The sequence below is a fragment of the Panicum virgatum genome, chromosome 9N (genome assembly GCF_016808335.1).
Source record: "Panicum virgatum strain AP13 chromosome 9N, P.virgatum_v5, whole genome shotgun sequence".
In the NCBI taxonomy this organism is placed as follows: domain Eukaryota; kingdom Viridiplantae; phylum Streptophyta; class Magnoliopsida; order Poales; family Poaceae; genus Panicum; species Panicum virgatum.
This window is the reverse complement of record NC_053153.1, coordinates 72,735,179-72,875,340: the sequence shown is the minus strand read 5'-3', so window position 1 is coordinate 72,875,340 and position 140,162 is coordinate 72,735,179. Positions and strand designations below refer to the sequence as shown.

Here is a 140,162-nt window from a genome sequence, read left to right as displayed (position 1 = left end):
GTCTAACACGGGATCACATAGTTTGCATTTTTTTTTTAGTTGTACATCATCTAGTGCATAGACTTCTCCAGATATGTTACATTTATTAATAATTTTTATAATTTTGTTGTTGAAGTTAATAGTTTTTAAAATTTTATGTGCAGGCCAAAAAATATTAATATAAATTCACATATATTTTTGGAACATCATCAACGCAATGATCCATTTTTTACCTCTAGCAAAAATCATCTACTCTTTCCAGGACACTTGTTCTCAAGCCTCAGCATTAATCCTCGTGCTAGAAAAAAAAACTACTACAAATTTACACGACAGACCAAAACATCTGACCGTGGATTTTATATTTTTAATCATCATTAACAACAATAGGTGATCACACGTATGCCATTATAAAAAGAATCCAAAACAAAAATTTCATGTAAATTATCCTTCTCTACAGTGATGAAAATTAATCCAAAAATAAACTCTTTATTTATATAATATATATGCATCTAAATACATAACGAACATAACAATCAGGGCAAGGGCATGAGCACGAGTTGATAGACTACTTTTAACTAGCTTTCCTGCCCATCCAAATCCGTGCCATACCAACCATGCACCGCCCTCAAATTGTTTCCCTCCCACATTCTAGCTGCAGCAGCATGCTCGCTCCGGCAGCCTTACTCAATTCTCAACCACCATAGTACCAGCAGTTAGACGTAGCAGCACGGCCATCTTATTACTGCAGTAGGAGCCGCCGTACGTATACCTGACAAAGTATGGTGGCATACAGCCATAAGCCCATAATACACTTTCTTTTTAAGCCATACATCTAGCTGCCTTGCTTACACGTTTGCGAGAGATTATTGCACCACGTACGATCAGATGAAAGGCGCACCACCAAATCGACCGATCACCCGATCCTGACGGTTCTTTTTCACATGATTATTGGAGGACAACGGTGATTGCAGACCGGGGGGCCAGCATCCTTCAGCACCACACATGAGATGCCGGCCTTTTTATAGTTCGATCTCCTTCATGCATGCGCAGGGGCGATCGGGATCGATGTCGTTGCCGGCGGCGGCGTTACTTGCAGCGTGCGGTGGCGTGCCCTCTGGCATGCACAGGGATCCCGTACGCAGACAGTCAGCCAGCAGCTAGCGCTGGCCCTCCCCATTGCCTGGCCTCGGCATCCTTGGACGCCAATGCAAGATGCGCAGCGCGTGGATGGCGAGGGCAGGGGTAAAAAAGAGAATTTTTTTATGCGTGGTAGTTGGTATAGAGTAGAGATATAGAGTATGATAGCTATAGGAAACTGAATATAGATGAGAAAATCTCGATAATCAGACAAGAATATTTTTTTAGAGCATTGATTTAGAGTATGACAAGTGCGGATAGCCTAAAAGCGAATAACTCATGATAATACAATGGGATGGGAGAAACATAACACATGCGTGTGGATACTACATGCAGCACCTGCATATGGCAGCAAAAGTACAGTAGTAGTGGCACCAACTGGAAGGATGGCGAAGCTCGGAAGCACCGTGCCGCCAATTAGAATCTTGCTGCCTCTTTCATTTCATCGGTCCTCACTGTTCTCCCGCTGCCCGCCACCAAAGCCCTACGTGCTGCCTCGTCTCCTTGCTTTGCTAGAGTGTGTCTCCAACACTGTTATCTCAGCTAGTTATATAGAACAAAAAAGATCCACCTCATTATTACAAATGTGGAGCAAAAAGATATATAGAAGAACGACAAAATTATAGCTAGCAATTATATATCCAACTATTGATGGTTCCACTTCAACGTGTTCGTTTCATGATTGGCCAAATAACATTGTCATGACTCTTTGCCAAACTTTTGCTAAAGTGTGGCTAACAATATGTTCAAATAATTGATCTATGACGGGTGGACAAAAACTGTGGCCTGCCACAGTTGTGGCTAACCAAACGGTACCCCAAATATTTGGCAATGAATTGAACCAAACACATCAATAATTAATGCACCTCCATTATCATGACCGTGCTATCATCAACTCATCATAAAGCTTTATTTACCTACATGTCTTTAAAACTATGACTCCCTGACACCGAAGACCCCAGCCGAGCACTACTAGAAAACAACCCATGAGAACCGGTCGAAAACGCCCATAGGTACCGGTTTTGCAACCGGTACCCGCCAACCGAGACCATTGGCCTCGGTCTAAGACACCGGGTTTTTCACCCGGTGCCTTAAGCATCCATTGGTACCGGTTGGAAAGACCAACCGGTACCACCAACAGCTACCTCTCCCGTTGAATCTCTCCCGTTCCTGTATCCTCTCCGGTTCTAATCTCTCCGATCTTCTTCTGTTCTAGCTAGTGCCAACAATCATTCGAAGAATCAACCACAAAATATTAAATCAATTGATACAAATTCTATAAATCTCACAAATCATTCAAAGAATCAATTACAAAATTAATACACTCAATACAATCCCACATAGTACCAAATCAGCATACTAGTAGTAGAGAAATGATACAAATTGTCGCCGATTACGGGGGCAAGGCACATATACATCTCAATCCAAGCTCTGAAGAATTTCAATTTTCAAGTCATGCATACCAGTCGTAGCATGCATGCAGTTCATAGCAGTACTGAAAATCCAAATGATCCATATGCATGTACCGAGGATGATGGGCATCTCCTTGTGCGGCTTGGTGTAAGAGTAGGCGGAGCCGCGCTTGGGGGTGGACGACGATGGCGCCGTGCACGGTGGCGCGGTCGAAGTCGCTGTGCGCGTGCCACCAGACCGTGCCCTCCTCCTCGAAGAACCCGGGTGGTGACTCAGGTAGCTCATACATGATGGGGAGGACCACTCCAGGAACAACAAAAAGACAACCATCACAAGAAATGATATCAAGCAATGACTCAGGATTTTTTTTTGAAAGGCACGGAACGAGGATTTCCTTCTCTACTTGTTGGATCGCAAACATAAGATCCAGTACCCCCCCCCACGAATCAAGAGACGCTCAACAACACCACCGAAGGGGAGGGCGGCGGAGAGGGAAGGGGAAACTTACCCCGATGTTGTTCATCTCCCAGAGCTTGTGGACTCCGTAATCCACCGCCTGCAACCAAACCAGACAAGTCAAATCAATCGTCTACAGACAACGAGAGAGAACAGAAGAGGAAGCACGTGGTTGAGGGGAGGGGGGCCGATCTGGGAGATGTGGATCGGGGAGGGCATCAGGGGGGAGGGCCGATCTGCGAGGCGTGGATCGGGGAGGGTGGGGGAGGGCGTACCCTCTCGCCCGCAAAGGCGCCGGCGACGACGAAGGTGACGTAGACGGTGTTGCGGCGCATCACCATGCGGTAGAGCACGTCGAAGAGGCCCATCGCGGCGGCGGCGGTGGCGGCGTGCGGGAGAGGAAGAGGAGGATCCAAGCAATAGGCAGAGGAATGGGATGGGGCGGCGCTTGACGTGCCCCGGTGCGTAGCAGGCTGAGCGAGCGTTGGCGAGCCCGGGCGGCGCGGCTCCCGCGTGCCTGCGCCCCACGGCCGCTCCCACGGCCGGCTCCCGCCGGTTGCCTGCCGCGGCGGCCGGTTGTCCGTGCTCCTACGCAGTGGTGGTGGTGGCGGCAGCGCAGCGGCCCGCGCGCCCCATGGGCCGGCTCTCTAGAGGATAAGGTAGCGAGAGAGATGAGAGGTAGAGGATAGGAGGAGTCGGCAGCAGCGACTTAAAAATATCTGGAGCAGAGATCGGCCATCGGTACCGGTTGATAGTTTTCACCGGTGCCAAAAATCAATATCCCTAGCGAGAGATCGGCCATTGGTACCGGTTGATAGTTTTCACCGGTGCCAAAAATCAGCATGCAGATTGGTCCTGGGCTGTGAAACGACCCGGTGCCAATCTTGATCATTGGTACCAGACTGTGCCATCACCCGGTACCAAAGGTTCTCCCTAGCCATCTTGATCCATTGGTCCGAGCTAAAAGTACTAGTGGTCGTTGCAACCGGTACTGATGCATGTATTAGTACCGGGTGATATGGCAACTGGTACTTTTGTGCTGGACCGAAGGCCCGTTTTCTAGTAGTGGAGAGCTCCTTTTTAGTAGGGTAGTGCATTTGCATGAACATGCGATGATTAGCCATACAAAAGATGACTTACCAATTAATTAAAGTACTCACTTGGCTAAGAAAGATTGTTGTTTTTAGCTTTGTCCTAATTAAGTCAAATCTTACCAACATCATAAGATATATATTTTGGATTTACCACGAGGAATACTTTCATAGCAAATAATTTGCATGTTGTATAATTTATGTAGAAGTTTAGGAATTGATGGTCAAAGGCACACGGTTTGACTTCTTTTTTCGCGGTAAAGCATGTGTCCACGTTAATGAGTATAAATCTCTTATCTTGTTTTTTTTTCAAGTGTCCAATCTTGTTAGAGTTAGACATGTGCTTTTATATGCTTTGGTGCCTTTCTCCATCCGACTAGGGTAAAAAAAGTTTTATTGGACAAGTACCAAATCATCATGTACGACTTTGATTTTTCTTGTGGAATTAGTTGCAGTACCATTTTGTAAATTTCTTACTTTTCACCTTTTTAGATTCCTTGTGACGGTTAAAAGAGATTTTATCAAATCTTCTAGAGATTCGTCATTGTCCTTATTGAAGTAGGCTTGCAACAATGACAACTACTCCGTCAGTCCCCAAAAGAATACAACTCTCACTTCTCGAGGTCAACAGTTTTAAATCTAACCAAATTTATATAAAGAATTAATAACACTAATATCTCCAAATAGATTTATTATAAAGGTATATTACATAATTAATCTAATGATAATTATTTGTAATATAGATGTTAAAATTATTTTATATAAATTGGCCAGTTAAATTTAAAATTGTTTGACTCCTCGAAAAACGAGAATTGCATTCTTTTGGGGTGGAGGGGTACAACCGAAGAGCTCTGACAAATGCCCTCTCGTCATGTATTCATAATAGGCACTAGCATATAGACATAAAAAATTATTTTAATTCATAAAAGTGAGAGGGATACGCTTTCCCGAATACAGTACCAAATTTATAAAGGTAATGTTTCTTTAAAAACACAATATAACGTAAATGTTCACATATACTATGCACATTAACTCTATGAACACATACATGGACATCCTTCCTCTTTGAGCACCTTCGATAGGTTAGGACCACAAATCTTGAAATTGATAAAATTACCAGTCACCTTCAAGGGATTGGGACCGCAAATCTTGAAACTAATAAAATTACCATAGGAGTCTCACTGTCCACGAACAATTGCTAACATTGGTAAGAATAGTGTCGACCATTTCTGAAATAAATACAGAAAAATAAAATCACCTGTGCTCCAAACCGGACATGCATGCAGGGGAAATCTAATTGATGAAGCTACGTTCAGTTTGCAGGCATATGCTTGTTGGTAACCTAAGTAAAATAGAAGTCTAATAAGAAAATAACAATGGAAATATATATTAAAAGATATCAAAGTATACATATGTATATGATGTCTCATATAAATACGCCGTATCAATGTCCCTATCAGAACATGCACCTGAATGATTGGTCGATGTTGAATTGTATACCAAGTCTCACGGACCCATCCTCAGATTTTTGACGTGCTAGCGATTAACATACGAAAAGTCCAATCCGTACTTCAAGAAGGTGATGAGCACTAAATATGAGCTCATGTACACAAATAAAGAAGTGGTTCCATCCGTGATTACCCCTTAATTAACTACTCGCCTCTCCTCACTATCTTTTCTCCAATCAATCATCACGGGCGGGGTTCGTCTAAACCCCGTGGAGATATGCATTGACTTGTGAGGCCACCCCAGACAAAAGCAAAATCTAATGACATGATTAGCGAGCAACGAAACGACCAACCAACTGTCGGTGGGGAAAAAAGCGGTTAAAAAGCACGCGCCTCATGTAGGCCGGAGGCATGTGCGTGCGGCGCCCGTGTGGCGGCCAATGATTGGCTCCACGTCAGCGTCGCCAATCACCGGCAGTCCCAGGTCAGCCCCGTACACACGGGGACACAACACTTGTAGCCTCTGAACGTGTAGCCGGCCTAAATTGGGGTCTCGCTAATTTACGGTTGACCGTAGGGAGGGGCTCCCTACGGTCGATCTCCCGACCATTTTTTTTCTTTTTTAGTATTTTTTTGTTATTTTCCGATTTTGGAATTTTTTTTGTAAGAGAAATTTTGGAGAGAGAAAAATTTTTGACGAGAAAAAATTAGACACAAAAATTTGAGAAATTTTGTAAAGAAAAATTTTGGAGCAGCAGCAAATTTTTCAAAAAAGAAAATTGAAGAGCAGAAAAAATTTTCAAGAAACAAAATTGGAGAGCAGAAAAAAAAATTAGGGGAGAGAGGAACCTTTAAGAAAAAAAATTGATGAGAAACATATGAAACAGAAAAGTTTGAGAAATAATTAGAAAAATTTTCAAGAAAAAGTTTTCCGTCCAAATCTAAAACAAAAAAAGTTTGGGAAAAAAATTTGTAAAAAAATGTTGCATCCAAAAATCAAAAAAAAGAAAAGATAAAAAATAAAAGATAAAAAATGCCCCCGGGCTGCCGTCGGAGGCGAGCGCCTGGGGGAGCACCTTGCCGGCGAGCGCCCTCCACCGTCATGCCGGGCTCCACGAACTCCACCGCGCGGTGCGCCGCCACGCGCTTCAAGTCCTCCTGCGTCAGCTTCACGGGCGGTGGCGAGGCGGCGGCGGCGTCGCCCATGTGCGCCGCCACACGCTTCAAGTCCTCCTGCGCCAGCTTCATGGACGGCGGCGGCACTGCCCATGGCGACGGCGGCGGATGTAGGAGGGTTTTCGGTGGCGTGGGGGGTTGGATTGGGAACGGGAGGCGGCTGCGCGGCGGAGAATTGTTGGTAGCTTTGCTTTTACTGCTAGATCCAGACAAGGAAAAATGAAGAGAGAGGAAGGGGAAAGGGAATGGGAGAGTTGCTGCCGCGGTAGAAGATAAACATGTGAGCGTTGGGCCCACCACGTGGATGGGTCAGTCGACCGTGAGATGCCCCACTTCCGGTCAACCGTAGATCAGTATTCCGCCTAAATTGTTTTGTTTTATCTGGTGGGAAATCCAGGCATAAAGTGGGCTGGGAATGACCACTTTTTTTCATTTTTCGAAGTATATAACTGGGTCCTACAAAACTGAGAAAATTACAGGGATTCTTCACAACTAGATATGATAAGAGTTTTCTTAGGTCTAAGCAAGTTGCACACTTGCACTTAAGTGGAAACTTCAGAGAAACGATCATGAAAAAACAGAGCGCTTTCGTTAAGTCTTGAGGCACCGATGAGTGATGACCAATATAATAAAAAGCCACTAAGTTAGAGCATATGTTCGACTGTGTTTGAATTGTATTTTATACAAAAAAACTATGTATTTATTGACTAATTCATGGAAGCTATGAAGAAATTCAATGAAAGAAAAGAAAAACACAGGCGAAGAAAACACAAACTCCAGGATGAAGCAACGTTGGCAGGTGATCAGATAGGGTGGCGCCCACAAATGATTTGATATCCTGAAGTGGGGCTCATCGATTCTTTTTGAGGGATAGATGATAATGATAACCTCATGCAAATGCATATCTGGATCGTTTGCAGCTCTCGAATTTAAGGCCAACTTTTTATTCCTTACAGGCGAACTTTATAAGTTACCCAACATATATATAGAGTATGTTTGGATGGGCTAAAGTTGAGTGCTAAATTTAGCACCTATTAGCACTTAAATTTTTTGCTAAAACTTTTGTATCTTGACTAAAGTTTAGTCTATCCCTATTTGCACTCCCATTTTGATAGGCTAGTGCCAAACTTTAGCACTTTGGAGCATTAGCACTCGGATCCAAACACCCTCATAACACTCATCCATCCTCGAATTAATTAGCTTGTCCTAATTAAATGTCATAATTTCATGACGAAGGTAGTAGCACAAGCTTAATGTAAAAACCTATTACCGTACATATATATGCCTCCAGTACCACTTTACAAGCATCCAGTATATACATAGCTAGCTACAAATTAAGCTATCTAGAAAACAACAATATCAGAAAGGTAAGTGTTGCGCTGATTTAGATCAGCTGCCAGCAATCATGGGATTTTTGTTATTAGAAGAAACCCATTGGTCAGAAACATGTGGAGCACCGAGAAGAACACAAAAACAAGCCCATCTGGATTAGATATTATAGCACGCATGGCCTAGCAGTGTGTCTGCGTGACTCAAAACTACCGCCCCACATCTTGCTGCCTCATCTCGGTTGCTGCTCCAGCGATTTAAGGAGAACCTCAGCCAACCATGCTGTCTGCAAAAAGCTTCCTCTTTGTGCTCTCCAAATCACCAGCTCTACGTGACACCACATAGTCCCTATCCAAAATTCCAAGCAGGAGAGACACACCTCACTAGCTAGCCTCTTCCTATCCTTTATGTGGTGAGATCACATTATATGGTTGCCAGGTAATAGTAGATACTAGCCCCTTCTAGTTGATCATCAACACAGTTTCGGTTGTGTTTTGCTGCATGTGGGGGTGTTAATTGGTGACCCTTAGGTAACCCTTCCAACCCTTTTTAGTTCCAAATTTTGTACTCTTTCTCCAAAATGAGATCTCATTTTGAAAAGTAGTACAAAATTTTAAACTAAAAAGGGTTTGAGGAGCACCTAAAGGTCATTAATTAACACCCCTAGCTGCATGTGTACTATATATATATATATATATATATATATATATATATAGTGCCTTTTTCTGGTTTGTTTAGTTTAGATGAGTTTGGATAATGGTGCGTTTTTTTTTCAAAGAGAGGTTATTAAGATGTTGGATGTGCGTCATGATGCACCGAGAATGATAATTTTATTGTACAATAAAGTGCTTCTAATTTCCTTTTCAAAAAGTGGTTCTAATTAGTATGAATCACTTTGTTATGTGCTACTTAAATCCATGCCCCAGGTAATAGCTAGCTTCCCCTCCAATTGCCAATGGACAGTGTTTCCTGAGTATCACTTTTTTTTTGCAAGACTTCCTTGAGTATCTATTATCTTATTATTTGGCCAACAAACGGAGCCTTCACGTTCGCTCTCAAGGCTTAGAAATTCCCACATTAGTCAGAGAAAAATAGAAAAATAAAAAGTACCCACTATTGTCATTATAATAAAATTAGCCTAAAATACCCTATACTTAATTAAAAATTACCCACCAATATCATTATGACAAATTAAAGGTAAAATACCATTTAACTATGTTCAGTTACAAACATATCCTATTAATGAAAACTAAAGCTAACAACCATCAATCAAAATAAAACGAAAATAAGAATAATTTTATGCATAATATTATTAAAGCTCAACAAATAATATTGTTATTATAGGTAGATCATATTTGAATTGTTTTAACCAACAATAAGACATAATTTACGATAATAAACATGGTGATATATAAAAAAGTATATTTTTTAAGTAAGGATATAACGACATGTAAATTTTTGAATTTTCAATACTAGCCGTGCAAATGCGCAGGCTATACGCCTAGTTCGGTCGGTATTAATTCCCCATCTTTTCCAAAGCAGATGCGGAAACAGACCCATGAAAAATTCACTGTTTATCAGAAAATCTGATGAATATGCATGTATTTTGCACTAGTTCGTCCTACAATATTTCCACTCATTTGCAAGTTTATGTAATCTTCACTGCACAATGTTTTACTTTATGCATGTCGATGTCAAAACGTGTGAACGTCGCATCTCATATTAGCTTAGTGGGGGAATTCCAGTGTTGGGACGTGCACTTCGGCATTTCGAGTGCAAAGTATAAATGCTTTTTCACAGTCAGCAATGAAAATTAGACCTTAGAAAAAGCTGAGCGGTGCCTAACTAGGCTTACATGTGCTTTCAGATTAGAAAACACAACCCCCTCCCAACCAAAAGAATGAGAAGGAAAGAAGACGAAGATGATCAAAGTCCTGAGCTAAAAATGCACATGCTGCTGTGGTGTTCAGTGACCACTAGCCACTAGCATCCATTTATACTACTACCGAATACATCACCACAAATGCCCCATCACCGCCGGTTTGTTTCGAACCGGCGGTGATAATCTATCACCGTCGGTTCCAAATGGACCCGGCGGTGATGCTAGCATCACCGCCGGGTCGTATTACGAACCGGCGGTGATATGTTAGCATCACCGCCGGGTTGTAAGATGACCCGGCGGTGATGTGTTCTCCACCTATTTTAATTTTTCTCTTCCTCTCTTTCACTCATCTCCCTTCTCCTCCCCTCTCCCACAGCGCACGCCGCCCCTCTCCCTTCATTCCTTCTCCTCCCTCTCATTCCCCATCTCCTCCCCTCTCCCCTCCTCTCCCTTCTCTCCCCAGTGGCGGGGAGATCCATGCGCGGCCAGCCGGCCGCCGCGGGAGCTCGACCGCGGGCCGGCGTGGGAGCTCGGTGCGGGACATCCACGCACGGGAGCTCGACCACGGCCATCGCGGGAGCTCGACTGCGGTCGGCGCGGGAGCTCGACTGCGGTCGGCGCAGGAGCTCGGCGCGTCCGCGACCGCGGCGGCCGGCGCACGGGCCGTTCCCCGCCAACCCTTCCCCTTCCCTCTCTTCTCCTTTCCCCTGCTAGCTCCAACGCTGGCTCCCCTTCGTCCCTTCCCGCTGCTTTCCCTAGCTCTCTTACCCTACAGATCCGCAGCGGCGGCGGGAACGGCAAGCTCGCGGCGAGCGTGGCGGCGTCGGGAGCGGCGAGCGCAGCGGCGGCGGGAGCGGCGAGATCCGGCGCGGTGCCGTGCGAATCGACCTCTGTGAGGTGCGGTGCCCCTCCCCTCCCCTCCTCACGACTGCCCCTAACCTCGCCTCCCCTCTCTTCCCCTGCAGGTAGGGACTAGCCGCGGCCGCCCTGGCCTTGCCCTTCTCTGCCGTTGCCGGCAGCAGCAGCGCAGGAAGTGGCGAGAGCGCAGCGGCGGCGGCAGCGGCGAGCTCGCAGCGAGGGCGGCGGCGGCGGGAGCAGCAAGCGCGGTGCTGCGATGGCGGCAGCAGCAGCATGGCGAGCAGCGAGCGGCAGCGACGCGGCGGGGTGAGCGGCAGTAGTAGCAGCAACAGCGCAGCCTATTTTTTTTGTTTCCAAACGGGGCAACACCGCCGGGTCTCAAACCGGCGGCGATGGTTCGGACTATCACCGTTGGGTCTGAAACCGGCGGTGATGGCCCCGTCCATCACCAACGAGTTAAATCCAACGCCCCCCAAAACCGGCGGTGATAGCTATTTTGAACCGGCAGTGATGGGGGGCGCTGGAGTAGTGTTATCTGGAAAATACTAGTTGACCTTCATACATTCTCACTAATCTTCCACTACTCGCCTAATTTTTTGTTCTCTTTAGTTTTTTCCTTGCCAAGGATTTTGTACTGTAGCTTCATCTTTTGTATTTGGAGTTTTGGACCACTCACACTATAGTGAATAGCTTAGTGTCACCACATCAGAATCATAGGTACATACCTATTATATCAGTTTCTTCTATAATTAAAGTGATTTTATTCAAGTCATTTCCAGTAATGAGTGGAAATCGACTAATAGCATTTGCATGCTTTGCTTTGAGTCTCATCAGTCATCACTTACCTCACACTAGTTGACATTCGTTGGTGAGGAAAGAACATGGAATTGCTTCCGACTTACTTCATGAGATTTCCATTGATTTCAGTAAAAAGTTCTATACTTTTCTCTCTCCTTTTCTTACACTCATAAAAAAGGGAAATGATAAAGATGCACTCAATTACTTTGGTGAATTTTATCCTATCATGCAGTATCATTAGGTGAGCCCATGATAGTGATCACTAAGAATTTCTTTAGCTTCACCATGAGCATGCCCATCCACTTATCAATAACCATGTGTCAAGAGTAGAAATGCAAATATGATAACAAATATGACAAAAATAAGATATTGTTCATCTTTGTGTATCACAGTATTCAGTATGTCGTGTGTTCAATTCAATGAAAAACATACTAGATAACAAGGCACCACTAACAATTTTCTGTAGGTAAGATCGAACACAAATACAAGGAGTCCACACCATGATGAGCACACGTCATCTTTGTGTGTTTGTAACATTCCTATTGGGTCAACATCCAATCATGACCACCTTGTGATGGTTATCAACGTGTTCACAAATGTTTGGCTCTAGTTTTCTGCATTTTTTCCCATCTCACTTTGGCTCGAACTATTAGCTGAGGCGCGGCATTTGTTGATGGCATTTATCATTTTGGTTTTTGTTTCTCTAAATTCTTGAGTGTTCGTGCATGTTTGTGTACGTTTGCATCTGTACTGTGTTTCTTAAAAAAAGTTCTTTTATATTAAAAAATATGGAATGATGAATTTGGTACTACTTCCATATTTTTTGTGATTTAAAATGAATTACTTACAAATTTTTTAGTTCAAATTTTAATTTTTTTGAAATTTTACAAAATAAAAAGAAAAAACAACTTTGAAACCACCCTAAGAGCCAAATTAACTGCCTAGTTTCAATAGTTGGATGGCCTCAATTATTCTGTTTTGCAGATTGAAAATTGGAATTTTGTGATAGTTCGAAAGTGTAAATTGGATTTTTCTCTTATCTCTAACGTCACCAAATAATTCTTGGCTTCTTGCCGTGTGCTATACAAGGCGCCATCGCACCCTGCATGTTCTCTGCAGCCAACCTCTTCTGTCCATCCCGTTGTGCGTGCCATGATGCTTCGATCTTCTGTACGTGATCATCATGCTTATGGTCCAATCCAAAGTCATTCATCAACATGCATGGACGCAGCGGAACCAAACCATAGGGTATGGGTGGGCAAAATACCCGAAACCCAAAGACCGAACCCGAAAAACTCGAGCCCGATCTAACCCGAAATACAAACTAAAGCTAACAACCATCAATCAAAACCAACCATTGCACCATCTAATGATGGAACCATTGCCCTGTCCAAGGATTCATGTGCCCCACTGAAAATTTTACCAGATAGGCAATCAGGATGTGGACCCATCTTAATTAAATAATGTAGTGGCAAATAGTGAATTAGGGGCTAAACTTATGACATGGGACAGCTCCCTTGCTAAGCTCGACAAGTAAGCAATAATCTAATTCAACAATGTAATTTATCTCTCAAAACCCAAGTTGACGGTCAATTAATGGCCCAATTTCGTATTGTATTGTTAGTCCCATAATTGTGATGCTCGTTCATCTGTCATCAGTTCAATGGTTAGCCCACGATTATTCTTCAAAGAAATGCAGATTAGCTAAGCTGGCAATAAAAAAGATTGTGACATTTGTACATACATGGACTGGATCAAATTCAGAGAATTTGTTTACAGAACAAAGAATATAGGATCCAAATTGTAGCCATGTTGGCCACCGATCGATCCATCGAGTAGAATCAAGTGCCTCATAAACCGCGCATGCAGCGTGCAGTGTCTTCTTCAGAGATGACAGATGTTGGTGCGATGCAATGCAACGATTTTTTTTTTTGAAACGTGCAATGCAACGGTTAAGGCTATATATCCAGTGTTTGTGGACTTGTGGGGGATCTTGGACTAGTAGCTCAAATTATTGAAGGTGCGGGAATGAACCATGACCTCACCATTATATTCTCTTCTAGATCAAGTAGAAATGGAATACTTTTTGGGTGTGTCTTCCATGATTCTTTCACCATTCGCACGCCAATAATGCTAGACTGCTAGTTGAGTATGAGGTCTTTGCATTTTTCTATGTGCACGAGTATCGATTGTACTAGCTGCATATGCTGTCGAATGCAGTATTGTTCTTTCTGTTTGTCCACTCTCGTGATTGGACCAGGGTGATCTAGCTCCTCAACTAATCCGACACTTGTTAATTCAGTTCATGATTGTTATGGACAACCTAATGATGTATCCAACCATTAGACCTGTATATCTTGCTTGCATATATATTATGCAGCCCAACTTGCCCCATTCCTTGATTTAGCAGGCTGATCTAGGGCCCTAACTAATCCTTTTTGTCCGTACGTGTCGCCTAATAAGCATACGATGAGTTAGTTTTTTTATCGAATACGCAGGGGAGCTGTACATCTTTGTATTAAGAAGAATAATAGAGTTTTTCAAACAACGCGAGCTGACTCGCCACACAACTATTACTCACATAAGCACTTATATTACATGCTTGAAACAACAAAAAGGGAACAAACGCTCAGGCGTATTTTACGCAACAAACAAACAACCTAGCTTACGCGCACCAGCGTCGATCCAGCATAAGCTTTCTTGTCTGATCATATCGATGATTTTGTCTTCATCTGTGTTTTTCTACAAGCTTCTGATCGATCATGGAACTGAACCACACGATTCTCATAGTGGTTCTTATCTAGTTCAATCCTAGCCGCAAGTTGTTGCCGACTATTCGGTTTCCCACTAAACAAAGCACTAGAGCTAATGATATTATCTGCAGCGAAAGAAATGTGCCGTTGACACTTGGCACAAAGGTGAATTGTATCTGCTGCTGCTGCTGCTGCTGTCATTGTGGAAATCTACTACTCATATGTGTGGGAACCAAATCGCCACATTCTTCCCAACTCAAGAAGAATTCCATGCGATAAGAGGAATCAGGATTGATTGTCCATGTGCTGAAAGTGTCTAGATTAGTCGAAGTGCTGCCGAAAACGCAGCCGAGGGCCCTGGGGAATCCTATGCCGATGAATAATTTTCAGACAGCATGATGAGCACAAAGAAATAAGTCTGATTTCTGGTGTATCAGAGAGGGGGGAAAAGAAGATAACGAAACAATTTAGTATCTCGATCTCTGCCCTACAAAATTTCCTCTGAGAGAAAAGCCTGAAGACACGGCTGCGGCCTATACCCGCCTAGGCAAAAGGCGACGTATTCGATCAGTTCATCTTGCAACTAGCACTTTCTGGCTTGTTTTTCTGAATTTTTGTTCCGGCTTAAACATGTCCACGAGGTGTGAATAAACGTAGCAGTTTGTTTTATTGTTCACAGATTCTTGGTGTCTTGCGGGAAGTAAACAGGCAAATGATTGATAATAGCTACCTGAGATCACGTCGAGATCTTTTGTTTGCTTTCTGTCCGGTTGAACTGGCCTATTCGAGAGGCTGGGATAAACCACTCCCCCATCAGTCCAATAACAAAATGAGCAGGCCAATCATTTGGTCATGCAAAGTGCTGATAACATATAATTGTGCCATATGGGCTTCAGAAAGGAGCTATGGATAACCCTCTGCTGTTTGTTTGGGCTTAGTTTGTTAGGTCAGAACCAATGGCCAGTAAAGAAATCGTCACAAAGCAGCGATGACGCATAAGCCGGGAGCAAGATCTCCTAGTTTATTGAGGCATTATCATCCGGTGCATCCACAAGTCAAATGGGATGTGCATCGCAATGAGCAGGCCCTAGCTAGTTGCCCTTTTAGAAAGGCTACGCGTTTGACTAGTTATGATGAGGTGGACATCATTAGGGCGTAGGGACAAACTTCTGGTTCGTTCACTGATTGGGATGGCGTAATGTGTGAATAGAGAATCGAAAGGATGTTGGATAAAATAAGCAATCTAGATTGGGAGCAGGGACACCAGATAATTTTCTCTGAACATTCATTCATTGGTATGGTGTTTCAAAGAGTTTTTGACTGGGTAATAAAGTTAGCAGGAAAGAGTTTGGTTTCTGAAGAACTGACATACGTGCTTATGCAACACGAAGCCAAGGACGACAAAGATATGGCGGCGGCCAAGAGCTCCATCCAGATCAGGTCACGGTTTCACCTGCTTCCACACCGGCAGCGCGCGGGGGGACTCTGAATGCCTGGCCGTCTGAACGTTCCAAGTCCACTGAACGTAACTGGAATAGCAGGTTGGCATGTTGCCTTCTGCGCGTCCACCGAAGCTGAGCCCTCGTTTAGATGTATAAAGTTTTTACCGTAAAACACTGTAGCACTTTCGTTTGTATTTGGTAATCATTATCCCGTCATGGACTAATTATGCTTAAAAGATTCGTCTCGCAAATTATAGATAAATTGTGTAATTAGTTATTTTATTTAGCTACATTTAATACTTCATGCATGTGTTTAAAGATAAGATGTGATGGAAAATCTTGTAAAGTTAATTTTGAAGGCATCTAAACAAGAGGTAAGCTAGAATTCCATGGCATTCCTGTCAGCGCTAAAAATATCTGTACCTACAAGGACAGATAGAGAGAGCATGGACGACCAAAATACCCTGGAACGATAATGATTACGGGACGGGATTAGTCAAGATCCACTAATATAATCATCCATGCCAAAAAAAACAAATCACTTTATTTCGCTCTTGCGTCGCGTGACCCGACCAGGGTTTTTTTTTCGGCGAAATAATTTCACCGAAATTTCCAAAATTTCGTCCTTTTCGGTGGGTTCTGAAAAAAATTCATACTGATAAAAAATTTCAGTCAAATTTAGACCTCCCACCAAATTTAGGCGCCACAAGGCCCAAAATCACATTTCCGCCGGATTTTTTCCCCCAAAATCCAAAATCGGCGGCCGCCCAAGCCTCTTCTCCCGCTCCCGGCGACAGGGACAGCGCGCGCCGCCGCCGTCGCGCCCGCGGCCCGCGCCCTCACGCCGTCCCACCGCGCGGGCCGCCGCTCACGCCGTCCGCCCGTCCTACCGCGAGTCCGCGACGGCGCGCGCTCAATCCGCCGCCGCCGCGTCACGCCGCCACCGCACCGAGCACGGGGGCCGCGACAGCCAGGCCAAGGCGCGCAGGCCGGAAGCGCCCCTCCTCCTCGTCCCAGCACTCGCAGCAGCAGCAGGCCGCCGCGACTCCCCCGCCCCAGGCTGCGGCTCCCGCCTCCTCGCCGGCTCTGTCGGACGCGACGCCCGAGCCCGCGGCCAGCGCCCTCAAGGCGGCGCGGCACGGCCACTACGCGCCGGCCGCCGCTCCCGGCCTCAAGCACTGCGCGGCGAGCCGAAGGGGTTGGCCTCGGGGCAGGCAGCTCGGCGACCAGGCAGCTCGGCGCCTCGGCCTGCGCCCCTCCCCTGCTCCCCCTGCTTTCCGCCAGTGCAGCACGACGCGGCCTCCCCGCCGGCTTGACACGGCAGTCGGCACGCCCCCGCGCCGGCGAGTACCGCCTCCTTCACGCCCCCGCGCTACCGAAGCTTCGATTGAATCGATTCCCAAAATCCCAAGGTCAGTTATGGCTTCCATTAGTTCTTGTTCTTGTTTGCTTCATCGTCGCTTCCAAATTGAAAACAAGAAAAGCATGCAGTTGTCGGCTTCGGCTCGGTGCACTGCCATGGTTGGCCAAGGAAGCATGGATGCTGAGAGAGAGCGTGAGACTTCCAGCCAGGGGAAGGGGAAGATATTTGTCGATGGCGGTGAAATAGATCGTGATGCTGGATCCGGTGACATTGTCATTAGTAAAGAAGGTGAGCTTGCCCATGATCTTGCAATGCTGGATGCTGCTGCACTGCAATATTGTATTGTATTTGTTTGTGGTTTTGTTTATCAAGCAAAGGATTTGAATTTGAGCCTTGTCATTCTAGTTAACAGGGAATCGGGTGTTAGCAATAGAAATATTCCTCTTTACTGAATGCATTAGAATAATACCACACAGGTTGATTACTCCAGCTTGATTTAGTAAAATCATGTACTTCCTGCTGGTGTGTGGTTAGTGCTGCTAGTGGCTCTTTTGGTCCCTGCTCTGTTGTGTTAGATAAAAATGCATTGTGTAGTTGCAATAGATAACTCACCTGTTCATGGTCATTATTTACATCATGCATCTAAAAAGATAATGCATTTGAAGTCGTAGTTGCAATAGATAACTCACCTGGATCTTGTTTAATTCATATTTTAGTATCAAGTTAAACCATTTTCTTTCTTTTTAACTGTAGGAAAACAGGTGTGTCTACGAGGACCGATTACAACGCCTTGGAGTCATGGAGAAAAGTGGAAAAACAATGGTTTCAAGTGTGGTTATTGTTTGCTTGCTAGAGATAGTGGAGGTGCAACCAGATTGAGAAATCATCTAGCTGGAGTGGCGGGGATGTGGTGTCATGCAATAAGGTGCCAAGGTTTGTGAGGGAAATCATGTTGGCAGAGCAAGTGAAAGGAAAATTGAATAAGATGGACATTAAAGAACACCGCCTCTTTGTGCAAAAGGCGGTCATGGAACAAACATATGGAGAAGCAAGAAAGGCCAACATTCCTACTGATGAAGAAGGGCAGCATAGATGGGCATTAAGAGAATCATTGAGGGATATAGGAGGGTCAGCTGTTAGCTATTCACCATCTTGTGGGGCAAGCGGCAGCAATAGTAACACATCACCTGCCACTAGAGTAAGTTGCTCAGGTACTCAGACAACAATTGGTAGATACTACTCGAGTCCTAGTAGTGCACAAGTTCCATTTGATTTAGACTTGGCACGTAGTAAGGCTCCATCGCAGCCTAGGGTGGACATTATGCTGCAGGGAGATGCCAAAGTGAGACTTGGAAAAGCTTGGTCAAAGTGGTTCCATGCCAATGATATTCCTGGAAGGAAAGCTGACTGTCCTTATTTTGTATCAGCCATTAAATTGACCCAACAGCTTGGAGAAGGAGTGAATGTTCCATCAGTAAGAGAGCTAGATGGTCCTTTGCTAGACAGGAACTATGAGGATTTGCTAGCTCAAATGAATGAGAACAAGGGAAATTGGGCTCGATATGGGGTCACAATAATGTCTGATTCATGGACAGGACCATACAAGATGTGCATAATTAATTTCATGATATTTTGCAATGGTCGAATGTTCTTCCATAGTTCTGTGGATGCAACTGGTCAATCTCATAATGCTGAGTACCTCTATAAGCATATTGATCCCGTGGTTCAAGAGGTCGGGGAAAAGAACGTTATTCAGATTGTGACAGACAATGGTTCCAACTACAAGGCAGCGTGCAAACAACTTGTAGCTGAATATCCACATATCACTTGGCAGCCATGTGCTGCACATACCATCAACTTGATGTTGAAAGAAATAGCAAGCTTTAACGAGGTTGCTGAAGTAGTTCATAGTGCGCAGCGAATGTGTAAATTCTTCTACAATCATAATAGGTAACTCTCCTATCTTTCACTTGTGCAGCAGGCTGCTGCATATGCATTTTTTTTTTCATGGACAAGTGCAGCAGGCTGCTGCATATGCATTTTTTTTCATGGACAAGTGCAGCTCATCTCCTAATTTTTGTAGGCTGCATGCTATGATGCGAGAGAAGATAGGGGGAGAATTGATTCGATGGAACGCCACCAGATTTGGCACGGTTTTCTTGTTCTTGCAGAGTTTTTGGGACAGAAAAGACAAATTTCAAGCCTGGATGGTGTCCGATGAATGGAACAAAAGTGATTGGAAAGATGAACTAGACCGTGATTTCACGTATGATTGCTTGACAAGTAGGAAGTGGTGGGAGAATGTAGAGTTGGTGTTGAAAGCTGTTACACCACTATATTATGTGCTTCGCTTTGCTGATCAGCAGAAGAACGGGACAATATCTGGATTCATTCCAAGGATGGTAGATGCTCATAAAGAAATATTTGCTAAATTAAAGCATGATAAACTTGTGCCAAAGGATCATCTACATAGAATCAATGAAGTAATAACTAGGAGAACTCGATATCTTTTCAATGGAACTCTCATGCCTGCAGGTACGAAATCAAACTCTGTCACTGAGAATTGTTCAATTCATGCCTTGTTTCATGTCTTTTTTTTGATGCACTTGCTGATAGAAGCCCATAGTACTTGCTACCTAAGTCCATAGCAATTATCATTCATTTATTCTGTTGTTCATATCAATATTGGCAACCATGAGCCTATAAACTGCTGCTGCATTGATGCATTTCTTTGCTGCTGTAATTGTAACTAATGTTACTGTAATTATCCCTATTCCTAGCTGCTGGACTGGATCCTCAAAGATTATATAAATCAAACTATGCACAAGAACCAGCTATTGTCCTAGCTGTAAGTTTAGCACTCAAAAAAATAGCAGGGTCACCAGAGGAGGCATCAATTGCAATTGATGAATACACGAACATATTTAGCCAAAAGAGATTGTTATTCGGTTCGTTGGAGGCTCGGAGCTCTGCACTTCGTGCTAATACCACTCCAGGTATCATACTTCTTGTCCTATTTAGTTTGTATTTTTTATATAATTTTTTTTTCTAAATTTCTTCCATTTATTGAAGCTGATTGGTGGTGGTCATATGGAGGTCAGTGCAAAACATTACAAAAGCTAGCTGTGCGCATTGTTGCACAATGTAATTCATCAAGTGGCTGTGAGCGAAACTGGAGCACTTTTGCTTTGGTTCATACTAAATTGAGAAATAAGTTAGGATATGACAAGCTAAAGAAGTTGGTCTATGTTCATTACAATCTGAAGTTGCAATTGCAACAACTTGATGATACTTTTCAAAGGCTTCGACAAAAAGGAGACAGATCCATGTAGCTTGATGATGGATGTTGCTTTATTTGATGAAGGCAACCCCATCATGGAGTGGCTATCCAACTCTAGATCTGAGTCTACACCAATTCTTGATGAATATGATGATGAGGATGATGATTGGACCACACATGGAGGCTTTCTAATCGATGAGCTACAGATGAATGCATCGGATGTGGCTAAATTCAAGAGGAAGCTTCGTTTCAGTCAAAAGGGCGGTAAGAAGAAATGGAGGGGCTATGAAATTGTTGATGAATATGCAAATCTATTTGAAGATGACGGTGATTCAGATTCTTCACATGGTAGCCCTGTTTATGCTGAGTCAAATGACAGTAGCTCTGCTAGCTCTGATAATGAAGGTGAAAATCTGCATTTGTGATTTCTTATTTACTGTGAACAATAAGTAATTTTGTTGAAAATCTATTTTGCTTCCTAGATATTGATGGCGATGTGGAGGGAGGCAAAGATGATGGTGGTACGGCCCCTGTAACCAAAGGAGATGGTCAGTTTCAGTTTGCTTTAATTGCTTTGGTTATTTCCAACATTCAAGTTCTTTTATAAAAATTATGATTTTGTAGGTGAATGTGCTAGTGGTAGTAAAATTCATGATAGTGCAAATGTGAGGATTGGAAAACCGGTTCATATTCGTCCGAGGTCAACTAGAAAGAAGAAACCAACTATAAAGTGTGTCAAAGACCTCTAAAAGGTTAGATGAAGAATTTTCCACTAACTTGGGTATGCATTTAGCTTTGAACTTGGCTCCTGTAGCAACTTTGCTTAACAGACCTTACATGTGAAGTTGTTAAATTACATTCTTGCAGCATATGGATGCTTTAATGGTGAATGGTGATGCAAATTGAAGCCCCAATGGATAAGATATGGACCTGCAATGTGGTGCAAGTTCCATAATTTGGCATATTTTGGGAAGTTTTTAAACATGTAATATTGGGCACTTCATTACTTTGTAATACCATGGACATGTAATATTGGGACTTTCCAAGTCTCCTTTGATTTGGGACTGTTAAAACTACTATTTGGGATTGTTGCTGTTGAGACTTAATTTAGGACTTGCTGTTGAGACTTAATTTGAGAGTGTGGTGCTATGGATATACCATTTGTGTATTATAATATGTGATATGCTATTTTTTTATATTCAAATGTGATGTGGAAGGATTAGGGATAGGTTTTGTTGAAATTCTAGCAATTTTTTTTAAAAAAATTGAATTTGTTTGAATTTTGTCCGAAATTCCTGAAATATCGCATTTATCGGCAGGTGCCGAAATGTTTTTTTTTTTACCAGTAGAAAAAACCCTGGACCCGACTCATCGTCCCTGACCGAAGGCCACAGTCCTCTGACTAGCTCTTCCAGTCGTCGTCTCGCCGTCATCCCTGATGAAAACTTGCCGTGCACAAACAGTTTGCCATTGCAGCTGCGGCGTAAGTACCAATCAAAACGAAACCCATCGTTCGCTGCGTGCGGCGGCTGATGACCAGCAGCCCCCCGGACCGGGCCAGCAGCCTCCTCGCCTAGGCTTTAAGCACAAGCCATGCATATGCTTGCCACACGAGAGTGGCAGGCCATGACCCAGCCGCGAGAGCGTGGTCAGCGAACCTGCGGAACACACCGCCGGCACATCCGCCCCGTTTCGCTAGCGTCTACCGATTTCTTTGGTGTTGGGAGAAAGTCCTATTTGCGTCTCTGGATCGTGGATCGAGTTTACGTTTCTACTTCGGAGTTCGGACTAATTTTTTTATTATACATTGAAATATATATACTTTTCTATAATTAATTTGTATTTACATTCTAAGTAGTACCATAACATTTTTATAGTGGTCTAATCATTACATAATTGATCTATAATAAAAATTTAATGCTCGATGGATCATGTATGCTTGAGTTATAAATTCAAAAATTTAATTTCAAGTTATAGCAAACTCTTCAGTTGCTCAAACATACATGATCCAATAAACATAAACTTTTTATTAGAGATCAAAAATATAATTATTGACCCACCATTAAATTTCATCATAATTGGACTACAAAAATTATAGATATAAATTAATTACAGAAAAATATATATAAATATTAAAAGAATAATTTTTACTAAATTATATCATATCATATGCTCACTGCATAGATATATTTTTGTAGAGTTCGAGAAAATTGAATTTTCAATTTTATAATTTTTATAATTTAATATAATTTTTCAAAGATTCATAAAAAATAAGCATAAAAGAAAATGTAAAAAACCACTAAGAGAAACCTGCCAAGGTCATATGCCCGGTATCGCAAGTCCGAGAAGCCAAAATTCTAAATTCGACCTATAATTTAGGAAGATAAATAATATTTTTTCCGTTGATATCGACACGGGCACAAGTGCGTGCGCCTCACAAATCACCCAAGGTTGGGCCTGGGCGGATTCGGGAAGCAGGCTGCCTGCCCTCAACCCAGCGCGCACCCGCACATCGCAGGCACGAAAGATTATCTACCCATGCTAATAGCAGTTGAGAATGGTTTTGTTCCCAACAGCTAATTGTAGGTCAATCCTGACCTCGAACACCCTCTGCTCAACTAACCTCCGAACCCCAAGTCCCCAATCACCACCACGCAGCAGTGTTCAGAAAGAAGGGAAGATCGAGACCAAACAATTGGGTGAAGCTTGGCCCAAAAAAACCGGTCGCCAAATTATGGTGAAAGGAGGCCACCACGAAGAAAGGCACGCATTCAGTAAACAACATTTTACCACATGGGCGCAGGCCATCCAAACATTTCCTTGGTCATTTCCTACTCAGAATCCACCATGTGCCACCACTTTTGAAGAAACAAACTGCGACTTCCTCGAGCCTCCGGCTTATGCTTGTCTCCGGAATATGTACATCGGTGGGGGAGCACAGCTGCCACCGTTATATGCCATTTTGTCAGTGACGCCTCTTCGCTCGCAAGCTTCCTTGCGCTTCAGGTCCCGCTTAAGTACCTTTTGTACTTGCTTTGCGCAAGACTCAGTAAGAAGTCGGTGAACATGTGCTCATATCCTGGCATTTTCCCAAAACCTGCGCAGTTAAATAAGTCAACAACATACCATCAGGAGATGCTATTCTAAGGAAATTACAATGTCCTAGTATCCGATACAATGCTCTTCTAATGTATCTTCTAAGACGATGAAACACCATGTGTCATAGCCGCGCGGCAGGATGGTTCTAAGTGCAAACTGTATCCACAATATTTTTCAGTAATGGGATAAGGAAGCTTCTCTGGAAATGGCAAGGATTCCTATCTCCATACAATATAATACAAGTGGCCAAAATCACGCACTTTACAATTTGGAGAAGTTAATTCCCAACACAAAAGTACTTATGTTATAAGGTCCCTTATAGCCAATGACAACTGTGTCTGGAGATGAACTAAACGTAATTAGCTAGGCTACCTTTGCCCCGGCACAATCAAGATTTGATTAATATCCTATTGGAATAGTTCTGCGTGGACAAAGATAGAGATAACACTACAAATGAAGAGGACAAATCCGAGGTATGAATGACAGGGATAACAAAGTAAGTAACCACACCTGGGAAGTAGTTGATGTCAATTATGTAGTACCGATCTTTGTTTCCAAGTTCTCTAATCATATCAACATTGAACAATCTCAACCCCTGCAAGTTTTTTGCCACGTCTGGTGAGGAACCAAATGAAACAGATGTTTGCATTGCAAAACAAGAACTACTCATACCAGCCGGCTGCGAAGCTCCCTCCCCAGTTTCTCCAGAAGTGGCCTTGGAGGAAGCTCTATCATGTATGAGAAAGCTCATTTAGTGCACTTCAAAATATGTAACAAACAAATCACATTATTATTCATCTATTTTTTAATTGACCAAATTTGCCCTGAACTTTAGAATCGTGACTTTAAGGAGATATTGACCCTTCAATTTATTTGCATTGACAACTCTAATGACAAATAGCATTTTGAATTGAGGGATCACTGATATTATATTAATGAAAAAGGTAAATAGGTAATAGTGACACTGCACAAGTCTCACCTGCAATAAGAGGGTCAAGGTCTGCATCATCCGCACTAGCTGCGGCACATGAAACTCTTGGCAATCGATAGATGCCAACGTTGTTTAGCAAGTCATATGTGTTGACATCAGGAAGGGAGAACCTGCGGACAACTTGTACTGTTTCACCAATGATATAGACCTTAAAGAGGATACCGCCTGTAGAGGCAATGAATCAGATCCCACATTTCTACTGTTTCAGGGTAAAGTGTCAGGATACTAAAAAAACTTAAAATATAGATGGAACCAGAAAAATCAGAATCTACCATGGTTTATGAATTCCTGTAGAACCAGAGGTGGATGAAGCATTGACAAGGAGGCCTCATCATATGCAAGATATAGTTCGTGACCTTTTGATGTTCCATCAACAACCAATGGCTTGGCAACTGCAAGAGGATAAGTACTTTCAGTGAAGCAATTTCCATCTACTAGCTCTGAACATAGCCAATTATCTATGGAAATAGCTTAAAAGCAAAGCTCCAACAGCAGAATAATTGAAATCTACAGCTGAAAAATAGGCACCAAATATTCACTAACTAGAACAAATGTGATTACTGCGAATGGTAATGGGTGTTATTCTGACATCATGGAACCAAAGAGCATGCAAAGGAAGAATGGAAGGGCAGATGGAAGTGAAATTCAGTTGTCAATCACTATTCCAGAGAATGACCCAACAAACTAGCCAACTCGTCAATAACCACAGATAGTCAATTTGCTTTGAGGAACTTCTATGGTATACTGCTTCTAATTGCACTTGGGTTGGGTTAAAATGTCCAAAACCAAAGTTCCAAATTTCAAAAATGGTTTCAAAGGCCCAAGAACACTGAAGTCCCAGGCAATTTAGAGATGAAACCAAACATGAGCATTGAACCACAACAGAAGAACAAAAAAAACATATAAAATATAAAGAACCTAGATGATAATAATAATATTACGAGATGATCTAAAGCATTGTAAATGGCTCAGACATGTGGATTACTGAAAAAATGGCTGCAAAGCCAGAATTAGAAAAAATGACTTGTTTTTTTTAATTTTTGTGACAAACAGTAATCAATCCATTCTGATATTTCTGGCTTTATGGGATTCTGCCCCATGCAGCAAATCTATACAAAAAAAAGGTGCATTTCAAGAGGACTGCAAAATCAAGCAAAGAAGTTCAGAAGCTAGTTAAGCCAGAGCATAAACAACAACAATGGAGCTTGGTGGGAATTGGGAAATAATCTTGCAGCCTAGATATGGTACCCTGCTCAATGAAAAGGAGAGAACCGATATACTAACATAAGGAAACAAAAAATATAGAATAAAATACTCAGATCAATCAAACATAAAGAAGCAAGTCCCAGAAGATAAACCAAATTGAGTGGACCTGATTATTTCAAATGAATCGCTCGCAGACCACAGCAAATTCCAATATTCTTTATCCAAATAATTGATACAAGATGGAATCAATTACCCAAGGGAAAAGTTAGTCCAGCCATTGCTACAGCTGTTGGTATAGAGGATGGATCTTTCGTAATGACCAGTTGCCGTGGGGTACAAACTTCTCCTGCAACATACAATCATATGTTTAGTGCAAACATAGTATGTCCTCAGCAAATAAAATTTAAGGTGCACTTTGAGCAATCTTCCTCTTATTAATAGCAATATATTACATTGTTACAGCCAAAAATGAATTTTTTTTCTGCCAATTCAAACAAGAATTGTCCTTGAAATCACCCAACAGTAAACATAAAGGAATTGAACCGAGACCTTCCAGTTTTCAATAGCCAGGAGTTAATGCAGTAGCATCATAATTCATAATTTCGAAGATAGAACTAAAATCACAACCTTAAATAGATAATTTGGTTCACAGTGAATGGAATTAGACCTTACTGGCTAATTGGGAAAATTTAAATGGCAAACATTTATGTGCCATCATTATGGGCAAAGTCCCTTCCTTCCTAGGGCAGCAGTTGCACAATAATTTGGATCGAACAAGATATGTGATTGTGTTAATATCCTAATGATGAAGTGGAAGGTAACTTTACATGTTGTAAACATTAAAACCTAAATGAACAGCATCATTCCTTCTAAACCTGTGTGATATTACCATAGAAATTCGATAGGTTCAAATCAGCTACTTCCTCAAGCATTGATTGTCGATTGTTCAGATGCTCGATAGCATTTGGAGGGTCGAGGACAGTAACTTCTGGATGTTCTTCAAGGTAGTCCTGCAAGAAAATGGAAGAAATTAAGTTAGCAAAGCAAAGCCATGCAAAGCGGTAATATCAACTTCAAAGCCAAGAAGAAAGTATCACAATTATGATAAGTTGCAATTGACTGATTAAGTATACTATTTGTCATCATTGCAAAACCGAATACTGGAAGTAGCTTTCCCCAGGATATGACAATGGACCGCTTTATGCAAAAAATAGGGCAAAACACATTCAGATCTATATGGCATGATCTTACCTCCAGAACCTGCTGCCATTCCTTGCTAGTAATCTGCAGAAGGAAGAAAGAACAATTTGTGAATGATGAATAACAACATAAGCTGCACAAAATATTGTTCACAAGAATGAATGAATCTTCCGCAGAACATGAGATGATCTAGGTCCTATGCAGCTGCATTCTTTTTTATTACAGTTTAAGATATGTGATTGTGACTGACCTTGTGCAAAATAACATCAAAAGGTCCTTGTTCTGAGAGGGGAAGAGACTCATCAATAGAAACAAAACTGATTCCGTTCCTCCTGACAACATACATGATGAAGAAACTCATCAAGCAGCAAAAAGGAAAAAAAATAAAAGTCTGGCAAGTGCCACGGCATTCAATACATGCAGAGCTAGTGATGGCAGTATCCATAATTCCACATATGACTATCAAAGTACACAAAATATCATAGAAATATTCATATAGCATGCCATGAACTTAAAGCTAGCAACATGCTTGAGCAATGGCATAATACTCAAATCAGAAACTTAAATGCTATGTTACAAGGGTGTATCTCCAGGGGCAAAGAAAGGAGTCTACATAAGTGAAGTACATGGTATCAGAATATTTATTGTTTGAGTTGCGAAGGCCTACACAGGGAGAAACTCAATCAATTTTCAGGGCATGAAAATTGTCAAGGAAACCCGCTCAATTTTTGTGAAAAATATTCTCCTTGTCAAAATTGTTTTATTTTGCTTTTCCCACAACCTTGCTTATGTCCATAGCCTATGAAGCATTTAAATATAAACCGCATCATATCAGAATGCAGGAATTTACAGTCTCGAGAAATCAGAAACACAAACAATCACAAAATAGATAAATAGTTCAAACAGAAACCACTTCATTGTGCATAAAAATATTCTAGCTCTTAATTTTGTTGTTGTTTACTAGTAGTCCACATGTGTTCCTTATGTTTGTCACAAATGAAGCAACAAGAAAACAATTTAATCAGCTTGGTTCTTAATCCAGAGAACTAACAAGAAACTGTTTTTTTAGGGAAACACGGCCCCTGCTGAACTAACAAGAAACTGTTGTTTGTCGGTGGCCCATGTTGCCATCAGATCTAGCGACCGAGTAAGTAGAGTACATTTGAACACAGCAGAGACACTCCCATCAATAAATTGTCATTTTCCATGTGATGTGCTTATCCACAGGAATATTCCAAACTAGAATCCCAGATACCAATCAACAAGGAATTGGACGCTTAGGCCCATTCCACCAACTTGAAAACGATACTATAAAGCTATTGACTATTGAGACCCCCTCATGCGGTGGAACAGTCAACATGGGATGCACATATCGGGCATATCTACAGATGCCATTGAATTCCATAAAAACACTTGCCAGCTGCCACTGGTACTAGTAAATCATTAATCCAGCACGCTTCACTCAGAAGCCACTCTCACTAGCCGCTCCCGCCAACTTTGCGCTCCAGTGGAGGTCTGATTCGATCACTACTTGACTAGTGCATCAAGGAATAGAATAGCATTCCCCTCACCCCATACCGTGGAAATTATAATGCTTTCAAGACCAGAATACTTCCCTTGGTATCACATTAGCCTGTTCATGAATTCTTCTGGCCGGCAAGCACTACGCAGAACAGCATTTAATCAAGACAACAAAAGAAAATTTGCTTATCGAGCCATGTTTCATTGTTTCCTCCTTATCCCTCAAATTATTCACCATTTTCCTCCAAAAGCAACATCTTCCAAACTCTTTAGGCTGTTTTAATTAAAAGGACAAACGAAACAATCGCTGAATTCCTTACCACGCGGACAACAAATACTAACGAGAAATTTCTCATTCCCCTCAAAATCCATCACCACTCCGCATCCCGTGGCAATCTCAAATCGCCAACACATTCCCTCTCCCTTGGCGGTGATCCAGGTTTTTACCTCGCCAGCATGAGCAGCTTGGGCTGGAGGAAGCTCTTCACCTTCTTCTTCGTGAGGGCGTAGCCCACCACTAGCCTGGGCGCCGTGGCAGCCGCCACCGCCGCGCCGACGAGCGGCGGCGACAGAACCGTCGAGGCCATCGCAGCTCCCTCCTCCTCCTGCCCCTCCATCTCGGCCAGCACCTCCGCGTGAAGGCGCATCCCCGCAGGCCCTGCACGTTATATCCCTTCGCAAATGGACAAGGAACGGAAAGGTAATCGGAAGCTTCAAGGTTAAGCCTGCAGGCACGGTGGGTTCCAGCTGGGGGGGTGTGATGCTTTGCGCGGAAGAGGTAACTGAAGCGTGGGGGGAAGCAAGGGGGGAGGGAAAGGGGGGCAGTGGCAGCAAGGATTTCGGGGGCGAAATTTGGCCTCCACGGAGCTCTGAATAATGGCGATTGGGCGAGACGGAGTGGAAGAGGGAGGAGGAGGAAGAGAGTGGGCGGGTATTTGTAGACGACGAAGGTGGACGGGTGATTCTCTGCGCCTACAATTCACCTGCCGCACGCATAAGGCCGCCGTATGGTCATCTACTACAACCGGATTACTACTTTCAACTTGCAACACCTACAAGTACACCTGCAGTTCTTTTTTTACTCGCAAGAAATAACTATTTTACGAGTGTTATATGAAAAATCAGTGGAAGATCATTCTCTCAAACGCCAATGCATCTTTATTACCTATCTCTTAACGCTCTTATCCACATTTTTGTATGGATGCCGCCAGCAAAGGCGAGTGGATAATGCCAAATCAAGGCATGTCAAGATTAAGATGATAGCTAGGATAGCAGCTTTCTTCGGCTCCATTGTATACAATTCCTGTGGCGCCAACAAGATCTTGATCAATTAGTTCTTGATTCACGACTGAGAGGTTAGCACGATTAGTCACACGATAAATACGAAACCAAGTGGTTGCACCCCACCACCCAACTCAACATAGAGGAGCGACACAATTGTGCCATTGTGGGGTGTACTCACTCAACACAAAAGACACTGGATATCAAAGAGATAGTTGCACCCTAAAATGTTATGCCAATACCTATAAAAAGTTTGTAATAATGGTTGGTAGTTAAGCATGCACTACATTTACAAATAAAGTGTTCAGATCAATTATCTTCCGAATCACCTAATTAATTTCAAAGCCCCTCTTTGCTAATGCCTAATCTTGTTCATCACATTTCACTCATCTCTACTACTTCTGATTCTTTGGCAACAAAATATGCACACAAACACTGTAACACTTCCAAGATACAAAAGGTACAATATTTTTTTATAGTATGCATAAGAACATAATATAAAACTACGTTTAAACCTCATATATAGGCTCTAGTGGTTTGGCATGAGCATGGAATGATCATGTACTCGTACTTCGCAAAAAAAAAAGGATCATGTACTCGTATGCCACGTCGACAAAGGGTGACAATGGAAATTGTGAGCACCTGCAACTAGTTTTAACGGAACAGCTTTGACAAATCTTATCGCTGAGCAAAATTCTTCCCACAACCACACACATTACGTTCCTAGATTGAAATTCAGATCGACCAAAACTACCCTACCACTCGAAAGAGCACATCAAATCAAATTGAAGAAACAAGAAAGAACTTCCACACTATCGAACCGAAAGTCCGACTCTGCTACTTGTACAGTAGTACTTGTACTGCACTAGTACTGGTAGCCGGCCGGCCAGCCCGTAGTCCGTAGCCATTACACGTCTCACTTCACTGTTTCTTTTTCGTTGTAAAAACTGATGGCAGGCGTAGGTCTATGGTCTCAAAGATTCCTTGTCCCATTTCCCTCGTGCCTCAACCGTCCAAAGACTCCAAAGATCCGCGTGGTGCGTTTACGCGGCCACGAGGCGGGACACGTGTGGCGGTGGAAGCGCGCACGCTTTCGAGCTTGTACCGCGTGCACCCTCTCTGTCAGGTGGCCCCAGCTGTTCGGTCCCGCTGTCTCACCTCGGCATCTTGTTTGCTCCTCGCGATGGACAAGCTGGACAACACACTCACGCAGGGCATGGACCGATTACGTGTGTGGCTAGCGTGCCCGGGCAAGAGCATCTCCAACAGATTAGTTAAAAATTTTAGGTAAATAATTAGCTAAAAAAACTAGCTAACGAGATAAAAAGCTAGCCAAAGGGTGGCAAATCCAACAACCTCTCCATCCATCCTCTCCTCCACTTCAAAAAAAACTCTGCTAAGTGGACCCCACACGTCAGCCAGGAAAGCTTCTTCGCCAACACCGCCGCCGGCCGCGTCCTCCCCCTCGTCACCGGCCGCGTCCTCCCCCTCGCCGCCGGCCGCGTCCTTCCCCCGCGCCGCCGCCGGCTGCGTCCTCCCCCTCGCCGCCGGCCGCGTCCTCCCTCTCGACGGCGGCAGTTGTCAAAACAGAGGAGGGTCGTCGGTGACGGGCCAGTACGGGCGATGGCAGGCTGAGGTGGAGGCTTGGGGAGGTCGGCAAGGTTGTGGTGGCGCTCGGGGGCGAAGGAATCGACCGTAGGTACTTCGCGGGGCGGCTCCAATGGTGGTGTTGGCGGCTCTGGTCGACGGTGAATGGCGGATCGACGTAGGTAGTCGAGTAGGTGAGCGAGGTCACGAGGGTGCTCGGGCCGTGAGGAATCGGCCTGCGGGGCTCCGACGTGGGCGAATCGACCGGTGAAGCGGGAGCTTCGTGCAACGTCGATGGCAGGCGGCGGTGCTAAAAGGGCGGGCGCGACGGCGCACATGGCAGGGAGCCGTGGGCATGGTGGGAAGCGGCTGGGGTGCGAGCTCGGACCGGCGGCGGTCATGGCGCGGCACGGCCAGCCTCCTTGGTCAGCGTGCGCCGGTGTGGGGCCAAGCAGTGGCGGAGTGCGGCCAGGCGGAGCTGCACGTCGCTGAGGCAGCGAGGCGAGGCGAGGCAGCCGGTTGCGGCGCGGTGGTGGGACGGCCGGGCGGAGGAGCAGGGGCCAGGGGGAGCCGCACGCCGGCAGGGGAGCAGGGGGAGGGGCCGGTGGAGGAAGGTGGGAGCGTGGGACCCGCGAGAGGAGGGGATGGCGAGGGCGACCGACTCGTAAAAAAAACGAGCGGAGGCTCGGGCATTGCGAGCGAGATAACGAGAGTGACACAGAGAGTCTGTTGGATTCCATTTTCACTCTACTTTTGCTACTTTTACCTAGGGCGTGTTTGGTAAAACGTCTAATCAACTTTACACAAAAAGACAAACTTCTGCATGGAGTACTAAATATAGTCTATTTGTAAAATCTTTTTAAGAATGAGTGTAACTTTTCGAGATGAATCTAATGACGGTAATTAATTGATGATTTGCTACAGCGATGCTACAGTAACCATCCTCTAATCACGCGGTCAAATGCCTCATTAGATTCGTCTCGCGATTTACACGGGAGTTGTGGAGGTGGTTTTGTAATTAGACTTCGTTTACTACTCTAAATTTTTGGTCAAAGGCGTAAAAAGTTTTTGCGAAATTTTTTTCCACCTCAACCAAACACGGCCCTATTCAACTCCTTTTATAGAGTCTGTTGGAGTTGCTCTAAAAGCAAGCTGATAGATGATCATTGGCACCGGCACCTCCCAGCTTCACGACTTGATGTAGTTATCAGAGTTCTCCGAACAAAGGTCACTCTCAAAGGCAAAATTCATGTTGATCTGGTGCTATTTGGCCGGCCCACGATTCAATGGTTTCATGCATAAATCTTTTCTGTCTGTACAGATTACATGTAGCACAACACTAGTAAAAGAAGAATTGAAACATCTCAGAAACCGGAAGCTGCATCTATCCTTTTGTGTTGGTTAATGGAAGAATGACATTGCTGCGAACCCCAACCTACGCTCTTGACCAACGAAAACTAAAGCGACAGAGAACAAAAGTAAACCCATCTACATGGTACACACAGGACACAGCTAGCACGTACAGCATCACTCGCTGGAGTTAGAGCCACCGCGTCCACCACCACCAGGGCAAGGCAAAATCAGGAGGGAGAGAAACCATGCGCCGCCGCACTAGCAACTTAGCATCGTCGGAGCTTCGTGGCCACGGTGGTCAGGACCTTGTCGCCGATGTAACCGCGAAGGAACCGGATGAACTGGTCTTTCTTAATCTGCCCCATCTGCAGAAAAGGAAGATTAATTGCGTCATTATATTGAAAGTTTCAGGGCTGCTGCTGCCGTGCTGTTGCTCACATGACAAGTGCGATCTTAAATCCAAGCAATGTATTTTGAGAATTATAAAGTTGTTCGCAGTTGCTCAGAGAGTAGCAAATTCTGCATATTTCCCGGATGACAGCTTATATACTACGTAGTCACAAAACAGCTAGACTAGTTGTCACAAAATCGCCCACGTATGATTTTGTCAATAAAAAATGCTTGCAAGGGAAGTAAGAGCTAGAGTGCAAAGCATAAGATTCGTTAGTCAAACACTACATTTCTCTCTAACCTGCACGCTGATGGACGATCTAATCTAAACAAGCTGTGTGAAAGTTACTAGACAATGATCACCGATTTACCTTGAAGTTGCTGTAGTACTCCTGCAAAATATCGCACTTGTCTGGCACCAGCTGCTTGATCTCTGCAAGAAGCGTCGGGAACATGTCGCGACCCGGTGAAGGCTTCTTCAGCTTCGAGGTCGCTTCCGATGATCCTGATGAAACCGGAAGTTCATCGAGTCATGACGTGCATCGCATCCCCAAACATGTGTGTGCAAACGGTTCGGACAGGACGCTAACCTTGTATCGGGTGCAGCTTGGGGCACTTGAAGCTCACCACGTACTCGGGGAGGACCCTCGTGTTCATGTCCTTGCTCCAGACAACGTACCACTGCGGATTCTCCAGTTTGTCGACGGCGCTGTCGTAGGCACCGCTGCTGGGGCGGGACTGCGAGGACCCGGCCTGGACAACCTCCGGCCGGCCCATCAGCACGCGGCACAGAACGATGTGTGCCTCGCCGCTCCCGTCTGCCTTGGCCAGCATCGCACTGATCAAACACAAATTCAAAAGGATCGTTAGCTTACATGATGAGCTGTGTAATTAACAGGGCGACATATTTCACAACTGTAGTTGTAGCTAATGCCCCCATGCTTCTGGCCAGATGAACAATATATACTTAGTCTAAATCAGAGAACAAATCATCAATCCCTGGTGAAGTGCTGCTCCCAACTGGTGGCAGCTGTTTTCCCCGATTTTCTCGCATATACTACACAGCTCTACTTCCATATTTGTTCATTTGATTATTTCCATGTACAAATGATCATGTTGGCAACTTAATTCATTTCAATAGAAAACGACAACTGATCAGTAGTATCTTCGTGATTAAGCAATCAGCAGGCTAAGAAATGCAAGGCCTCAGTAATTCATTGCCTAAAGAAAGGGCAAAAGAACAAGTAATCTGTTCGGGCTAACATGGCTAAAGGATCAAGACTTCGCTCAAGTGGATATTATAAGCGAAACTACAAGAACCAGATCAGCAATTCCATGATTTATTTACTAATCAGAAAGGATAGACAGAACAGGGATCATGGCCAAAATTGAGCAAAAAAATCCCGATGTGACTTTTTCTCCCCAAAATAAGATTTGATGAATTATGCTAGAACTATACGTCTGGAATCGATCAAAACCGAGAATTCAAGATTTACCAGAATCACAGAATGGAGACACCAAAGCCAGGGATGTCGGAACTCACCTCGTGTAGGGGCACTGGGGCGGCGAGAGGTGGAGGCCATCGCCGTGCTTGCGACCGCCGAGCCGCGGCGCGTTGGTCCTCGAGAAACCGCGTTCCACCACGGCGGCCACGTCCTCCGCTGAAGCTCCGTACCACGCGAACTTGGGGGTGCCGGCGGCGAGGAGCTGCCCCTGCTGCTGGAACGCCCTGGCCCTCGCGCCCTGGCCGACCTTGCGGACCGCGGTGATCGCCGCGCCGCGGGACGCCATCCCGTAGCTGAGGAACAGCTTGCTGACGACCTGGTAGTACTTGTCGCTGTCCTCCAGCCTCGGCGCCGCGCTCTTCCCCCACGCCCCGCTCGCCTTCATCCTCTTGGCGGCGTCCTCCGCCCCGCGGCTCTCCCCGGAGCGCTCGTCCACGCCCGAGGAGGACTCGGCCTCGGCCTCCCCCGGCGCGTCGTCCCTCCTCCGCTTCCTGCTGCCGCAGTCCGGCGCCGGGAAGAAGCAGGCCCCGCGGTCGTCGATCCACGCCAGCGCGGTCTCCTCGCCGGTGGCGGCGTCGATCCTCACCATGCGGAGGAAGTCGAACAGGTACGCCCTGCCCCCGCACGCGACCTCCGCCATCGCCCTCCTGTCCTGGAACGCCCGCCGCAGCTGCCCGACGGCCTCGCCGGTGACGTCCGCCCACCCGCCGTCCTCGAAGCAGAGGAACCTCGCCGGCGCGGCGCTCCGCCGGAACTCCCGCCACCCCCGCAGCAGCGCCGACGGCCCGACGGCATCGCCGCCTCCAGCAAGGGGAACCGCGGGCCGCATGACCGCCGCCTTCACGTCGCCGGAGGAGAAGTCCATCGTGCCCGCCGCCGAGCCCGACCGATCTGTTGTTAGGAAAGGCTCTGCTCCGTGGCTGCCGATATGTCAGGTCTCTGGGGACTCTGGTCAGGCGGCCCGCCGGAGGGGGGGCGCGGGAATTATATAGGTTGAAAGATTTGTGGGCGGGAGGAGCGTGGCGGCGGCGGCGGGCGGGTCGGACTCGGGAGGGGCACGTCGAGACGACGTCGGTTACGGAAGCGGGGTGAGGAGGCGCGTGGTGTGCCGATGCACGTTTTTATTTCGATCCTGCTCCCGGCCAGGCGGCGCGTTTTTAATCGTTTAGGAAATGTCGGTTTTGCCCCTGGGTGCCTTGGGGGAGGTGACTTGGTGGAGAAGTCTAAAAATGTCCAGTTTGCCTCGCAACCGTTTTGTATCCGCTTTTTTTTCTTCAGCTAACAAGTGCTTACTTGAATCGGAAGGTATACTGTAGAGAAGTCGTCAGATTTTTGGGTACTTAGGGTATGTTTAGAGCAGCTGTAGCATGGTCTCTATTTGAATGACTAAACTCACATTTTAGTCATTTTGCTCAAATTTTCGTATCCAGCAGAGCCCCTACTTGGGTGACTAAAATAAGAGGGTGACTAAATTTCCTTTCTCATCCCCTCAATTTGATCACCCTCTACTTATGCTACAAAAAGTAGGGTCCGCCATTTTTTTCGTTTTAGTATATTTAGAAGTCTATTTAGTCGGTGCTGCTGGAGTAGAGACTACATTTTGAGTGACTAAATTTGAAAAGTGGGTGATTAAAATCAGTTGCTCCACTGAAGTCGCTCTTAGATCCTAAATTGTTACACCTAAAAACATCACATCAAATGTTTGGACACATGCATGGAGTACTAAATAAAGTCTATTTACAAAACTTTTTGAACGGATGGGTTGTAAATCGCGATATGAATCTAATGATCCTACTTAATTCATGTTTTGCAACAGTGATGCTACACTAATTAAAATTAATCATGAATTAATTAGGCTCATTAGATTCATCTCACGATTTACAATCCATCCGTGCAAAAAAAAATTATAAATAAACTTCATTTAGTACTCTAAATTACCAAGATTCTTTTCCAAAAAATTTTGAGCCGGAGACCTAAACACGGCCTCAATCGGCAAAACTTCAAAAGCCACTAGTACTCAAATTTGGCGCTGCCAGATTCGCCCTTGCTTCACCTACCTACTCTCTGTATCTCACAGTTTCAGATGTTTTCTTGCCTGGCACTGGCAGGGTTTTTTTGGGTCCACGCACGAGACGGCGCGCTCCTTTCACTCCGGGCTCCCGTTCCCGCCGATGGTTTTCCCCATCATCATTTTCCTTGGCGCGTAAGGTTCTCTTTTCTCGTCCGTCCGCCCCACCCCGTGCGGCGGCGAGCCGGCGACGACTTCCTACTACTTGAGACGCAAGCATAAAAGCCCGGCGCGAACACAACCACACGAAGCTCCCGTGGTGAGGGGGCCGGCCGCGCAGCGTCCTCTGGCCTGCTCAGCCCGCGCTGACCTTGCGTCCCGGCGTTGACCGTCTCGCTGCGAGCGGAGCAGTACGTATTCACGTGGCCGTACTGGTACTGTCGTATTTTAATTCGGAAACGATCGAGATGGCCGACTTCGAATTGACGAGGCCGTTCATACTTTAATCCTCCGTGTCGGTCAAGTAATTAGATCAGAAGGGCTGGTATACCGTGCGTGCTTCATGATTGTCGCGGCACATGCTAGCGATGGTTTCGACGAAGCTGGTTTACTTTCCCTTTTCTTCTTCCTGTCCGCTGTCCCCGCTCCCTCTGCAAGGCTGCAACCGAGACTTGATCTTGAATTTCTTTTTCGTTTGGGAAAAAGTCTATTTTGTCTCCTCCAACTTTCATGAAAGTCTGATTTTCCTCCTCCAACTATAAAACCGAACATATGGCCTCCCCCAACTTATCGAAACCGGACAACTTTCCTCCCTAAGTGGTTTGAGACTGAGGAGATAGTGGTTTTGACAAAAAAAAAATTCATATGTGCAATTTTAGAAGTAACAAAGTATCACCTAGAGAGCTCTCAAAATTATAATAGTTCACAAAACGCTAAAACAGATCAAGGATAACAGTACAACAAGATGTGCAAGATTATGTTGAATAAAATTTAAATTGTTAAAATTTTAAAAGGAGGCATAATCAAACTTTTCCTAATTTTTACGGTACCTAAATGATTGGTATCTTTGTTTGGCACATGCTATACCACATCAACAAGATTTAAAAGGATGCACAAATATAATGTTATCAAATTTTTAGTAATTATTTGGGTACCTAAAAAATTAGAAAAATTGTGATTCTATGTCCATTTGAAATTCAACAATTTAAATTTCATTGAGCAAAATCTTGCACATCTTATTATAATGTTATCCATGCTCTATGGTTTAGCGTTTTGTGAAATATCATAATTTTTTATACTTTGTTACTTCTAAATTTGCACATATGAAAAATAAAAAAAATCAAAACCATTTCACCTCAGCCTCAAAACCAGTCAGGGAGGAAAGTTGACCGGTTTTGAAGAATTGGAGGAGGTCATACGGCCGGTTTTGTAGTTGGAGGAGGAAAATTAAACTTTCGTGAAAATTAGAGGGGGCAAAGTAGACTTTTTCCTTTCGTTTGAAGAAAACAGCAGAAGCACTGATATATCACTTAAGAGGAAAACTGAAGCAAGTAAGCTCATACAAAATTTGATTACATGGATAAACTAGGAAACCCAAAAAACTCAACATTGAGCTTGAGTTCTGGATAAGGCAAGGCCGTGTCCAGTTCTGGAACCGTCTCACCTGGTCCTCCACGCACGTCTCTTTCTTTCGTGTCCCACCGACTTGCACCTGCGCCGGGTGTTCATCGATCCTTGCACGCATCATCTGGCCTGCCCGCTAGGAATGTCACGGCCCACGGGCGGACTGGGCCGCGCGGGTTACTGTATCGCATGTCTACTGTAGCACCGCGGCATAATTTTTTTAGTCCCAAACTGGAAACGGTGAGAGAGCCCTCGTATGGGTAATCTGGTTCGACGGGGACGTCGAATCCTAACGGAGGAGATTATCACGGCCCACGCACCGATGAGGCCACGCATGTTACTGTAGCGCACGGCTACTGTAGCCCGCGACACAGCCTTCTTAGTCCCAAACTGAAAACGGTGAGGGAGCCGAATCGGCTTAAACAGCCGGTTCCTGGGAAGCTAGTAACTCTGGTTCGAACATTTTGCGCGAAGCGAGGACGAAAGCGCAAGAGAGTTATTTAGCAGGTGTGATTTACTCAACGTGTAGAGTAGATCTTAGCCGTTATCCCGGGCCGGGTCGTTACATGGGTATCAGAGCCAAACTCTCGCGGTTTTCACGCCACATACGGGCAGAAGTACGAGTACATGAGTACGTGCGCGTGTAGGGACACAGATGCCACCGGCATGTGGACGGACACACATGGGCTGCTGGCAGTGAACCCACGGACGTGGCACATGGGATCGTTAGTACTAAACGTATGGGACGTGGCCAAGAGAAGAGATCATGCTCCTTTTGTCTCGTATGGGTAAGCTGATTCGACGGGGACGTTGAATCCTAACGAGGGAGATTGTCACGGCCCACGAGCCGACTGGGTCGCGTGGGTTACTGTAGCGCCGCGGCACAGCTTTCTTAGTCCCAAACTGAAAACGGGGAAGGATCCGAACCAGCTTAAATAGTTGATCCCTGAAAAGTTAGTAACTCCCGCGGCTCAGCTTTTGTAGTCCCAAACTGGAAACAGTGAAGGAGCCGAACCAGCTTAAATAGCTAGTCTCTGAAAAGCTAGTAACTCCAGTTCGAACTTTTTACGCGAAGCGAAAACGAAAGCACAATAAAATTATTTAGCAGGTATAATTTACTCAATGTGTAAAATAGATCTTATACCGAGTCGTTACCCGGAATGTCAGGAACCAGCCCGGCCGGCGTCGTGGCTTCGTCATTGCGGGCGCCTTGGCTGCCTGCTCCGACCTGTGGAGGCCCGCAGCGTTGAGGCAGTCCTGTTTACACACGGCATAGCCACTGCAGAAACTAGAAAAGTGTATGGTTGTTGACAACTGTGTAATCCAATTTTTTTTTTAACTTTCCTCGCGCCCTAGACCTAGCTAGTAGCTTTAGCTTAGCGTCCGAACTCGATCGGTTAATTGCGTAGGAAAATATCAGAAGTAACTAGTGAGTAATCTTACAAAGAAAGCTGGGTGTTACGCAACATCCCGCTGAAGCAAACCCATCGAGCTTCTGATTACGCCTGCCTGACCAGCCGGAAACGACACCGGGAACGTGGCGAGTTTAGCGTGCTACGTGGCGGTGGTACACCGCAAGAAGGATTTTGGCACCGATGCACACCAGAGGGTGCGCTCTGACGTAACATTATATTTGGGGATGAACGTGAGAGCATGTTTGGTAAATATCTTGATTTTTTTCATCAAGAAATCTTACATATATGACGTATTAAACCAAATCTATTTACAAAATTTTTCACAAATAGGTGCAAATTTGCGAGCCGAATCTAATGAACCTAATTTAATCATGACTAGATACAATAATGATATAGTAACCATACTCTAATCATCCTCTAATCATACGGTCAAAGGTCTCATCAGATACAACAACTGCTACAGTACCATAGTTGCGGATGTGATTTTGTATTCAATTTTTATTTAATATCTCTAATTAGTGATCAAAGCTGCAAAAAGTTTCACAACTTTTTTTTTTGCGCCCAAACCAAACCTGGCTACAAGGATTGAAATGAACGGGAAAAAAACCTACTCCGTACTCCGTATATTAGCATAGCCGAATTCGGAGAGAGAATGTCCTTTTCTGGCCACTGCAAGCAGATATTTCTCGGCTATCCAGATCCTGCTATAGCCCGTCCGGTCCGATCCACCGAGACGTTTTTTTGTACCAGGCGCAGCTGACTCGAGCCCTCGTGACGCAAGCCAAAAGTCCCATCCCTGCCACGTCCCGGTCAATCCATTTTTTTCTTAAAATATACAAAAACTGGCAATCACGGTCGGAATCAGGGCATAGCTAGCACGCCGTCGAGTTTTCTACGCCGCCGGAAACGAAATGAAACCCCAGGTCGGCCGTCGGCCTATAGCCAGCGGCGGCTCCTCCCTTGCCCTTGGTAAAACGTACACGTACACCCGAGCGGACCGAGCGATCGGATGGCTGCTGCTACTACCAGTTCAGCATCTGCTTGCGCGATTATTAGATTATTATCACAGTAATTAACAATTAACAAGAGTCCAGCACGGCCGCTGCCGACGCCGACGCCGACCCCAGCCTGACGTCCGGCCGGTCCATGCACGCCCGCCGCCCGCGCCGGCCTGGACTGGCTGCCTGACCCGTGCGAGCGCAGGCCGACGTGGCAGAAACTTAGGGCCTAAGCGAACCCGGCCCGGCCGCGCCAAAATGGGTTGTCACTACTAGAAAAATATCTAAAGGTACCGGGTAAAATAACCGGTATCTAAACCTCCAAAATTCACGCAAAATATTTTCTTTGGTTGGGATAAATATTCTCTTTGGTTGGGATTCGAACTAGTGACCTCTAGCCTAGTGCGTTGCTCCTTTACCATCTCAGCTACACAGTGTTCTGATTGAGAAGGAGATATATTCCTTTTAAAGTAATCCATGGATGAGCCTAAGATACCGATTGGTGTTACCACCCGGTACTAATATAAAAATTACCATCCGGTACCTATGGAGAGCCTTAGGTACCGATTGATAATACCAACCGGTGCCTAAGACCCATTCAAAGATTCCATCCACTAAGTATCAAATTTCTAGTCTTGATAATAGTGCGATGACTTTTCACTAAGATTGAACTTAATCGCACAGGTAGGTTCACCTAGGCAGGCCCTCGGCCAGTCGGCCCACTGGATTTGTTTTCTAGTAGTGTGTGCGTGCCTGGATTTGTTTAGTGAGCGGCTCACTGGATTCCATGCACCAACTCGAGCTCTGATTTGGTTGGGATCAGGTTCGGTTTGGGTTTTTTTTTTTCGCGCCCGCCCGGGGACTTTGCTTTGGCGCAAAGGAAAGAACAACGGCCGACCTGCACTGATGCACTGCAAGGGGGGACAAAAGAAAACCAGGTGGCAAGTTGTGCTGGATCCGCCCTCCTCTTCCCGAGATTTTGCACAGAGGCCCTTGCTGGTAACCATCTCAGCTCTTACATCTGATCTGAGACTGTCCACAATATTTCGGGGGTGCCCGGTATCCGAGCCTGGATATTTCGGGGGCCCCCGGTCGCCCTCCACATTTCCAGGATCCTCCATCGTCTTTTTCCCGTCTCTCGTGTATTTCTCCATCTCTTTCCCAGTTATTTTATAGTTTTGAGTGGAAGAGATAGTTGGAGTTAGTTGGAGAGGGAAATATAAAATATTGTATGGTGGGGTATAGGGGGTATGGTATGGAGTGTATTGTTGAAGAGAATTTTAATATGGAGTGCGGAATCTATTTAGAGGGAGGAAAATATTTTTTTTAGAGGGTGGGTTTTGGAGCAGACGGCTGGAGACAGTCTGAGGATGCTACCCAGTAAGGCAAAGGTCCACCAACTTGGATCGCCAGGGGGGAGCCGGGGAGGGCCGGGAAAGGAAGAAAAGGCGATCATTTGATGACATTTGCAAATTTCTGACATAAGCATGTTGTATATTAGGCGGCATTTCCACAAAAGGAAAACCTTAATCCCCAAGTTAAGCTCCCAAGGTCCAAGGAAGCCTTCACATGCACTACTTGACTACTGCGTTGGATAAGGATACACTATAGTTTCTTCTTCCAGCAGGTAAGAGTGTAAGACAAGAGACAGCTAGCTATACACTTATGAGCACCTAAAAATTAAGAGGTTTTTCTATTTCCATAGCAGATGGGCCTCCTAGACAAAATACACAGGACACTGAGGTGCTTTGTGCAAAGAGATTAAAAGGCGGGTTGGGAGGAGCAGGATTAAAGACGACCGAGAAATCCTGCCCGTCTTTTGGGTTCTTATGTGATGGAAGGGGTGTTGGCATGGTCAGAATTCCACATAGTTCACCCTTTTGACGCAACTCCTTCCGGCTCTTTTCGATCATCATCATCATCAGACTCCGCTGCGTCACTAAGCAAATTAAGATTTACGCATGCATGTGCATGGGAGTCGCTAAGCAAAAGAGCACTCCTCCTCCTCCTCCTCCTCTTCTTCTTCTTCTTCTTCTTCTTCTTCTTCTTCTTCTTTCTTTTTTGAAACTAAAGAACACTCCTCTTCACTACGAGACTTGACTGCCAAAGCCTAACGTCCTAGCTGTTCTTTCCATTTGTCCGCGTAGAGGGCACCGAAAGATTATGCTAGCTAGCCCAACTGATTTGGCACCAAACAATTTCTTTCAAGCAAGGCTCATAAGAGGAAAATATTGCGGAAATTAATTCAAGATAGTAAAATTTTGCGGCAGGAAAAAATAGCAATCGGTATCTTCTTTTTCTTTTCCCCTGTCACATGTATCTCTTTTTTCCTTCTCCGCAGAAAGCGCACAAGGAATATGAATATGCATGCAGAGGTGATACGTATTCTGGCAAAATTTGATGCCTACCTATCCTATTCGAAAAATAGGAAACCGATGCCGAGATTGTTTATGCGTTAAGGAAAGCATTTTGGCCCAGCACATTATATATTGTAAAATAAAAAGACTTGCTGCTCTATCTTCAGGAAAGTTTCTCAAAAGCATGAGCTTATGTAGCAGAAGGATCCTATCCTATTCCCCTTTCCACTTGGGGATTAAGCAGTGGTCGACCATCACTCATGATTTGGAGCATGTGAGAAGTTTTTTAAGGGAATGATTTGCTACTTCATATATCTATCTCTGTTGAACTCACTTGGGCCATCCATTTGTTTTCTTTCTCTATCTAGGTTCTAGAAAGTTGGACGGAAGAAAAACAAATGTAGAATCTTTATCTTCATGAAGCATTAGCTCCAAAGGAAGGAATCAAGGAACCATCGAATAAGGACCTGCAAAAGTATAAAGGGTGGAACAATGTAGCTGTGAAAATTCTCAAATGTACCACTTGGGGGCAACTTTATTTGTAGATTCATTATTCTTGAGTATATCCCTTTCTTTGCTATACTTATGGCGCAAAATAAAATAAATTGAAAAATGGACATTCTTAAGAAGTAAACTACTCCCATCGTTCTAGAATATTACTTTCTTTTAGGTTTGTCTAAAGTCAAGCATTTTTATCTTTGATAAAATATCTTTAAAAATAATTTATATTAAATAGGAAAAATTACATGTTATGGTTGTTGGTTAATTTCACGATGAAACTACATCATTTTTAAGTTACTATTCTTTATGGTCTTTTTTTACTACTTATAGTTAAAGTTAAGAAGACAAATCTAAAAATAGCTAGATTTTAGAATAGAGGGAATACGACAGTTCCCTGCATTTCGTGCTGTATCAATAATTTGGCCACAACAGCTCCTCTCATTTCTGTTCAAAATATTGACTAGATGAGTTCCAACCATGGAGTATGAGCATTGGTTAATGCCCTAGTTTGATCTCAACTCAAAATGAAAACAAGGCAACATTGGAGTACGACAACTGATTGACTGAAGCAAAAAAAAAACCCTACTACAACCGTACCGTACGAGTATGGATACCTCGTGACGATAGGACGCCTACGTAACATTTACTTTATGACCAACCTGTCATATATAATAATGGTTTCATATCCTAATTCTTAAATTCTTCGGTTCCTATCCTGCTAGTGAAGCTGCTAGAACCATTTCCCATGGTCCAGCCGAGCTCTTCCTGAGCTGCGAGTATATCTACAGCAAATTCCACAGCCTGGACGAGGCCGAGCGTGTGAAAAGAAACTGCACGTGTCATGCTATAGTGATCACGATAGCACCCAGATTCTCAAAATTTAAACCACCAACATTTACATTATTTCTTTGATTTGAAATCACATGGACGACAAATATTTTCATGCGCTATTTTCTCAACCGGCCATGTGGTGAGATCATTGACGACGCTCATGCGTATTCACATTCATACTGCTCTCTCTGAATCGGAAGTCACAAACTCGCAGCTCCCAGGCCAGCACTCTGCACTCTCAGCATGCCGAGCAGGCGACAGGAGCCGTGCCTGCACCAGCATGCTATAAGGCAGGATCAGATAGGTGTTTCTTGGAATTTCACCATTATTTCAGTGATTTCCAACCGTCAAGCAAAAAAGAGAGATGCTCTATAATGAAATAAGTTGGCTTTCTCTGTAAATGCTATGTACCTGCCTTTTATGCTGTTGCTAGTTTTTATGGATGTTGAGGACCTTTTAAGCATACAGCTTCAGTGGAAATCTGTACTGACAGCCGTGCTTCATGTCGTGCTTCATGTCAGTGGAAGAGCGCCTCTGCGCGCGGCAGGTTGCGGTGCTGGAGGTGGACGGCATCCCGGTTCGGCGTTTCTTCAAACACGGCGCGAGTGCGCGCGGGGAGGTGGACGGCATCCCGGTTCGGCGTTTCTTCAAACACGGCGCGAGTGCGCGCGGCGCCGCGCTGCTGCTCGGGTGCGGCGGGGGTTTCGCTGGTCGAACAGATGCCGTCGTGGGCGGGTTGCCGCGGCGGGGCATGGACAATTGGGCATTCGCTACGGTTCCATGGAGGCGGAGGAGCAGGCATTGGAAGGGCAGCTCGAACAGGGCGCGGCCAACGGTGGTGCCGCGCCGCCGCGCGAGGGCGAGCAGGTCGTCGCTGCTAGAACGGATGTCTCCATCGGCGCGTCGTCATGGAGGCGGATATGAGTTGGCGAAGGTGCTGCGGCGGCGCACAGGCGAGCAATGGGAGAGGAGAGGGAGGACACGCCGGCGCCGGCAGCCGCGGCGAAGCTTTGGGAGAACGCCGACGCGCATGGTGTTGGGGGAACTTTGCAACCGGATCTTTGGGCCCCGTTTGGTTGTAAAATTTTTGAAAATACATCTTTCTACATTTGAAGTATTAAATATAGACTAATCATAAAAATAATTACAGAACTCGTCTGTAAATCGCGAGACGAATCTAATGAGCCTAATTAATCTGTCATTAGAGGTTATTTACTGTAGTATTACTGTAGCAATTTAGCATCTAATTACAGCCTAATTAGATTCATTAGATTCGTCTCGCCATTTACAGACAGCAGTCGCAATGCGTTTTTTATTTCGTCTAGATTTAAATCTCCATACAAGTGCCGGAAAAAAATTTGGAATTTGAAATTTTGCATCCAAACACGGCGCAGTTAATGGTAAACATAGCCGGCTCAGAGCCTCAGAACGAGTCGAGCGGGCGAGGTCAATATGCGAAAAGGTCCATACTTTTATAGTTTTAGTTCAAATACACCTCCGCCTCGGCGTACTCCGCGCCGGCGGCCTCGCGACGCCCATCGGCCCCCAACTTCTGAAGAAGACTGAGGTCGTTCCAGTTCCAGCACCTGAAATCAAGACAGTGACAGGCTCAGACCAATCGTCCGTGGCCTAGTTTAGCCCTAGGGTTATGCAGTAAATTTTATAATTAAACTTCATTTAATAATTATAAATACTAAATTCTTTTTTGACATCATATGATCTAAAATTTAGCCTCTGAAACTAAACAACCCCTTAGTGAACTTGGAGTTCCGCACTTGCGCCCGCTCACTTCATCATGACGGCAACAGCGTGTTCATCGCCTCGCAGGACGGCAACGGCGCAGTGTCCGTCCTGATGATCTACCCTAGAGAGTGCTGCGCCCACCCTCTCCGACTACACACTGAAGCTCGCCATGCCAGCCGGGCAGGCCGGCGAGTACACCATCTAGGCGAGACTGAAAGTACAGGTAGAATCATGGGTTTTCAAATGAAACATCTTCTATAGTTCTATATCTCAGTAATTTTGTTGATCAATACCAGATCATCAGTCCATTTGTGCCAATGAGCTGTTTTTCCGTCGATATCTAGACTCACAAAGTATAAAAACATTAGATGAAAGTGCACAACATGCTTTCGTAGCTCAGTTGGTTAGAGCACCCGTTTAGTAAGCGGGAGGTCTTGAGTTCGACTCTCAACGAAAGCATCAGCTTTTTTAAATTTATTATTTTTTGGCCTGCACTGCACTCCTGCTGTCTGCATTTCTTCTACCAGTGCAAGCAACCAGTGGCGCCCTTTGATTTGAATTCCTGAGCCATATTGTTCATAAGGTACAATAAGTTTAATCAAACATCATACATCCACATAATAAGAGTTGAAATACTCCTCTACGCTCGCAACAAGCAGTTGAAAGCTAAAGTCTCCCAAAAATGCTACTTATTGCCCAGAATACATAGAGGCATTGCTTTGCTTCGCATTCGACTCAGTCTGAAGTCTGAAACTGTCCAACTGGGAGGGGTTGTCCTTGTGGCATGCGAAGGACGACGAGGCGAGGCAATCCTGCTGCTGTGCTGGCAGGCATGCAGCGCGGGCTGGCTTGATGAGCTCCATCGGCCACTGGCTGGTTACGTTCTTGCGGAACAGCGGAAGGGAGCAGTCCGTTTACTGTCCTCAGGAGGCGCCGGCGGTGATTTTTTTTTTCTAGAACACACATGAGAGCTGCGGATCATTGAATTAAGAAGATGATGAAAAATGAATTATAGATCCAGAATTACAACGGCTTGTTCAAGCCGTGGCAGATGCCACCTCAACCTCTACATCAGCGAAACGACCCGTGGAGCTGCCTCCTTAAGCAAAGAAACTAACTCGGCCACGAGCGGCGGCAGCGGTTAGTGGTAATGGACCATGGCCCTAATACTCTCTTCACAATTCTAATTGGCCTTTAATATTTTTAATTTAAAATTGAATAAGATTTAGACCCAATCCTTTAGAGCCCGACCCTTAGATTATCTAGGTCAAAAGTCAAGGCCCTTTACCACCGTGTCGATTCCACAAGACGACTGCCCAGGAGACCACGACGGCGAGGACTAAGTTATCAGCACATGTCTGCACCTGACTATATTTGCATACCAGCTTCCAAATGAATGAAGCACCAACGGAACAGGGATTTTCAGAATGCATGGAAGGTATGAGTTATACTACTTCACAATCCAAGTTTCTGTAGTTCGAAGTCCCACAAACATTAGGCATAAGCTACATGTTGATCCACCTGGGGGTAGTCTGATAGCATAGCAACAATTGATCCACCTAGTACCAATTGATTATGATGGACTGACCAATTGACATCCTGATGTTTGGGGAGAAAAATACCCAAGGGGTTTTCTCTACACGCGGGGGAAAATAAATTGCGGGCGTGCCAGTGTATATAGAAAATACACAATAAACAAAGATACGGGAACACAAGCTTTATTCATATTTTATAAAATACAAATACAGATTCCCGTGTACAAGTGTGCGCTCCATAGCCTGCCATTGGGCAGATCTGACTTGAGCGATAGTGGTCTTCTGGCTCCCGGGGCCTCGAAAAGCTCCCGGTTAATTACCTCCGCAAGACTAGCTTGCCGGAGTACCTCCGATTAAGCTGCCGTGGTCGTCGTCTTCGGTCTTCGCTTCACGTTCTCCATGCATGATGATGGTGGTGGTGTAGATGTGGGCGTCGGCGTCATCCATGGCCTCGTCGGTGTCCATGAGCCGGTGTAGCGCAGCTGGAGCATCAGCAGCGCTCGCCCGTGTCGTTCGGCCTCGTCGGTCTCGAATAGTGGAGTAGTTGTAGTAGTTGCAGATTACCGATGTGTGGAGAAGACTTGAAGCTGGACCGAGTCGATGTCGTGGCGGCTTGATTGTCGAGACGTGCGGCCTCTGATTAGCTTGACGGAGTGATGGCAAAGCATCTGCAGCTTGCTCTGAGGCGCACGTACAGGTGCATGCGGTAGCTTATTAGCTTCTCGTACATGCATGTGCACTTATTAGCTTCTCGTACATGTGCACTTGTGAGTGCGACAACGTGTACAAGATCTTGCATGCGAGCGAACGTCTAGGCGCCGAGGTGCAGATCCATCCGGCTGCTCCATGCGGTTTCTTGGGTCATCGGCGTGATGGCGTCCTGCGGCGGCTCTTCATCACGGCGTCGCTTCTCATCCTGGCATCTTTGCGGCGACAGCATCATCGGGTCGATGCCGGCTTGAACGGGCGACGTCAGTTATGCCGCCGGCCTCAGCGTCTTCATGGCAGCGTAGTGGTCGGGTCGATGCCGGGCGCCGGGCTTGAACGTGAAGCGCCAGTCGTGCCGCCGTCGCACCTCGGTGTCTTCGTGGCGGCGTAGTTGTCGGTCGATGCCGGGCTTGAACATGAAGCGCCGGTCATGCCGCAGTCACGCCTCAGCGTCCCCACAATGGCGCAGTTGTCGTCAGTCGATGCCAGGCTTGAAGGTGAAGTGCCAGCCTCGCCATGCCGCGCCTCGGCGTCCTCACAGCAGCCCTGTCATCGTCATCATCGGCCGCTTGTAGAAGGCCATGTTGGTGTTGTCGTTCTGTGGCTCCTTGTAGGGGTGGGCATTTAAAACCCGAAAAAACCAAACCGAACCGAACCGAACCGAATAGACCGAAATGTCGGTCTATTCGGGTTCTCGGGTTCGGGTTCGGTCCACACTTATGGTTTAATTCGGGGTACGGGTTAGGGTTCGGTTCCTAGCCTCCAAAACCCGAATAGACCGAATAACCCGAAATTCATTCAAACTCTTGGTATGCCATGATATCTTATGTGATTTTTGAACTTATTAGCTAATAGTTGTTATCTCATCTTAATATTTGTATGTCTATTTCATTATGCTATTTTTTCATAGTTACTTATCGCTATTACTCGTACTTCTATTTAACTATTCATTGCATATATTTTGATGGAAGATGAGGGTGTGTTTATTATTCGGTTAATTCGGTGGACCGAATAGACCGAACCGAAATATTCGGTCTATTCGGGTTCGGTTCCTAATTTTGTCTTTAAAATTTCGGTTCTCATTTTTTGAAACCCGAAATTCACAAAACCCGAATAGACCGAACCGAAATACCCGAATGGACCGAATGCCCACCCCTAGCTCCTCGTGGGTGAGGATAACATCTGCTTCAGCGCCGCGCAACGTTCCGGCCGCCGCTCTTCCAACCCGGCTCCGTGAGCGGACATCCAGGTATCCATGCCTGCAGCCAGATGGACGTGAGGATGATGGGCACGAGGGGTGTCGTCGCTCCACTGGCAGCCGAGCCGAGATGGTAGTCGACGACGAGGGGTGCCGCTGCTCTGCCGGCGGCCGAGCCGAGGTGGTCGTCAACGCTGAGGGGTGTCGCTGGTCTGCCGGCAGCCGAGCTGAGATGGTCGTCGACGACGAGGGGTGCCGCCGCTCTGCTGGCGGCCGAGCCGAGGTGGTCGTCAATGCTGAGGGGTGCCGCTGCTCTGCCGGCGGCCGAGACGAGGTGAGGTCGTCGACGATGCATGGCGGCGAGTTGGACGGAGTCGATGAAACGTCATGGCCGCATATCGTGGGCGAAGTGGAGGATCTGTGGAGGCAAGACGTCAACACACATATTCACTTTGCTTCTCTGGTGGGCACACCTACGTGCATGCTCCTGTACATGAATGCTCTTATACGTGTGTCTCTGCCGTCGTTGTGCTGGTCTGCCTTCGTTGTGTTAGCATCTTGCGACAGCCCTTCGTCATGGAGTCGTCCCCGTCTTGTCCCGGCATCTTCGCGACAGTCGGCGCAGCGGCGGTGTCATCGTCCTCGTTGACGCCGGCCGCTTGGCGTGCAGCGCCGGCCTCATCACATCGTGCCTCAATGTTAGCGTCGGTGCGGCGCCGGACTTCGGTAGCTTCGCGGCGCCGTCGTCGTCGGCGACTCCGTAGTCGGACCTCGACGCACAGCGTGGGTCTTGCCGCCGGCTGCCTCAGTGTCTTCGCGGCGCCGTCGTCGTCGGCCGGCAGCCGGGCTCGATGGTGCGGCGGGATGTTGTCGCGGCGCCGTCGTTGTCGGCCGGCAGCCAGGCTCGATGGTCCGGCGGGGTGTCGTCGTAGCCGATGCCTCCATCCACCATCAACGTGCTGGTGCACCCCCGAAGACGAACAAGGGCGCCATGGCTTGGTCCTCCAGTTCCTCGGTTTCCACTCGACGCCGGCATGGTGCGGCCGATGAGAAGACGAAGATGGCGGCGAGGTCGTCGCCGGCGTGGTGCCGACGATGAGAAGACGAAGAGGGCGGCGTGGTCGTCGCCGGCGTGGTGCAGACTGGGCGGCTCGCTTGACGACGATGTAGGCGAAACTGTCGCCGGCGTGTTGCAGAGTCGTCAACGATGAGCAGGTCGATGGGGTCCTAATGGCTGGACTCCCGCTCCTCCTTCGCGAAAATAACCTCGTTTCGGGCACCGGTGGCAGCTTGACGACGATGGTTGCGGAGAGGATGAGCACACCTCTCGTGGCTTCCTCTCTCCTCCGCTCGTCAAGGCAAGCAAGATGTCGGCATCTCCGATAGATGGAGATCGCCTGGGGCCGGGGCGCACCTTCCCTCTGGCTCCTTCGCCTGGCTGCGCTCCCCCTGGAGAGGAAGAAGACCCTTGTACGTGAAGACCTCGTGGCCTTATATAGGCGAGGACTAGGGTAAGCGACGGGAGTCCACGATCTACGGAAGAGCCGCCATTCTGTTGAACTGAACGGTACGAGCTTCACGGGAGGATAATCTTGTTCTGTTGGAGAGTGCGTCGGCAACGAGCTGAGTAGATAAATATGAACGTGTTGATCACCTGGCCGCACGTGCGCTCTCTAAGCCGTGGGGCTAATCATGCGCCGGCCCACCTCTTTGTTGACACGTACACAAGATAAGAAAGCTAGCAACAGATGGACCAGCATCTTCCATGTTTAACTCCAATGTCTGGAATTTGACCATGTGCGCAGGACGCCATACACAATGTATGGCTGTCTGGTGGGCCAAAACAACCCATCCCCCGTTCGTACACTAGGAAACGTACTGCATCTTGATTTTGTACACGTACAGGACGCCACACACAAGCATGCATGCGCTCCTGTGCAATTAGCTTGTCATGCCATGCGTGTGTGTATGTGAAGCCCATGAGATTGCTAGCTTCTTCTCTTTTCCTTGCTTCTTTTCTCTTGTTGATTAAGAGATGTAACATAAATGATCCAGATCAATCTCCGCAGCTTATTTGATCATATTTAAAAGATTTGTATCAAAATATTGTATAAAATCTCATCAAACACCTGAAACAAGCTTTAAAGCATCTAATTAAAACATAGGGAAGTATATCACAGTAAACTCTGTTGTTTTATTCGACAGGGAGTCTTGAGCTGCATCATTTTTTTTTGAAAATTTACTCCGTTATATATTAAAGTGACAATTGTAGGGTTTATGATTTATTGAAGCATATCTTATTTTTGTAGCACCGAATATGATGATATTGAGATTATGATTCACCAGTTGTTACATGATCTAAATGACTATTTTGGCTAACCAAGTATCATGAGGTTTAACCACTAATTGAATATTACTATTTAATTTGTAAGAAAAGATTTATTAGCTGCATATTAGCTGGTTCCATTTGGGTTTATCATAGTCATAGCTAACCGACCCGTAATATATCACGACGGTTTTGGCTACCCGAATAGAATCGCCTGTCCAAAACCGATTTTTTAACTCGAAGGAGTCCTGTCGTCATCTCATCGAAGGTCGGTTCAATCGGAGAAAATTGGAGATTTGCCCTCTTCAAGAGTGGGCTTCGCCCATTTACCCTTATATAAAATAGCTTGGCCCATTTGCCCTGCTCAACTGTGATGGCTTCGCGTCATTTGGCATTCGAATGATTTAGACCCAAATTCAACTAGAATTTGAACTAAATATCTCAGGATTTCTCATTTTCCCCCTGCCCCTCAAACCTTAACCATCCCTCCTCTACCTCTCTCGTTGGTCTCTCTCTCGTTCGTGTCCCCGAGATCTCGCTCGCGGCGGCGGCGGCCGGCCCCTAGCACAGCCGTAGCGCCGCCCCCCAGCCACGCCCTGCCCGCCGGCGCAGCACGCCCATGACGTGCCGCAAGCCCCTGTTCCCGGCCGGCGCAGGCGCGCCGCCCCCCCTCCCGGCCGGCGCGCCGCACGAGGAGGCAGGCAGCGAGCCCCGGCGAGTTTGGGCGGCGGCGGGGAGGCCCGAGGGTCTCGACGGCGAGGCAATCGCGGTGGCCGCACCTCGTGCCCACCCCCAGCAACCAAATTTGGGGGCCATGGTGGCTGGCGACCATGGCGGCGCCATGGTGGAGCTCGGGGGCAGGGGAGGAAGACGGGCCCCTTCGGGCGGCGCCGCGGCGGCGGTGGGAGGGGACCCGTCGGGCGGCGGCTGTGGGAGGGGCCACAGTGGGCAGAGGCGGCGGGAGGGGCCACGGCGAGTGGCAGCGGGAATCGGCAGGCGGCGAGCCCTAGCAGCGCCTCGAGGACGGCGGGGGGCAGCACAACCTGAGGACGGCTCGACCCGAGGGCGACCGTGGGGGCGCAGCACGAGGTCGGCCGCTGCGGCGCGGCCCAAGGGCTGCCGCTGCGGCGCGGCCCGACTGGGGGAGCCGCGGGGCCATGGGCGGCGGCATGGTCTCGACGGGAGAAGCAGACCCGACGGGAGAGAAGGGATGGATAAGGTTTGAGGGGCAGGGGCGAAATGGGAAGTCCTGAATGTTTAGTTCAAAATTCAGCTGAATTTGGGTCAAATCGTTCGAAGGACAAATGGGCGAAGCCACCACGGTTGAGGAGGGCAAATGGACGAAGCTATTTTATATAAGGGCAAATGGGCGAGCCTACTCATTAAATGGACAAATCTCTAATTTTCTCATTCAATTGTGTAGTATACAATCCCCGCGCCCCTCCCCACCTTGTAAAAAGTTACGGAAGCAAAAGCGATCGGGAAACCCTGTAATCCCCAAATCCAGCGCCTGATCGAGGTCGCCGACGCCATGTTCTCGATGTCGTTGGCCGACGAGAGACCGTTCGTCCTCCCTACCAGCGCCCAAATCTACCTCCTCCCTGTGGCGTCCCGGATCTCCCGCTCGAGTCTTCCTCGACTGGGTAGCCTACATCACCGATCGCAAGAACGGGACGTACGCTGCGACAACCACGCGCACGGGCCAGGCCGTGGGTGCGCACTTCCCGGGCATGAAGGTAACCGACCTTCTGGACGAGCCTATCGTTATCGGCGCGGGGAAGGATATTGCCGTCATCCGCATCACCTACACCTTAGGGGCCAGACCCATTGAGGGCATGGCAGATCTGGGGTCGCCGACTTGGATTACTTAGTCTGCAGAGCCCACGCCGAGAAGCCGTCTCTCCAGCTGCTCCCAAACCCAAAGCCGCTTTTCTTCAAATCCAGAGACATCGGTTTCTTGCCATCTGTCTATGTGGTGGAGACTTCATGATGGCTGTTGTTCGTCCTCGGAGGGTCTACACACCTTCTCGTCCAAGACAAATTTGTGGACACCTAGACTGGTGCTGTTGGAGCCACCGGCCCCTAGGTTCGAGCATGAGTTTCTGGCCCATAAAACTGACTTTGTGATCACCATGGAAGGAGGCACACTGGCCTGGGTCGATCTCTGGTGCGGTGTTATGCCGTGCAACGTGCTTGACAACGACCCTGTTCTGCATTACATCCCATTTCCCAAGCCTATGGCTGGCAACATGAAGTACCTGCGAACTCCTGCTCGGGCATTTCGGGATGTCATCTGCAGTGATGGCTTCATCAGGTTAATTGAGATAGAAGAAACGGGAATAGTGGATGCTGCAAGATCATCAAATGGCTCCCGGAATAGAACTATGGGCAACCGCCGCACCACAAAATCCTACAAACCAGGCGGTTGGATTGCTGTTACATGGAAAACAGCCTATGTTAGCAAAGGGTCAATCTGGCCTGTGCTGATGCACAACCACCCCGAAAGTTCAGAATCAGAAAACCTTGTGGTGGCTGGTCCTGTCTGGAGTATGCATGAGGAAGATATTTTTTATCTGATGGTCAAAACAGATTTGAAGGACAAAAACGCATGGGCACTCACGATTAATGTGAGAAAGAGCACATTGGAGGATATGGCCTCATTTTCTGAAGAAAGACATTCCTTTCTCAAACTAGGATTCCATCCCTTTGCCCTATCCAAGTGCCTGAACATGACTCTGGATAATAGCAAAGGTATTCTGCTCTTCTTATGCTAGCATGTATTCATGTGTTTATGGCTATTTGGGTATTATGGCATTTATAAATAAAAACTCTGCAGCTTCCATTCTTGAGATACTACTGTTTTTTAATACCATAGCCTTTTGCAGTAATAAGAAAAACCAGTGTGTGCTTGGATGTCTTAGTAAGGTGAATTCTTTCTTCTTCTATGGCAGGATAACAGGAAGTGCTAATTTAGTACCAAATTTGAATCAACCTTCTGAAAATTGATGGAAAAATTCTGCTCATACTTTTGTGCTTATTAGCATAGCAGTTCATTAACATATGGTAGCTGTCACAGCTTATTCTTGTGCATTATGCTGACAGTAGCGGTCAAGGTCAACCAGTATAAGCCATTTAGCTTCCTTTTATCTTTGCAATTTGGGTATATGTCGGTGTTTTACCGTCGGATCTACCTATGGATACCCTCAGGTAGAATATGATCGTGGGGGTCGCCGTGATCAGGAACACGATGGTACGAGCAACAGATTAGACAGCTGTGACAGAACCGCCAGGTTAAACTGCTTAATTAAGCGTAACCGCCATCATTTGAACGCATCAGGCGCATTAGCTTAATTAAGTGTAACCTGACAGTCTGATTCCAACACACAGGCCGATCGAAACACACCATTAGTCTCGCACGACGGCGAGCGCTGACGGTACCAGCATGATACAATCTTACAAAAATAGTAAATAATATTATGGTATTTACAAAAATGACTTTTCAAACTAAAGTTCACATAATAAAAGATAGCAGCGGAAGAGAGTCTAATCTGTGGAAAAATTTTCATTAGAAACCAAATGAAATAAAAAAAATGAAATACAACGATAACTACAAAGACGTGAGGACGTCACATCGAGCCCACCGATGTGAATCTGGGTAAGCTCCTATACCTGAAATAGGGTAAACAACAAACCCTGAGTATACTAATACTCAGCAAGACTTACCCGACTATTGGGTATACTTAGCCCACATATCTAGACATGGAAAGATTTCTGACTGGTAGTTTATTTTGCAGAAAAGCGTCTAAAAGTGGATCCTTATTTTCAATATGTTAGCTCCAGATTCTATATAGATTAACCATGATCTAATATTTGCTTAAACCAACTAGAGCAAACATGGTCGAATGTTAATCACAATTTAAAGTAGATATCAATATATATAATATAATCTATGTTCCATATCATATTATTACGATGTGACGCAGTTGATCAAGGTGCTCATATCCGAGAGCGACTGACGGCGAATCGATCCGATTTAACCTTTTAAGGTGGACCTAACCAACATGGCACGCAAAAACCCCGTCGGACCCCACGCACCGACCTTTTCCCTCCACGCCTCGAACTATAGGAACCAGCCCAACGACATATGGTCAGCCGAGCTCAATGTGAGACCACCAAAAATAAACATATGCATCCCCATTTCTCCGCGACTACTCGACTACCCCAGGAGTTGGGTGCGAGTTCCTGTACTTTCGAAGCAAAGCAGTACTCGGCTTACCGGTTTCGACTACCTCCTACTCCCGGCATGCGGTTAGTACAATTCAAACATGATCAGTAGGGCCAACAACGGTACGGTCCTTAACCGACACATACGGGACTAAGACATCTAGGAACCTTGTCCTGCTGCCATACCTATATATCATCATCACTTCCCGTCCGGTCTCAAGCTTCCATTTATATCAAATTCAATAACTCGGAACTGGATTATAAAATATTATATGTCTCGCGAGTAATCGAAAATTACTCGACTTCTAAACATCCTATTTCTCGCGAGTGACCAGAGATCACTCGTCTTCTACCGGGAACCAATAAGCATAGCACTTCTATCGTCCTATACATACTAGTATAACTCAAGGGAACCTAGGGATCATGCAACTAGGGTTCCAAACAATTCCTAAACCTAATGCACAAGTAATAGAGACATATATAGGTGTCATAATTTAAAATAATAGGATGTGCACCGGGGCTTACCTGAGGGTAACACTAAGTCAGTGCTAATATTATTTCCGGCCTTGGGCCCTTCCGACCTTGGGCCGGGTCTTTGATTGCTTCAGCGGGTACTTCCATCTTCTGGCGATATCCGTCGAACACCGTCTTGTGGGTCGTCTCCAACACCGCGTGCTCCACGTCCACACGTGTACACCTAGCGTACCTAAATGAGGTGCAATAATACATATGCATAAATATATATGAAATGCCAATTAATGCACATGCATATGACACAAATTAGTGCAGCTAAAATTCTCTACTTACAAAAGAACCATACTCAAAATGAACTAGCTGGCGGACTGTCCGCTATGCGGCAGCGGACTGTCCGCAGCTCAACCTTGCCAACCTACTAGAACTACCAACGGCTCTGGATAAACTTACAACTATACCGCGGACCGTCCACGATCTGGTAGCGGACTGTCCGCAGTACACCTTTGTAAACTCACCATAACCAACAACGTCTCTGGACGAAATTCAAGTCCTACGGCGGACTGTCCGCTCGCTATTAGCGGACCGTCCGCAGTTCACTCTGCCAATCCACCAGAGACCACGACGTCTCTGGACAAGTTTTTAATCTTACCGGTGGACCGTCCGGCCCTCCTTGGCGGACCGTCAGTGGTTCATTTACGCAAGACCACCAGAAATACAACGCCTCTGGACAAACTCTAACCTAACTTGTTTACTGTCCGGCCCCCCTGAGCGGACCATCCGCGGTTCGCCTTCTTAAGATCGCACGACAGGCGGCAGCAAGCGCGGCGGCGGCGGTTCACCGGCGCCGGCGGCGCACAACGGAAGGGGAAAAAGGCCGGGGAGCACAAGTAACTATAACGACCCGGCACGGGAGAACGGCTAAGATCTACTCTACACGTTGAGTAAACCACACCTGCTAATTAATTCTCTTGCACTTTCATCCTCACTTCGCACAAAAAGATCGATCCGGAATTAACTAGCTTCCCAGGGCTCGGTATTTAAACTGGTCTGGCTCTCAATCAACTTCCGGCATGGGACAATTCCCGCGGATGAACAGTGTCCGTGATGCTACAGTACCCGAAAACCGGTGCTACAGTAACTCACATATTTGGCCCGGCCCATCTGGCCCATGGGCTGTTACAGTAACTCACCACGAATCCATTCTTGCGGTCGGTTCGGGCGGAGGATGACCGGAGAAGCGGATCGACGGTGGAGCAAAGCTTCAAGCGGGCTCCAATGGTGACCGGCGGTGGCAGGGGCGATTCCGGCCGGGAGAAAGGTGGGCTAGGGGTTGGGGAAGGTGGAGGAGGTGCTGGGGAAGATGCTCACGCAAGGAATCGAGATATGGTGGCCGGAGGAAGGAGATCGAAGGGAGGGGGCGACGGTGGAGCGAGCGGACGAGCTCCGCACGTCTCTGATCGATGGGATGAGGAGGAGGGAGGATATGACAACCGGGGCCCACAACCAGATAAATATCTGGGTGTTACCTGGGCGGACCGTCCGCCGCTCCAGAGCGGACCGTCCGAAGTTTTCTGGGTGTTACAATCCTACCCCCTTAAAGAAATCTCGTCCCGAGATTTAAGCGGCGAAAGAAATGGCGAGGTTCAGATTGCTAAAAGGTTCCATAGATAGATTTTTAAGAGATTGATATTCGTAGTTAAGACATTTATTCGAATTTTTAAATACCTTTTCTGAACTTTGCGATATTAAGGACCTAGTTCCAGAGGGTGCTAGTTTCTAGATTAATCAACGTAGCTGGTTTTAATGGTATAAACATTGCCAACCGATTTACTAATTCCTTGCTCGACATGGTTCTGCAAGACATAAATTTTATAGTAACTAGATTATCATTACCTAACTAGAGATTAGCCATGCCATTGAGTGAAAGGGCTGGATAATGTAGGTAGACACAATCACCATCAAAGTCGGCTAAAAAGGGCCGGTTGACTATTCTAGTGCTAGCACATAGTAGAATTTTGCAGAGAAAAGAGGTTCTAAGCTTCTCAACGAATATATATCAAGGAGGTCTTTGGGAAGAATTAAATTCTCAATTTGGTAGTGAACCTAGATAGAGAGGACACCAAGGTGAGTGTTTGCTCAAGGACATTCTTGCTCAATATTATTCATTAATTAAATTGCATGATGCAAGATGCATATGTCGCTATGCAGGTTAGTGGCTATAATCCTCCGAAACTCAAATATAAAACAACCCACTAGCAGGGTTACTCTCCGAGAGCCTACCCCCTTAAAGAATAAAAGCATAGGAAAAATAGTTCCAAATATTGCACAAAAGAAGTGTCGATGTAGTTTCACCCACACGCACTTAAGCACCAGCGCGTACCCAGCAGCACAATCGTGTGGCGAAGGCACACACGAGGCCCTAGGTTCCGTCGCGACACTATAGGTTATGGGACACATCTCCACCATATATAAGAACCAATAATAGAAATCCGAATAACACGATTGAATACAAAAAAGATTAGAGGGGCAAAAGCAGCCAAAAAATATAGTCAAAGGCATGAATCTATATGGTCAGTTAAACTACCACCAAAGTTTCCCTAACCTTGCATGGCCCAAGAATGCAATGCGATGTAATGCAATAATGTGGTTCCCCTACAACAAACTTGCACGCTTATTCATGCAAGATAACTATAATGCCTATGATTATATTTCTCAATTTATTTATATTTATTTGAGCAAGAATGCAAGCGGATCAATTTTTGGCATAGGAATTAAGATGATTAGAAATCAATGATGATTAAAAATAGATGAATACCAACGATGGAAGGAATAACAGAATACTTTTAGTCCTCAAGGATGACAGGAATGAGTTATCTTCGAGTATTTGAACGAATGGCCTTGGGACGAGGATATACGATCTCTAATTAACCCTGACCAATAGTAGAAAGCATCGATGTTTGGACAAAATAGAGTCGACAGATAGGACAAGGTTAGCTAACTATGGTGGGGAAAGGTATCTCAAGAGAAACGACCAACAGTTTTATTTAAGAATAAAATCCTTATTTCGACTCTTAAGACAACAAAATTTAATAATTCGTACATTCTAAATCATGAACACAAAATCTCTCAAATTTAGGGCATATATCTGAACGGCCTCAAACTTTGGTATTCATAGTTCAGTCAAATTCAAGATTTGTTTTACCTAAGTGATGTCTATTCTGAAATTTCAAACTGCTTGATGGTACTATGTGAGACACCGGCCAAGTTATACAACACAAATAATCATGAAATTTTACTAGTAATTAGACGGAGACGTTTCAAAAATTTCTGATGCATGCCGAGAATTAAATTTGCTTTTATTAGGATAACTATCATCAAAACAGGAATTTACATAAACTGAAACACTATAAATAGTAACGATTTTAATTCTTTCCCCTAAACCATAAACTAACATGGGACAAAATTTATATAGAAACGATATTGTAACAGACAAATTGTAGGTAACTTATTGAGTACCTTCTCTGTCTAATCTTTTGATGCGGCGGTATCCAAAACTCATAGCTAACTATTCATTTACCCAAAATCCTTGAATTTTTAACAGAAGTTTGATAGCCCCCATACCCACATCTTATGCTCAAATATTTAAATAGATTCCAACTTAAACATGTTAATCAATATTCATATATATATATATATATATATATATATATATATATATATATATATATATATATATATATATATATATATACTGCTTTGCAATCTTAACTGTTAGGAAACTAGGTTCAAAAATATGATTCTTAACTCAAAATTTAACCCTCGAAGAATTCTGAAATTAACTAACACACCTGACTATAAATTGCTAAAATTTTCTCATTACTGAGTTTTTGAGGGAAAATGATTTTCGGTAGGAATATTTAGGCTACAAGCTACTAGCATAAAATTTAGAAACTTGGGAGATGTGCTCATATGTGAAGAAAATTTATACCAGAATACTAACAAACACTCAAAACAATATATATGAGATGATGGATGCATGACCTATACGTCCTCACAAAAGTGATTTTTTTTGCCAATCTAACCATAACAATATACGAAGACCATTCGGTGGCACAATACGTACTCTTCCTATATATTAGCCGTCTACTACTATTTCTTTCTTACGTAAGCGGGGTTAGTGTACCTGTAGAAAATTCACGATATATATACACACAACCTATGAATGGCTAAAAGTTAGTTGATATTATATACATAGCCACCTGAAATAACCTATACTATATAGGGCTTACGAACTAATCTCTCCTAATCCCTTAAGCGCAAAGGAACGTATTTTTCTGAAACTCATTTTTAGTTTTTTTTGAAAACTCGAAAACTAAACCTGCTGGTACCCCCCTGGTGTATTTCAGCTCTGATACCAGCTGTGACAGAACCGCCAGGTTAAACTGCTTAATTAAGCGTAACCGCCATTATTTGAATGCATCAGACACATTAGCTTAATTAAGTGTAACCTGACAGCCTGATTCCAACCCACAGGCCGATCGAAACACACCAGTAGTCTCGCACGATGGCGAGCGCAGACGGTACCAGTATGATACAATCTTACAAAAATAGTAAATAATACTATGGTATTTACAAAAATGACTTTTCAAACTAAAGTTCACATAATAAAAGATAGCAGCGGAAGAGAGTCTAACCTATGGAAAATTTTTCATTAGACACCAAATGAAATAAAAAAATGAAATACAACGATAACTACGAAAATGTGAGGACATCACATCGAGCCCACCGATGTGAATCAGTGTTAGCTCCTATACCTGAAATAGGGTAAACAACAAACTCTGAGTATACTAATACTCAGCAAGACTTACCCGACTATTAGGTATACTTAGCCCACATATCTAGACATGGAAAGCTTTCTGGCTGGTAGTTTATTTTGCAGAAAAGCGTCTAAAAGTGGATCCTTATTTTCAATATGTTAGCTCCAGGTTCTATACAGATTAACCATGATCTAATATTTGCTTAAACCAACTAGAGCAAACATGGTAGAATGTTAATCACAATTTAAAGTAGACATCAATATATATAATATAATCCATGTTCCATATCATATTACTATGATGTGACACAGTTGATTAAGGTGCTCATATCCGAGAGCAACTGACGGCGAATCGATCCGATTTAACCTTGCAAGGTGAACCTAACCAACACGGCACGCAAAAGTTCCGTCGGACCCCATGCACCGACCTTTCCCCTCCCCGCCTCGAACTACAGGAACCAGCCCAACGACATATGGTCAGCCGAGCTCAACGTGAGACCACAAAAAGTAAACATATGCATCCCCATTTCTCCGCGACTACTCGACTACCCCAGGAGTTGGGTGCGGGTTCATGTACTTTCGAAGCAAAGCAGTACTCGGCTTACCGGTTTCGACTACCTCCTACTCCCGGCATGCGGTTTGTACAATTCAAATATGATCAGCAGGGCCAACAACGGTACGGTCCTTAACCGACACAGACGGGACTAAGACACCCAGGAACCCTGTCCTGCTGCCATACCTATATATCATCATCACTTCTCGTCCGGTCTCAAGCTTCCATTTATATCAAATTCAACAACTCGGAACTGGATTATAAAATATTATATGTCTCGCGAGTAATCGGAAATTACTCGACTTCTAAACATCCTATTTCTCGCGAGTGACCAGAGATCACTCATCTTCTACTGGGAACCAATAAGCATAGCACTTCTATCATCCTATACATACTAGTATAACTCAAGGGAACATTGGGATCATGCAACTAGGGTTCCAAACAATTCCTAAACCTAATGCACAAGTAATAGAGACATATATAGGTGTCATAATTTAAAATAATAGGATGTGCACCGGGGCTTGCCTGAGGGTAACACTAAGTCAGTGCTAATATTATTTCCGGCCTTGGGCCCTTCCGACCTTGGGCCGGGTCTTTGATTGCTTCAGCGGGTACTTCCATCTTTTGGCGATATCCGTCGAACACCGTCTTGTGGGTCGTCTCCAACACCGCGTGCTTCACATCCACACGTGTACATCTAGCATACCTAAATGAGGTGCAATAATACATATGCATGAATATATATGAAATGCGAATTAATGCACATGCATATGACACAAATTAGTGCAGCTAAAATTCCCTACTTACAAAAGAACCATACTCAAAATGAACTAGCCGGCGGACTGTCCGCTATGCGGCAGCGGACTGTCCGCAGCTCAACCTTGCCGACCTACCAGAACTACCAACAGCTCTGGATAAACTTACAACTATACCGCGGACTGTCCACGATCCGGTAACGGACTGTCGGCAGTACACCTTTGTAAACTCACCAGAACTAACAACATCTCTGGATGAAATTTAAGCCCTACGGCGGACCACCAGAGACAACGACGTCTCTGCACAAATTTCTATTCTTACCGGCGGACCGTCCGACCCTCCTTGGCGGACCGTCCGCGGTTCATTTACTCAAGATCACCAGAAATACAACGCCTCTGGACAAACTCTAACCTAACTTGCGGACTGTCCGGCCCCCCTGAGCGGACCATCCGCGGCAGTTCGCCGGCGCCGGCGGCACACAACGGAAGGGGAAAAAGGCCGGGGAGCACAAGTAACTCACCACGAATCCATTCTTGCGGTCGGTTCGGGCGGAGGATGACCGGAGAAGCGGATTGACGGTGGAGCAAAGCTTCAAGCGGGCTCCAATGGTGACCGGCGGTGGCGGGGGCGATTCCGATCGCGAGAAGTTGGGCTGGTGGTTAAGGAAGGTGGAGGAGGTGCTGGGGAAGATGCTCGCGCAAGGAATCGAGGTATGGTGGCCGGAGGAAGGAGATCGAAGGGAGGGGGCGACGGTGGAGCGAGCGGACGAGTTCCGCTCGTCTCTGATCGATGGGATGAGGAGGAGGGAGGATATGACAACCAGGGCCCACAACCAGATAAATATCTGGGTGTTACAACAGGTTTGGGCCGCAGATGTTGCGTAATACACTACATCCTGTGTGGTTTGTATTGCTTGGAACGCGTAGAGAGGAAGTCTCCATGCGTTGAAAGTCTTAGCTAGTGCCTAGATCTCCTGACGAATGAGAGGGGGTCCCTGCCCGCCTTTAGGGAGCAGGGTTACACGGAAGCCCTAGGTCTTTGGGGACCTACGAGTCTATCCAAACACTACTCGGGTGGTTCTCTTGCACCACGACTAGTTCTAAAGCTACCACGTCTAGTTACAAGTCGTAAGAATATAAGTCGTGATACATCTTATACATGGTCCTGATCTGTGCCACAATAGGTACCCTGTGGCCTCGGGTTTGACAAGCCCCCGAGCTCTTCATGGCTGAGTGGTCGCAGGTCCCCGAGTTCTTATTCGTCCTCCAAATTCTGCGTCGAGGCCGTAGGGTGCTTTTGCCCGAGTGGTCTGGAAACTTTTAAAGGTCTCGAACATGAGTATGGGGTGCGACAAGTAGTCGCACTCCATATGGAGTAGCCCCCGAGTCTTAGGTTGAATCGGAGCATCAGGCCAAGGGTCAATTTTGAGTTCCTGAGATCAGCCATTTCTACTCTTCAGAATTATTTTTGAAAAATAAATCCCTGATGACACGTACCTAGCAGCCCCGAGCCTTGAGTCTGAATTCCCCAATTTGGAGAAAAGGATCCAAGTATATCGTGACATGCCTGGTTTTGTGTTAAATTTTTAAAATGCCTCTTTTTTCGGAGCGAATCACCGAAAAATGACCGATTGACTAATCCACCCTTAATGGAGTGGCGAAATTAGCACTGCTAGTGGCTAATGTTGTGATTACACAGAATTTAACCTTTCTGCCACTTGGTGGACTATTTAGCCTAACCGGTAGGCTAGGGTTTCTTTCACTCGTCCTTTCACTTCCGCCGCCGCCATTCCCAGATCTGCACCCTTAGGCTTTCTCCAACGGTTCTCCCCATCCAACTCCCCCTATACGTACTATTTAATATATTTTACTATCCCCCCTAAAAAATCCCCCTATAAATCCTCCTCTTCAACCATTCCCCTTACCTATTCCCTCTATACCAACTACCATCCATTTTAAAATCATATTCACTTCACAATCCAACAGAACATATTTCGACCATACGCGAGCCGTATTCGTACGATGAACAGTGCAAATGTTCATCTGTGGACGTTTGTAGGGTTCGGACAAACTAAAAAAATTAGAAAAAATTAGAAAGTCATTATACCCATATAAATTATATTTTGCAACTCGGTTTTAGGTACATAAACCGTTTCTAACGATGAGGAATACTCATATATTTTGTTTTTTCATACAAAAGTTGCGAGATGGCTAGGATCAGATTGTTCTCCTCAGTTTTCCTCTCTTTCCTGCCACGGAGTTGGTCCTTCTTCCCGCGCGCGCCAACGGCCACCAACTCCGCTCCAGCGGGTGGGGGGAGCCCGTACGCCCCCCACCCATGGGGGGAGGAGCGAGCTCCCCGCTCGTGGGGGGAGCGATTGGGGGGCGCCATTGGAGGGGAGAGGGGGTGCACTGTGCACTGAATGTAGGGGGAGGGGGACGTTTACGGGGTAGCGTTGGAGACAGCTTTAGCTTCTCTGCTCTTGCCCGCCCCTTTCTCTTGGGCCCCCGAGTCCAAGATCTCGTAACCGAGTAGAAGACGGCCGGCAAGAAGGGAGCTAGCAAGGGTAAAGCTGAAGGGACTGCATCCTCAGACTCGGAATGGAGGAAAAGTAAGTGCTCCGAGTCCTCCCTCCTCCAGCTCGTGGACGAGGGTTTACTTCAAGCTCGCGAAGTAGTTCAGTGGAGGGAATCTGGCTCTCATGCGTTTCCCTACAAGAATGTCGATGAGCTTGTCTTGTTTCAGCAGTTCATCGAGCGCGGTCTCGCCCTCCCTGTGTCTGAATTCTTCCGCGATTTGCTTTTGTTTTATGGGATCTAGATCCATCATCTGGTTCCTAATTTGATTTTGCATCTTTCCATTTTTGTGCATCTTTATGAGGCCTTACTTGGCGTTCCGCCTCACTTCAATCTCTTTGCTCATCTCTTCCATCTCAAACCGCAGCCCACCATTGCCAACCCTAGTCGCATTGGTGGCTGTGGATTCCAGCTCGTTCAGGGTAGGGGTTCAGAGTATATAGAATATGATACCCCAAGTAGTTTGTCCGTGTGGAAGAATTGCTGGTTCTATACCGGAAACCACGCACCTTCCCTTCCTGCTTGGACTCATGAGGCACCCGTGCCTGAAGGCCGTTAGAAGTACAAGGTTCCTGAAGGGGACACGGTCCAAGTTTGGGGCCTTCTTCAGAAGATTCAGGACTTGAGAAAAGCTGGCATTACAGGCGCCATTGTTATGTTATCTTGGCTATGGGGGCGCACTCAGCCTCTGCAGCTACGTACACATCTTGGTTATGAGTACATCGGGGTTGGTGATCCTTCGCGTATCACCTCAGAGGAATTGGATGATGAGTTGGCCTCGAGGATGCTCAGGCTCGCATTTCTCGGGGTCTCGGTGTTGCCCAGTGGCGGAGTTGGGATTCAAATTGAGAAGGGGTTCATTTTCCTTTCTTCTTTCTCCCTCCTTCCTTTTTTTTCTTCCTCCTCCTCCTTTCTTCTTCCTCTTCTTCACTCATGTTTGAAAAATGTTGGAAGGCTTGGGGAGGACTCCATGGGTTCCATTGGAGTAGGGGGGCTGGAGCACCCCAGCACCCCTGGCTCCGCCACTGGTGTTGCCTCTTATCCCTGAGTTGTTCAGTGCCGAGAGGCCTCCAACTGAGTTTTCAGCTTGAACCCGAGTACTTTTGCACTCGATTTTTGTCTTTTTCTTTTCTAATTTTAGTTTCATTGTGTGTAGGAACACCTTGCTTCTTTTCAGAGTCGTCCCCCTCGTGCTGACCAGTCCCGTGCGTATTTCTTGGATACGACTGGTTTTTCTAATAGATAGGTTCTCACACTCTATGGTCTTTGGCAGGTGAGGTGGAGAAGAGGCCAGCCAAGGAGACTGAGACCGGTTCTGGTGGGCAACCGCCATCTCCCAAGAGGAGGAGTTCCAGTCGGCTGGGCGTCGTTGGTGGTGACAAGAGACAGTCGAGTAAATAAGCTCTCTTTCGGATTGCATCCTTAGGTCCGTCGGTTCTGCATCTTCTGAGTTTCTGTTTTGTGCTCTTAACTTCGGTGGTGGGGGTGCCGCTGCTAAAGCTGTCACAGCCCCCGCCACTCTTTTGAAGCCTGTCGCGACCGTGAAGCGATCGCCAATGTAAGGCAGTGTTCCAATGTAAGGCAGTGTTTAGATGTTTTGCAAAAAAAATTTGCGATGGAATTTTGCTAATTTAAAATACTAAATGAAGTCTATTTACAGAACTTTTTGCACAGATGTGTTGTAAATCGCGAGACGAATCTAATGATGCTAATTATTTCATGACTAATCAATAATTAGCGGATGGTTACTGTAGCATCACTGTTGCAAATCATGGATTAAGTAGGCTCATTAGATTCGTCTCCCGATTTATAGCTCATCTATGCAAAAAGTTTTGTAAATAGACTTCATTTAATACTCCATGTATGTGTCGAAACATTTAATGTGATGTTTTTTTTTGTGTTTACGGGGTTTATGAGGTGGGAACTAAACAGAGTCTAAGTTTTTATGTTGGCCTTCTAGTGGATGATTTCTGCCAATGGCTCTGAACCTTTTCTTCTGCAGGCCTGCCACTTCGGCGAATGTGACGATTGCTGCTTCCGGCGCAGGTCAAGGCACGACTACTGCCTCGGGGATGTTGATCCCCAGTGCCATTCCTCGACTCAGACCAGCCTGATCAAAGGGGTGCTTCGTCGGGTGACGTTCACCCGACCCGGCTCAGGGGCCGTTGGTGTCGGATGATGACTTCGACAGGATGAAGAAGCTCTTCCACCGCGTCTATTCATTCACTCTTGTGAGTTGATTTTCCTCTTTCCTTTGTTTGTCTTGTTCTTGTCTTTGCTGGACCTTTCAATTTCTTGTGTCAGGGCCTTGTCCAAGCGTCAAATAAGAAGCACTCGGCGCTTCAGTCTTTCAAGGCTGTATCCGCTGAGGAATATGATAGAGTAGTCCTGGAGTTGAAGGAGACGCAGGGTCATCACCAGGATGACTTGAAAAAGATTCAAGAACGACACCTTGCGGAGCTGCAATCACTCCGGGACACCAAGAGCAAGCTTCTGAAGGAGCAGCAAGATATGTTCTTGTTTTTCCACGGCTTCTTCTTGTCAAAAGCTTGCCCTTATTGTGAAGCAGTTGTATGATTTTAGCTCGGTCTCGACACAGAGCTCAAGCTGTTGCTTGAAGCCAAGGAAAATTACCTTCTTGACCTGGAACTTGACGTGTATCAATACAGAGACGCCACCGAGGTACTCGAGAAGAAACTGAAGGCTGCTGATCTTCAGATGGTTGAGTCCATGAAGAAGATTCAGGAGTTATCAGCTAAAGTCGAGGGCCTCGAGAAAATCAGTGATACGGCTGCGGGTCTCATTGACTTGGTGGACCCCGTTGGCGAGGATGTGGTGGAGAAGCCATCTTTTTTGCAACGTCTGCAGGAGGCTCCCCAAAAGTTCTTGTCATATGTGTCGGAGACCACAAAGTCGTACGTCTCGACTGCATTGGGATGGCTGAGTCCTGGTATGGTGACGTTGACTTGTAGCTGCTCGCCGGCGGAATGGCAGCTGATTGCCCCGATGAGCGTTTCGAGGAATACTTGAAGGAAGCATAGCCAATTGCCGAGAAGATTGTAGATGATATTGAACAGCAAGAGTAGTTTTTGTATTGTGTTGGGTACCTTGTACTTTGAACTATCATGAAGCTTTTGTACTTTGTCCCCAAAGTTTGCTGGTTTACTTCTCTTTTTTCTTGAGAGCTTGTCCAATACGCGTACTCGTTGGTCTTGCATAGAGTAGTTGTTTCTTGCATCGAGTCGGTTGCGAGGCGCGTCATGTACTTTGCTCGTGACAGGTACTGAGGGCCTAGAATGAATATGGACAACTCATTGGGCGTAGGGCTGCCCGGGTGCTTGGTTCATGACAAGCACTCGGAGCCTTGCCAAATGAGGAGTTTAGTAACTCACTAGAAATGCTCGCAGCGTTGCCGCGTATGGCCAGTGTGCGAGCTGCTTCTAGTGTAGATGGGCCCCTGATTTTCCATCAGCTATGGTGAGTTGAGGTAGCTACGGGTCGGATGGGTACTCCAGCTTCTTATCCGTTGATTTTGAGATCTCTTGTATGTGTTACTAATTTTTTTCGTGAGCTTTGACATTATAAATGATGTGAACACAACATATTGCTTACAACCTTGATGTTACATAAACTAATATAGTACGCCTTAGCATTGATGCAAACTTTAGTTTGCGTATATAGAGTAATACTTATTGTATGCAGGTAGCTGTATAATTTTTTTTAGGCAACATATCGCTTCGTTGTTTTCACGAAGGTGTCATGGTCTGTTTTTGCATTTGGTATATATTTGGACTTCCTATTGTGATGACGCTATTATTTAAGTAGTATTTTATTTTGGATATGGAAATGGAACTATCTTTTTTTGTTTCATTTAGTGTGGTGGAAGAAGGGCTATAACAATCAAGAAATGAGTGCAAAAGAAATTGATTAGTTTGCTTGAGGTAGCTTAAGAAAATTAGAAACGAGAGGACTATTTGAGCTATTTAGTACCTTCAAACATCAGTGTTGACTCTCTATCCTTGCACCGCATGGAAGCTACAAGCACGCATAATTTAGATCAGTAAGCAAGTATGTAGAACCACATTTCTCTAGTGTTGTAGGAACATAAGTCACACATATAAATAAGTGCATAGCAAAGATTAATGAGTAAAGATAGGCAATCCTGGACAGTGAACTTCGTGGGTAGCGCATAGATTAGAGCATTGGCATGAATCTGATCGAACCTATCTATCCAGGTGCTATTCCACTACATCCCCATGCAATTCTCCTTCCATTCTATCTGAAACATAGGGGAACCGAAACAATTTTAGGACCAGACTACTTAAAGTCATTCTGTAGAGCTAAGGTAAAACACACAGCTTAAGGACAATTTGATTCACAAGTTTATTCTAAATATAGTACATTATAGTAAAATTTTTTAATCCTTATCCTTAGGAAAAGAAATAGTGAGACCAAAGCTGAACTGAACAAGCCTGAACCATACAGACCTGTTCGAACCTGAAAAAGGTCATACCCAAACAACATTTGCAATATTAAATTGAATTAAGTTCCTTCTTGCTGGATAAGTTGGATAGCTAAAATGAAGCAAAGAATGATTCAACCTAATTATCATGGAAAAATCCGGATTTCAATAAACTAAGCTATTGGAACTATGATACACAGAATAGGATGGTTCTGCACAAATGCACTAAATCATCCAAGAACTAATTCGATGCAAAATCAGCATCATAAGAATATGCATTTTTTAAACCTGGAGACAATATGAGATCTTGCTGAAGCAACTGGAGAATCTTTACCTACAGGTGGAGTGTGGAGCAACTGAACATCCAAATTGAAGGTGTGGTCCAACCAAATAGCAATAGTGAGGAGCTTGCTATACTGAAATATTCCAGCAAGGCAGTCTAACTCTTCAATGTATTTTCCACATCATATCAATCTATATATTAACATCATAGTTAAACAGACTAATATATTATTTCAACACCTTGTTGACCCTATCAATTTTATTGTTGACCGATCAATTTTATCACTATACATAAACTGCATATGCAGCAACAGCACAAACAGGCATCAACAATTTCCTCCTTTTAAGCTCGCTGCAGTTAATCTACGTGATCCAGAAGAGTGCAAAATATGTATCTAAATTTTCAAGGAAAGGGATTAAACATCATGGGACATCTAACGCGCCAAATAAATCAGTTTGGCATATACAAAGGTCAGAGATTCAAATGCAAAATCGATGAGCAGTCTACATCCACAATGAGGAATTTTTCAGATATATAACTTCTTCAGGGAGAGAACGAATCCAATCAAAACGAAATCCCCTTTCTGCCGCAAGGAGAGAGGCAGGGAGGCAGAGGCATTTTAGATCAATAACTCCTCTGCAGCTGTGCTACGTTTCGCTTCCTCCAGCGTGGCCGCCGGCGAGCCGGCCAGGCTACGCGGGGCCGGGCAGCGCGGCGCGGCGCCCAGGGGAGCGGCTAACGGCCGCGGGGCCAGGCCATGGGCGTCCGGCCGCGGGGCCAGGCCGTGGCAGCCGCCACCGGCCCAAGATCACGGACCAGGCCACGCCAGGCGAAGGCGCGCCGCTGAGGGATGCTCGACGGCTCGGCCGACTGCGACCGGCAGCTCGACAGGGCAGGTCCTCTTTCGTTCTCCTCCTCTCGGTCCGGCAGGCAGCTCGGCGCGGAGCGGCGTGGCAGCCCAGCGTCGCGCGGTGGTCCGGCGGGAGGCACGGCGGCTCGGCGCAACTGCCCGGTGGTAGGGATGCAAGCGGGGCGGTTTGCGGCTGCCCGCACAGCACCGCGAGTGATTTGCGGGCTTCACGGCAGCCCGCGTTGCACCCGCGTGTCGCTGCGCGCTGCGCGAGCAGCCTGCTGGTTGCCTGCCCCCAGCCACAGTTGTCAGCACTTATATTTGTCCATGTACCACTTTTTTTTTTCCAAGTTCACATGTTGATTTACGTACTTTTGTTTTCCGATTTCATGGGGCATTCGTGTAAATTTTACCGACGCCCACAACATGCTCCAATTTGACAGAAAAATAAAGACTCACCAGCAACTGATTGCCAGTTGTGCAATATTATTGATGTAATGATGTCATAAACCTTCGTACATACAGCATGGGTTAGAATTTAGAAACACAACAGATCATATGGGCACGGTTATATTAGCATTGCTCAAGACATCAGCAGCTCCCAGCAGCATCACCTTATCAAATTGCCATCAAGGAAGTCCCTGGATGTGCTGTGCACAGCAACCACCAGGCCATGACCAACGCATCTTGCTGCTTATTCCAACTCACGTAAGATCCTTCCCAGCAAGTATATACAAGAAAATGCTGGTCAAGGAAAGAATGCTTGACTTTTTATCAGGTGACGAGCTACAGCGCGCGGGAACACCATTGTTCAGTCCTCTCTTTTTCCCTGACAAAGCAAATACTAATGTGCCCCCAAATAAAACATGCCCCAATAAAGAGATGATAAGGTTCTTGAACTGTCCTTTGTGACATGGATCACCTTGCTGCAATCCCAAAAAGAAAAAGTCAATCAGATGGTAGCTCTGTAATCTCTAAAGCGTTTAAGGGGTACTCAGTAAGAAATTTATTGATAACATTGGCTATGACAAAATAAGAAATCTGGTACAAAGAAGTTTGTAATGCCATACAAAATAAGAAGTAATTATTAATGAAAGGGAAATGCAAGAAACTGGGATTCGTCAACATCGATTGTCCATTCTGAAATAGCACACAAGCATATAAGGAAGAACACTTCAAGCAGGGTCCTAAAGTTTCACTGTCAGAATTCCGGCGAGTCTGCGACCGCCGGAGCCGGGAACACAGCAGTGAGCAGCAGACAACGAGAGAGAGAGAGAGAGAGAGAGAGAGAGAGAGAGAGAGAGAGAGAGAGAGAGAGAGAGAGATAATTTTTGGTCCTGCAACCGGCAGTTCTTCTGATCTTTGATTGATGGGTTTAAAAGACATGGACCCAGTATAGGTAAACTGCACATATAGATTCGCACTATGATTGCTCTTTTACCATTACCGATTCTTGCTAACCTGTGTACCGTGGCTCTCTGAATCATCTAATTGGGTCAATGTAAGGATCGAATCATTCACAACATAGTAATCAGATCCGTCTTTTTTATGACATCTCTTTGCACTAACATACATTAGAACATCAACTGTTGAGAGCTGACCTGTTCTTCTTGGAGAGGACATTGTTTGCAGCAGCCGCTCATGTTTGTGTTGCTGGCGCCCTCCTACCAGTTCCAGTTGCCAGCATGATAACCTTCCCGAGATTCTTCTCCCCTACATCCCAAATACCAATAAATTTAGTAGAAGAAACAAGGTGACCTGTTCTTGTGGTTGGGGTTGGAAGACTCGATGGCGACAAGAGGGGGGATCGGATAAGGAACCTGCGGATCCGTTGGTGACGAGGGGGGATGGGACAAGGAACCTGTGGATCTGCTGGCGACGAGAATGGTGGATCGGCCAGCGACTAGCGGCAGTGGCGCGTATGGCGACTGCGGCGGCGCTGAAGTGGATGGCGGCGGCGGCGGTGCATGCGAGAGGTCAAGTGGAGGGGGAACCACGTACTGTGCGGCTGAGCCTCCTCACCCTTTTGCGGGCTTCGCACCGCCGTTGGGCCCCGCTGGCAGGCCGCGTAGCGCCGCTTCACGCATGCAGGCTGAATTGCGGTAATGTGCGGATTTGCGGCGCGGGTCTATCCAGCGGGTTTGCGGTAAAACCCGCCCCGCTTGCATCTCTACCGGTGGACAGCTCGACGCGGCGACGTGTCGTCCTCCCCCGTTGTCCTCCTCCGCTTCGGCTCGCGCCGGTCGAGGTGGTTCGAGAATGCTGTTCGAGGTGCGCGGAGGAGATGAGGGTGCGACGGAGGGAGTGGGGCACAAGGCGGAGCATCATGCGTGGCATGCCGGGATAGCCGGCGGGGGTAGAGAAGAGGCAGCGGGCGGAGGCGATCGAAGGGGACGAGCGGGTTCGTGAGGATTCGCGAGCGCTCGGGTTCGCAGCTTAACGGGCATCAGACCCGTGCCGATCTGATCCAACAGTTGATATCTCTAGCTGGTTGGATCCGACGGTTAATGGGTTAACGGGCGACATGGCCCTACCCACCGCCCGTGGAATGGTCCAGCTTTCGTATTATAGAGATTGAGCGTAGGACTGCTCAGGTGCTTGATTCATGAAAAGCACTCAGAGCCTTGCCTAAGTGGGAGTTTGATAACCCATTGGACGTAGGACTGCCCGTGTGCTTGGTTCATGATAAGTACTCGGAGCCTTGCCAAAGAGTGAAGTTTGATAACTCATTGGATGTAAGACTGCCTGGGTGCTTGATTCATGACAAGCACTTGGAGCCTTGACAAAAGGGAGTTTGATAACCCATTGGACGTAGGACTGCCCGTGTGCTTGGTTCATGACAAGCACTCGGAGCCTTGCCAAAAAACGGAGTTTGATAACTCATTGGACATAGGACTGCCCGTGTGCTTAGTTCATGACAAGCACTCGGAGCCTTGCCAGAAAATGGAGTTTGGTAACTCATTGGACGTAAGACTGCCCGTGTGCTTCGTTCATGACAAGCGCTCGGAACCTTGCCAAAGAGGGAGTTTGATAACCCATTGGACGTAGGACTAGTGTGCTTGGTTCATGACAAGCACTCGGAGCCTTGCTAAAAAATGGAGTTTGATAACCCATTGGACGTAGGACTGCCTGTGTGCTTGGTTCATGACAAGCACTCAGAGCCTTGCCAAAAAACGGAGTTTGATAACTCATTGGGTGTAGGACTGCCCGGGTGCTTCGTTCATGGCAAGCACTCGGAGCCCTGCCAAAGAGGGAGTTTGATAACCCATTGGACGTAGGACTGCCCGTGTGCTTGGTTCATGACAAGCACTCGGAGCCTTGCCAAAAAAACGGAGTTTGATAACCCATTGGACGTAGGACTGCCCAGGTGCTTGGTTCATGACAAGCACTCGGAGCCTTGCCAAAGAGGGAGGGATCTTGAATGCTTACAAAAAATTTCAGGAGGACTGGACTTTATTATCTTCTATCGTGTATCAGTACAATCTGGTGTAGATAACACTGCTACGGGTAGAATCGACGCAGGTGCTCTATGTTCCAGGAATTTGAAACCTCGGTTCCATCCGGGTGTTGGAGATGATAAGATCCTGGTTTTGTTACCCTTGAGATGATGAATGGTTCTTCCTATCTTGAGTTAAGCTTGTGGAGTCCGTCTTCATTCTGTATCCGTCGTAGAACCGTGTCACCGATACTAAAAGATCCTTGCTGCACATTACGGTCATGATAACACCGTACTACCTACAAGTACCTTGACGATTGCACCAGAGCGTTGCATCTCTCTTCTTCTACCGAGTCCAGTTCCGGTTTTCTTGTATTTTCTGCCTCTCCTTCGTACATCTCGACTCTTGAAGAGTGCCACATGATATCCGCTGGTAAGATTGCTTCTGAGCCGTAGACCAGGAAGAATGGGGTCTAACCCGTTGACTTACATGGTTGGGTTTGGAGTCCCCATACAACGTGGGGTAGCTCGGAAATCCATTTCCCTCCTTTTTAGCTGTTGGATTCGTAGAGTCTTTTCTTCAGGCCGTCTGGGATCATCCCGTTTGTTGCTCGACTTGGCCATTGGCTCTTGGATGAGCCACTGAAACATACTTGACGTTGATCCTGCTTTGCTCACAGAAGTCCCAGAAAACCTCCGAAGTGAAGTTCGACCCCACCTCGGTGGTGATGGTGTTGGGGAAGCCGAATCGGTATAGTATGTCATAGATAAAATCTACGACTCTGTCGGCGCTCTGCGTCGTTACCGGCTTGTACTCGATCCACTTTGTGAATTTGTCAATGGCGACCAGCACGTAGGTGAATCCTCTCGGAGCCTTTGTTTGGGGGCCGATCATGTCTAGCCCTCAGCATGCGAATGGCAAAGATGGTGGGATGGTGATTAGGTTATGTGCTAGTACCTTGGCCTGTTTACCGAAGAACTGGCATTTTTTGTACTGTTTTATGAGGATTTTTGCATCCATTAGGGCTGTAGGCCAATAGAAGCCGGCTCTGAATGCTTTGTCGACTAGCGTTCTTGACGCTGTGTGGTTCCCGCATACTCCCGAGTGGATTTCGTCGAGTATGCCCTTTCCCTTTTCTCATGGGATGCACTTCATGAGTACGCCGGAATGGGAACCTCTTTTGTAGAGTTTGTCTCCTACTAGGACGTAACCTTTGCTTCTTCTGGCAATTGTTATTGCCTTATTATTGTCTGTGGGTAGCTTTTCATCGGTGATCCAGTTGATGATTTTGTTCCTCCAGTCTGTGTCTACCATCATGACCTCTCGGCTTTCATCCGCTTGGTGATGGTCGAGGGTGACAGGGTCTGGTTTCTTGATTGACTGATGGTGCAGTTCTTGGACAAAGACGCCATGTGGCACTTGGGATCGTGTTGAACCAAGTTTAGGTAAGATGTCAGCGCCAACATTGTTGTCACGTACGATGTGTTGGATTTCCAATTTGCGTACCGCAGCGACGTAGTCGTCCATTCTTTCATTGTTGGTGTCCCAATCTTTGTTGACTTGTTGAACGACTAATTTTGAGTCCCCAAAGACGAGTAGTCTTTTGATTCCAAGAGAGATTGCCAGACGTAGCCCATGCAGCAAGGCTTCGTATTCAGCTTCATTGTTGGAGACTTCAAACATAATTTGGAGGTCATAGATGAGTTGTTTCCCCGATGGGGAGATGAAGAGGACGCCTGTTCATCCTCCATAAATTTTTAATGAGCCATCGAAGTACACTGTCCAGTGTTTTGCTTTGTTTGAGGGGGCAGGGATTTGGTTTTCCCTCCACTCAGCCATGAAGTCGACTAGTGCCTGCGACTTGATGGCGGTTCTTGGCTTGAAGTCGAGGCGGAGGGCTCTGAGTTTCGTGGCCCATTTGGCAATTCTTCCAGTAGCTTCCGGGTTGTGGAGTATATCCGCCAGAGGGTACTCGGTGATCACTGTTACTTGGTATGCCTAGAAATAGTGGCATAATTTTCAAGAGGTCATAAGGATAGCTTATAGCAATTTCTGAATTGCTAGGTACCTGACCTTTGAGTTGGAGAGTACTTCGCTGACGTAGTAGACCGGCCTCTGCACAGGATATGCATGGCTTTCCTGAGGGCGCTCGACGACGATTGTCGTGCTAACCACGTGGGTTGTGGCGGCGATGTAAAGTAGCAGGTTCTCTCCTTCTGTCGGGGCTGTGAGAATTAGTGGAGCTTGCAAGTGCTGCTTGAGGTCTTCAAGGGTGGCGTCGGCTTCTTCTGTCCACTTAAATTTCTCTTGCCCTTTGAGGAGTTTGAAAAAGGGGAGACCACGATCTCCCAGCCTTGAGATGAATCTGTTCAGTGCTGATATCTCTAAAACACTAGTCCGATTGGGGAAGGGTGGCTCTCTCTTTTAAGGTGGCTTCCTCCTCCCAAGCTAAGCAAGGTGAGATTATTCAAAGGCTCACACGGTCGCCACCCGACTACAAAAGGCCCACTTGGCTCCTTTTTGTTGCGTCTTTGCCAGCGGGTAATAGTGGAGGATATCATCATCAACTATACCATACTTGCAAGCCTTATTTGCACAGCATAGGACCCCCCCCCCCCATTTGATGTTTGTTTTCTGTATACTCGACTCAGGTTGTGCAGACATCTTCATAAACATTTGAAGCATTGCTTGGAGGCGGACAAAAAGGTGTTTGATACGGAGTTCTCAACGGTTCCAATCCTCCGCAATTTGGGATCACTAGTTAGTCAAAATTCATTGTTGGCTGAAATTTATTGGTATCCCAAGGAAATGGAGAGCAAAAGAAATAATATTCAGTTTGTAAGATCAAATGAATCACTGCTCAATGATTTTTGTTCATACGATGTGGATGATATCATCACCTTGATAAGTCATTTTGAGTCACACGCAGAGGACCACTTTAAGGTAATACCTCTCTTCTTCGTCCCTTACTGTTTCTCGCTGTTTCACCGCTTTTTTGGTATGCATTGATCTGTATTTATTGGACATTCTAAGGTTGGTTGTGACCTCACCCACAATCAGCTAAGCTGAACACAAGGAAAAGTGAAATTGACCGCTAACTCTGACAGCTACTTACTGGAATTCATGATTTGAGTGACATCACCTCTCTACTTACTGCTAACTCTGACAGCTACTTACCGGAATTCGTGACGTGCTGGTTATGTTAATTAATCTCTATTTTTTCATATCTATTTCATCAACTTTTTCAGGCTTTAGGAATCAACACAGATAATATTGAGGAAATTGAGCATATGATTGATGAAATTTTTGGCTTTTTACATCCCGCACTCATCCGAGGATTGCCTAACATAGTTTCCTCAGTTTCGAAGTAAGTTTGATATAATTCATAAAGTTCTTATATATATCAACATATTTTGATAGATCACAACTTATACACTATGTATTTAGAAACTAGGAGACTAACACTTACAAAACATTTACTTTATTACGACACAATAGTATTACACAAAAGTACACAACACATCATCTCTTTGTGGCTTTACTAGCACTCACTCTTCTCATCTACCATGCTCTTAGATAGATGGCATGACAAGGAGGTGGTCCTCTATTTATAGGTTCAGGAGGATCATAGGATGGTGACATGTGTCTCCCCTTCTAGAGAATTTCTAAATATTATTTTTAATTTATTTATTACTAATTCTAGAGTACTCCATAAAAATATCTTCTTATTGTCTTGTGGAGAATACTTGCCTTGCATTCTTCCAACATTTAACATGCTGTGGTGATGAGGAATCGAGGATGGGATTTGCATGTTGGAAAAGAGGAAGACGTTGTGATGGAACTTGCAAGATCTGCAGAGTTCAATGATAATGTCCTTACGATTTCAACAGGGAATGCGAAAGTGAAAGCACAGGCGCAATGGATGATGCCTGCCACAAATGGAATTGGATCAGACGCCTGGTGTCAAGGTCGTGAGTAGAAAACATCTTGTGCGCCTCTGTTCATGATTAATGATTGATTGGCGGATGAGAAGCAGATGTGCACCCATAACTAAAAAACTGAATGAAAATGATTTTAAAAAACAAGTGAATGTTGTTTACATTCTTTACAGAATGGAACTCGAAATAGAAGGAACAGTGCTATTCATCATCACTGCATAAAAGGTACAGTACAACCTTGCCCCATTTTATCCATGAACCATGGTTCAGCACAGTGCCAGACCCAAAAATCTTTCTGAACCAGTAGAATGTAAACTCAATGGCAACACGTTGATGCTGGCTGCATCCAATACTGCATATGTCTAACAATTTGAAAGATTGTCAATGCAACTGAATGCGTTCTTCAAACTCAACTGAGTATCAGTCCAGATTCAACCAAACTTCTGAAAGACAGATAGATGTTCTGAATAACCTCCACTTAGTCATGCCTTAGACAATGTAGGTCTACAGCTTATCTTCTTTGCCTATTTCTTGGATCAGAAGTTAACTGATAGGAAGCAGACATGAAGTCCTCAAGTGTGGAATGTGTCGGCATACACTAGAACCTTCGATTCAAGGAAGCAACCCAAGATTCTCAACTCAGATATAAATAAAACCTAATCAAAACTTTAGAAAGGGAGCAATAATGAGCTAAATACACCAGCGGCCCTCGAACTTATCCTGAGGTATCACTTAGGTCCACGAACTCGCAAAATCGAAATCTGGCACACTGAACTTGTTAAGTTGTGCCACTTAGGTCCATAACCCTTCAAGGGGCATGAATATATGCAAAAACCCTTAAATTTTATCGTCTTCTGTATCTGCGTCCTCCTCATCTCTTTCACCTCTCTCTCTTACCGCCGGCATCGGGAGGAGGAGCGCGCGAGGGCTCTGGGCGCTGCCGCTCATTGCGCTGGCGGCGGCAGCGCCCGAGGTGCCACACATGTCGCCATGCTCGCGCTCTTGGTCAGTGTCCTCGGCTGGGGGCTGTGCGGGGCCGCCGCGGCGCACGACATCACGTCCTGGGCCATCGCCGTCGCGCAGCCAATCTACGTCACGCGCTACTGCAGGTGCCCCGGGGGCTCTGGGCCTTCGCCAAGCTCTCTCTCGCGTCCGCCATCATGCTCTGCCTCAGCCGGCTCCTCCTCTCACGGCGGTCTCGACACCCTGGCTCGCTGCTCCCTCCACTCGGTCTCGAGACGGCGGCACGGCGGAGCAGGGGGCGCCACGCACCATCCATCCAGATGCCATCGCCGCCGCGCACCGCACGGCCCAGCCGCGGAGCCCCATCGCCCGCCATGCTCTGCTCTGGAACCAAGCCGCCCCCGCAGACAAATCTGCCGCAGGCACGGCTTGCTACGCCGATTCCTCACGCGTGAGGCCTTGTCGAGACCGCGCCAAGCTTCCTCGGCCGTCGCCCAGGCTGTCCCGCGCTGGAGTCACCTCCCTGCTGCCCGACAGCGTCGCCGCCCATGAAACAGAGGAGCTGGCCGCCGGGCAAATCCACCACCACCACCGCGACTCCGGTCGATTCCTCTGGCATCGGGCTCCACTGCGACCTCGCCAAGCCACCCACCAGTCGTCCCGGCTCGTCAACCCTGGAGCAGCTCGCCGCCAGAGCTGCCGCGGGCACCACCACCGGCGCACGGGGCCAGGCCGCTACGGCGGGCCCCTGGACGCGGCCACCCTCCACGCGGCGGCCTGGTCCCCTGCGCGGCGTGAGCGGGTGTGGGCTGCCGCGGCGGCTCCCATCTCCAGAAGACGGCAGCACCAAGGCTAGATCTGGGCGGCCGTTGGCTAGGCGGCGGCGGCAATGCGGGGCCGCACGGTGGCCTTGACACAGAGGATCTGCTCCACAGCACTCATCTCCGACCTCCTCGACTCAGCCCTACCGGCCCGCGGTCGTGCCTCGGCGCCGCGCGCAGCTCCGCCGGCCTTGTTGCGCTGCGCCAGCTGCGGTCCGGCCCCGCTACCGCCCGCAGCTCCATCGGCCGCGGTGCACCCCGCCGCGCGAGCATCCCCGCAAGCCACGGCCGCTCGCAGGTCCACCCAGCCACGGCCATCCAGCACCGCCGCCGTACGCAGCTCCGCCAGCCGCGGCGCAAGCGGCTGGGCCGCCCGAATCCGAGCTTCCAAGTCGATGGGCTGCAGAACCTCACTCAGCTCGATGTCTTCAACGCGGCGGGGTTCGCTCTCCAGGGGGCGGTGGCGTCCGCGAGCTCCAGTGGAAGGCGAGGAGGCAGGGGGCGGCAGCGGCTCCACGCTTTGCGGAGGAAGCAGGGGAGGCATGGGGGGAGAGAGAGAGAATGGGAGGGAGGGTGTGAAGGTAGAAGATAGCACTTTTGGAGGGCATTTTTGCAAATATTCATGCTACATGGCGCCATCTGAAGGGGTATGGATCTAAGTGGCACAACTTAACAAGTTCAGGGTGCCAGATTTCAATTTTGCGAGTTCGTGGGCCTAAGTGACACCTCAGGACAAGTTCGAGGGACACTGGTGTATTTAACTCAGCAATAATTATAGGAAACAATTTTTCCCCACTTAGACAAACTCCAAGTAGCAAACATGGATGGAAAGAAATAATTTAGGAATATCAACTGTCGGTGTCCTGACCCGGCAATCCGGACCCAACCAGTGATGATGCTGCATATTCCTCGTCCCAGATGTTGATGCAAGAGGTAATACAGTAACGCACGGGTTTATCCTGGTTCCGGCCATGGGGCCGTACGTCCAGCAAAGGGGTGTGCGAGAGCATTGTACTATCTTGCACCGGGGGTGCTTGTAGTGGGGGGTACAAGCGAGGAGAGAGAGGGAGGGAAGCTCCCAAGTCTCTGCTAGAGGAGGAGTTGATTGAGGCGAGTGCCAATATCGGGGTTCAGAGGAGCGTGTGTGCTCTGCTAGTAGTGCGAAGAGTTGAGTCCTGCCGAATGGGCCGACCCCCCTAAAGGAACGCCCGCCTCCTCCTTTTATAAACACAAGGAGGGACGGTGTACATGCATAGGGGGTCATGAAAGTCGTCGTCTTTTCCCCGAATCGCGGGGGTGCAATGGTCGAGCAATGTGGGAAGTACATTGTGGGGTATGGCGCCGGGCGTGGCTGTCATCCTGGGCATCGTCCTTGGTCTTGCGGAGATCACGCCGGCGTCCTAGCGGCTCCAGCGGGCGGCGTGGCGGCGTTCCGAGGGTCCCGCAGGCCAGGGTCTTGTCCTGGTCAAGGCCGGAGTCGCTTCCGAGAGTCGTGCCCATGCCGTTCGGGGGTTCCGCGGAAGGGAAAGTACGAAGGAGGTACGGGGAGTTGGCAGCATAGTAGCTGGAGCAGTGCCAAGCACGTCTTGCACTGCGTCGCAGGTTCCCACAGTGCCGCCACAGCGCCGGGGAGCAGTGACCGGAGTTGGCGGACGGGACTCCGGTCACTACCACTGTGGGGAGTGGCGGCCTGACGTCGTCTGACCCGGGCGCTGTGGAGGAGTGGTTGTCATTTAATGCCTTCGTACGGCGGGCGGGTGAGCGGAAGGGCCGTTTGTCCTTTCTACCGAGGGGTGGCCTTGCCCAGCAGCAGAAGAGCACGCCTCAACCACTCGCACTTAATACGGGTGGGTGAGGGAGCTTCCAACGGAAGGCTTGTGCCCGTGCCTGTGTCTGCGTGACACGTGGCGGTTCCGGACCCCTTCCGAGCAGCTAGCTGAGCCGAGAGCTCACGGGGGTCCGGATGGCCACGTGGAGGTCCCGGACCCATCTGCGGGGGGTCCGGGTGTCAAGTGGAGGTCCCGGACCCATCTGCGGGGGCCCGGGTCCGTGGCCATAGGTGCTGAGCATTTCCACCTCTGGGACTCGTGGTGACACCGGACCCGTCCCAGAGCGGGAAGCGGGTCAGGGACCGTTGGTCCGGTGAGATGGAGTCGGACCCCAGGGGTCCTGCTGCTCAGCTCCTTAGGGCGTAGACGATCCGCTTTCTCGAGGGCAGGCTCGCTACCCTCGAGCGAGGCAGAGGCGCAGGGCGCGGTCGAGGGCTTCGACGGGGAGCCCTCGAGCGAGGCGGAGATCATCCTGCGGGGTTGAGGGGGTGCGGACGGGCCGCATTGAGTATGTGGGCCGCGTGTTGGGCTTCTTTGAGTCATTTTCTTTCTTCCAGCTTGGAGGGAAGCTGTAGGGCTTCGTGGGCCCGGTTGCCCAGCATGTGTTTGCGTTTTTAGGGTGATTTTAGTCCCCTAATTTGGGTGCCCCTAATCATGGTACCCGACATCAACCAACTTGAACAACAGGAGAACCGTAACATCATATTCGCATTTTGGCAAACATATGGCAGCAAAGCAAAGGGAATGTTGTAAAATTTCTACTTCCAAAGCGTTACAATTGTCCAAAAAACTTCAAAATAAGATAAAGTGCCATATCATTGTTTAGCTCTGAGGTCACTCCGCAACAAACCTAAACAAGTAGCAAACCAACCAGAATAGTCGACGATGCCTCCACAAAAAAAAGGCATAACATGAACCATGCTAAACTCCAACCCGGACAGTATCCGGTACCACATTGCACCAATAGTTCTACTACATAGAGAGATAAGCAATAAGACAAGATATCAGATCGCACCAAATTTGAGAACAGATTAAAAAAAAACAAACCACATTATCCTCTTAAAGCCGCAGGATACAGAAAGTCACTATCGAATGGTCCAAATTGCAGTTCTGGAACACTTAATTCAAGCAGGGTATGCAGAATAACCACTGCAGGAATTCACCAAGTTAACCATTTTCATTAATCAAGGTTTCCGTGCAAAGTGGGGATTACAAAATTGGTAAGAAACTTGGCAATCAACGAGGGCCTATCCTGAAACAAGGTTTATAATCTAACCACATTTGACCATACAAGAACTCACCAAATTAGCATCCAACCTCCCACCTTTCTCTCCCATCGTCAAATTACAATAGAACATAAAAAAAGCAAAAAGAAGAAGCTTACAAGAATCACCCAAAACACGGCGAGCGGGGCCGAGAACGGCCATAGATCCGTACAATACGCCTCCTCCTCCTCCTCGTCCGACCGTATGTATATCCCCTCCCCTCCTCTCGTCGTTAGTAGTAGAGAAGAATGCCTGGCTCCACCTTGTGTGCCGTTGGCGGTGGCGGTGGCGCCCTCCTGCGCCTTTCATTGGCCGGGACGCCCTTGGGAGCACGCAATAGGGAGGGCCTGGGCGGGACGCCCTTGTGAACATGGTGATAGGAGGGCGCGGGAGAGGGACTGTTCGGTCCCTCGAGGGGGCGGCCGCCATGGGAGGCGGCGAGGAGGGAAACAAGGTGGAGACGCGCTACTTTATGCGACGCGTCGAGAGTGAGTGGGTTCTGCGACGCAGATGAGGGCCCATTTGTTTCCGTTGCGCTAAAAAAAAAGAATATTGTGTGCATGAAATATTAAATGAAATTTATTTGTAAAATATTTTCACAGATAGGTATAACTTTGCTAAAAAAGAATATTATGTGCATGGAGTACTAAATGAAGTTTATTTGTAAAATCTTTTCACAGATGAGTGTAACTTTGCGCGACGAATCTAATGATGATAATTAATTGATGATTTGCTACAGTAATGCTACAGTAACCAACTTCTAATCATGTGGTCAAAGACCTCATTAGATTCGTCTCGCGAAGTAGCGTAGGAGTTGTGAAGTTAGTTTTGTAAACTGTTTTTATTTAGTACTCTAAATCATTAGTCAAAATTTGTACAACCTGTGCTACTGCCCAAACTAAATAGGGCCGAGGTTTATGCATCGCATTTGCGATAAAAATAATTGATTCATCCCCTGACTGCATTTTCTCAAGGGCCACGGAAGGTTAGCTGGCCCAATAATGCATGGTCCATCTGGGGACTTGCGAATCGTCAGCCCGGCCGAGCGGGCAACGACCTGAAAATTGAGTTACTTATTTGCCACGTCCGAGAAAACTCAAGGAGGCAACGACAACCTTTTTCAGTACAATCCACTTGCAACTTTTTTTGCATCCAATTAATACTCCCAGTAGTTTCTATACTTATCATGTCATATATATACTATTCATAAAACCTACATCTCAAATGGATAGTTTCTTCAAAATAAATTGCTATCCTATCATATCACTTCTCTCTTTTCTCCTTCCAATACTTCCTTCTTTTGTCTTCGTTTTCGCGTAGATATGGTTTCTAACATGAGTCATGGTTTCTTTATATTTTTCCTTATCTTCTCATTAATTCTCCTGCCAACTCAGCTTTTTGTTTACATAGCAATATATTTAATGCTATGAAAACCAGCTGACTTTGAGAATTGGAACTACCTAACACAGATTCGTAGTCATCAAGATTAATCCATTAATTGGCACATTCATGGTCAGCATTATGAGATCAACTCACGAACAAATGAGCTTTTCTTTGTTGAGAGAGGAGAGGGTATATTATATATCACTGAAGATAACAAAAATACATTTTGTTATCTAAACTCATCCCTATTGTGCCTATTTCAGTATGAGCTTATTCATTACACAGCCTGCTAGTTAGCATATTTCTAGCACAGCTTCTCTTGTGATTCAGATTTTTATCTTTCGCACTCATAACATGCTATTTAATTTTAGCAAATGCTTTCCCAGACGATTTCTCTTGTAATTCGATTTGTGTAGAACAATTTATAGGTTGGACCTATTCGCTTAGACTAGTCCACTAGTTAGCACAACTGATACATACTGGTACAGTAGGTTGTGTTCAATTGGTGAACAAAATGGTATTTAAAGTTAACAATTAAGTAAATACATTAATAAATTATTTTGCACAAGAAAAAATAAGTTCACATATATGTACAAAATAAACTACTATCCCAATTAAATAAATCAAATTATATAGACAAGTATTGATGAGTCCACATCATAGACAAATTATACTAACGCAAATAAATTGTTCTTATATCCAAACATTCTATATGTAGATAGCGAACAAATTATTCTACAATGAGAAACATCACCAACAGTTCACAATGCGAACAAATTAGTATAACAGGTAACAAAAATATTCTTCAATTTGAACAAATACTTTTCAATTTTTCATAAAGTGAACAAACCATCAGTCTACATCACGATCAAATTAGTCCATAGAGAAACAAATTATCCTATCAGATGCACATAATATGTCCACTTAGCGAGCAAGTTATTTTATTAGTTGAACAAATAAATTTACATAGCCAAGTAATCAGTCCACGATGCAACCAAATTACTATATACCAAGCAAATATTATTATTCAATCTGACAATATATTCCAAATGGCAACTTAATCATTGTACTGTAGAAAAATTGATGCATTTGTCGATGGAGCAAACAGATATACCATGGAAAATCTTATTTTTTAAATAAAATGTTAAAATATAATTAATTTTTACTATTGGAGATAATACAATATAAGTAGGAGCAATAAAATTTTTATTTTGAGAGTAATCTAAAAAATATTTGAAGACATAGGTATACATCGAACCAATCAATTATGAATACATAAACTATAAGAAATATACTCGTGCATTGCTATAGATAGTTCATCCTCTAGATAAGTCATGCATGTCTGCGTCCTTCTCCTTCTCCTATTGCTGAGCCTCAATATGGACCGCTTGCTATTTATAACATGAAGATAAGATGACCTCTATTTCGTCTCATAGGATATATATATACATATATATATACATATATATATATATACATATATATATATGCATATATATATATATACATATATATATATACACACACACACCAGCGCGAGCTCCATCCTCTTCCAATTCTGCACTCGGTGAGAGTTATAATGAAACAAAGTCAATGATGGATAACAGAAACGATTCTCTTAAGAAATAGGTAGATATCGTGAATTTATATGCATCCAATTATAAAAAAATAAATAGAACAACACAAATTATAGAATAGTAAAAACATCTGCATGAGAAGAAAAAAAAATAAATAAGAGAGAAGAGAAGGAAACAAGTAGGAAAGGAGATAACAAGATAGATTAGAAAAAGAAAAAGAAATAAAGTGATTGTATGTAGGAAAAAGATGGAAGAGGATGGAACAAGTAACGGAGGGGAGAAAAGGTATGAGAAACGGAAGAAAATGAAAGGGGGGAAACAGAAGCAGAAGAAAATCGGGCTCCGTCGTGACCGTATGTAGAAAATCTATAGGTGTTGGTGCGTGAGATAAAAATTGCACCAACAGGCCATGTTAAGTAGAAAACAAATCCGAAAACTTATATTGGGCTAAATTCTAAATAGCAACCCACGTAAGATTTCTTCAGATGATAAATGTGAATTTGTAGCCTGAGCGGCATACAATTTGCACTGTGACACTGTGCGTATGCCTAAGGTGTAGGTGAGGATAGATGAGGAAGCGTGAACCAAGACTTTAGACTTGGTCTATGGACTAAGACCAGCATTGATTGTTGTTGGTCCAATGAGATTTTGTAGAAAAAACAGCTTTTCTAAAGGAACTTCAATTCAAGTTTGAAGCATCGTATCACTACTAGAAAAGTGCCCATAGGCACCGGTTGGTGAAGGGCTAAGGTACCGGTTTTTGAACCGGTACCCGGAAACCGAGACCAATAGTCACGGTCATGAACACCGGGTAAAAGAACCGGTGCCTATGGCTAGTATTTTTTGGCAAAAGTGGTTGGGCAGGATTCGAACACAGAATCTCTTGTCTCGCGTGTATCTTTCTTACCATCTCGCCTACACATCACTTTTGATGAGGAGATAGATATTTTCCTTTTGAAGTAACTCATGGATGAGCCTTAGGTACCGGTTGGTGTTACCAACCGGTACCTAAGGCTCATCCATAGGCACCGGTTGGTGGTAAACCCGGTACTAATGTAAAAGTTACACCCGGTACCTATGGAGAGCCTTGGGTACCGATTGGTGTTACCAACCGGTACATAAGGCTCATCCATAGGTCCCATCCACCCCAAAAGTACCGGTACCAAGATGAACCGGTACCAATACTAGCATTGGTACCGGTTCATCTTCATTTTGGTACTTTTGGGGTGGATTTTTGGCGTGTTTTCTACTAGTGTATGGACCGGAGTTTAACTTCACAAAATCCCATCGTTCCCATACGTCTCTCACAAGCAAAGCTGGTAAGTGCTGGTAGCTCTCTCCTTTGTTGTTGACTGCTCTGATTGTATTAGCTTCTGTGCTAAAAGAAAGGATCCTGAATTCAAAAGAGGCTTTAAGCTCATACAATGAGCTTCTTAAACTTGCTCGAGTTTTCATTCAGGTTCCGTAATGCACATAATAATACTTAAATTTGTGCCACGATCTCATCCCGATCTTCAAACTTGTCTTGAGTTCTCATCCCAGTCCTCATACACTCAAAATGCATATAATTGTCTATAAATTTGTCTCACGCTCTTATCCCAGTCCTTAAACTTATCCCACTCTCATCCAGGTCCATACGCTTCTAAATGCATTATTTATTTAGAGAAAACTTTTGCGAATTGTTTAAAATTTGTTTGGATTTCAAATCAAGTTCAATTCCAACTCAAAGTGGGTCCAAAATTTATGGATAAATTATCATGAATTGAATGTGAACTATCAAAATCTTTAAATAACCTAGATTTGAATTATTTTTTTATGATTTTTCAAGATTTCTTATGGCAAATGACAAATGATTTTAATATTATTTTAATCTCTAATATAAATTAGCACTTGAACAAATATATTAAAATAAAAACTCTAGAAATCATCAAAATACTATATCCAAGATGATTGGCTCATGATTTGTTTTTATCAATTTTAAGTCAGATTAGATCTTGGTATGAAATTCTAGAAGTTTGAAATAATTTTTAAAAGACTTGTTCTAAATATTTTGGAAATATACTTGTTTGAGAGTGGGATAAGTTTACAGATCATTATGTGCATTGTGACTCTATGAGGATCGGGGTGAGAACTCGGGACAAGTTTGAGGAGTGGGATGAGAGCGTGGGCAAGTTTAAGGACCTTCGGTGAAATTTACTCTTAAATAATTTGACTTGGTTCTGTAATAACCGCAATATTTGATATGGTTCCTATCTGAAAATATTGAAAAACCATCCAATTTTACACCCTAAATTGATTCAATGACCATTTTATCCTACATGACACCACATTAGCCATAGACTGGTCAATACTCCAGGGATACATTATATGTATTAAATAATTTTTTAGGAATTGTTCAAACATTTTTAAAAAAATTACACCAAAATTTTTGAAAATAAATATACAATGTCCACGGGGTGGCATTTTTACACCTAAGTTTTTTGAAAAGAAATATACACATATTTATTTATTTTCTTTTTCTAAAAAGTAGTATGGAAAATTTTTGAATAACTTTGAAGTTTTTTCAAAAACCTCTTTCAATAACTTTTGTGGGAAAAATTATTTGCACAATTATTTCAAGATCAATCCAGTTGTCCCTCTTTAACTATCGTTGCAATCCGATTTACCACCCTGCAACTAAAGTGACGCCAAGTAGAATGGGTCTACATTGCGCCATGTCGACTGTCCAGGGTGAAAAAATAATGGTTTCAATAATTCAGGGGGACCAATGTCTAGTATTTTAGTTCAGAGGAGAAACCTTCAACTCCGATGATCGTAGAGAAAGGTGAAAGGGAACTTTTTTCCTTTAGCTTTAACATAACACATGGAATTCACAACGCGGGCAGGATTCTCTCTCATCATCCCTTTGACATCTCATTTTCTTTACAAAAAAAATGCTAGAAAAGACTTTTGCTAGGATTATCGGAACTCGAGTAAACATACATCTACTGCAACAACACTAACAACCCATGTCTCTCAAAGAAAAAGAAAAAGAAAAAACACATACACAATCAGTTCCCAGCTTGAGCTCACGCTCAAGCCAAGCTTGATTGGAGCTCGAGCCGAGCTCACACATTGAGCCTCGAAGTAATTTTTGGATCATGCCCCTTCCCTATTAAATGAATGTAAATTATGACTAGCAGAAACTTCTCGAGAGCATGTAGCAGTACACAAAAACTTTTCAAGAGAAGCCAATAACAACCGCTATAGTTTTCGAGCGTCGTTCACTAAAGTTTTCTATTTTCCCCTCACAAAGCGTAGACAAAAGATGGTGGAGAAAGATCATTGTGTTGCTTGCATAGGATGTACGGTTTGGTCACCTGGTAGAGGCCCCAGCTAAAGGCCAAGATTTGAGGCAGGCTAGATCACGCTACGCGCCGAGGAGGCAAGCCCGTATTTTGTCCGATTGCTCTGTGCTGTGGTCCTATCTCTACTCATGCATTTGCTGGGGTAGTTCCATTATTCCAAGATGTTGGATGCTTGTGCTAACGTGAGAGTTTTTTTTTTCCTCCCATTCTCAACCTTTTGCTCCCAGCACAACAATGTCTTGAAGTCCTTGTCTTTCGAAAAAAATGTCTTGAAGTCCTTATACGAGAGAACGGGCGTTGACAAGCAATGCAACATGCACAAGTTCCATTTTAAAGTCTACACGTACACGAATTACTTCCTACAGTGCACACAGTTAGTCGAGTTTGTTCCAGACTTCCAGCAGAGACAGCACGATTCGCCCGTTTCTGTCTGGTGGCCCCGGCTCTGGATGGAATCTTGTCCTGCCACTACACGTACGGGGCTACCTGCATTCTGCATGCCTTCAAGTTTATTTCTACCAACCCCTTGTTTAGGTCTCTTCAAAATTCCAGAACTTTATAAGAATTTCAATCACATTAAATCTTTGAACACATACAAAAGATATTAAATGTAGTTAAATAAAATAACTAATTACACAGTTTGTCTATAATTTTCAAGACGAATTTTTTAAATCTAGTTAACCCATAGTGGAACAATAATTACCAAATACAAACAAAAATACTACAATGCTTTACATCCAAAATTTTATGCATCTAAACAAGGGCCAAGGCTAGTAAAGAAAAAATATTACTACCATACTGCATCCTACAGGGCTTGTCCGGACCTTGTTCAGGACTTCAGGTACCCAACACACGGCATTAAAGTTTTTGAGGAGTATCTGACAGTAGCATTTTGTACAGATGTGCTGGAAATTTAAGGCCACGTACCATTGTTTACAAGCCATCATCTTTCCTACTACTCGATAGCTACGGTCCCTAATGGCCTTATGCAAATATTGCCGTTTTCCAAAATTTCAGATTCAACCATAGATTTTTAAAATTTTACATACGCAGTACTACCATTAAAAATTCTCTCATACCTCCTCTTTTCAAAAATATATGACATTACAGTTTTTTTACTTTGACCAGGTCAATAGAAAAGATACTACTAATGCCTATAGAAGTAAATAATGCACAATCAAGATATATCCATGTTGGATTAATGAAACTAATTGAGTGTTGTGCATGTAGGTGTATTTTAATTTTCTATACACTTAGTCAAACTAGATACATGTTACAATCGGTCTACTTAAAATTATATGTTTTCCAGATAAATTAAAGAGTATCATAGTGTTATGTAGGTCATCGTATGGTGTCTTAGTAAATTCATATTTACACGAAATATGTATGGCGTGTAGTGTAGGAGTAAACAGTTGCACCAGGCCATCCACCATCATGCAATTTTTTTTTTGGGTAAGGTAACCTGCATCAGGCATTCAGGCATCGTGTTGGCAGATATTGAATGAACTGATTGCATGTTAGCCCGGCCGGGAGGCGGGCGGGACGAGCGGGACCAGACTCGATTCATGGCTCGCCCGACCCAACTCAAAACTCATCACTTCGCTTCGTCGCTGATGCCGATCCCCCGATGACATGAGAGTACGTCACGTACTCTCTGCCATCGGCGGTCAGCTCCCAGCTCGCCCCCCCACCCATGGCGCGACAGCACGTACTCCGCCGCCCCCTGCCGCGGCTTGATGGCCAATTTAATGGACAGAGGGCCGGCGAGCCAACCGGTGGTTACCCGGACTCCGAAAACTCAGGCCGGCCTTAATCGTCGCTGCTGTCACCGCGCCCCCGGCCGGCGGCCTGACCCGAGCTCAGGCGCCCGACGAGGCGACGACGCGACGGAGAGCATTGAAGCGGTCCCGCCGCCGCGCGCGCGCAGTGGTCACCCCCGCTCACCCGGCCGGCGACGGCGAGCGAGCGAGCCGGCCGGCACCACCAGACGCGGCGCCGCGGCGGTACCCCGTACCCGCGCCCCGTCCGCGCCATACAGGCCCAGGCGTCGCCGGCGGGCACGTACGGCGCGCGACCCCGAGCCGATTGAATTCGCGGCAGAGGGAGGGGGCAGGGCTTGGAGAAACGTGCGAGCGTGCATGCATGCACGCGCTCTCGCGTCGTCTCGCCGTCAGCTGCATTGGGCCCGGCAGGGGAGCAGCAGAGCAGGCGACAGGCAGCCGGCCGGCCTCGGGCAGAGCAGCGCGGCCTCGATGGACGGACGCCGCAACAGGCCAGGACAGCCGTGGCCAGACCGCCGGACGACGAGGCCGGCCCGCGGCGCGCCCTACCCACCCACCCCACGGCGGCTGTAGCGGCAGTAAAAAGGGCGCGGTGTACGGGAGGGGCAGGCACCGGCTGCCGGGCTGTCGACCGCAGGCGGCGATGTGACCGGTCGATGCCATGATTACGCACGTAGCGCCTAGAGTTTTGTCCCGTGCGCGCACCGGCGCGGCCCGCGGCTGGGCCTTCACGTACTACAGGCGACGCGCCCGCGGTGGCGCTGGGCCACGCTGGCTCGGCCTGGATTCATGAGGGCATGTACAACGATCGTCGGTTTGCCGTTTGCCGTCTGCGTGCTGTACATTTTATAAAAAAACACCCCAGTGCAGTGAGGCGACGACGCCTTCGTCGCCTCGCGAGACGACGATGCGGGCTCGTTGCCCAACGCGAGGAGACGACGGCGCTGCCCCGTTGTGCGCCGCATTGCGGCTCATCGACGGCAGCCACGGATCGAGTGCGGGTTACCACAGTTTTGGCGCGAGTGGAGGCCGTTGCCGCAACCCCGTGCTTGGCCATCGCATCGCCAGCCGAGCTCGTCGCCTGCCTCGCTTCGCCGGCCGCGGCGCCGCCCGCGCTCCCTAGCTGCCGCGCCGCCGCGCCTTGCCCTCCGCCTCGCCGAGCCAATGGTGGTTCTATTGGCCGGGATCTTCAATCCCTAGCCATGGAGGACGCAACTCAGGGGGAAGGTGGTGGAGAAGGGAGGTGGGAAGGTGATGGAGGTATGGATGGAGGTGATTTGGTTTTGGTGGAGGTTTCGGGCGCGGATTTGGCCGACAGTGGTGGGAAGGTCGACTGGTCAATCACTTGTATCAGGAAGAAGAAAGAATGATTGAGAGAGAGAGAGAGAGAGAGAGAGAGAGCGCTGGCCGATTTGGGATTTGGTTCGATGGGGAACGAAGGAGCGTTTGGCTGCATTGGACTTCATGGTGCGGTGGAGGAGAGCTGCGGCAGAACGGCGTCACGGGCACCGATCACCAGAATGACGGAGAAGAAGAGATAAGGAGCAATTTGATATTTTGCTATTTCTGTTCTTCCCTATTTTTATTTGTTCTTATTATTTTTCATTTTTTTACGTTTAATATACTTGCATATGCTAATTCTAGCTGATACTTCACCTGGCATGATTCATTTTCTATCAAATAGCAATAAAATAGTATACAAAATGGTATTCATTATTGATCTTGGCAAATAGCATATAAATATATTATCCATGTAATTTATTTCTCTTCACAAATTATTGTTTCATGTATGCCACACAGACAGACCATTGTACAAATTGTCTGATTTGTCGTCTGTGTGTAGTACTCTAGACATACATAGACGGCAGTCGTCTAACCATTGTACATGCCCTCAGTGGTGGCTCTGCCTAGGAATGTGCTCGGGCAGTGGCGCGGCATCTGACAAGGCGCGCGTCAAAACATGCTTAGCATAGCACCTCATGTGCAGTGCAACCGTGGACCCAAGACGGATTCGTCTGTCAACAGTGTCTACCGCCGCATCAAAACGCTGGCGATGCATGCTTACCCTTTTGCTTCAAGGAGCATGCGCAAGCAGTGCGGGTCGGCTAACTGACATGCCATCACCTAGCAGTCATAGTAAAGAGATGTCATGGTCGGCATCACGAAAAATGACACCCTAGGAAGCTGACATGTCATCACATATTCAGAAACGATCTAGAGGTACACTTCAATCATGTTTGTTCTTCGTGCCATAGGCATCAGAGTTCAGACCGAAGAGAACCAGTTGTTAAGCATGGATGCTACCATATGTAAACAGGGCACTGTTTTTACAAATCTTAATTATGAAAGGACAATAATAAGTTAATATGGAAAAACATTTTGCCACACGTGCAGCTATCAAATAAAGAGACAGAGGATCAAGAGCCTGGAGAAAAATTCAGAGCGCACAATCATGTTTTTTTACACGAAAGAGCGCACAATCATAGCAAGTAAGCATTTTCACCTCTCTCAATACGTAAAGTACACATTCAGAAATATTTGAAACAAAATGTAAATATGACATCAGAGATATTCAGAAGGTACGTATGCTTCTTGGAAAAAACGTGGAGGCAGGAACCCTGCAGACAGCACGCCCCTGCAGCAGGATCCTACCCCAGCCATTGCTCCTTCTCGAGCATTGTCTCCAAATCGGACAGCTGCGCACAATAACATTCACGACATCCAAATCGCACCAAGAATTGGATAGAACTTTTTATAAGAAACATTTAGGGCACTGTTTAGTTGCCTTCAAAATTCTAAACCTTTACAAGATTCTCCATCACATGAAATGTTTCAACACATGTATGAAGTATTAAATGCAGCTAAACAAAATAACTAATTACACAATTTGTCTATAATTTGCGAGACAAATCTTTTGAGCCTAATTAACCAATAACGGGATAATAATTACCAAATACAAACGAAAGTGCTACAATACTTTACACCCAAAAGTTTACGCATCTAAATAGAGCCTAGGTCTTGTTTAGTTGCGTAAACTTTAGGGTGTAAAGTAATGTAACACTTTCGTTTGTATTTGGTAATTATTATCCGATCATGAGTTAAATAGGCTCAAAAGATTCGTCTCGCAAATTACAGACAAACTATATAATTAGTTATTTTGTTTAGCTACATTTAATACTTCATGCATGCGTCCAAAGATTTGATATGATGGGAAATCTTGTAAAATTTTGGTCGTGTTTGGTTAGGGGTGCAAAAGTTTTCATAAAAAATTTTCGCCTCTTTGACCACTAATTAGAGGTATTAGATGAAGTCTAATTATAAAATAATCTCCACTACTGTAGCATCACTGTAGCCAATCACGGTGAAACTTGGCTCATTAGATTCGTCTCGAAAAGTTACACTCATCCATGAAAAGGTTTCGCAAATAAACTTCATTTATTACTTCATGCGTGCATTGTTTTTTTGTGTAAAATTTTACCAAACACGTTCAAACCTAGGATTCAGCGGCCACACGAGGAGAGGGGGCGGTGCGCCGACGGCAGTCAGGGAAGACAAGCACGCCGGCGACCGGCCAAGGCCGGGCAAGGACGACGGCGGGCGAAGGCCTGCGCAGCTCGGGTAAGGAAGAGGAGCAATAGATATTCTGTGAGAGGAAACGGGAGAGAACTGGTGTGGATTTTCAACAAGTTCGCTCGTGTTTGGGGTTTTGAATCGTGGATTCGCGGACCCGTAACACAGCGTGCTAGCACCTAGCAGGGAGAGAAAAATGGCATATTGACAGCACAAATCTCGAAGCACGATCTCGCGGACCAAAATTCGACAGATCGTTTCAGAAAAAATCTGATGACAGATAATTAGCATAACTCAAAAGGAAACTGCAAGAAAATGCCATACCCTCCCATCATCAAATTAGTACAACAGAACATAAAAACCGAAAAGAAGCAGCTTACACAGATCACCCAAAACACGGCGAGCTGCGCCGAGAACGGCCGTAGATCCGTACAATACGCCGCCACCTCCTCCTCTTCCTCCGACCGTATGTAGTAGAGAAGAATGCCTGGCTCCACCCTGTCATTAGTAGTAGAGAAGAATGCCTGGCTCCACCCTGTCTGCCGTTGGCGCCCTCCAGCACCTTACATTGGCCGGGACGCCCTCGGGGAGCGCGTGATAGGTGGGCGCCGGCGGGACGCCCTTGCGAAGATGGAGATATGAGGGCGCGGGGGCGGGTCCCTCGAGCTCGAGGGGGCGGCCGCCATGGGAGCGGCGAGGAGAGAAGCGGGGAGGAGAGGACTGACGAGCTGCTTTATGCGAGCGAGGCGCTGAGAGCGTTGCCGCGCCCGGCCTGTGTCCGATTCGCCAGGAGCAGAGGGAGAGGGACCATCCATCGGATTGATGAGTCATGAGTGCTGCCTGCCTGCCTGGGAATGTGTTCGGGCAGTGGCGCAGGCCGTGCAGAGCCCCGGCGTGCCAGTAGCGCGGCATCTCTTCTGTTGACTCGGAGACGTGGCGCGCGTCAAAAAAAACATGCTTTTGCATAGCACCTCATCTGCAACCTTGGACCCAAACAGATTTGTCTGCAAACAGTGTCTAGCGCATGGCGATGTGCCGATGTATGCTTATTACCCTTTGCTTGAGGGAGCATGCACAAGCAGTGCGCGCGGGTTGCTGCATTGGCGGCTAACTGGATGAATTGGAGGTCGTCCCTAGCTTCATGTCCACATTGATGAATAAGAGGCATGTCTGTGTTTAAGTTTGCAGGGAACAAGTCATTGCTTAGAGTATAATGTGATTTTCCCCCTTTTAGGATTTAGTATTGATGATGGACTTCATAACGATACACTAGTGGAGATGTACGTACCATAAGCACGTATTTAATTTTTCTTCCATCAAGAAACTATGTCATTTATTTTTCTTCAAAAAAATAATACACATCTTTCTTTTTTCTATAAATAATGTCAATTATTATCCTTCCAAAACAAATAATGACGTTAATTATGTGTGAATGCATGATGTCATTTATTTTTCTTCCAAAAATAATATCTTTCTTTTCCTTTCATAAAACAATGATGTCAATTATTATCCTTCCAATTAAAATACTGACGCGAATTGTGGGTCATTCCATAAAATAATGATGTCAATTATTATTCTTCCAGAATAAATAATGATGCAAATTATGGGTGAATGCATGTGGAAAGAAAAGTAATATGTGTGCCAAAGAAAAGTAATATGCGGATACAAGAGATGGGTAGATGAATGCTTGGTGTAAAAAGAATTAGGATTTTGATGGAAATATTTTCCTTCTATCAATTTCATGTGTCTACACCCACTTTTGTCAAACCTTTGACCTGACAATTGGGACCTACGTAAGGGGTACGATAGGTCTAATCTTGATGAGAAATGGTTTCAATTATTTCAACTTTTATTGTATAGATTAGTCACAGTTTGATCACCAGACACTACTTGTTGCTGCGGGAAATGGGTGACTACAAAACTACTCGATTGCTTGATTGTTGTGTGCTTGATCGGATATGGTCTAGCACGCAAAGACTCGAGGATTTAGACTGGTTCGGGCCTGAAATGTCCTACGTCCAGTATGGGGGTGGTGTTCTTGCTCTATTGCTCTCGAGCCCGGGTGCTCAAAGTTCAGAGGAGAGCTTACAAGCTGGTCTAGTAGTGTCGAACCCGTGCAAGTCCAACCCTTTCCTACGGGGGGGGGGGGGGGGGGGGCTTCCCTTTTATAGTCCAAGGTGGGACTGAAGTGTCCCCTCATAAGAGAGAACCTAAATGTGATACAAACATCAGTCCCTGGAGGCTGATGTCACATTTATTACATCAAATGGTTCATTACCGTACAAACCTCCGAGGAGGACACTCGATACAGATGATAATAATAAGTAATCAAGCTACGACATAACACCAGAGCGCGACCCACATGGGATCTAGCTCGGGTTTAGAGCGCGACCCACATGGGATCACCCTGCAGCGGAGAGTGCCATGATGCTCGTACTCTCTGCTGTAGTACCTTGGGTGTTCTGTGACGCCAAGGCTTTCCAGGGCGTTGATCAAGAGGCTGCGGAAGCCAGGTGCAGCTTGGCAATTGCCCTGGGTCCATCCTTCCTCAGCCATCTGAAAACAAGGATAGGGTGAATAAACTTGCACAATTATTTGGGGTACACAAGGAAGTAGATGATATTTATTTTTGCAACATGGTGGGATACAGACTTCATGGATACACAATTATTAGGGCAAAGGTTCTAGCTTGGGGTACTACTCCTATCATGGGGATTCTTCCTCGATCCTAAGGGGGCGCTTCTTCAGTGGGAGATACTGATCCATCATGTCATCTTCGGTCTGAGTACCTTTATCCCAGTGGGTTTCTTCGGGTTCTTCCTCCTCAGTCTGAGTGCCTATGTCCCAATGGGTTTCTTCGGGTTCTTCTTCTTCTTCCTCTATCCACCCACCTATTCCTCTGCGAGCCTCGTATTCTTGCATTCGAGCTTGGAGAGCGGCTAGGGAATTCTCGGCACGTGTGGTCCTTGTCCGTTGTTCTTCCAGTTTTGCTTCACATTCTTGCATTTGGACCTGAAGCGTCCCCTCATAAGAGAGAACCTAAATGCGATACAAACATCAGTCCCAGGAGGCTGATGCCACATTTATTACATCAGATGGTTCATTACCGTACAAACCTCCGAGGAGTACACTCGATACAGATGATAATAATAAGTAATCAAGCTACGACATAACACCAGAGCACGACCCACACGGGATCTAGCTCGGGTTTAGAGTACTGCGCCAGTGAAAACATCTCGAACAGGGCCGGTTCCACAGGCAAGGTTGGGTGTAGAACGATAACCCTACTCGGCGTCGTCTGGTACGAAGTCTAGGTCTTCTTCTGTAAAAAGTAAGAATGGGGTGAGTACAAACGTACTCAGCAAGTCCAACCACTCCCACGGAGGGGGTTATATCAGAATAACATGCTCAGGTAAAACAAGGATAAGGTTACGGTTTAATTTGCGGAAAGCTAAATTTTATGCAGGGGTTCGTTTAGCCGAAAACATTTCAGAAACCAGTTTTTTGTATTGAGTAACACGGAGTTCAAGTTTTAAACTGCTACCGGACTCCCCGTCCGTCGTAGCACACGGCACAACTGCCGGACACAATTTCAAAACAACTCACGCTAGCCCAACCCAAGGTAAACACTAGTTGTGAGACCACACCGTAACTCGCCCAGTACCGTGGGCATAGCTATTCGAATAGATTCTTAACTCTGCAGAGGTGTGCAACTTTACCCACAAGTGGGGTACCACAACACGATCACCTTAGTGTTGGTGCAGATCCCAACAAAGCCATTACCCACCTTAGCTAGATCTGACTAGCCATCACGGGATGCACCAAGGGGTCATCGACCTTTCACCTAGGTTTAACCAGGGCATAAGTCACTCGGGGCTTATCCCTTCTCCTTAGTCACCCATTGCTCTCAGCTCTCCTGATGGCTATCAGACTAACTAGTGGGATTTATGCTAAGTCGTTGCCCATACAACGGTCGAGTGGTTTGCACGAAAGTGGAGTTAGGTGAGATGTAACACCAACTCGGTCCTTAGTTGTGACAAGATGGATATCTCCCTTCCTTGCCCTGCCACACCGGCACGAGCACACCAAACGGCAAATCACACTGAAATGCCATCCATCCCGTCTAGACTCATCTTTTGAAAAATCCACTTTTATCCCTTCCCACATACGCACACATTTTCTTTATAAAACAAGTTGTATTGTGTAAAAGATCCTAAGCGTTCTAGCAGCGATTAACGTCCAAACAAACTCAGACATTAGTCTAGGTGGTCAAGGAATAATTATAACAAATCAAGGGGTGGCTATCCAACCATGTTTTCAGCAGGCAAAACATATGCAATTTTGTAAAATAGGCTAATAGGTTGTGTTTATAAAAACTAGGACAAAACATGCATCAAAGGGGCGGGATTGAACTTGCCGTCTTCGTAGCCTTCGGGGAGGTCTTGTCCTTCGGGTTCGGGGTCACAGAACTGCTCCTCGTTTGCTTGCTCACAGTACTGCTCGTCAACGGGCTCTCCTTCGTTCACACCGTTGTCTACGACGCACACAAACAAACACTCAATCAAGACAAAGAAACAAAAGCTTTATCGCTGAGCTCATAATTAAGATATGGAGTTTGGAGTAATATTGCTAGATGATTTCCTAATGGCTTGGCCAAAACTACATTATGAGAGGCATGGTAAAGTTTTGGGTCGATCAGAGATGTTTTGGCGCATGAAATAATAGGTCAGAGGGTTAAATAAGGGTCTAGGGACCTAATTGAAATTAATCTTGAGAAGGCAGGGGCCTGTTTGTAATTTTTGGAAACATCTGGGTTATTCAGGGAGGGTCAGGGGTCTTTTTGGGATTAAGTTTTTACTAGAGAGGGGTTTATTTCCGAACGTATTAAAGGGTAGGGGTGTTTCTGTAAAAAGGCCATAAGAGTGGAGGGTTTCCTTAACAAATAAAGGGGAGGCTAGGGGGTTTTGGGCAAAAAGCCCTCTCTTCTTCCTCCCCCTCGTGCTGGGAAACAGGGGAGGCGTAGGGGGGTGCCGGCGGCTCTGGGATCCGACGTCCCAGGTCACGGCGGCAGCCGGAGAGGAGGGGGAAAGGGGCAGCGGGATGCAGGGGTTCGATTCCCCCTCTCACCTTGGCCTGAGGCGCGACGAGGAGGTGGGGCAGCGGGAGCAGACGGCGGCGGCGCTAGGCGGTTCCGGTGGCGGCGCTAGGGAGCTCGGAGAGAAGAGGCACAGGGTTGTGTAGCTCGGAGTGCGGGTCGTGGAGCTCGGGGGTGCCCCTCGGCCCCTTTTTATAGGCGGTCAAGGCGGTGGAGGTGGGAGCAGGGTGGTGGGGGTGGCCGGCGGGCACCGCGGGGCGCCTTAATGGTGTCCGGCATCGCGACGCGACGGCGCGGGCGGCGAGGCTCGCACAGGTGATGCGACTCCTCGGGCAGGCGGGCCTGGGGTAGGCGGCGCTGTGCCAAGGTCGCCGGTGTTGTGCGTGCACAGAGCGACGGCACATGCGGCGAGACGGGATAGGATGCGTCGGGCAGGCGGTGCTGTGCGGGTGTCAACGGCGGGCGGTGTGTGTGCGTGCAGGCGGGCTGGTGCCGTGGCTCGGTGCGCCGCGGCGCGACAAGCGCGTGCACGCGAACGCGTGCACACGGCCGGCCCGGGCGCGAGGTCGGGGAGCAGGGCCGGTCGGCGTTCGCGTGGGTGGTGCGCGTGAGGAGCGGCGTCGTGGTGTGCGCGGCGAGCGCGTGCGCGGGGTCGAGAGCGTGGGCGAGTGGGCGGCCGGTGCGCGAGCTGAGCAAGGGCAGGGCGCGGCCATGCGGGCAGGGAGCGGCTCGGGTGCAGCGGGGGCGCGGGCCAGAGGGAGGGGAGGCGCGCGTGGGAGGGGGCAGGCCGGGAGCGGGGAGCGGCTCGGGCGGAGCGCGCGGAGGCGAGCTGCACGGCAATGTGTGCGGGGAGGAGAGAGGAAGGAGGGAAGGGGAGGGAAAGAAAAATAAAAAGAGAAATGGAAAAAGAAAAAAATAGGAAAAGGGAAACAGGAAAAGAAACAAGCGCGCGCCAGCGGGATTCGCGGCGGCCGTTGTGACAATGTCGCGTGCGCGTGCGGACGAGGCTACAGGAAAAAGGTCGGGGTCGGGAATCGGACATTAGGAACGGAGAGAGGGATTTCAGGAAAGGGCTCGGGTTTTAAGAGTATTTTGACCTCAACGATAAGAAGTTTTGCAAATAATTATTTTAGTGTGTGATTTGTTTTTGATGGATTTTCGGGATGTCACAAAACCTACCCCCCTTAAAATGAATCTCGTCCTCGAGATTCGGCTGGTTCCTAAAGAGATGAGGAAATTCCTTCTTCAGAGCGTCTTCGCGTTCCCACGTAGCTTCTTCCACTCTGTGTCTGCTCCACTGAACTCTGCAGATCCGTACTTCGGAGTTTCTGGTCCTCCTGGTGACAGTGTCTAGAATCTTGACCGGTATTTCCTAGTACCGCAGGTCTGGCTGTAGATCTATTGTTTCCACTGGCACGTGTTCTGCCTCGGGTACCCTCAAACACCTTCTTAATTGCGACACGTGGAACACTGGGTGTATATCCGACATTTCTTCTGGTAGCTCTAGGCGGTATGCTACTGCTCCAACTTTCTTCAGAACTCGGTATGGTCCAATGTACTGGGGGCCCAATTTCCCTTGTACCTGGAATCTTCGGGTTCCTCGAATGGGTGACACCTTGAGATACACGAAATCTCCTGGGTTGAAACTTATTTCCCGTCTTTTCTTGTCGGCGTAGCTCTTCTGTCGGGACTGGGCTGCTTTTAGCTTTTCTCTAATCTCAGCAACTCTTTCTTCTGCTTCTTTTATGAGTGCGGGCCCGACTAGGGCACGTTCTCCAACTTCTGACCACATCAGCGGTGTTCTGCACTTCCTTCCATAGAGGGCTTCGAACGGTGACATGCCTAAACTTGCTTGGTACCCGTTGTTGTATGAGAACTCGGCATAGGGTAAACTCTGCTCCCAATCTTTGCTATAAGTGAGGACACACGCTCTCAGCATGTCTTCCATAATCTGGTTTACCCTTTCTGTCTGGCCATCTGTCTGCGGGTGATAAGCGGAGCTAAAATCTAACTTGGTGCCCATGGCTTTATGCAAACTTCTCCAAAATCTAGAGGAGAACTGGGTCCCTCTATCTGAAACAATTCGGCTGGGCACACCATGCAACTTCACTATGTTTTCCACATAGAGCTTGGCTAGCTTCTCTCCGCCGTAATTGGTTCGTACGGGTATGAAATGAGCTGATTTAGTAAGTCGATCCACTATTACCCATATGGAGTCATGTCCTTTCTGGGTTCTGGGCAAACCTACTACAAAGTCCATCCCTATTTAATCCCATTTCCAGACTGAGATAGGTAGGGGTTGCAACAGTCCTGCCGGCTTCTGGTGTTCAGCTTTGACCCTTTGGCAAGTATCACAGCGGGTGACAAATCATGCAATATCCGCCTTCATTCCGTCCCACCAATATTTTTGTCTTAGGTCCATATACATTTTGGTGGATCCTGGGTGGATGGAGTAGGCCGAGTTATGGGCTTCGTCCATGATTATCTGCCTGAAGTCTCCCTTCTGGGGCACACAAATCCTATCTTTATACCACAACGTCCCCTTATTATCCACTCTAAAGTCCGGTGCCTTGTTTTCTCCGGTCTGCCTCTGTATCTCCATCAGCCTCTTGTCCGATCTTTGTGCCTTTCTGATTCTGTCCTCTAGTGTGGATTGGACATTCAGCACTTTGCTGGAGCCTCGAGGAACAATGTGCACATTTAATCGAGCCATCTCCTTGCGCAGATGGTCATCCTTGGGTTCATAGGATTTCCGGCTTAGGGTATCGGCTACTACGTTTGCTTTTCCGGGGTGGTAATGGATTTCCAAATTATAGTCCTTAACCAACTCCAACCATCTTCTTTGCCTTAAATTCAAATCTGGCTGGGTGAAGATGTACTTCAGGCTCTTATGGTCGCTATAGATTTCGCACTTATTTCCAATCAGATAATGCCTCCAAATTTTAAGGGCATGCACTACGGCTGCAAGTTCCAGATCATGGGTTGGATAGTTCTGCTCATGAGACCTGAGCTGGCGGGAAGCATATGCAACAACTTTCCCATCTTGCATCAGTACACAACCCAATCCTTGTCGGGATGCATCACAATAGATGACAAAATCCCGATGAATATCTGGTAGGGTCAGTATTGGAGCGGTCGTCAATCTTCGCTTCAGTTCTTGGAAACTCCTTTCACATGACTCTGTCCAGGTGAATTTCTTCTCCTTCTTGAGTAGCTCTGTCATGGGTCGGGCTATCTTGGAAAATCCTTCAATGAATCTCCGATAATACCCAGCTAATCCAAGAAAACTTATGATCTCACTGACGTTGGTCGGTTGCTACCAGTTGGACACTTCTTCGTCCTTCTCGGGGTCCACTGCTACTCCTTCCGCGGTCAGAATATGACCAAGGAAGGCTACTTTCTCCAGCCAGAACTCACACTTGCTGAATTTGGCGTATAGCCTATGCATTCTCAGCTTCTCCAAAACTACCCTGAGGTGCTGCTCGTGCACTTGAATACTCTTCGAGTAAATAAGTATGTCATCAATGAAGACTACAACAAACTTATCTAACTCGTCCATAAACACCTTGTTCATGAGGTTCATGAAATAAGCAAGTGCATTTGTCAGTCCAAAAGACATTACTGTGAACTCAAACTGCCCGTATCGGGTGACAAAGGCTGTCTTCGGGATATCGCTCTCCCTAATCTTGAGCTGAAAATATCCGGACCTCAGATCGATCTTGGAGAAGTACTTGGCCCCTTTTAACTGGTCAAAAAGGTCATCGATCCTGGGAAGGGGGTACTTGTTCTTGATAGTGACTTCGTTTAGTGCCCGGTAATCTACACACAACCTCATACTTCCATCCTTCTTCTTGACAAATAGAACCGGGGCTCCCCAAGGAGATGAACTTGGCCTGATGAAGCCAATTCGTTGTAGTTCTTCCAGCTGTTTCTTTTATTCTGCTAACTCCGAGGCTGCCATCCTATAGGGTCTCTTGGCTATAGGGGCGGTTCCAGGAACAAGGTCAATAACAAACTCTACATCCCTATCCGGTGGCATACCGGGAAGTTCTTCAGGGAAGACATCTGGGTATTCATTCACTACTGGGACTTTATCCAAGGACTTGGCTTCCATGCTAAACACCATCGGGTTCGATCCACTCTCCCGGGTATGACAGGTCACTCGGACTCCTTCCGGGTTCGTGAGGTGTACCACCTTGTCAGTACATCCTATGAGGCCATTGTGTCGACTTTACCAGTCCATTCCGAGGATCACGTCTATCCCCTTGGACTTTAGTACTACTAAATCTGCTAAAAATTCTACCCCACTTAAATTGATCCTTACCCGTAGACAACCTAGTTGACACTTGATGTCACCTCCAAGCATCCAGGTTATTAGGGGTGTTTTTAGTAGTACTGTAGGTATTTTGTGCTTTTCCACGAAACTCGAGGATATGAATGAGTGTGATGCTCCAGAATCAAATAATACTGTTGCAAGGGCTGAGCTGGCTAGGTACTCACTGAGTACTACGCCCTGAGCTCCTTGAGCCTCCTGTGCGTTGATGTGGTTGACGCGGGCTCGTCCAAATGTCTGCTGGGGCTACCTCATCTGCTGACTGTTGTTGTTGGCGTTGCTGTTGTTGCGGATGGGCACTCGGTTGGCACCGGTCAGGACTGGCTTTGGTCCGTTCACCGTGTTGGAGAAGGCTGACGTATCGGGCTTGTTCTTGGCATAGGGGCAGTCGGCGATGAAATGTCCCGTCTCTCGGCAGTTGATGCAGGCCCTCACATTGCTGTTGTTGGTGGTGACCTGGCTTGCATTACTTTGCGGGGCTCTCATGGTGTTCTGGCTTCTGGGCTGGGTGTTAGGAGCCCGTGGTCCTGTCACTTGAGACTGAGTTCTGTACTGCATTGGGGCTTGGGACCTTGGTGCGTTGTAGCTGAAGCTTCTGGGCTTCTGGAGACGATCCTGCTGGCGAGACTTGCTCTCCAGGAACTTGCGCTTGTTATCCTTTCTTTCATCAATCTTGGCATTCTCTGTGAGGATTGCCTTGTTCATCAGAGTGTTGAAATCAGGATAGATCTGAGGGGTGAGCAGGGTCCTGAGTTCTGGGTTTAGTCTCTTCTTGAACATATCCTGCCTCTTCTCGTCGTCGTTCACTTCTTCTGGTGCATAGCGAGCCAGCTCCATAAACTGGTGAGTATACTCTTCCACCGACATACTCCCTTGCTGAAGTGCGCGGAATTCATCCGCCTTGCGCTTCATGGTGGCCGAGGGGATATGGTAGCGGCGAAACTCCTTCACGAATTCATTCCAAGTGATGGTGGAGGCATCCTTGGCAGCAGCGCAGTAATTCTCCCACCAGGCTAAGGCAGACCCGGTGAGTTGGTGGGTTGCTAGAAGAACCTTGTCCCGAAACTGGCACTCGAATGGCTCGAGCTTTCTCTGAATCACATGAAGCCAGTCGTCTGCATCCAGGGGGTTGCTGGATCCAGCAAAGGTGGGTGGCTTGGTCCTCAGAAAAGCCGTAAGCTTGTCATTAAAGGTCTGCTCTCATGGCCGCTTGTTTATGAGAGCATTGGCCAGTGTCTCCAGTATGAGAGTCTGGTTGTGGATTATCTGTACCAGGTCCGTGAAGGGTGGTGGTGGTGGTGGTAGTGGCGCATCATCATTTTCTCCTCTGCCCTGGCTCACTTCTTGTTCTACGGGCGGAGAGTTTTGCTCAAGAGGCGGTGCTCCTACATCAGCGGCTGGAGGGATCCGGTTGCGGGAGGCCCTCGTGACGCTCCGGGAAACCATCTGTAGATCGAGTGGATTGGGACTAAGATTAGGTGATGTTTAAGTTGTTTAATTCGTATTTTTGAAAAGGCAGTATCTACCTTCTGTCGATAAGCACACAACTAACAAGCACACAACATACCAAACAACAAGCACAAACAATTTTATTACTGCAAGGGAGGGTACCACACGGGGCAAGGCCAAACGCGTACTACATGTCCGGGTACACAACTTCAAAAGAAAGGGGGCACAAATTTTCTTCGGACCACACGGCTTCATCCCTTGACGGTCGCTAGCACTTTAAGCAAACTCATTGGCTTGAGTGGGTTCTTCCCTTGGAAGAGAACTCACGTCTTCCAGGGGAATGAGCGGTCCTTGCTCGCCGTCCTCTAGATCTCCATTTTCCCTGGGTTGTGTAGTGGCTTCTCTTGCGGCGGCGGCCGTAGACCTTCCAGGGTTCTCGGGTGGGGCTTGTGGGTTTCCCAAGAGTGGTCCCCATCCTATGACGGGCGTTCCGAGCAGAACATGGTCTCCTCCTATTGCCGGGACTGGGGTTCCACTTCTAGCCCATTCCTACATACGCCGGTCCCGGGCTTGCCTGAGGTTCTCCTGAGCAACTGCTTCACTGCTGACCGCGGCTGCGGCTCTTGCCTCGGCTTGGACTGCTTGGATCTGTTGCAGTCTTACCGCGAGCTCTGCTTGCTCTGCTCGATGGGTCTGTTCCCTCAGCAAGTTGGCTTGCTCGTCAAAGAGCTGATCCAAGGAGGCTAGGTAGGTAGCCACTTGGTACATGAGGCCTTCTTCATGGCGGCGCCGTTCCAGGCTTCTCATTCGAGCTTCCCAAACTGGGGTTCTGATGGCCGGTGGAAAGTACCTCATTGGTGTGGGGGCGAGGTGTCTTTCAAAAATCCGGCACAGGTAACGGAGTGCTTTCCTGACAGCTAAGGGATAGGTGTCCTGGTGCCTAAACCCTGTAGCGGTCACTCGCCATGGCTGGATGTCGGGGTAGCGGTCACTTCTGGCGATGACTAGGATCACCATGCAGCGGAGAGTGCCATGATGCTCGTACTCTCTGCTGTAGTACCTTGGGCGTTCCGTGACGCCAAGGCTTTCCAGGGCGTTGATCAAGAGGCTGGGGAAGCTAGGTGCAGCTTGGCAATTGCCCTGGGTCCATCCTTCCTCAGCCATCTGAAAACAAGGATAGGGTGAATAAACTTGCACAATTATTTGGGGTACACAAGGAAGTAGATGATATTTATTTTTGCAACATGGTGGGATACAGACTTCATGGATACACAATTATTAGGGCAAAGGTTCTAGCTTGGGGTACTACTCCTATCATGGGGATTCTTCCTCGATCCTAAGGGGGCGCTTCTTCAGTGGGAGATACTGATCCATCATGTCATCTTCGGTCTGAGTACCTTTATCCCAGTGGGTTTCTTCGGGTTCTTCCTCCTCAGTCTGAGTGCCTATGTCCCAATGGGTTTCTTCGGGTTCTTCTTCTTCCTCTATCCACCCACCTATTCCTCTACGAACCTCGTATTGTTGCATTCGAGCTTGGAGAGCGGCTAGGGAATTCTCGGCACGTGCGGTCCTTGTCCGTTGTTCTTCCAGTTCTGCTTCACATTCTTGCATTTGGACCTGAAGCGTCCCCTCATAAGAGAGAACCTAAATGTGATACAAACATCAGTCCCAGGAGGCTGATGCCACATTTATTACATCAGATGGTTCATTACTGTACAAACCTCCGAGGAGTACACTCGATATAGATGATAATAATAAATAATCAAGCTACGATATAACACCAGAGCGCGACCCACATGGGATCTAGCTCGGGTTTAGAGTACTGCGCCAGCGAAAACATCTCGAACAGGGCCGGTTCCACAAGCAAGGTTGGGTGTAGAACGATAACCCTACTCAGCGTCGTCTGGTACGAAGTCTAGGTCTTCTTCTGTAAAAAGTAAGAATGGGGTGAGTACAAACGTACTCAGCAAGTCCAACCACACCCACGGAGGGGGTTATATCAGAATAACATGCTCAGGTAAAACAAGAATAAGGTTATGGTTTAATTTGCGGAAAGCTAAATTTTATGCAAGGGTTCGTTTAGCCGAAAATATTTCAGAAACCAGTTTTTTGTATTGAGTAACACGGAGTTCAAGTTTTAAACTGCTACCGGACTCCCCGTCCGTCGTAGCACACGGCACAACTGCCGGACACAATTCCAAAACAACTCACGCTAGCCCAACCCAAGGTAAACACTAGTTGTGAGACCACACCGTAACTCGCCCAGTACCGTGGGCACGGCTATTCGAATAGATTCTTAACTCTGCAGAGGTGTGCAACTTTACCCACAAGTGGGGTACCACAACACGATCACCTTAGTGTCGGTGCAGATCCCAACAAAGCCATTACCCACCTTAGCTAGACCTGACTAGCCATCACGGGATGCACCAAGGGGTCATCGACCTTTCACCTAGGTTTAACTAGGGCATAAGTCACTCGGGGCTTATCCCTTCTCCTTATTCACCAGTTGCTCTCAGCTCTCCTGATGGCTATCAGACTAACTAGTGGGATTTATGCTAAGTCGTTGCCCATACAACGGTCGAGTGGTTTGCACGAAAGTGGAGTTAGGTGAGATGTAACACCAACTCGGTCCTTAGTTGTGACAAGATGGATATCTCCCTTCCTTGCCCTGCCACACCGGCACGAGCACACCAAACGGCAAATCACACTGAAATGCCATCCATCCCGTCTAGACTCATCTTTTGAAAAATCCACTTTTATCCCTTCCCACATACTCACACATTTTCTGTATAAAACAAGTTGTATTGTGTAAAAGATCCTAAATGTTCTAGCAGCGATTAACGTCCAAAAAACTTAGACATTAGTCTAGGTGGTCAAGGAATAGTTATAACAAATCAAGGGGTGGCTATCCAACCGTGTTTTCAGCAGGCAAAACATATGCAATTTTGTAAAATAGGCCAATAGGTTGTGTTTATAAAAACTAGGACAAAACATGCATCAAAGGGGCGGGATTGAACTTGTCGTCTTCGTAGCCTTCGGGGAGGTCTTGTCCTTCGGGTTCGGGGTCGCAGAACTGCTCCTCGTTTGCTTGCTCGCAGTACTGCTCGTCAACGGGCTCTCCTTCGTTCGCACTGTTGTCTACGACGCACACAAACAAGCACTCAATCAAGACAAAGAAACAAAAGCTTTATCGCTGAGCTCATAATTAAGATATGGAGTTTGGAGTAATATTGCTAGATGATTTCCTAATGGCTTGGCCAAAACTACATTATGAGAGGCGTGGTAAAGTTTCGGGTCGATCGGAGATGTTTTGGCGCATGAAATGATAGGTCAGAGGGTTAAATAAGGGTCTAGGGACCTAATTGAAATTAATCTTGAGAATGCAGGGGCCTGTTTGTAATTTTTGGAAACATCTGGGTTATTCAGGGAGGGTCAGGGGTCTTTTTGGGATTAAGTTTTTTACTAGAGAGGGGTTTATTTGCGAACGTATTAAAGGGTGGGGTGTTTCTGTAAAAAGGCCATAAGAGTGGAGGGTTTCCTTAACAAATAAAGGGGAGGCTAGGGGGTTTTAGGCAAAAAGCCCTCTCTTCTTCCTCCCCCTCGCACTGGGAAATAGGGGAGGCGTAGGGGGGGCGCCGGCGGCTCTGGGATCCGACGTCCCAGGTCACGGCGGCGGCCGGAGAGGAGGGGGAAAGGGGCAGCGGGGTGCAGGGGTTCGATTCCCCCTCTCACCTTGGCCTGAAGCGCGGCGAGGAGGCGGAGCAGCGGGAGCAGGCGGTGGTGGTGCTAGGCGGTTCCAGTGGCGGCGCTAGGGAGCTCATAGAGAAGAGGCACGGGGTTGTGTAGCTCGGAGTAGGGGTCGTGGAGCTCGGGGGTGCCCCTCGGCCCCTTTTTATAGGCGGTCAAGGCGATGGAGGTGGGAGCAGGGCGGTGGTGGCGGTCGGCGGGCACCGCGGGGCGCCTTAATGGTGTCCGGCATCGCGACGCGACGGCGCGGGCGGCGAGGCTCGCACAGGTGATGCGACTCCTCGGGCAGGCGGGCGTGGGGTAGGCGGCGCTATGCCAAAGTCGCCGGTGTTGTGCGTGCACAGGGCGATGGCGCGTGCGGCGAGGCGGGATGGGACGCGTCGGACAGGCGGCGACCGGCGCAGGCGGGGCTGTGCGGGCGTCAACGACGGGCGGTGTGTGTGCGTGCAGGCGGGCCGGTGCCGTGGCTCGGTGCGCCGCGGCACCGCGAGCGCGTGCACGCGCACGCGCACGCGTGCGCACGGCCGGCCCGGGCGTGAGGTCGGGGAGCAGGGCCGGTCGGCGTTCGCGTGGGTGGTGTGCGTGAGGAGCGGCGTGGTGCGGCATCGTGGTGTGCGCGGCGAGCGCGTGCGCGGGGCCGAGAGCGTGGGCGAGCGGGCGGCCGGTGCGCGAGCTGAGCAAGGGAAAGGCGCGGGCACGCGGGCAGGGAGCGGCTCGGGTGCAGCGGGGGCGCGGGCCAGAGGGAGGGGAGGCGCGTGTGGGAGGGGGTAGGCCGGGAGCGGGGAGCGGCTCGGGCGGAGCGCGCGGTGGCGAGCTGCACGGCAGCGTGTGCGGGGAGGAGAGAGGAAGGAGGGAAGGGGAGGGAAAGAAAAAGAAAAAAAGAAATGGAAAAAAGAAAAAAATAGGAAAAGGGAAACAGGAAAAGAAACAGGCGCGCGCCAGCGGGATTCGCGGCGGCCGCTGTGACAATGTCGCGTGCGCTTGCGGACGAGGCTACAGGAAAAAGGTCGGGGTCGGGAATCGGACGTTAGGAACGGAGAGAGGGATTCCGGGAAAGGGCTCGGGTTTTAAGAGTATTTTGACCTCAACGATAAAAAGTTTTGCAAATAATTATTTTAGCGTGTGATTTGTTTTTGATGGATTTTCGGGATGTCACAGGGGCCCCCATTTACAGTGATCTAGCGTTGTGCCTTTGCACCGTCGGGGCGCAAATCATCCTTGTCAGTCGTCGGGCCCACTCAGTCGGTCGGGAGTGGGTGAGCTTGATCCTGGCGATCTTCTGGCGCAAGGAATGATCCTGGCGATTTACTTGAGCGGTGTGTCCCCCTGGCGCTGTCCCATCTTGGCTCAGTCGGGGCGGCGCGACCACCCGGTCGATCACTCGGGGGTCTCCTTCGGTATTGTCCGCCGGAGCCTGGGTTTCTTACCTGGGGGGCTATCTTGCGTAGCTCTGTCACCAGACGGCGCGCCTGGTGAGGGGTGTCTTACCGAGGCCTGGCTGGGGGCATCCGGTCATGATCACTTGCGTATGGAGTGGCGTGCAGAGGCGGCCATCATTACTGTGAGGGGAGACAGCGTCTGTGGACGCCCCTCCCGTTGTGTCAAGGGGCCCGCGCGAGCGGCGCTGTCCCCTTGTCAGGGAGGCCTGCTGGCTTGGCCCGTGGCGCAAGATAGGGGGATCCGGCGCCTTGGGGCTCGCATGAAGGCTGTCTTGGCCGGCACGACTGTCAGGGGGCGCGGCGCCCTTAGAGCGCACGTCTCGAGCCACCAGCCCGGCCTTGGCCCAGGTCGCTAGGTCGGGGGGCCACCACGTGTCTGGGAGGTCGGGCTCCCAGACCCGTTCTCTTAGCAGCGAATGTAGTCCCCAACGCGGCTTATCGGGCCGTCCCGTCCTTGGCCCAATAAGTCTGCTGGGCCTTGCGTCGCATAAGTTGGGCCCGCTAGGGACCCCTGGTTTATTCCCCCGTCACTACTACACAAAACATTTGTAGAGGCGGATAAAAACATATTTTTAGGGGCGGATGCCACACCCGCCTCTAGTTTTCGCTGCTAAAAATACCATTTTTATGGATGGGTAAAGCGCTAGCTCCTAAAAATGATTTTTAGGGGCGGATCATGGGCTCACCCGTCCCTACTAATCATTTTTTGAAACATGAAAAATTAGGAAAAATGCAAAAGTAGCAAAATCAAAATAAAAAAAATCTCTGCTAACCGGCCACCACCAGAAGCCCCTATCCTACCGAGATAGGATTTTTTTGACGATATATGCACACGTGCGTAAATCGGGATTCGAACCGCCTGCCTCATGCCTCGCGTGAACCTTCCTAACCATATTTTTAGCATAAACCTATTGTGATCTATAGAACTAGAAAAAAATATCAAAACCATATTTTTCATTCACAAATTAAATTATTTTTTGGCAAATAGAATATGGATAGATGCTGAATAAGTTAGTATATAAAATAAATAAATTATTTCTCACACTAACTAATCAATCACAAGAATGAAATCTAAAATAGAAACAAATAAAAAGATGGATATAGAATGAATGGGTGAAAATAGGTATGCAATAAGAAATAAAAGGAAAAAACATTAGATAGGAGATAATGATAAAATCAAATAAAATACAATATCAATAAAAGAAGAGAATAGAGAAACATCAAATAATAATGGAAAGATGCATGTCAATGTTGCGAAACATGTAGTTAAAAAGGAATTTAAGATCAGAAGAAAAGTATAAGAAAATGAAAATAAAAAAGGAATTAAAAGGATAAATAAATAAAATGAAAAGAAAATCAAAGGAGGAAGAATGAATGGAAAATTTTGAAAGAAATAAAAAAAGAAAAGGAAAAATAATCACTATATGGGCGCACGTAGCTAGCCTCTAAAAGGAGCTAGTGGCCAAATCCAATTCCATCTCGTGTACGTCTTCTACTTATATGGGCCTAAAATTATAATGGGCTGAATCAATAATTAGCATGCGCTTCTGGTTGGTGCTGCTTGAGGCGACGCCAGCGCACGCGCGATGCATAGCCGTGGCGAGCAGCCGGGGGATCCTATGCATCTCGTGGAAGATGGTTAATCAAATCATCTATAAAACCCATTAAGACCCAGTTGATGTTTAACTAGTATTTCGAAAATATTGAACTAGTATTTTGAAAATGTTGAAACTCAAGATACTCAACATTTTTCCCACATCTTCTTCTCCGGTGCCGGCGAGTGCCGGCAACAACGCCAGAGCTCCGGCGGGCTCACACAGCAGCAAGAAGGCTGGCGGCGCGTGGCGCCTCATCGGTCCCACCGGCGGCGGCGCTCTCGCGCGGGGCAAGGCGAGCCAGGAGCAGGCCGCGGAGGCGGCGGCGCAGGAGCGAGTCGCGCGGCGCGCGGGCACGGCCGGCGGGCGAGCGCGCGGGGGAGCCGGCGGTGCGTCAGGGGGCAAGAGCGGCGGTGCAGGGGAGCCGCCGCGGCGGCGCAAAGGAGCGAGGCGGAGCGCGCTGTCGGAGTGAAGGAGCAGGGTGGCGGAGCACCGGAGGAAGGGGCGACAGCGCGCCAGAGGCAGTGGCAGAGGTGGAGGAGGTCGGCGGCGGCGGCGGGTGTAGGAGGCAGGAGAGTGTGTGTTAGGATTATGAAAATCTAATGGTGTGAGTTATTTGCACGAATCTCAAACAATGGAAGATGGATAAGAAAAAAACTTCCGGAAGATATATAGGATTGGCGCGAGCAGTCGGGGGATCCTATGCATCTCGTGGAAGATGGTTAATCAAATCATCTATAAAGCCCATTAAGACCCAGTTGATGTTGAACTAGTATTTCGAAAATATTGAACTAGTATTTTGAAAATGTTGAAACAATATTTTGAAAATGTTGAAACTCAAGATACTCAACATTTTTCCCACATCTTCTTCTCCGGTGCCGGCGAGTGCCGGCAACAACGCCAGAGCTCCGGCGGGCTCACACAACAGCATGAAGGCTGGCGGCGCGTGGCGCCTCATCGGTCCCACCGGCGGCGGCGCTCTCGCGCGGGGCAAGGCGAGCCAGGAGCAGGCCGCGGAGGCGGCGGCGCAGGAGCGAGTTGCGCGGCGCGCGGGCACGGCCGGCGGGCGAGCGCGCGGGGGAGCCGGCGGTGCGTCAGGGGGCAAGAGCGGCGGTGCAGGGGAGCCGCCGCGGCGGCGCAAAGGAGCGAGGCGGAGCGCGCTGTCGGAGTGAAGGAGCAGGGTGGCGGAGCACCGGAGGAAGGGGCGACAGCGCGCCGGAGGCAGTGGCAGAGGTGGAGGAGGTCAGCGGCGGCGGCGGGTGTAGGAGGCAGGAGAGTGTGTGTTAGGATTATGAAAATCTAATGGTGTGAGTTATTTGCACGAATCTCAAACAATGGAAGATGGATAATAAAAAAACTTCCGGAAGATATATAGGATTGGCGCGAGCAGTCGGGGGATCCTATGCATCTCGTGGAAGATGGTTAATCAAATCATCTATAAAGCCCATTAAGACCCAGTTGATGTTGAACTAGTATTTCGAAAATATTGAACTAGTATTTTGAAAATGTTGAAACAATATTTTGAAAATGTTGAAACTCAAGATACTCAACATTTTTCCCACATCTTCTTCTCCGGTGCCGGCGAGTGCCGGCAACAACGCCAGAGCTCCGGCGGGCTCACACAACAGCATGAAGGCCGGCGGCGCGTGGAGCCTCATCGGCCCCACCGGCGGCGGCGCTCTCGCGCGGGGCAAGGCGCGCCAGGAGCAGGCCGCGGAGGTGGCGGCGCAGGAGCGAGTCGCGCGGCGCGCGGGCACGGCCGGCGGGCGAGCGCGCGGGGGAGCCGGCGGTGCGTCAGGGGCAACGGCGGAGGTGCAGGGGAGCCGCCGCGGCGGCGCAAAGGAGTGAGGCAGTGCGCGCTGTCGGAGTGAAGGAGCAGGGTGGCGGAGCACCGGAGGAAGGGGCGACAGCGCGCCGGAGGCAGTGGCAGAGGTGGAGGAGGTCGGTGGCGGCGGCGGGTGTAGGAGGCAGGAGAGTGTGTGTTAGGATTATGAAAATCTAATGGTGTGAGTTATTTGCACGAATCTCAAACAATGGAAGATGGATAAGAAAAAAACTTCCGGAAGATATATAGGATTGGCGCGAGCAGTCGGGGGATCCTATGCATCTCGTGGAAGATGGTTAATCAAATCATCTATAAAGCCCATTAAGACCCAGTTGATGTTGAACTAGTATTTCGAAAATATTGAACTAGTATTTTGAAAATGTTGAAACAATATTTTGAAAATGTTGAAACTCAAGATACTCAATATTTTTCCCACATCTTCTTCTCCGGTGCCGGCGAGTGCCGGCAACAACGCCAGAGCTCCGGCGGGCTCAAACAGCAGCATGAAGGCCGGCGGCGCGTGTAGCCTCGTCGGCCCCACCAGCGGCGGCGCTCTCACGCGGGGCAAGGCGCGCCAGGAGCAGGCCGCGGAGGCGGCGGCGCAGGAGCGAGTCGCGCGGCGCGCGGGCATGGCCGGCGGGCGAGCGCGCGGGGGAGCCGGCGGTGCGTAAGGGGGCAAGGGCGACGGTGCAGGGGAGCCGCCGCGGCGGCGCAAAGGAGCGAGGCGGAGCGCGCTGTCGGAGTGAAGGAGCAGGGTGGCGGAGCACCGGAGGAAGGGGCGACAGCGCGCCGGAGGCAGTGGCAGAGGTGGAGGAGGTCGATGGCGGCGGTGGGTGTAGGAGGCAGGAGAGTGTGTGTTAGGATTATGAAAATCTAATGGTGTGAGTTATTTGCACGAATCTCAAACAATGGAAGATGGATAAGAAAAAAACTTCCGGAAGATATATAGGATTGGCGCGAGCAGTCGGGGGATCCTATGCATCTCGTGGAAGATGGTTAATCAAATCATCTATAAAGCCCATTAAGACCTAGTTGATGTTGAACTAGTATTTCGAAAATATTGAACTAGTATTTTGAAAATATTGAAACAATATTTTGAAAATGTTGAAACTCAAGATACTCAACATTTTTCCCACATCTTCTTCTCCGGTGCCGGCGAGTGCCGGCAACAACGCCAGAGATCCGGCGGGCTCACACAGCAGCATGAAGGGCGGCGGCGCGTGGAGCCTCGTCGGCCCCACCGGCGGCGGCGCTCTCGTGCGGGGCAAGGCGCGCCAGGAGCAGGCCGCGGAGGCGGCGGCGCAGGAGCGAGTCGCGCGGCACGCGGGCACGGCCTGCGGGCGAGCGCGCGGGGGAGCCGGCGGTGCGTCAGGGGGCAAGGGCGGCGGTGCAGGGGAGCCGCCGCGGCGGCGCAAAGGAGCGAGGCAGAGCGCGCTGTCGGAGTGAAGGAGCAGGGTGGCGGAGCACCGGAGGAAGGGGCGACAGCGCGCCGGAGGCAGTGGCAGAGGTGGAGGAGGTCGGCGGCGGCGGCGGATGTAGGAGGCAGGAGAGTGTGTGTTAGGATTATGAAAATCTAATGGTGTGAGTTATTTGCACGAATCTCAAACAATGGAGGATGGATAAGAAAAAAACTTCCGGAAGATATATAGGATTGGCGCGAGCAGTCGGGGGATCCTATGCATCTCGTGGAAGATGGTTAATCAAATCATCTATAAAGCCCATTAAGACCCAGTTGATGTTGAACTAGTATTTCGAAAATATTGAACTAGTATTTTGAAAATGTTGAAACAATATTTTGAAAATATTGAAACTCAAGATACTCAATATTTTTTCCACATCTTCTTCTCCGGTGCCGGCGAGTGCCGGCAACAACACCAGAGCTTCTGCGGGCTCACACAGTAGCATGAAGGCCGGCGACGCGTGGAGCCTCGTCGGCCCCACCGACGGCGGCGCTCTCGCGCGGGGCAAGGCGCGCCAGGAGCAGGCCGCGGAGGCGGCGGTGCAGGAGCGAGTCGCGCGGCGCGCGGGCACGGCCGGCGGCGCGAGCGCACGGGGGAGCCGGCGGGCGCACGGGGGAGCCGGCGGTGCGTCAGGGGGCAAGGGCGGCGGTGCAGGGGAGCCGCCGCGGCGGCGCAAAGGAGCGAGGCAGAGCGCGCTGTCGGAGTGAAGGAGCAGGGTGGCGGAGCACCGGAGGAAGCGGCGACAGCGCGCCGGAGGCAGTGGCAGAGGTAGAGGAGGTCGGCGGCGGCGGCGGGTGTAGGAGGCAGGAGAGTGTGTGTTAGGATTATGAAAATCTAATGGTGTGAGTTATTTGCACGAATCTCAAACAATGGAAGATGGATAAGAAAAAAACTTCCGGAAGATATATAGGATTGGCGCGAGCAGTCGGGGGATCCTATGCATCTCGTGGAAGATGGTTAATCAAATCATCTATAAAGCCCATTAAGACCCAGTTGATGTTGAACTAGTATTTCGAAAATATTGAACTAGTATTTTGAAAATATTGAAACTCAAGATACTCAACATTTTTCCCACATCTTCTTCTCCGGTGCCGGCGAGTGCCGGCAACAACGCCAGAGCTCCGGCGGGCTCACACAACAGCATGAAGGCCGGCGGCGTGTGGAGCCTCGTCGGCCCCACCGGCGGCGGCGCTCTCGCGCGGGGCAAGGCGCGCCAGGAGCAGGCCGCGGAGGCGGCGGCGCAGGAGCGAGTCGCGCGGCGCGCGGGCACGGCCGGCGGGCGAGCGCGCGGGGGAGCCGGCGGTGCGTCAGGGGGCAAGGGCGGCGGTGCAGGGGAGCCGCCGCGGCGGCGCAAAGGAGCGAGCGCGGAGCGCGCTGTCGGAGTGAAGGAGCAGGGTGGCGGAGCACCGGAGGAAGGGGTGACAGCGCGCCGGAGGCAGTGGCAGAGGTGGAGGAGGTCGGCGGCGGCGGCGGGTGTAGGAGGCAGGAGAGTGTGTGTTAGGATTATGAAAATCTAATGGTGTGAGTTATTTGCACGAATCTCAAACAATGGAAAATGGATAAAAAAAAACTTCCGGAAGATATATAGGATTGGCGCGAGCAGTCACACCCACAGCCCGGGTAATTCAGCTTAGGAAAAGGCCTAATAACTTATGGATACGAATTTGGCCTAGAAGCCCATAAACCTAGCCTAGAAGCCCAGCCCACTAGCACCTCTTTGACTGGGCTTCTATACCTAGGGCCCGAGAGGCCAGAAGAGGAACATAGCTCACAAGGACCGTCCACATGCCAATCCTACGGTCCACAGCAGCCGATTCGGGTTCCCCATCGCGAATGACAGACGAGACACCAGGCCCCACTTCGTCTTCCGCTGCTCTAGCGTTTCTTTCCTCCTGCCATCTTGGAGACGGCGGCGAGAAGAAGGGGGTGGACTGGAGTGAGGACTGAAGCATGGCAGCCTCTTCGGCTCTTAGGGTACGCTTGCGCGCTCGTGCAGCGCAGAAATCTCACCTTTTTGCTCTACAGTTCCCGTATTTCCTCTCTAACCTGTCTTACACTGGCGTCGGAACGATGCAGCTAATCCTGGGCTCCTCGTCGGCGTCGCGCCGCCAGATTCTGTCCGAGATGGGATACAAGTTCACACTTCTTGTTGGTTACCTGTGCCCTCTGTGTTTGAGATGTTATGCCTCAGTCGATTCTTCTCCCGCCTCGCACGGTTCAGTTCATTCATTTTCTTTTTCTCGTTTGCCTCCCTTGGGGGGCGGCTTCAGAGTGCGGATATCGACGAGAAGGAGATCAGAAAGGAGAAGCCAGAGGAACTGGTGGTCGCCTTGGCTCATGCGAAAGTAATTCTTGCTCTATTTTGTTCTAGAACTGGATTCCGCTGCTATATATTTTTTTGTGGTTGGTATTAAAGAGGGAAAGCATTTACCCCCACTTCAGAGAAGGGGAGCCTTTTAGGGGATGAGACTGTGAGAGTGTAGCTAGCGAGGCAGCTATATATGCTTTGGGTTTAATAGTGTTTAGTATTTATGATTAGATGAAATGTTTAAGCGCCTAGCACGTTGGCAAATTCCAGCTTTTTGTCAAAGTAACAAGGGTCTTTACATTTAGAATCTGTTATTTGGTTGTGGCTAGTAGTGACCTGCATTTGTCTTTTAGTTATTTTGGGTGTAGATAACGGTTGATTTAAGCAACTGCAATTGGGTTGTCATTGCTTTACTTAGTATATTTCGTCAATGTTGCAGGCGGATGCTATACTTGAGAAGATGAAGAACAATGGGATGATGAAAGAGATTGTTGATTCTCAAGAGACTACTTTGATGATCACTGCTGACCAAGTATGCAGCTTACACATCTTGAAGCGCGCTCTGCTTTATAATCTTTCATGAGCATCATACATCATTTATGTGAATACAGCAGCCAATTTCCACACTGTAGTTATCTACAATCAAAGTGACTGGATGCGTCCAACACTGTCATTCTTGCTGCATTTGAGCTACATAAAATCGTGAATATGCAACCATTATACTTATGAAGGTAGCACCTTCGCAATTTTTTAGGTTCAGCAGCTTCTGGAAATATGGCCCAACTTGCGTGCTTGATTCCTGGTTGATATTTACTTGGCCAATTTTGTTAGGATGCCTGTAAAGTTAAAACTTAAAGCGTGTCTTGCCATCTCTCTTGGAAGGTCCTGGACCATGCAAAATGTGAGGTCTGCTCTGGTGCTGATGAAACCGCAGCTCACATCATGTTTGGGTGCCCGTTTGCGACCTCCTTCTGGGCAGCGCTCCACATCACCATGCCAAGAGAGATGGCAACGACACAGCTATGTGACCTGAGACCACCCTCCCATGTGCCGCCGCAATACTACTCTACAGCTATGTGACCTGAGACCACCCTCCCATGTGCCGCCGCAATACTACTCTACCTTCTTGCTACTGTGCTGTTGGCAGCTTTGGAAACGCCGTAACAACGTCATCTTCCGATCCCAGCAAGACACGCTGCAAACAGTCCTGAGGTCCGCCCGTGAAGACTCTAGACTTTGGGGATGCCGCCTGCCGATTGATCATAGACACATTAGTCTGTCTTGGTGTTCTCTCTTTGAATCGGCAATGTAACATTGATGAAAATTGTAAAACTCTTTGTATTCTGATGGGCCATTCAGGGCCAGAGTAATGAATCAGGTGGGGGATCCCCCCCCCCCCTTGACCTTCAAAACAAAAAGTACAGTAACACCGACCATCAAATAATGTGCATTGTTTCTTAATGAACATTCACATGGGTGATAGAAGATAAGGGATGGTTGTTAGGCTGAACAGTCTTGAAATTAAGGGTGATCAAAGTCAAGAGGTATAAAAGGGTGGTTGTCGAACCATGTTTATGTGCAATGCACTATGTTTGCATTTATTTAATTATATTTGGGCCTTTAAGGAATCACATTGCAGCCAAGAATAACCACTCTCCTGTTTGTGCTTTCCCCACAAATAGGGTGCTAGTATCTGTTGATTCATGGAAATCAAAGTTTTGCTCAGATTGTACTGGACAAACTATGAAACTAGTGACTTGCAACTTTAGAAATTAGTAAATTGGATCGTCAACAACATTCAAGTTGAGAATAATTATAGTTCTGCCACATGCTTGCACATGTTATTACTGTTTAATACAAATATGAGTGCTTGATTGGTTCATTTAACTCTACTTCTCACATTATGCTTTATGGAGGTTGTTGTTGATGATGGAGTGATTAGAGAAAAACCTAGCACTCCAGAAGAGGCACGAAAATTCATCAAAGGTCTGTTATTTATTAGATTCTTTTAGATGCTTTATTGTACTTGTCTGTGCCCTCAAGTCATTTAAAAACGTGTTTTGCTTCAGGGTACTCTGAAAGCCATGCTGCGACAATTGGATCTGTGCTTGTTACAAATGTGAAGACGGGAGCTAGAAGGGAAGGATGGGATAAAGCAGAAGTACTATCTAAATTTCCCTGATGTTTTATAGAATGAGTACATTAGTGTAACGTCCCGCCTCCCCGAGGCCGGGCCCGCTTACATCTGACAGCTTTCTAGGACATAAACTGCCCTCACAGACCAACACATGTCTTTTCTGCACACTTTGTCCTCACTCGTGCGCACCCGGGAATAACTTCCCGGTCGGTCACCCATCCCCAAATTGTTCCGGGCCAAGCACGCTTAACCTCGGAGTTCTTTGGAGACCGACTTCCGGAAAAGAAGTTGCAACTTGTTGGTATGAGTATCCTATTAATCCTATTAAGCCCTAGGCCGGGTTGTCACAATTAGCTTCCTTATGCTTAGATATTAGATTACTTAAACCCCCAACCTTTTCCACCAATCTTTGCATAAGTTTTAGTTATTGTTTAATATGACTTTGTGTAACATCTTGTTAGCTTCCTGCCCAAATCAACCTCATCCTCAACTTCCGTTTCAAGTAAATTTGAAATCTGTAAATCATTAACAGGTTACTTTAATACTTCCTAAAAATTGATGGCCTAACCTAAATTGACCCTTGAACTTATAGGCCCCTTTGCACTGTAATAAAGTTGAGGGCTGAACATGAAAATAAAATTTAGATGTGAGCTCTATTACGAAGTTGAGGGGTGAAGTGAAGGCTGAACATGAACTTTGTTTTTACTCAATTTACTGTATTTGGTTTGATAAATGTTAATCTTCTACACCCTCGTAAGATAATAGATTTGGCATTATATCACCCTTGGTTCAGAGCTATAACTAATTTTGGGTTTAGGTAAATCCTGATTGCCATGTGTATTCCAGTACAATAGAATCATAGTCCTGATGCACCTGTTGATATTTCCACTGTAAATGTTGATGACCAGGTTTATTTCCACAAAATTCCTGATGAAGTTGTGGAGAGTTTGGTAAGTCTGCATTCTGCAACAGTTGATCCACTATTCTGTTTTCCTGTCATCCTGTGCTCTGCAACAGTTTTTTTTTTTGAGAGCGTGCTCTGCAACAGTTGATCAGCTTTGTCGTTGTTAAATATACCTCTTCCTTTGAGCGAGTCACAATGTGATGGAATCTCATTGGAACATGGTTTATGCTGAAAAGTTGTTGGTCTTTTTTCCCTCCATACATAGTCGCTTGGGCATGAGACTCGTCAAATAAACTTTTTTCTTCACTAATGTATGTTTCAGATTGAGGAGGGCAATGTTTTCTATGTTGCTGGTGGTCTCCTAGTAGAGCATCCCCTAACTTCACCTCTCGTGGAAGCCATTGTGAGTTACACATATTCTGATTCCTGGTTGCATACTGAATTTTACATAGTCATTTCAAAGGGATTGCATCACACCTGACGATCGGGACTTTGGTGCAGGTTGGTACAATTGACAGTGTAATGGGGCTACCGAAAGCGCTCACTGAGAAGCTGATCAAGGAATCCCTTTCAGAGCTGTAGCTACAACCCTCCGGACTGAAACTGACTGGTGATGCAGAAAGCATATTGGTGGTGCTGGAAAATCTATTTGGCAAAATCGTAGTGTGCGAATCATGTATTCATCCCACTTTTATGTGATCAGCTACCATGAATGGAATTCTCCCTTAGCTTCCATGACTTTTGGTCTGCCGAATCATACGTTCTGTTTTCGGTTATGTGTTCGGCTGCAAGAATTCCTAATGTCTGGCAGACTGCTCAATTTGGTCCTTGAATTCGTGCAAGGTCGTGCTCTTCAAATGCTTAGGTTGTTATCGTCAAATGCTGTCGTCTCGAGCGATCAATTTTGTTTCTGCACATGCGGCTCCGACGGCGCGTCGGTCTGGAGTAGACCTGGGCATGGGTCACCCGACCCGAACAACCCGACCCAACCCGCCCGAAAAAAACCCGACCCGACCCGACCCGAGCTACGTGGCGGGTGGGTGCGGGTCGTATTTTTTGACCCGCAACAATCAACGGGCCGGGCACGGGCCGTGATTTTTGACTCAAAACCCGACCCAACCCGAAAAACCCGACCCAAAGGCCAAAAAACCCGACCCAACCCGAAAAAAACCCGACCCGACACGCCCGCGCAGGGTGCACGGGCCCACCCGACCCGACCCGGTGATAGGTACGAGTCGGGCACGGGCCGTCCTATGCGACCCGTGATCCGACATTGATCCGACCCGAACCCGACCCGACGTTTGCCCAGGTCTAGTCTGGAGCCGCCGCCGCCGGTGGCCGCGGCGGGAAGCAGTGGACATTTGTCATTTGAGTTCGGTTCACCGCTCCGCGCACAGGCTCCACCAGGCATGTCCGTGCGGGCCCCGTCCATCAGCGGAATAGTCGCGCCCACAGCCCGCGTCCCCGCCTCACCTTTCCCCCTTCCTCGTTCCGGAGGCGGAGGCAAGGGCCAAACCCCAGCCGAGCCTAATCTTCCCCGCCCCAATCAGTCCAGCCATTACCGGCGCGGCGACCCTTGGAGCGGGCAGCGGTGCGATGCGATGATGCGTCCGGCTAAAGGTGCGTCGATTTCGCTCTGTGGAGAGGGGACGGTGCGGCGGGGGACGGTGGCGGGGGTAGGTTAGGGTATCCAAGGAAACCGCCGCTGCCGGTCTGCCGGGGTGGGGTTAGTTCAGGGCATCCAAGGATTACCGGCGCTGCCGGGCCTGCGAAGAACAAAACCAAATCCTGCTAAGCACAGCACTGCACAGCACAGCACAACAGGACCAGGCGACCAGCAATGAGGATTTGATCACGGCTATGACACATCCATTTGTTTGGGGTTTCCATTGATTTCTGCTTATGCAGCACCTTCATTGTATTGGCTAGTGTGCTAGATTGATTAGCGTCAGAAATTTTGTGGATCTACTACTGCGGTAACGAGCTGGTGGCATCAGAAAATATACTCCGTTATTTACTAGGATGGGACCTGACGAATGACCTTTAGTCCTGTAGACCTAGTGATGGTATTTCATGGAACACTATTCATGATCTTTTGGTGCGCTAGGGCGCTTTAAAAGTGACTAGTAGCAGTGCATTGGTTGTGTGTGAAGTAGCTAGTATAGTTGTTTTAGATGTATATGTAATATGCACAACATGATAAAAATTGTATCCAAGCAGCTCGTGCTTGCTTCCCTGTGCCACCGCCCCCCACCCCCCCTCCTGGTAACAACCATCCTTATTGGAATTGAATGAGTATAATGTGGCATGTGGACGATGTTCGTGTTTGTGGACCATTTGAATATAAATTGTGGGAATTATGAATGAACCAGTTGGAAGAACTAGTGACTCCCAGCTACATGTAAAATATATTGTTTCTTGCTCTTCATTATCCCCAATACTGCAAACTAAGGAGCTGAACGCCGACTGTTGTCGTTGAGCTCCTTTTCCTTTTTGCCATAATTATCATATTTTCATATGTTTCGTGGTTATGTGGTCTGAGCTCTCTCAGCTGCCAGTTCAGGATTCATAATACGGTACCAGATGGACTCAGTGAGATAAAGGGCAGATCGCTCTCTAACCTTTGAGCTTCTCCTGTCGAGAATAGATTATGATCATACCAATTTAGTGGGTGAAGCCCTTTACTTGATTGCTCCCTATGCAGGACTCCTTTGCATTCCTTTGTAGTTTTTTAACTGACAAACCTATCAGAGTTCTTAAGACTTCCTTTAGATAGCAAGATGTGACTCCTTACAATTCAAATGGTTGTCAAATGAGTATAATACTTGGATTCTTACAACCATCAGATGCTGTCGTCAACTCCTGTAACAACCATCTGACAGACTAGGATTCTTACACATCTAATCTAGCAGGGTGATGCTTGTATGGTTTCTAACAATTCTGATGCCCCTGTTTTGGCTTTCTGACTGATCAGGTCCTGGTTAAACAGGAGTTGCCCAGGATACATATTTAAACTAATGTAACAGGATGAAGTATCCATCCCAGTGACATCCTGCGTGGACTCTGGAAGGCAATTATCCTTCCCAAATCCCAAGCCAGAAAGTAAACATATATACAAGAGAGGAAAGACAAGGTTTCTTATTTCTTCCTTTCTCTTTCGTCACTTTGGTCGATGGTTTAGTTCAAAGCTTCTTTGTGATAATCAGGAGCGTAGACGTGTTAATGTGAAACTAGCTACATAGAATAGTACTCATAGGAAATGCTAAAGCTATCGAGCTCTTCACTGATAAACTGACATTATTAAGGCCCACAGCTGATCAAGATTCAGAGCAAAAAAACCAATTGGATGATCGTTTAATGCTTTCATTCCACCCGCACAACAACAAATCACAGCTATTGGTTACTGTAGCTATATTGTATCAATTGAAAGGTCAGAGTCGTACTAGAAAAGTTAAACTTTCCTCATACATACAGCTCAAATTCCCTTTCAGCTGCTTTCTCTTTGAAGCTGATGTTGTCCATCTGTCTTGTCATATTCTATTCCCTTAGATTTTTTGGTAAAAAAACTTTGTTAAGTCCACTAGTGACTCAGTTTTGCTTCTGCCCCATTAAAATTAATAAACATTCATTTCAAAATTTGCTAAAAAGTATCTGGCTTCATTTCAAAATGTGCTAAAAAGTATCTGGCATAGTTTAGTTTTATTTTGTTAGATAATCTTGAAAGAAGCCTATGCTAGAAAACATAATGATCCTTACTTTGAATTAGTGAACTCTGTTATCGATTATGAGCTTTGTGGTTGTTCCAAAGCTGACCCCCATGATTATTGCTAGAAATGTTAGCTTAGCTGAGTTGTAAGTGCATCAACCTGGTTTAAAACTTGACTAGCTGCTGCTAGCTAGTTGAAAGTAGCCGGGAGATGATTTGAGCTATCTGAAAAATTTATGTTCTTTCTGCTTGCCTTTTAACCTATCCTTTTTGAGATTTTTGACACTGGAAATGTACTACCTGCCTCTGGAAATGTACACCCCACCTTTATTTATTGTTACGCTTGGAGCTCTCTCAGGATAATTTGCTAAGTTCCATCCAGTTCATACTCTGTGTTCCAGTTTAAGTGATTATTGTAGTTGCAACTTTCTGATCCCCCTGTGCATCAATGTAAAGCACATTTTTTGTTTGAAAACTTAGCAAGTTTTGACTAAAAATTAGTTAATTATGTGTGTGGTTAGTGTTCAAAAGTTCCATTGATAGATCTGTATTCAAAATATTTTGTAAAAAATTAACAATATATTGTAAGAGAAATTGAAGGTCAAAATTGACGTTTGAATGCCTTCTAATACAAAATACACCTTAGATTGACGGATAGAGAAGCTTGTAATATGTTCAACTATTATGCAAATTGGGTCATCGTTATCTTTAGCATGCATAATACTTTCTTGTTTGGACATAGTTGTACCAAATCTACTAATGTATTAGTTTATTCTCTCTGTTGGGATCTAGCATATTAGTGATTGGGCGATCCTGCTGCATTCCTGACTAATTACAATCAATCTTGAACTACATTCAGATTCGAAGTACCTATTCCTTGCCCTGGTGGATCTCTTTTATGATTTAACAAAATAAATGCTTGCAAAATAATTTAACTTATATTTGTTCCGACTGATTTGTTTATTAGTTCAGCTCTCATATTTGGAATCTGAAAACCCGAGGATCTGGTAGTGTTTTCTGTATTATGTTTGATTAAATTCTTAGCAAATTGTTACTGTGACCGACGGAGGAACAGCCCTGTGTTCTGCCTGTTAGTTGTACTGTGATCAATTATATGAATCTAGCGATTCTGCCAGCCTTTTCTGCAGCAGCAGATTTGCAGCTTTTTCATTGTGCTTGGTGCAATTATCAGGTTCACCAACTCCTATGGTGCTAGGATGGGGTCAATGTGCTGAAAGATCATATTAATGTTGCTGCTAGTGCTTGCCATTCGCATGATGCTGCTGCGGAGCTGCTACTCAGTGTAAATAATTTAAATGTTTAGTCAGTCAGTAACGCGCTGTGGTTCATCTAAGCTACATGTCCATTGCGTGCCTAGTTAGCTACATACTTTTGCTCTGTCCTTTGTGGTACTTGGCATAAAGAGTTCCATGTAATTGCCTTTTATGCTTGTCGTGAAAAAGAAAAATGATAATTGATGCTTTGTTCCTGCTGAGTTGTTTGTGGGGCCTTTCATGTAATTCTTTTGTGGAAGCATTGTTATTGATCATTTCTTTTTAACTTGCATATAGTTTCAATCTTGGATGCATGTGCTTCAGCTCATTATTGATGTCTGAAACGTGTCCTTGGATGACATGAAAAAGTGATATCCCTGGGAGTAGAAAAACAGGATGTTTCTCGAAGGTATATTTCTCATAAAGCTTGCAGTTCAGCATAAACTTGTATACATCTGGACCTGTTAAAGCTGAACTGTGCTTTATATACTTCAAGGTCATACTCATATTTCATCATATGGCATAAATGAGATCACTGTTTCAAATGTATTGACCAGGATTTGGTTTGCTGTGGTGTGCTGATGATTGTTCTTGCTGTTGATTTTTGGATGAATTGCTCAAGTGGCTGGCAGCCGAGATGAGGATATGGCAAAATGCTGATCGTCGTTGCCGATAGAGACAGGTGCCTCTTCTCTTTCGTGGACTTTAATTTTTGGCATTTTCCTTTTAAATGCACATCCATCATTATCCAGAATAAATTCCTGCATTAGGAGCCAGCATAAGGTTCTGAACACACCTGATTGCTTTCAATGCCATGCCAGTGAATTAAATGTTCTCGAAATTTCAGCAGGCCATTACGCGTGTGTCATTTTTATTTACTATGTTAATCTTAAAGGCATATCGTTTTTGATACACGATAGTTACTGCTACTATACAAGCCAATTGCAATCAAAATTGACAAAACAAATTGCTGATAGTATTTCTCAGAGAAAAAGAAGGTTGTAACCTGCATGTCATGTCTTTGCTGTTGATACATGATATTTACAGAAGGCTTTTGAGATTTTGAAGAAAGGATAAGGAGGTACCGTGCAGGATGCAAATTTGATGGTTTCTGAGCCAACTGTAGTTGATTGCATTTTCTTTGCATATAATTGATAAAAACATGCACCCTTGATTGATAGGGGAAAGGAGGTGAGCCCTTGTGCGCCCATCAGCACAATTGCACAAAATGCCAGCTACCTGATCAAATAGGTGAACGGTGGTCACACATAGCCAGATTTTAGGAGCACCAGGTCCAGCTGGTAGTGGGGCGCACCAGTGGGAGGAGCATGACACACATATACCCACACCAGGCAAAGTTGCCACATTAGTCCCGGCAGATGCATTCACCGTCGGAACATATTATGTTCCCGCCTTGCCCTTTTAAGGAGTTCTTGATTCTGCAAGATATTTACAAATTGATTTAGTTCTCATGCATGCCCACATTAACCTGTTTCTGATATTTGGCGTTTTCACAATGTTGTCCATCCACCACACCTTCTATTTTTCCAGCAATTAACCAGTATTATTTTTATTATTCATGAGGTGTATTACTGATCACCACTGCTATCTAATTTGTCACTGTTGCATCAGGAATAGCAAAATGAACAGATGAACACGTTTGTGACCTCTGATTGCAAGGGTAAGGTGGCAAGTGGATTGTGTGCAGAGGTCCAACAAGGGAATTCTCTTCGAGTGGTGGGTTAAAGTGGCTTATCTTAATGTGCATCTGATCCTCTCTCGGGCCTGCGACAGCGAGATTCAAATTAAAGTATGACACCTCCTCGATAATGTTCCTGTTTCGCCGCTTTATCCATGAAAAAGCAATGCCTCCTATCTACCACCCAAGAAAGCCTTTGCAAGTGAAATTTCCAACATGGAAGATTCTCTTGTGTGGGGCTGGTAAATAATTTGGCTTGGTTCTGGTCTGTTTTCGGCTAGGCACACTGGTGTCATAATCGAAATGTCACATGAAGGCTGGCAGGTGCGTCTGAATCAAGTCCATCGTTCAGTCTGTGGCCCGGGAGGAGCTAGCTGCTCTACGAAAAGAGAGGGAGAGGGTGGGGGAGAGTGAAAATTTGACTGTGCACGCATGTATCGTTGGTAAAACTTCCTTTGTCGCGACTTGTGTGCCTGCAAACAGTAAAGTGATTGTGCGAATGCTGGAGCATGAATTTTATATATGTATGGCATGAGGACGAAAATCATTTGGTGGCAGAAATGGACCAGCATAGGGTTTGAGGGTGGGCCGCGCGCGCTTGTTTGTTTGTCTGTGCAAGCATAATGGTCCTGAGATTTATTTCTGGTTTTTAATGTGTCATTCTGTTGGCCCATATGCACTCACTGAAGGTCAACTGCAACCTACTGCCAAGTACTAACAAAGATGTAACAAGGATGTGCTGAGGCTGCTCCTCTTTGGATCGGTTTCTGATATACTAGTGCAGAGCATGGAGGATTGAGGGCGTGTTTGGTTTGTGACCTACGGCGCCACACCGCGCCACAGATCGCGCGCCGCGGGTGTGGCGGCCGAATCGGCCGCCGCAGCTTAGGCGCGGTGTGGCGCCGTAGTCGCCAAACCAAACAGCCCCTGATTGCCACGGCAAGTGCGCGCAGGGCATGCACTGTGTGACACAGGCCAGGTCAGGTCGGCTGGGATATATCTACTGCATCTATCCTATCCTATCGACAATCTTGGAGGATAGAAATCTTGGACATTTGAGACGAGACGACCAAGAAGATCGGATTCCCCACTTTAATTTCTTGATCATGTTGCCTGTAAGTGAAAAAAAAGGGGGCATGTCGCCTGATGCCCTTGGCACACATCTCTGATTTCTTGCACGTACCAACCACGCCTTGCCGTACGTGGTCGCCATTGGAAGCTCTTTTCCAATCCCACCACGCGTGCTACTGCATGTTGCTGCACAGGTACAATTACAGTAGTGCAAGCCCCTTTTCCTTGGAGAAACTACCATCACCATTCTGCTCAAAAAAAAAAAGTACCATCACCATTCCCCATCGTCAGACGACTGCGGCGCCTCCGTCCTGCCGCTCGCTCCCGATCGGCGGCTCACGTGTCGCCTAACAACGCCCGGCCCGGTGGAAATTGGCCTCGATCTTGTCGGTAGGGAGCCAGCAGACCAGGCCTGGCAGCCTCGCGTCCCATCCCACCGTAACACTAACATGCATGTAGCATGCACACACAGGGGCAGCAGGAGGTGGTAGCAGTTACTAAACAGTAACAGGAACGCGTAGCGGCCTCCTAACGGGAGGGCGGGGCACTGTAGCGCGCATGTGATCGATCGCCGCGCCTGGCTGATGATCCTCAGGCACGGAGGCCTCCGATCCGCCCGTCATCCTGTCCTGCAGGAGGCGGCCCAGCCTGCAGCAGTGCAGCACACCGGCCGAGTGATGAGCGACAGAGCGAGGCCGGCGGGCGACGCATCGGTGGCCGGTCGCCGTCGCCGTCCGTCCCCGGCGGCCGGGGCGGAGCCAATCAGCGGCCGAAACGACGACGCTCAGCTCGGCGCCTGCTACTATTCCGCGCGCACCAACCGATGCGACCAACGACCGCCGCTCGCCCGGCCGCGTTCGGCGTCCGTGTCGACACGGACGTGACGCGGCCGGGCGGGGAGGGGATCGGGAGGGCCTGCCTGCCCCGCGAGGGACAGGGCGATAATGCCTGCGGTACCATGGGGAGATGGGGTAGCAAGCGACGTGCGTGATCCCCTCCCCCCGGTATGTGCCCCTGCTAAGGGACCGTTTAGTTCCCAAAACAAAAAATTTTGGATGTTAAATCAACTATTTGACTGAATGTTGGAATGATTTTTCGGACATTAATTTTGAGAACTAAACGGCCCCTAACTCCTGCCCAGGCCATCTAGGCAGCAGCCACGCACTGGACTCTAGCTGGGCTACAAAGCTACCCCTGGCCCCTACAGCTACTACGTAGAGCACGTACCACACACACACAGAGATCGTGCGTCCATCCATGGAGACCAGAGGCGCTGCTGCGTCAGTGTGCCCATGCACGCCGTCATGTGCGGCGCCGGCGGCCGGGGTCCGCCCGGCAGCGAGCCAGAGGTAGCCAGCCAAAGATCTCAGGTCGCTCGCGCACGTACGTATGTCCTCGTCACGTGTACGAGCCAATACCGCTACGTGCTGGTGCGTGCGCACTGTGCAGGTGGCAGCCTTTCCATGGGAGGCAAGTACACGTTGGTCGCGTCGATCGTCCACGCTCGACCGACCGACCGATCGATCAATAGGTCAGTCACAGTTTATCAGTGAGTCAGTACTGTTGGCCAGCCGGTGCGTGCATGGTCATGGTCGCATCGCATGGTTATGATCCATCCATCCATCGCGCCGGCCGTCTGGGATGCAGCCACATGGGCTCGTACACGCAGATCGAGCACGTACATACCGCCCGTGGATGTACGCATCCACGCGAGAGGGGATCGTGCCGCTGCAGGGTCAAGGCCGACGTGTCCGACGCGGATGCGTGGGCGTTGGCATGGCCGCCGGCCGGGGAGTGGCAGATAGCGTACGGGCGCGCACGTCCTGTCTCCTGATGCCCTGCAAGGCCGGGCACCCCGGGTGTGGTTGATGCCATGATGGCAACGCCGTGCGTGCGGCTTGCGTGCGCCGTCACAGAAGTACCAGATTTTTTTAAGAGAAAAAGACGCCAGAAAACCAGATTATTTACGGGCGAGGAGGACGTGCTCTGAATCTGATCGATTTGGTTTCACGTTGCAATGGTGCTTCTAGCTAGCCTTTGTAGTTGGCTGGCTCCAAGTGTTGTGCAGCTGCATGCAATGGGAATGCAAGTGTGTGTGTGTTCCCCAAGAGGGCAACTGCTCCCTCCATGCTGTCCATGATTAGCCTAACATGATATGCAAGCACGCGGTTTACTTAATTTTTTTTTGAAATTTGATATTTTTGCTTGTTCAAAAATGTGGGATGTTACACATCCATTCGAGAATTTCTTAATTCTTTGCGGATATTATCAAACATAATGGCAGGCTGATCAGCCATGCTGTCAAAAAGCTGGTTGAGGATTACGAATCAAAGAAAAATTACGTGAATTAGAAGTTTTCTAGGGGCCTATCTGCACACACCAAAACTCAGATGAATAGTGTCGCGCTGGACCTTTTTGAAATTTTTGGCTGAAACTTTGGAAAATCGTAGTAAATCATAGAAAAATTAGAAAAATACAAACTAAAATTTGTTGGATTCTTTGTTCTAAGATCTACAACTTTCCTTACAGGTTGATCTTCAGTTTATAAATAGTTTTTGCTCTATTTTAAATGATAGTTTAAGTGGTTGCAAGCTTTGAAAATGCTTAGTAAATAGTAGAAAAATGGTAAAAAGGTAAAACTAGTTGGGTTAGTTTTTTTTTGGCATGTAGAACTTAGGAAAAATATTTAAACTGCAGTTTGTTTAATGATTTTTTGATGTATTGATTTAATCATGAATAATACTTGTTTTAGCTTGTTTATTTAATATCTGCAGTTTGGAAAATCGAAAAATTATGAAATTTATGCAGTAGCTTACTCTTTGCATGCTTAGCTCCCTGTAAAAGTTTCATGTCCGGAAGCTATGCACATTTGTGTAAATCTATCTTTGTTCAGTTTGTCTTGTTGAGGCTAAAATAAATACTTTATGTTAGCAATAAATGTTGGTAAATTGTTTTTACACTCCTTCTCAGTAGCTTATCATTCTGGTAAATTTTGGTTACAAGTTTATGGCTGAAAGTCATATTTCTGCTTTTGTTTAGTTGCTAGCCATAGCTTTTCTGTTATAATGGTTGCTAGGCAATTCTTTTCCGCAGGTTTAATTTCAATAACTCATGTTGATCTGGTATAAGTTTTATTAGCTCTTTTAAATACTAGAATGTAGGTTACTTTTATATCGTTTGGTTCCATGTATCTTGTTAGTTAAATAAGTTATCCTAGTTGCTCTTTCTTGTTTTATGTCTTTGCTTGGTCGTTCTAAATAAGTTAGTAATACTTCTTGTAGGAAAAACTTCAGGTAGTAGGAGGTAGTCGAAACCGGTAAGCTCAGTACCATATGCGCACCGGTAGGCGGACTTGATACTGTCTTCACCAGTGGAGCTAGTATAGAAACTCATGGCTGACCCGTTGTTGGTATCGGTGGGGCTAGCAGTCCCGGGTCGCAGGGCAGTTCGGCTATTCGGTGTGCATATGTGAAGGGTTGGTGTGTATAGTCCGACGGGACATATACGTGTCGTGTTGGTTAGGTCCACCTTACAAGGTTAAATCGGATCGATTCGTCGTGACTCGAGGTTATGAGAGCCTTGGTCTCTTTGTCACATCGTAGTAAAGAAGTGGAATGAGAATGGAATGATGATGATATGATGGTACTATGGAAAGATTAATGTGATATATCATGCTTGCTCTAGATATTTATGCAAATCTAGTTAGTACTTGTTACATTAAATTTGAGCTAAAATATTGAAAGTAAGGATCAACTATCAGTCGCTTTTCAGCAAAATAAACCCCAGAGCCAAAAGCCTTGCATATTAGGAGTCGGCTAAGTATATACTATAGTCGGGTAAGTCTTGCTGAGTATTAGTATACTCAGGGTTTGTTGTCACCCTGTTTTCAGGTAACTGCTGCTGGTTGGAGCTAACCAGGAATTACATCGGTGGGCTCGATGTGACGTCCTCACGTCATCGTAGTTATCGTTGTTTTTCTAAACTAAACTTCTATTTAAATTTCCGCTGCATTTTGAACTCTGATATTTTATGTAAACTTATTTGTAAAACTCTGCATTATAAATTAACTTTGAGAACTTTTGTCTGCTTGTAATCATCTGTGCTCGTCTTCGTGCGAGACTCCCAGTGTTTTTCGATCCTTAACCCGACAGACGGCCGGATTACACCGTTTTAAGTAAGTGGTAACTTGATTAACTATTAAGATAATAGTTAGCGCACTTAAACTGATTTAATTTGTACGGTTATGTTACGGTACCCGGCCCCGCGCGCCTAATTGCATTTGCACATGCACTTTGTGTCCACTTGATTGAATTCTTCTTGTCTCATCCCTCGCCCCCTCGTGACCTCGAGATTGGCGCCATCAACATATGCGTGCCACAGTAACTCAACTGGTAGTCTACTCGTCAGATTCGCCTACACCTCACTCTGATCTGATGCCGCTAGTCCGCTACCTAGCTTGCCTTCGTAGCATATGCGTATGTAGTGTATATGGCCACCTACTTATTACGTCCCCGCCTTCTCTGCTTCACCATATTTGTTCAAGCTCACCAACACCAATTCACCAAATGTCAATACATTTGTGTGATAAAAATATATAGCATGCCACAATCACCACTTATTACCTCCTCTTCTTTTCTTCTTCTTATGATTGAGCTACTCTAGTTTCTAGCAATAATATATGCTGTGCCTCTTGATTCCCATAGGAAAGTATATAAACTAAGCATGAAAGTTTATTGCCGTTGAATCACTCAAGGTTATTTGGTTGGACTTGCTAAATAAGATGACTGCTACTAGTTAACAGCGGTCAACAATAACGGTTCACCATATACAACACAAATCTAATGTAGAGATACTTTTGTATAGACATTTCACAATTTGTCTTTACAAATATGTCACAATGTATTGTAGAGGCATTTTTTGTGGCACTTTTGAAAGTGTCGCATGTATTGAGACAATATTTGAGGCATTTTAAATCATAGAGACAATTTTTCAAGTCATTTCATAAAATGTCAATACAGATTATTAGGGGCAAGTTTGAGACACCTTAATTTTTGACCTTAGCCCCATAGAGACATAGTTTGAGTCATTCCGTTTAATATCTTGAGACACTATTTATATCATTTAGGCATATTATAGAATACTCATAAGAATTATACTGAGTATATGAATAACAATGGTTGCAAGGTTGAGATGGCTAGCAGGTCAAAGGATTGTGCAACTTGCATAAGGTCTTGAGTTCGAAGCTTCAAAGCTACATCATTCACATGTTTTTCAATATTTCTAGTGGATCTAGAGGCAAAGCTACATCATTAACATGTTTTTCAATATTTCTAGTGGATCTAGAGGGCAGAGACATATTAGTATGTCATTACAAGTGCACTAGAGGGTAGAGACATATTAGTATGTCATTACAAGTTGTCTTATAGTATATAGAGACAATTAACAAAGTGTCTTTTTTTTCAAAAAGACACTGGATGTAGTGGCTCCTCTATGACATAGTAAAAAATGACTCTACGATTATGTAGAGATAATCTAAAATGTCTCTAAAAGCTAAAAATAATGTCTCTACATGCATATTTTGTTGTAGCACAACTGGCAATAAAATAGAATACCCTACCATATAGTTAAAACAAAGTCAAATAAAGGTGCATGAGAAGCGGACCATTTATTTTGTCAGAAATGAACACGAAAGACATAGTATATTTTTTTGAAAGACCACGAAAGACATATATGACCACCACTAATAGTGTCAAATAAAAGAGATGATGTGTCCAACTCAGGCTAAAAATGTTGTATTTGAATGTTGATTAGGTTCCCTTGGCAGGCTATGCATGTGTCAATATATGGGGCATTGCGTCTCGCATTGCATATATGATCTTGCCACGTAGTAATGGAATCAATCATGCCGCACCACTTGGTCATCGAATGTTTTGGAATGGATATACATTGCAATGTCTCATCAGTGCTTATCCTGCTTCTCATCAGTGCGACAACAAATATGTCTCATCAAGCACCAACTTGGCCCAGTCTGTCTAGATGAATAATAATGGAGCAATAATCAGGGGTACTGGATGACCAGCTCAAAAAAAAATAAGCAGGGTCCTAGATGTCGAGGGCAAAAAAAATTTTTTATGATACTACGATATTTTGAACTGTAACTATTTACTCTGGCTCTAAGTGTGTATTTTCATTTTAATGCATTTTTCTCTCTAGTGTACCCTCTTGACCGACGACTAGCAACAATTATTTCTGACTTTCTGTAGTCAACAGGCATTGGTATAATTAATTGAAATATATATAACATGATCATCAAATCCCTCGATCAATCAATCAATCTTAGCGAAACGTACATGAAATTTTAATGTGGCACGAGCAGCACCTAGACCATCTGGTCTAGGCTACGCGCTTGCGCTTTGCCAGCCGGAGTTCGAACCCCCTCGGGGGCGGACTTTTAGTGGAGGATGTGCACACTTATGTGCGCATAAAAGAAACTCTCCTAGGGCCTGTTTGGGGAAGCTTTTGGGAGCTTTTGGGATTGCAGGAAGCTCCAAAAGCTACAATCTACCCCAAACGGGGTAGATTCTCCAACCAGCAAAAAGCTGCGGAAGCCTCATTTACACTACAAGCGAAGAAGCTGCTGAGGACTAGCTTCCCGAGCTTTTGCTCGGACCGACGCCACCCATCCCCTGCCCACATCTCCGCGCGGGCTCCCCCTCCACGCCGGCCGCTCGACGCCCCTCCCCTCCACGCCGGCCACCGCAGCTCCTCCCCTCCGCGCCGGCCGCCGCTCCTCCCCTCCGCGCTGGCGGCGCGCAGCTCCTCCCCTCCGTGCAGCCCGACGGCGCTCCTCCCCTCCGCGCGGCCCGACGCCGCCGCCGCCACCTCTCCCCTTCACACCGGCCGCCGCAGCTCCTCCCCTCCGCGGCGGCCGCCGCCCCTCCCCTCCACGCCGGCGGCGCGCAGCTCCTCCCCTCCGCACGGCCCGATGACACCGCCGCCCCTCCCCTCCACGCCGGCCGCCGCAGCTCCCCCCCTCGACGCCAGCGGCGTGCAGCTCCTCCCCTCCGCGCGGCCCGACGGTGCCGCCGCCCCTCCCCTCCACGCCGGTCGGCACCGCCCCGAGCTCCCCCCTATGGCTCCGGCCTTCAGATCCGGCCCTCACCGCGCGACACGGCCGCTGCTCGGGACCGGGGGCGACCTCCCCTGGGCAGATCCGGCAGGGGCGAGCTCCCCAGGGCGCGCGGCCGGGGCTCGGCTGGGGCGGGGGCGAGCTCCCTAGGCGGCGCGGCCGGAGCTCCAACTCCCCTGAGCGGCGCGACCGGGGCGAGCTCCCTGGGCAGCGTGCCGGAGCTCCAGCGCCCTCGAGCGGCGTGGCCGGGGCTCGGCGGCGGTGGGGGTGAGCTCCCTAGGCGGCGCGACCGGGGGTCGGTGGCGGTCGGAGCTCCCTCCCTTGACGGCGCGGCCGGAGCTCCGCTCCCTGACAATCGCTTTGGATAAGCTCCCCCAAATAGACTAGGTAGCTTCTCTGAAAAGCAGCTTTCTAGAGAATCAAGTGGAGCTTTTCCAAGTGGAGCTTTTGGAGAAGCTTAAGCTCCCCCAAACAGGGCCCTAGTCTCACGTGACGTGAGCTGCGGTGTCGCTGTGTATAGGTGGGACAGAGGTATGTGCGCATAAAAGAAACTCTCCTAGTCTCACGTGACGTGAGCTGCGGTGTTGCTGTGTATAGGTGGGACAGAGGTTCGGAGGTTTTCTCGATTTGTATGAAAAGATCTTCTTCTTTAGCAAAAATGCCCGGTAGGCGAAGACTGTCTTACCCTCCGCAGGTCGAGCTTTTTGTTTTTATATAAAATTAATGTGGCCAATTGCAACAGATAAATTGTCTTTGCGCATATATATGTACGTCCATATATATCCTATATCATTAGTGGTCGACAATTTTGAAGCTGGGTCGTCGCATGCATAATCTGACCTAAAACGACAGCTATTTAGGGACAGTACGGAGATAAAGATAGTGTCGGCTGGCTGCTAATTAAAGCGATACTGCTACACAGCAGCGTACTACAATACATGTACACTAGTAAGCCGATGCGCATCTGAAGTGGTACGCACTGAAACGCTACACGTTACGGGCATCAAGATCTGGGTGTACGCCGGAGGATTGTTCCTGACGCCACTACAAAGCAGGAGGCCACCTGGCTGAAAGGGATCGCAACGGCCGGAGAGGGGAGCCCCCGGAACAAGTTCAGAGAACGCTTATATCTGGCAATCTTGGCTATACGCACAGGGCAAGCAAATGCAAAAGCTCACCCCAGAAATGTCGAGGGATATGCTGCTTCGTTCGTGGTGCAACAGTAATGAGCAGACCTAGAAAAGCTCCAGCTTTTGCGAGAATGGAAAAGGGGCGGCACTGCAGAAAAGCTTTGTAAAATGATGGAGCGGCAACAGGGACGGAAAAAAATGTTGCATTGGTGTTTGTACTTGTGAGGAGTACTGAAAAAAAAAAGTTGAGGCCTTGTTTAGATGCATTCAAAATTCCAAAATTTTATAAAATTCCCCGTCACATCGAATCTTTGAACGCATGCATGAACTATTAAATGTAACTAAATAAAATAACTAATTACACAGTTTGACTATAATTTGCGAGACGAATCTTTTGAGCCTAGTTAACCCATGACGGGACAATAATTATCAAATACAAACGAAAATGCTACAGTACTTTACATCCAAAACTTTTCGCATCTCAAAAAGGCTTGAATTGCGGCACTACTGCCGTCTGCAGGGGATTCAGATTAAGGCGGCAGGGATTTCTCTGGCTGTGTTCAGTTCCGCGAAAAGTTTCCAAAATTTTTCACTGACGCATATCACATCGAATCTTACGATATATGCATTGAGTATTAAATATAGTTAAAAAATATAACTAATTGCACAGTTTGTTTGTAAATGACGAGATGAATCTTTTGAGACTAATTACTCTATGGTTGATAACAATTGCCAAATAAAATCGAAATGTGGTACAACAATTTTTTCCCGAACTAAACACACCCTCTGATGGAATTAACCCTGCCTGCAGGTGCAGCCAGGGGGCACGCAAGGACAGAGCAAAGAGTAAAGAGGAGTACACAGGCCGGAGCTTGAATCCGCGCAAATCGGGCAGCCGGGCTGCGAAACCCCTGCTCGCTGCCGCTGCTCTGAGGACGGTGCTCTGAGGACCGGGGGGGGGGCACAGGCCGTGTTTGTTACAAACGATTATTTTTTTGGCGAGGAATCTGACATGGATGACGGATTAAACGAAGTCTATTTATAAAATCTTTTCACAAATAGATATAAATTTACGAGCCAAATCTAATGAGACTAATTTAATCATGATTACATACAATAATACTACAATACCTATGCTCTAATCATTCTCTAATCGTACGTTCAAAGACCTCATTAGATACAGTGACTGCTACACTACTGTGGTTACGGAGGTGGTTTTGTAATCAGGCTTTATTTAATATTTTTAATTAGTGATCAAAACTGCAAAAAATTTCACCAAATTTTTTTCACCCTAAAACCAAACACGGCCACTCTCTCCTTTCATTTTCATTTCATTCAGAGCCAGCAGCAGCTAGCCCAGCCCGGCACAGGGACTGTCCTGCCCGGGCGGACCACCACCCCACCCATGGCCTGGGTCGCAAGTAGCAGTGAGCCAGCAGTGGTGACAAGGTGGCGCAGCGTCAGCTTGCATGATGCATGAGCGGGCGCGCGTCGAGCCGAGCTGCTGTTGCGGTTTCAATGGTGGGGAGCGCGATGCGTGCGCCAATTAAGCGCGCGCAGCTACGGGTGGCGCAGGGGCCTGGCCGCGTTGCTCATCCTAGCCTTGCTTGTCCATCTACAGGCGCAGAGCCACAAGAGGGGTTGGGACTGGGACTGGGACTGGGACTGGGAGAGGGTCGGCCTAGCTATGGCTAGAGGTCACCCCGGCCTATCATTCTGAACGCGAATGCTGTGCGCTTCGCAGTGCAGCCATCACTTCTGGCCTGCGCGTAGCGCGCCTCAGGCCCTGTTTATCTCGTAAAATTTTTTACACAGCATCTATCACATCGAATCTTCGGACACATGTATGAAATATTAAATGTAGTTAAAAAATAACTAATTATACAGTCTAACTGATTGCCACGAGCTGAATCTTTTAAAGCTAATTTATCTATAATTAGATATTATTTATCAAATAGCAACAAATATGCTACAGTACCAAAATCTAAAAAAAATTCACCAACTAAACACACCCCTCGTTGACACGCATCGTTCCAGCGTCGACAGCTAGCTCGGATCGGGGGAGCCCTGCTGCAGCCCGCGCCGTGTAGGTCCAAGCAAGACCCGGCCGGGGGCAAGTGAAAGTAAAACGGCAGGACGAAACGAAACCCCGTCCGTCCTTTCAGGAGTGCCGGTGGGTGGCAGTTAACTGGCCGGCTGTCTAGCAGCAGGCAGCTGATGACCATAGATGAGGTCGATGCAGATCAGCCCTAATCTACAGACTACAGTCTGCGGCCAGGGCGCCGTGGGGCCGGCCGTGTAAACCTGCGTCGACCGAACACCGAGCTGCCACGGCCGGAGGCGGCCAGTGGCCGCGGGTGCGCGCGCACGCGAGAGACTGGAACGAACCCATTTGTTCCGACAGGCCGGGCGTGCCAATATGCCATTCCCCCGTAGGGCTGGGCATTCGGTTAGTGCGGTTAAATCGGTTCGGTTAATTCGGTTTTGAAATATTTCGGTTATGACAAACTCTTAACCGAAATTGTAGCTAGAAATCTTTTAACCGCGTAAATTCGGTTGCGGTTAAATCGGTTCGGTTTTGCGGTTAACCGTAATGTATACAATACATAAATAACAAGCAAATTAGAATGAAATTATGACATCAACTACAAGCTATTGGCCACTAAAATAAGCTTAGAAAGCTAGAAAAACAATTAATATAGCCTCACTTAGATATCTTAATTATGAAAACAAAAAATTCTTGATATCTCACATGATTATACATATATTTAAGACATAAGATAAATATATATTACACTCAACTTGCTAAATCGGTTAATTCGGTTAAATCGGTTAGTGGCACATCAAAACCGAAATAATATGCGGTTAAAGAATATCTCAAAAATTTTAACCGCAAAATTAACCGTTAACCGAATTAACCGACTTTTGCGGTTAAAGCGGTTCGGTTCGGTTCGGTTAATCGGTTTCGGTTATATTTTGCCCACCCCTATTCCCCCGGTGCTGGGCCAAGCGCGCGCATAGATGCCGATGCCCAGGCGCGACCGGTTCCGTCGACGAGGCCGCGCGCACCCAGCTTTCCTTTCCTCCCCCTCCCTTCTTCTTCGATCCCCCAACGGCAGACATGTACCGTCTGTTTGGTTGAGGGTTGAGTTGGCTCCGACTCTTATTTTGGGGT

The 140,162-nt window shown here is 47.0% G+C and overlaps 4 protein-coding genes, 4 long non-coding RNA genes and 1 other non-coding gene across 24 annotated transcripts; 5 read left to right on the top strand and 4 right to left on the bottom strand.

The window, feature by feature from the left end:
- Positions 1-16,505: 16,505 nt before the first annotated feature.
- On the top strand, positions 16,506-21,581 carry LOC120690689. 4 transcript variants are annotated; one of them, XM_039973437.1, is made up of 9 exons: positions 16,506-17,174; positions 17,254-17,413; positions 17,879-19,075; positions 19,209-19,660; positions 19,906-20,121; positions 20,490-20,806; positions 20,887-20,953; positions 21,030-21,157; positions 21,273-21,581. In XM_039973437.1, exons 3-8 carry the CDS (start codon positions 18,075-18,077, stop codon positions 21,152-21,154), a joined length of 2,178 nt encoding a protein of 725 aa, XP_039829371.1. In that variant the 5' UTR covers positions 16,506-17,174; positions 17,254-17,413; positions 17,879-18,074; the 3' UTR covers positions 21,155-21,157; positions 21,273-21,581. The 4 variants fall into 4 exon arrangements, 3 of the variants coding, with proteins under 3 accessions (XP_039829371.1, XP_039829370.1, XP_039829369.1); XM_039973436.1 differs by having other exon boundaries at positions 20,490-20,810; positions 20,888-20,953; positions 21,030-21,186; XR_005681868.1 differs by having other exon boundaries at positions 16,507-17,174; positions 20,198-20,810; positions 20,888-20,953.
- Positions 21,582-23,088: 1,507 nt separating this feature from the next.
- LOC120688517 (inositol-tetrakisphosphate 1-kinase 2-like) lies at positions 23,089-29,337 on the bottom strand. 2 transcript variants are annotated; one of them, XM_039970864.1, is made up of 10 exons: positions 28,870-29,337; positions 27,152-27,233; positions 26,953-26,985; positions 26,591-26,711; positions 25,955-26,047; positions 24,768-24,887; positions 24,484-24,660; positions 24,177-24,232; positions 24,015-24,099; positions 23,089-23,502 (listed from the first exon to the last, which is right to left on the bottom strand). In XM_039970864.1, exons 1-10 carry the CDS (start codon positions 29,067-29,069, stop codon positions 23,408-23,410), a joined length of 1,062 nt encoding a protein of 353 aa, XP_039826798.1. In that variant the 5' UTR covers positions 29,070-29,337; the 3' UTR covers positions 23,089-23,407. The 2 variants fall into 2 exon arrangements, with proteins under 2 accessions (XP_039826798.1, XP_039826799.1); XM_039970865.1 differs by having other exon boundaries at positions 27,152-28,564; positions 28,870-29,018.
- A 3,205-nt stretch (positions 29,338-32,542) lies between these two features.
- LOC120688515 (inactive poly [ADP-ribose] polymerase RCD1-like) lies at positions 32,543-35,620 on the bottom strand. The gene is made up of 4 exons (XM_039970863.1): positions 34,577-35,620; positions 33,624-33,871; positions 33,405-33,538; positions 32,543-33,008 (listed from the first exon to the last, which is right to left on the bottom strand). Exons 1-4 carry the CDS (start codon positions 35,401-35,403, stop codon positions 32,910-32,912), a joined length of 1,308 nt encoding a protein of 435 aa, XP_039826797.1. The 5' UTR covers positions 35,404-35,620; the 3' UTR covers positions 32,543-32,909.
- A 10,779-nt stretch (positions 35,621-46,399) lies between these two features.
- On the top strand, positions 46,400-46,473 carry TRNAT-AGU. The gene has a single exon. It is a non-coding gene; the product is annotated as a tRNA-Thr (tRNA).
- Positions 46,474-65,064: 18,591 nt separating this feature from the next.
- LOC120691753 lies at positions 65,065-68,355 on the top strand. The gene is made up of 4 exons (XR_005682374.1): positions 65,065-65,215; positions 66,454-66,606; positions 67,183-67,411; positions 67,485-68,355. It is a non-coding gene; the product is annotated as an uncharacterized LOC120691753 (long non-coding RNA).
- A 911-nt stretch (positions 68,356-69,266) lies between these two features.
- Positions 69,267-72,833, bottom strand: LOC120692464. Its single transcript, XR_005682634.1, has 4 exons — positions 72,596-72,833; positions 72,377-72,488; positions 69,977-71,701; positions 69,267-69,459 (listed from the first exon to the last, which is right to left on the bottom strand). It is a non-coding gene; the product is annotated as an uncharacterized LOC120692464 (long non-coding RNA).
- Positions 72,834-82,921: 10,088 nt separating this feature from the next.
- LOC120687814 lies at positions 82,922-95,466 on the bottom strand. The gene is made up of 2 exons (XR_005680838.1): positions 95,221-95,466; positions 82,922-83,290 (listed from the first exon to the last, which is right to left on the bottom strand). It is a non-coding gene; the product is annotated as an uncharacterized LOC120687814 (long non-coding RNA).
- Positions 95,467-117,414: 21,948 nt separating this feature from the next.
- LOC120691204 (7-methyl-GTP pyrophosphatase-like) lies at positions 117,415-121,807 on the top strand. Of its 3 annotated transcripts, XM_039974222.1 has the most exons (9): positions 117,416-117,603; positions 117,706-117,777; positions 117,900-117,974; positions 118,377-118,469; positions 119,854-119,923; positions 120,007-120,098; positions 120,983-121,024; positions 121,301-121,381; positions 121,480-121,807. In XM_039974222.1, exons 1-9 carry the CDS (start codon positions 117,580-117,582, stop codon positions 121,558-121,560), a joined length of 630 nt encoding a protein of 209 aa, XP_039830156.1. In that variant the 5' UTR covers positions 117,416-117,579; the 3' UTR covers positions 121,561-121,807. The 3 variants fall into 3 exon arrangements, with proteins under 3 accessions (XP_039830155.1, XP_039830156.1, XP_039830157.1); XM_039974223.1 differs by lacking the exon at positions 120,983-121,024; XM_039974221.1 differs by lacking the exons at positions 119,854-119,923; positions 120,007-120,098; positions 120,983-121,024; positions 121,301-121,381; positions 121,480-121,807 and adding exons at positions 118,820-118,961; positions 119,014-119,346 and having other exon boundaries at positions 117,415-117,603.
- Positions 121,808-122,328: 521 nt separating this feature from the next.
- LOC120689821 lies at positions 122,329-128,218 on the top strand. 10 transcript variants are annotated; one of them, XR_005681451.1, is made up of 5 exons: positions 122,365-122,598; positions 123,968-124,111; positions 126,256-126,367; positions 126,516-126,640; positions 127,591-128,218. It is a non-coding gene; the product is annotated as an uncharacterized LOC120689821 (long non-coding RNA). The 10 variants fall into 10 exon arrangements; XR_005681449.1 differs by having other exon boundaries at positions 122,367-122,598; positions 123,953-124,111; XR_005681448.1 differs by having other exon boundaries at positions 122,329-122,598; positions 123,968-126,367.
- Positions 128,219-140,162: the final 11,944 nt, after the last annotated feature.

Coding starts and splice junctions, on each gene's coding strand:
- LOC120690689 (XM_039973436.1), top strand. CDS start 18,075: ATGTTGGCAGAGCAAGTGAAAGGAAAATTGAATAAGATGGACATTAAA. Junction 19,661..19,905: donor TGGAACTCTCATGCCTGCAG/GTACGAAATCAA, acceptor CCCTATTCCTAG/CTGCTGGACTGGATCCTCAA. Junction 20,122..20,489: donor TCGTGCTAATACCACTCCAG/GTATCATACTTC, acceptor TATTTGATGAAG/GCAACCCCATCATGGAGTGG.
- LOC120688517 (XM_039970864.1), bottom strand. CDS start 29,069: ATGCGCCTTCACGCGGAGGTGCTGGCCGAGATGGAGGGGCAGGAGGAG. Junction 24,233..24,483: donor CCTTGACCCTCTTATTGCAG/GTGAGACTTGTG, acceptor CATACATGATAG/AGCTTCCTCCAAGGCCACTT. Junction 24,100..24,176: donor GGGAGCTTCGCAGCCGGCTG/GTATGAGTAGTT, acceptor AAAAACTTGCAG/GGGTTGAGATTGTTCAATGT.
- LOC120688515 (XM_039970863.1), bottom strand. CDS start 35,403: ATGGACTTCTCCTCCGGCGACGTGAAGGCGGCGGTCATGCGGCCCGCG. Junction 33,872..34,576: donor CCCCAGTGCCCCTACACGAG/GTGAGTTCCGAC, acceptor GTGTTTGATCAG/TGCGATGCTGGCCAAGGCAG. Junction 33,539..33,623: donor CAAGCTGCACCCGATACAAG/GTTAGCGTCCTG, acceptor CGGTTTCATCAG/GATCATCGGAAGCGACCTCG.
- LOC120691204 (XM_039974221.1), top strand. CDS start 117,580: ATGGCAGCCTCTTCGGCTCTTAGG. Junction 117,604..117,705: donor CAGCCTCTTCGGCTCTTAGG/GTACGCTTGCGC, acceptor GGAACGATGCAG/CTAATCCTGGGCTCCTCGTC. Junction 117,778..117,899: donor GATACAAGTTCACACTTCTT/GTTGGTTACCTG, acceptor GGGCGGCTTCAG/AGTGCGGATATCGACGAGAA.